The sequence below is a fragment of the Microtus oregoni genome, unplaced genomic scaffold (assembly GCF_018167655.1).
Source record: "Microtus oregoni isolate MIOR12 unplaced genomic scaffold, Mior012 000013F_ref0000133, whole genome shotgun sequence".
NCBI classification, from domain to species: Eukaryota; Metazoa; Chordata; class Mammalia; order Rodentia; family Cricetidae; genus Microtus; species Microtus oregoni.
Window position 1 is genome coordinate 11,995,541 of NW_024543072.1, and position 143,599 is coordinate 12,139,139.

General features: G+C 47.4%; 2 protein-coding genes across 7 annotated transcripts; both read right to left on the reverse strand.

Moving 5' to 3' along the window:
* Positions 1-21,053: 21,053 nt before the first annotated feature.
* Positions 21,054-77,026, reverse strand: Ldb3 (LIM domain binding 3). Of its 6 annotated transcripts, XM_041662721.1 has the most exons (16): positions 76,953-77,026; positions 76,718-76,836; positions 67,345-67,496; positions 66,805-66,880; positions 60,994-61,016; positions 59,799-60,002; positions 57,848-57,862; positions 55,585-55,754; positions 55,076-55,112; positions 43,572-43,757; positions 40,595-40,740; positions 32,162-32,582; positions 30,456-30,636; positions 29,881-30,001; positions 26,348-26,463; positions 21,054-23,018 (listed from the first exon to the last, which is right to left on the reverse strand). In XM_041662721.1, the coding sequence occupies exons 2-16, from the start codon at positions 76,808-76,810 to the stop codon at positions 22,929-22,931; spliced, it is 2,031 nt and encodes a 676-aa protein (XP_041518655.1). In that variant the 5' UTR covers positions 76,811-76,836; positions 76,953-77,026; the 3' UTR covers positions 21,054-22,928. The 6 variants fall into 6 exon arrangements, with proteins under 6 accessions (XP_041518655.1, XP_041518656.1, XP_041518654.1 ...); XM_041662722.1 differs by lacking the exon at positions 57,848-57,862; XM_041662720.1 differs by lacking the exons at positions 57,848-57,862; positions 59,799-60,002; positions 60,994-61,016 and adding an exon at positions 65,142-65,509.
* Positions 77,027-79,991: 2,965 nt separating this feature from the next.
* On the reverse strand, positions 79,992-89,307 carry Opn4 (opsin 4). The gene is made up of 10 exons (XM_041663087.1): positions 89,167-89,307; positions 88,140-88,285; positions 86,374-86,507; positions 85,845-86,048; positions 85,103-85,274; positions 84,637-84,792; positions 83,667-83,774; positions 82,716-82,896; positions 81,881-81,997; positions 79,992-80,112 (listed from the first exon to the last, which is right to left on the reverse strand). Exons 1-10 carry the CDS (start codon positions 89,305-89,307, stop codon positions 80,074-80,076), a joined length of 1,398 nt encoding a protein of 465 aa, XP_041519021.1. The 3' UTR covers positions 79,992-80,073.
* Between the last annotated feature and the right edge of the window lie 54,292 nt (positions 89,308-143,599).

The following is a 143,599-nucleotide window of genomic DNA, read 5'->3' on the forward strand; positions in this document are numbered from 1 at the left end:
AGACACAGAGAAACCCCGTCTCAAACAACAACAACAAAAAATGAAAATAAAAGGTATTAGTAACCTGTTTATGAAGAAGAAAAGATTTCTTTTAAACCAGCCATTAAATACCGAATTTCTTCGGTAAGTATTTCAACAAATATAGTATTTCAACAAATATAGTGTTTGGTTAATTCATTTTTCTGAAAGTATTTTAAATCTCTTGGAAAATCGTTTAAAATGGAAGAGAGAGCGTCGGGTGGTGGCAGTGCACGCCTTTAATCCCAGAACTCTGGAGGCAGAGGCAGATGGATCTCTCTGAGTTGTGAGTTCGAGGCCAGCCTGGTCTACAAGAGCAGGACAGGCTCCAAAGCTACAGAGAAACCCTGTCTCAACAACAAAATAGAAGAAAGAAGAGAATGTACTGGGGCACTGATACCTGTGTATTTACACACATTCTGCTATGATGAATGAAAAAAAACTTGGACTCCAAAATATTCCCTCATTCAACTGAAAATATTTAAATTCCCTTATATTCTAGTTTAAACTGGGGGGGGGGGGGGGGGTCTCCTTTATCTACTTTCACCTCCAGAACCGTCAGAGCTCCGTGATACTCAATTACATTTCAGTTATGTTCTCTCATCTTTTGAACTCTTAGGCTGTCTCGGCTTTGAGTCATTGCGGTCTTCTCGCTGTATTGTATTGTGATAGCAGAGGTTTCTTACAGTCAGCAAAGATTGTTACTTTCCTTTCTTGGTTTTTCTACATACTACCCCTCTTTAGTTTCAACGAAAAGAGTGAACCTTCTGTTGCAGACTCATTGGCCAAAAGTCGTATGCCTGTCTGTTCTGTGACAGAGAAACCCATGGCAAGTGGACCTAGTATGACCTCTGCAGCCTAATTTGATTTGGGGGCTAGAAATCAGGCTATAAAGAAGGCAGTTGAAGCTTTAGGATATCAAATCTGAAGTACAGAAATTGGTTTTGCCTGACTTGAGTTACATGCTGCTGAAATAATAGCAAAATGGAAACAACAGATTTTAATTCATATCTTTGCTTCTCTACAAAAAGATCCCTTTCAGATACTTGGGACTGTAACTTATTATTCTCATGCTCTTCTTAAATCAACTCACCTAGTACGCAGGCTTAAATCGGTAGCATATCACAGCCCGTCACCTGCCTACAGACAAGTGAGCTGAGCCAGGACATGGTTTGCCTTTTGGCTCTTGGCATGTATAAGCATGCCAGCCTGTTTCTCCGGTTTGCCTGCCCACTAAATGAACAGAGAGCCAAGAGCCCAAAGAGACATCTGGACACGTACAGTCTGGCCCCCAAAGTCAAAGGCAACACTTCAAGGTCCAATTTAACATTCTGTAATGCAGTAGAATCCCTTTAAGTAGGTTAATAGAAGGGACTAGAAGTAGTCCTTTTCCTCTGGGCAGTTAGTTTTATCATCGGTCCTGAGAGTGGCACTTGTTGCCTGAGCGAATCAGGAAGCATTTCCTCCCGATAGGTCATGGCTCCTCCACCACACGTTTTGTTTTGTTTTTTTGAGACCAGGTTTTTGTGTACAATAAATAGCCCTGGCTGTCCTGGAACTTGCTCTGTAGACCAAGCTGGCCTTGAACTCCAGAGATCCAACTGCCTCTGCTTCCCAAATGCTGGAATTAAAGACGGGAACCACCACATCTGGCTTCAGAACACTTTTTCTAATTGCCTATCTTATATTAATACCCCAGATTTTGTTTTCTTTATATTACTTTTTATTATCTGCAATTACTTAGCTTATGGCCTGAGCCCCTCAGCCCTGTAGGGTGTAAACTCCAAGAGAAGAAAGATGTGTAGATGTGTTCTCCCCTCCCCTCAGATCTCAGTGCCTGGTGTGCAGTACTCCGTGTTTCTTAAATGCTGTGCCTGGTGTTAAATGACTGAGATAGATAAGCATGGATTTCCTCCGGGCACTTCTGAAACTTAACACGAAGACCCTATCAGTGTTAGGAAGTAGCATGACTACAGGAAAAAGGTGAGGATTGGCCAGGGAAACTGTGGATTACATCATCCTTAGTGAAATAGGGACTTCTGCCTTCAGGGATCCAAGTTCAATAGATTAATCCAAGTTAATCCGTCCAAAGTTATTTTCCTGTTGTAAAGATTTTACGAGGCAAAAGGCAGCCGTAAGTCATTGTGGGTATGGAGATAAGAGCTCAGTAAAGACTAGTGGAGGGATGCCCTTGGTAGGTGACACTTAAGTTTGTTACAAACCCAGTATTAAATGGATAAACGTGTTATATCCTGGGAAGTAGAGGGAACATATGCAATTTTCAGCCTGGACACTACCATATCATTTTATTAATGATAATCTATCTTGGTTTACATACAGTATTTTATTTCTCTATTTTTCCTTCTAACCTTTTTTTTTCTTCCTTTTCTCCATGTTAATTTTGCTTTACTTCGAAGCACTTGTTTTCTATGACTGAAAGGCGTTTCCTGAGCTGTCTGTTGTAGAATAACACCACTTGGTCCCACGTAGTTGGTGGTCTCTATTCCTCCCCACCTTAGAACCAAAGGCAAAGGGAATCACAGAACTTCTGTGGAGTATCTCTCTTCCCTGATTATGTGGGGAGCCCTGACCCTGGTCCTTGTCTAAGAACTGACCCACAGCCCTTTTATGTATGTATGTGTGTATGTATGTTTGTTTGTTTACTTGTTGTTCTTGGGTCTGGTACATGCCTGGCATAGCTTGCAAGAAGAAACTTCCAAAATTGGTCCGCTCCTACTATGTAGGTTTCAGGCATTGAGCCCAGGCTGTCAAACTTGGCAATAGGTGCCTCTACCTTCTGAGCCATTTATTTAGTTTTTAGACAAGGTCTCGTATATTTCAAGCTGGCCTGGAAGTCACTCGCAGAAGATGACCTTGAACTTCTGACCTCCTGCTCCCACCTGAGAACTGGGAGTACAGGCTTGTGCCACATCACCAGGTTTCTGCAGTGCTGGGACTATAACCCAGAGCTGCCTGCATGCCAACCAAGCACTCGGCCTGTTAGACTACATCTCTAACCTTAGCCCTGTTGTATTCAAATCCTGCACCATCAGCCTGCCGAGACTGCAGGTTTTCTCTGTCTGTTGTCAGGATTCACCCCAGTCCTAGAATCCAGACTGGCCATGCTATGTGTCCTAGCTCTTCTGTATTCTGTGTTCCTGACTGTTCTACCTGGTGTGTAATCAGTTCTTTCCCCCATTTCCTGGGGCTGGGCATCCTGGTGCCAGCTGTTCTCCTAGATACCACCTGTTGTTTGCTCTTCTCTGGTTATCAGGTGCTGCCTACGGAAGGAACTGGAACTGCAATTCCTCCCATCCCTGCTCCCACTCGGTCCAGCACAAACCGTGTCCTTCCCCATCATGCTGTATAGCTCACCGCCCCATCTTCCCCACATCGAGGGCAGTAAGTTAACAACTATTACACTAGAGTTTTCAGCAAGAAAAATATATACTATATATGTATATATAGCATAAAATGTTATATAGAGAAAATACAATTGTATATATACTGGATATACTATAAATAACTTTTGCCGTGTAAAAATATCCTGACTTGCAGTTGGGCAATGCTGCTTTTGTTTTGTTTTTTTCAGTACTGAAGGTAGGCCTTGTTTATGCTAAGTGTGTATTCTACCATTGAGCTACATAGCACCAGGCCCTTATCCTTGGTTTCTAGCACACTGCTTGGCATATCCGTAGGAAATATTTATTAAGCCATGACTGTATGATGGTTTAGGCATCATATATGCTCCTGGCACAACTTTCATTGATGGCACTCTTTTTTTTTTTTTTTTTTTTTGGGTTTTCGAGACAGGGTTTCTCTGTGGTTTTGGAGCCTGTCCTGGAACTAGCTCTTGTAGACCAGGCTGGTCTCGAACTCACTCACAGAGATCCGCCAGCCTCTGCCTCCCAAGTGCTGGAATTAAAGGCGTGAGCCACTACCGCCCGGCTCATTGATGGCACTCTTAATAGCCTGCTTCTAACAGTTAATGTGAGACTCCATTTGCTTTTGAAACAACTTTCTCAGTTCTTTCAGAAACACATAATCCTGTATTTAGCCAATAACCAGCAATAACCAGTACCTGTGTTTCTCTAAAGTGTTGATTATCTTTATTTAGTTTGCTGTGCACTTAAACCTATCTTCCTCACTGTATGCCTGAACTATACTAGATCACCTCCTAAGCAGCTGTCCTCTCATCTGGACGTACCACTTTTTCTAGGCTTCTTCTAGTAAAACACCATATTCCCATTCAGTCTAGAAACACTGCTTTGCGACAATAATCTGTTAGATTTTTCTCCAGAAAAGATTGTGTACCCCTAACCATTTATGTTTGAGTAGGTGTTTCTCAGCCTCCCAGCCTAGGAAGAGACAGCTAAGGGCGTCAGAATACAAAAGGTGTCAGAATCTTTGCCTCTGCAATTCATTGTTTTCAAAGTCCAGTTGGAGAAGGGAAGTAATCACAGACTGCTTGCACAGACTGTGCTGTTATCCTCCGTTTTCTTCTTGTCTCACCACCCCCCACCCACCCCCGACCCACACTCTTGCCGTCATTGCTATAGTCTAAATGCTGAACACCGGGGGTTCTAGGTTACTAAGGGAAGCACTGTTCAAACTCTGCCTTTCATGGCTGGTGTTGTCCAGAGTCACTTTTATTTTTTTCTGTCTCTGTATCTCTCTCTTTTTCTTTTTGGGGGAGGTGGTGGCAGGGGCACCTTTTAGAGACATGGTTTCTCTGTGTAGACCTGGCTGTCCTGGAACTCACTTTGTAGACCAAGCTGGCCTCGAACTCAGATCCTGCCCACCTCTGCCTCTGCCTCCCAAGTGCTAGGATTAAAGGTGTATACAGAGTTGTTTTTTCTAACACTTGCATACGTACCAAACACCACGAAAGTACTATTCCAGTTATCTTCAGAGTCTAATGTGTGTGTGTTTGCGCATGTGCGCTCAGGCACGCATGCTTGAATGTGTGCTTTGCTGGAGAGCAAAGCCAAGACTCACACCTGTTACATATTTCAAGCAAGAAGAACGTGAAGAGAGACACTCAAAGGCTCCAAAAAAAAAAAAAAAAGCTGATAAGGAGACAGAATGAGGATTGTCCAGATTTGATAAGTACATGTCTTAGAATTGCTTTGAAATATTGCACAACATAAACATGTACAGCTATTACATGTTAATCAAAGATTTTTAAGAAATGAATATTTAATTGCTTAATACTATGTACCTTTTAGGGTAGTTGGGAGATATGCTTAAGCATTTAATTTTCTGTTACAAAATAAGTATTCGCATAAATAAAAGGAAATCAGGACAGAGTATTGGGAGTGCTCTGAGTTAAAGTCCAATGGGCAACTACTGTTTTCTTCAGTAAGATTTACCTCGTACACTGGGCAATAATACTTTTATAACCGGAAAACCTGGAGCTAGAGCAGAGGGTAGCTCCCAGCAGAGGGCTTGCCTAGCATATGCAAAGCCCGAAGTTCAGACTCCAGCACCAGAAAATCTAAAACAACTGGTTTTGATCCAGGTATGGTGATGTTCAAGGTCGTCCTCAGGTACTTATGGAATTCCAGTCCATCCTGGTTTCTATGAGACTGTTCAAAAGAACAAAATAAGAGCTAGAGAGATGGCTCAGCAGTTAAGAGCAAATACCTGAGTTCAGTTCCCAGCATCCAGGCGGTGGCTTACAACCATCTTAACTCTAGTTCTGGGGGATGTGACTCCCTCTTCTGACTCCCCAGAGCACTAGGCATGCATGTGATACACAGACATGTGCAGGCAAAACACTCGTAGACATAAGATAAAAAATCTTCTAAAAATTGTTTAAAGAACAAAATAATAGCCGGGCAGCACACACCTTTAATCCCAGCACTCGGGAGGCAGAGGCAGGCAGATCTCTATGAGTCCAAGGTCAGTCTAGTCTACAGAGCGAGTTCCAGGACTGGCTCCATAACTACTGAGAACCCCCCCCAAAAAAAATAATAATAGTAATAACAACAACTGGTTGATTAAAAAAAGATTGGGGAAGAAATAAAAATTACAAGCTTCATATTTGCCTTAATAAAATTAGAATTTCATATAAGATATGTAATTGAAGCTTCCATGTATTTTTCTTCATAACAAAAGTTACTATTGTTCTTTTCCATAGTAACAAAGATATTATTGATTATAAAATATTATTTTAGACTCAAAAAAACCCCAATTAAACTAAAACACATCAACAAGTGGAAGACATTGTGGTTCTGGAGGTTTTCTAAAACATACATCTACAAATTAATGAAATATGGTGTTTTGATGCATCCAGAAGACAAAGCAACTGCATACAGGCCAACAGTTTGGAATGTTGAGTTTTCTGGGTTTTTAATGTATAATCATATTTGTTTAGCACAATCCCTAAATAGCCATGGTATGAATGTTGAATCACAAAAAAAGGCAGTGCAGTCACTTCATATAAACATATAAAACAAACAAAAGTGAATAACTTATGATTCAGTCATATAAAGTTTAGAAGAAGTACCACCATCAAGTCACATGTTTGGATTATATTGCAAATAAAAAATTAACTTCTGACAGTTGCTTACGCCTTCAAATGTGTGATGACCAGAAACGCTGAGTTTCGGACGTTAGCACATTTGTGTCTTCGGAGAAGCTGCACTAGGCAATCAGAAGATCTCCCGACTCTGCTTCTATCCCGGAAGCTGAACAATAGTGCTCGCTGCTTCTGGGGCCATCAGGAAAAGCCAGCTGTGGATTTCGTTCTAGTACAATTAATTGCTTCCGCTGTATATAAAATTGAAAGAATTGGGTGCTTTAGTGCGGAAGAAGGATATCCTGCTACACAGCTCCCACTTCCTCACAAAGGCTATCGCTGAGCTCTTTGCCCTTAATTCGAACGCATTGGATTATCCTGTGATGAAAGACCAAAAGGCTTTTCATTTTTACAGGCTCTTGTCTCCTATTTATTTGGCACCTCGCTGGAGATACCTGCTCTTCTTCCAAGCCCGGCTAATTGCTAGGATGTCAGAAGGTAGTTAATGACTGACTTCCTTTTCACAGACTAATTGTGAGCCCCTCTCCGTTTTTTTTTTTTTTTTTTATCATGGAGTGTCATTGCTGGCTGAAAAAAGAAAAAAACAAGGAAAGCAGTGAGTTCTGTCACTGTTTCAAATGACTTGCTGCCCATTGTCAATGCCAGTTTTCATTCAGTTCCTGTCCACTGCATACTTAAAGACCATCAAGTTTTTATAGATTCCACTGTGTAGAACTGTTCAGCCAACATAATAGCCACTTGGCCTGCATATGTCTGCATATAATACGTGGATTATAAACTAGTTATAAGTACTCAGGTTCAGGGGCACAAGCCTACGAACCCTAGGGTTTCAGAATGTTCTGTGGGTGTAATTCAGGAAGGAAAGTCTTAGCCTAGCATACCAAGTACCTTGAAAGCCCAGGTAGAGTTCAGAGCCTGTGTGGGCAGTTTAAGAGTCCTGGCCTCAAAGTTGATGGGGGCAGTAATTGTTCAGTGGTATCAGGCCTGGGGTTCAATACCCAGGACAACCAAAAATAAACTCCCTGCCCCCAAGACAGGATTTCTTTGTATAGTTGACCTTGAACTCACAGAGATCTACCTGCCTTTAAAATTAAACTTTTTGGGGGTGGGGAGAAGATCGGGTTTCTCTGTGTATTCTTGACTGTCCTGGAATTCACTTTTTAGACCAAGTTGGCCTCGAACTCACAGAGATCCACCTGCCTCCGCGTCCCAAGTGCTGGGATTAAAGCTGTGCAGCCACCGCCACCACCACCCATCTAAAATTAATTTTTTTTAAAGTAAATAAAACATAAAATTAATCTTATCAACTTAGCCTTTCCTGCTCACATTTTCACCTTCTGTAGCCACACTCAGTGCTGAACTGTGTAAGATCAGTGACTGCCAAGATAAGACACCTTAGAGTGGAGGTTTCTGTTCTCACGGAAGTGTCTAAAGGACCGTCCTCACTATGAAGGTGTGTGCTGCAGGCAAGCAAAGAGCTCTAGTAGCTATGCCGCCAGTGCCAGGAATCCTTCCTATAGTTATAACTAAAAGGTGTCTGAATGAGTACTACTCTACACGTAAAGTTTCCGTTTACGTGCTACCTGGGGGCCGAGAGATGGCTCGGTGGCTCAGAGCACATACTACTCTTACAGAGGACCTGAGTTCAGTTTCTAACACTCAGGTTGGGCAGCTCACAACTTCCTGTAACTCCAGCTTCCCGGGATCCAGTGCTCCCTTTGGCCTCTGTGGGAACTCACATGTGCATGCCCAGAAACACACATAAATAAAAAATAAATCTTTAGGCCGGGCGGTGGTGGCGCACGCCTTTAATCCCAGCACTCGGGAGGCAGAGGCAGGCGGATCTCTGTGAGTTCGAGACCAGCCTGGTCTACAAGAGCTAGTTCCAGGACAGGCTCCAAAACCACAGAGAAACCCTGTCTCGAAAAACCAAAAAAAAAAAAAAAAAAATAAATAAATAAATAAATCTTTAAAACAAAAATCCTGATTTCAATTTACATGAACTGTTTTTTGCCACAATAAACTGTAAGAAATGTTAACCACAATCCCTTGAATAATATAAAGCTGGCCAAATTGCTAAATAGTGGTTGTTTCTAGGCAGGAGACCATGATCACTTTTTCTTCTTTCTATTTACATGTGTTTTCAAGATTTTATTTAATAAACACATACTCTACTTAATTAGCAAAAAAATAAAGCTATCAGACCCCATTCATTTTCTATTATTGCCAGTTTTATATCGAGGTGATTTCATTGAGCACTTGCCTCTCCGAGGAATGAGTCGTTCTGGAACAAAGTGCTTCCTCAAAAGCAGCACCTTCTAGCTGAGAAGAAATGGAATCTAATTGCCAGTAGTCCCCACGTCTGGCATTTGCTGGGTGTTTTCCAGGACCTGTATGTTTGTAGGCTACAGTCCAGAGTTCCAGAGTTGGGGCCCAAAGTAGAGGAGACCCGTGGACTCAAGAGGGCCCTGCTTCTTACCACTGAGGAGCAAACCATAAAAAGAAACCTTGTTTCCTAAAAGTTTAGGCATGATCCTACAGGTTTAATTAGGGACAGAAGCTGTTGACAGCAAATTATAAACTGTGTAAAGCAGACATCAGTGGACACTCCCAGGGGGTGGCCCATGCGCCCTTCCCTTGTCCAGATTCAACACACACGGCTTGGTGAGGAAGGGTGCCAAAGTGCCCGCCAGAGGGGCATCCCAGGAGGAATCGCTTGGAAGTTTCCATGACCGAATCGCTCATGGAAAGTCTGCCTTCTCTTCCTTGAAACTGGAAGCCAATCCTGCTGCTTCTGCTGCCATTACCAGTGAGAGCGGGCGTGGGCTTCAGCATGGTTTGCAGGAAGAACATAAACTTTATAGGATCAAATACTGGCTAGACCAACACAAAGCTTGTCAGCTTCTTAGAATCCCCGTTGCTACATCTACAAAAAGGAGATAAGATGTTTTTAAGAAGAGCAAACGTTAATTTATTAGAGAAAAGTGAGAATGAAATCCTGGGAGTAGAATAGGCTCCGGAAGAGGAATACCCGACAGAAATATTTCCACCTAATGGGACAGAAGTGGGAATTCGCCTAACTAGTACATGCTGGTGCTTGGCGTGAAGTCTGTGCTCAATTCCAGTTGCCGTTCGTTTGCCTTGTAGAAAGTGATTTGTCCTCTAGTGTGTATGTTTAAGAGGAAAGAAAACAACCGTTAAAGGCCTAGTAGGCCACACTTCACATAGAGCCCAGCGCAGCGCCGTGATTAGCGTTTGACTCCTGCTACCTACAGCTTGGGCTGGGACCCAGCTCCTTTCCCCTGCCTTGCTCTGGAACTTCCCCCTAGAGAACTTTGGTTGCTCACTACTAGACCAACATGGGGTGGAGGCGTAGGGTATCGTCTATGCTTTTCAAGCAAGAATACCTAACACTGAGTATGAAGTACACAACGCTGCAGAGAATCTCCCTTGTGGTTTTTTTTCTGTCATGAGTAACGGGGCTGGGAACGTGTCTCGGCCTCAGCCCGCTGCCTGCTGATCCTTACACCTGGTTCATAAAAAGAGCTCAGTGTTTGCATCTCACATAGGAAGCCCTGGGCTCAACGGGCTGCACAACCTCAGCTGGACCCGGTGCTGCTGCACACCTGCAACCTCAGCAAGGAGAGGGGGAGGCATCAAGGTCATCCTCAGCTTTATAAAGTAAAGGCCAGCCAAAAATGTTGACAAAGGGAAGAAAATAAAAATCCACATGTACACACACACACACACACACAGAGTAAGAACGAGAGCGGGCGGGAGGAGGGGGACACAACGACACGGCCAGCTTGGTCTACAGAGCTAGTTCCACGATAGCCAGGACTGTTACACAGAGAAATACTGACCAAAAAACAAAACAAAACAAAACCAACAGCCACAAAATATTAAAAACAAATTTAAAGAATTTTAAAATATATATAAATAAATATAATAAAAAAACTAATTTGAAAAACAACTTGAAGGACATGATTTTTTTTTGTTCTGGTGATTTTTGTTTTTCTTTCTTCCTTTCTTCCTTCCTTTCTCCCTTTCTTTCTTTCTTTCTTTCTTTTTTTTTTTTTTTTTGATTTTTCAAGACATGGTTTCTCTATAGCTTTGGAGCCTGTCCTGGCACTAGCTCTTGCAGGCAAACTCTGCCTCCCGAGTGCTGGTATTAAAGGCGTGTGCCACCATCACCAGCAGGACATGATTTTTAAAATAAAACTAATAGATCAAAAAGAAATGTCACAATTCTCTAGAGTACTTGCATTTATGGCTTCCTTACGGGAAAGTTGTGGAAATATTTATTTCTATATGATAGTGAAACTGTGCTGTGACATTCTGTTTCCTCCACCAGACCAGGATCCCTCTGAGGACACACTGAAATCTTATTCACCTCAAGTTAATGGTCACTTATTTTTCCTTCTTTCTCTCTTTATTTTATTTTTGCAGTTCTGGAAATGAAACCTGGGGCCCAACACATGGTAAGTTGTTAGTACTCTGAGCCATACCTCAGCCCGCTGCCTGCTGATCCTTACACCTGGTTCATAAAAAGAGCTCAGTGAATGGGAACCAGACTCAACTGGCTTCCTCCTGTGTTTCTGGTGAGCTAACATTTCCTCTGAGGAAAGGTACAGAATTTGAGACTGAGTTCCGAAGAGAGAGAGAGGTATTTTAGGGCGAGGCACTGAACCAGTCTGAACCTTGGCTTCCCTGCCTTGTAGGGTTGTAAAGATTCAGTGGGAAAAATAGAAAGTGCCAATCCCTAAACATAAACAAGGAAAATGTACTATAAAACAAAATGTGTCTTGTATTCCCAGCTACTTGGGAGCCTGAGATAAGTGAATTGCATCAGCTTAATTCAAGGCCCACTTGGGCAACAAAGAAAAAATGTTTTCTTTCCTTTAAAGTCACATCCTGGTTATGAGCCTACAAGCCATAGATACATCTCGTTATTTTAATCATTTGAAGCAACTTGAAGGGACCTAACATCTATGGTTCAGATTGGAGCCACTGCCTGAGGCGTCTGTAATACCCTTTCTTCCTCCCAACCTCCAGCCTAATATTACATTCGACAGCTTGCTTTTGTTAGCGGTTACCCTTACATTCAACCTGGCCTTCCCAGATAGGAACAAATCAACAAAGGAGGAGAAAGAGAGCCACTTGTTTGGGGGTGGGACTGTGGAGGTGATTCAACCTCTTCTCATTGGGTAATCTGATTTATCCTCTCAACTCCAGGGCATGGTCCTGGCTCTGAGAACAACCCTGCCTGAACATTTAAATATGGCCAGTTTCTAACATACATGAACCAGGAAGCTGGGACCCCAGAATGGGTGGGTTCTTCTTTCTGGTGGCCTTGATCCAGAGTCACTTTTCAAGGGCCCCTCGTTTTGTAAGGCTGACCAATGCTGGAAAGGTTGAGAAAGGAAGCTAGATTGTAATCAGGGGAGCAAACACTCCTATGCATGCATTTCTGATCCTTTGCCTCAAGGGATTTCAGGAGAGAAAGACCTAGAAAGCTGTAACTCCAGTCCTTTGCTGCTTCTTCCCTTTCTTATTCAAAATGAATACTTCTGGTGTTTGATTTTCTTTTCTTCCTTCTTCTGGGGGTAGAGTTTGAGGCAGGCTCTCATCCTAGCCCAGGCTAGCCTAACACTTACTCAGTAACCCAGGCTGAGCTTGAACTCAAAGGGATCTTCCTACCTTAGCCTCCCAAGTGCTGGGACTGTTGGCATCAACATTCATACCCAATACTCCATTCTTCAAGATAACCCCACTGAACCCGAACCCCAGGCTTCCTAGGCCCTTCTCCAATCTTAGCCTACAACTTTTCACCACCAATTCATCTCTCTTGACAACCCCAAGGAAAACACGGTACAGCAGGAGGGGTTTCTGTAGCCGACCTCATGCCAGTTAGAATGATCACCCCCACTTTCCTTCCTTCTGACCCACTGGTTCACACTGGCTCCTCTGGACCCACCTGCAATTGCTTCACTAGAGGGAAAGCTACACGAGTAGTTGCAGGCTCCTTTCCAGAGCCTGGAAACTGCCTGGAAATGGTCTCCATGTCCTTTTATATACCTGTTGCATGGCTTTGAGCAGGAGCCAGATAAAAGGATAGCCAATTTGCACATGGCTGGGTATTCTACAACTTTGTGTAATAAAATGCTTTAGTTTTTGAATAGAATTTGTTTGTTGAAAAAAAGGAACTGGGTTCTCAGCTAAGCAACAACAATGATGACATTCTTTGTTTTGTGTTTTGTTTCCAAGTCTAATGCCCACCTGTATCTGGAAAAACCAAAAGATATAATCCAGTGGGAAAAAATGAAAATTTTAGGTTTAAGTCTAAATAGCACAACCCCAGCCCATCTACCAAATGTGCTCCAAAGAGTCATTCCTCACAAACTACTTCCTGTGGAAACCAGTGAGAGAATACATAAGCAGACAGTTGTTAGCTAGTTAACAGTGTAGGGGTGTTGGGGAAACTCAGAGAAGTAGCCAACACAATGCTATTATGAAGGTAGGCATACAAGAAATGGGGAAACCAGCGGGGGACTTGAAGGCTCTATCAAAAATAATGGGAAGCCCTATCTGGTTGTCATGCAAGTCCACTGAATGGACGGCCAGATCTGTCTTTAGAGATCCCAATGGGAGATGGTTGGAGGGAGCAAAATGGACATAGATCAGTTGTATCAGCAGAGGAGAGCTGTCAGAAGGCAGGATCCTGAGGACGGAGAGACAACAGATAGGGTCAGGAAGTGCATTTGGCAACCTGGAATAATTACTGTTTGTCGGTAAGAACCACTGCGGAGCAGATAGGAGCTGGGATAACTCCATAATTCTAGTTTCAATGATAAGGTAGTACCTACAGTCCACAGAAAGACCGGATACTCAGGAGAAGCAATTTGGGTGGTAGGATAGGGGCTCAGGCAGTGGCAGGTGCAGAACCCCATTCGGAAGGGATGTGGACAGCAGGGCTATCAGATTTGCTTGAAGGAATGCAGGCCCACTTTTTTGCTACAGTATGTGTTTAGAAAGATGGCATGGGTAAACTGAGTGGCATATTAGGAGAACTTAAAGTGCCCCTGCTATCCTTGTTTAGTAAGCATTATATTTCTGTGCATGTGTGTGTGCCTGTGCATGTGTGTGTTTCTGGCAGTGGTAGAGATCAAACCTAGGGCATTTATGTGTGTCTGGATCACTCACAGAACGACATTCCCAGCCAAGCCGATCCCAATTTAAAGAGGCTCGAGGTGGGCCGTCGAGATGGCTCACGGGTAAAGTATTTGTCAAGTCTGTCAACCAAGTTGCAGCCCCGGAACCCACACACTGAAGGAGAGAACTACACCTACAGATTGCCCTCTGACTCCACCTGTACCACCCTCTCAGGACGAAAAAGTAAATAAATGTAATGAAAATGCTTTGTGTTGAGACAAGGACCCACGGGATAGCTCTGACTGACTGGAACTTACTATGTACATCAGGTTGACCTTGAGCTCACCTCTGTGAGCCTGCCTCTGTCTCTAGTCCTAGGAGAAAAAACATGCATCGCCTCACCTGATTAAATAAAGGTAATAGAAATTTTTTTTTAAAAAAAGAAGCTCATGGATAAATAGAAATTGATTAAACCACAGAAAAGATAGGCATAGCCAGGCAGTGGTGGCGCACACCTTTAATCCCAGCACTCGGGAGGCAGAGACAGGCGGATCTCTGTGAATTCAAGGCCAGCCTGGTCTACAGAGCAAGTTCCAGGACAGGAACCAAAGCTACAGAGAAACCCTGTCTCGAAACACCCCCCCCCCAAAAAAAAGAAAGAAAAGATAGGCATAGAGTCTTGGGAAGGAGTAGATCCAAAAGGCTGGAGGAGCCTACCTCTTTGGAGAGTCTTTTACAGTTTTTATTTCTCAATGCCACTGGGCTTTGTTCTCTCCTACTGAAGATGTTCTTGGACTTCTAGCATAACCACTAACAAGAAAAGAGGCTATCTCTGTGTGAGTTCCAGTTTTAACATAATCTCGGGGGAAAGATTCTGGCTTTCCTGCCTCAGTTCAAAAACCTGTTCCTCGGATCAACCGATGTGCTGGGAAAAAGGCGAAGAAAGCACACACAGTCATTCCTTCATCCTGTGAAACAAGTGCACATGGGTGGACATCAGTGGGACATCCAGGTAAGACAGGGTGGCAAAGCCCAGACATGTGAACCTGAGACTTCCAGAGAGGCACAAGACAGAAGATGTAGGTGTTGAATGGCTCAGAAAAGTAGGTGACGAAATTAATGGCAGGCTGTATCCCTGCAACCTAAATCAAGAGATGAACTCGTAATCCTTATTCTCAGATAATCCTCCAGTTGCATTTTATAGACGTGTGACTAGGATCATACAATGGAGTTCTCAGTTACAAAATCAGTGGTTCTTAAAAGAAAGCAAATCTCAGAACAGTGCATGTAGTGTGATTGCAATGAAGTCAAAGGAAAGGTGTCCGTGTGTGGGGGTGTGTAGACAGCACAGATCTGGGCTTCCCAGACATCATACCCACACAGCTCGCCGTCTCCCCAGGGTTTGGCCGACAGCGTTCCACATAAGAGTTTCTTCACATTCTTCTAGAGCTGCTTCAACTCTGAACACTGTTTCCAAGTGAAATGTTTTAGAAGAAAAATAAAACTCTAGCTTTTATCAGAATTCAGGTTCTTTCTCCTATTGTCAATCATGTATTCCCTTCCTTTGCAATCAGCAGATGGTTTTGGTTTTCTTCAGTGTAGCCAAGGCCCACCGTGCCTTCCCTCCTCCCTTCCCCGACATATGTTCTCAAGCCCTAAGTCCTCGGGATTCCAGTTACTCCCCTTAAGTTCTTTACTGTTCTTTTTCCTTCTGGCTGGCCTCCATCTCCAAACTTTGGTATGGTTTATTTCTTCTCATCTTTCAAATGTCACCTCATCAAAATAGTCCTTCCCGACCACTCAATCAAAGCAGCTTATGGGCTAGCAAGAAAGCTTAGCAAGTGAAGATGTTAACTGTGCAAGCCTAATTAATGTTGATCTGAGTTCGTTCCCTGGAACCTGAGTAGAAAGTTGGATGGGATGGGTGCATCCGTAATTTCAGCACTCCTTTGAGATGTAAGCCAGAGACAGGGTGGTTTTTCAGAGGCTCTCAGGCCTGGGGTAGCCTTTAAGCTGAGATTGCACTTTTGTTTCCTGGCCATCCAGACCCAAATAACCAAATAGAAACTGTATTAATTACAACACTGGCCAATGGCTCAGGCATATTCCTAGCTATCTCTTACATCTTAAATTAATCCATTTCTATTAATCTATGTATCATCACAAGGCTGTGGCTTACTGGTAATGTTCTGGCAAGTTTCTCCTTTGGTGGCTACATGGCATCTCCTTGACTCTGCCTATTCTCTCTCTCTCTCTCTCTCTCTCTCTCTCTCTCTCTCTGCTCTCTCTCTCTGTGTGTGTGTGTGTGTGTGTGTGTGTGTGTGTGTGTGTGTTCGAATTTCCCACTTGGCTTTACTCTGCTAAGCCATTGGTCAAAACAGCTTTATTCATCAACCAATGAAAGCAACCCCGAAGGACATCTCACATCAGTAGTCAAGGACGACAGGATAACCTTGAGCTTCTGATCCTCCTACCTTCACCCCCTGAGATTATAGGCAAATGTCACCATACTCTCCACGTTGCTACAGATGGAGCCCAGGGCTTCAACTATGACAGACAAGAAGCACTCTACCATCATCTACGGACATCCCCAGTCCCTTCAATACAGTTTTTACTTAGGATATTTTCAGCTTACGATGAGTTTACTGGGACATAAACAATCATACATCAAGGAGCCATCTATTGCCCAGGTCGTATGAATGATTTAAATGGGAGTGGAACCTGAGAAGAAACACTGGATTCTGGACCTGTCCCTAGAAAGACTCAAAGCAGTATTTTACATCGGCTTTCCAACTCCGAGTTACACAATGAAAAACATGGAGCCCAATGCTCAGCTTGTTTCAGCTAGAACTCTTTCTCCATGTCTTGTCCTTACCATGAATTCATGTAAATTCAGCCTCTCGCCATTGTTATCCTGTAGAACAGCTTTAAAATACCAAATATTTCTTCCTCTTACAGTTAACCCAACACACATTGCTTTCTGGTTTGGCTGATTCCAACTGCCTGGAGTTTAAGTTCCTCGAACGTAGATTGTGGAATTCACAGTCACGCTCTTGCTGTCCAGAGCGGTCCTCTTGACCTCTGGTGAGCACTCAGTGAATTGTTGCTTTATCCAAAATGCGTTTTTGGGGATGGCTTCCATTCATCTCAGAGTGCTTCCTCTGGGAGGAGCATCCTTCTATCAGCCTGCCTTTGCCTCCTGTGGGCTGTCTGGGGGACAGTGGAGCAGACAACACACAGGAAACCTGGGTTGGTGGGAAGGACACTAATGCATATGCAATGTAACAGTAGAAGAAAACACTGGGTGGAAGGGTTTAAGAGGAGATGGGGGACACAGCCAAGGGTAGAGGAGGGGAAGGGAAGATCAACCCAAATGAATATGTATGAAAATGCCATAAGGAAACCCACTTTATAAGCTAACTAAAACAACAAAACCATAAACATACACCCCGAGTTGCTCAAGACCACTGAGGGTCAGCTTGGTGGTTTGTTTGTTTTGTTTTTGAGACAAGGTCTCACTAGCTTTGGCTAACCTAGAACTCAAAATACAGACCATGCTGGCCTCTAACTCACAGAGACTTGTTTGCCTCTGCCTCATAAATGCTGGGATTAAAGGGGAGCACCACCACTCCAGACCATGGTGGTTTTATAGCATTTTGAAGGTAGGAACTGGGGCTCTGTACCAGGTCCCTTTTGGGTCTCCTCATCTGGAGACGGGTGAGGATCCTTTGGGAGGGGTCTCTTTTCATAGGGAGGTGTCACCACCAGAAAAGAGCAAATATCTGCTTAGTGACTGAGGAGGCAAAAGAACAAACTTATTTGTTTTTGAGCTGGGGTCTTGCTATAGAACCCTGACTTGTCTGAAATTCACTATGTAGACCAGGCTGGCCTTGAACTTCCAGCCTGGTCTTGCTTCTGCCTTCCAAGTGCTGGAATTGCAGGTGAGAAATGCCATACGTAGCTCAGGACAAATACTTTTTATTTTGCCTCCAACACCCAGTCAAGGATAGAAATTTTGATGCAGGCTCATGATGCCGAATTCTGATTTCTGTGGTTCGTGTTTTTGAATTATTTGTTATATCATTTATTCTCACAGCTAGTTCTCCCAGAAGGCTGTGTGTGTGGAGTGGGTGGAAAATGAATAAGAGTGAAGAAAATGCAGCAGGGTCGATGGCTTCGGTGTTGGCAGTAACGACTAATATTACATTTTGGTGAAATTTTTTTTTTTTTTTGATTTTTTGAGACAGGGTTTCTCCGTAGCTTTTTGGTTCCTGTCCTGGAACTAGCTCTTGTAGACCAGGCTGGCCTCGAACTCACAGAGATCCGCCTGCCTCTGCCTCCCGAGTGCTGGGATTAAAGGCGTGCGCCACCACCGCCCGGCTTTGGTGAAAATTTTGAATTGCAATTTCTTCAGAATTTTTGTTTTGTTTTTTGGGACAGGGTTTCTCTATGTAACAGTTCTGGCTGTCCTGGAACTCACTTTGTAGACCAGGCTAGCCTCAAATTCAGAAATCCATCTGTCTTTGTCTCCCAAGTGCTGGGATCAAAGGCATGCGCCCCCAACACCCGGTTTCTTCAGAAGGTTTTACATTTGGGTTCCAAAATAGCTCCGTGGCCAAAGTGTTATTGTCTTTTTCAGATGGATAAACTGCTGAAAAGAGTCTCTCCCAGTGTCACTAAAAGTGTGTAAAATAGCCCTGACCTAAGCCCAGGTCTCATCATGTCAAAGTCCATCCTTATTCCATGGCTTCTGCAACAGGTCACTTCCCAAACCTCCAGACTTCAGTCTCACCTTCTAGGCCCCTGGATGACCTCTTAGTCACCTCCAAATTTAAATCCTATGATTTTATGAGATTTTTCTTTATTGTTTATTTAAATATTTGCTGTCACTTCATATTGCTATCACTACTAAAGTGGTATGTTTGTTTGTTTGCTTGCTTGCCTGTTTTGAGATAAGGTTTCACTGTGTAGTCCTGGGTGACCTTAAACTCCTGCCTCTACCTGCTGAGTCCTGGGATGGTTTGTAAGGTGCTAGGAATCGAGCCTTGGGGCTTTGTCCATGCTCAGTATTTTTTTTTCTTTGAGAAAGGGTTTCTCTGTAACTTTGAAGCCTGTCCTGGAACTAGTTCTTGTAGACCAGGCTGGCCTCAGACTCACAGAAATCTGCCTATCTCTGACTCCTGAGTGCTGGGATTAAAGGCGTGCGCCACCACTGCCGGCTTGGTATTATTTTTTCTTAATGAGTGGCATTAAGTGAAGAGATTTTCCTCTGAATTTACTTGGGGGAAAAAAGGAAATGAAAGGAATAGAGCAACTTTTCTGTATTTGAAGCTATGTGGAGCAAAATAAAAATGAATCTGTGGGGTTGGAGAGATGGCTTGGTGGTTAAGAGCTTGCATGACTGTTGCAGAGTACCTGAGTTTGGTCCCCAGCACCCATCTCAGGCAGTTCACAACTTCCTACAGCTCCAGAGAAATCCAGTACCTTCTTCTAGACGCTTCAGGCACCTATACACACATGCCTATACACACACACAGACACACACATATCCATATAGTTAAAAAGTAATAAAAATAAATCTTAAAGTTGGAGCTGGAGAGATGTCTCAATGGTTAAGATCACCTGTTACTCTTGTAGAGGATTATGGTGGTTCAAGTTCCAGCACCCACACAGTGGCTCACAACCATCAGTAACTCCAGTTCAAAGGGATCCAATACCCTCCTTTGGCCTCCAAAGATACCAGGTACACAAAGTGGTGAGCAGACATACATGCAAGTAAAACACTCATACACATAAAATAAAATTAAATATAAATTTTAAAAATATATAAATTTGCAAATAAACAAGCAAGTCTGGGCTATTGAGATAGCTCCGTGGGTAGTGACACCTGCTTTGAACATGATGACCCGAGCCTATACTCAGAGCCCACACTATGGAAGGAGACCTCTGAATGCTGTCCTCTGACATGTGCTCTTACACAGTCACTGAAAAGAACAAAATGAAATAACAATCTAAAATCAAACAAACAACCTGATCATGGAGTCCGTAGTACCAGAGGCGAAGGCTGTATTGTGAGAACCACATATGAAATATTGGGTAACCAAGTAACTAAAAGCACCTTTCCAAAAACGCAAGCCGAGGCCTGTTCCTCTGCTTATTAGTTCCTTTCCCATAGAAAACATGTGTGCTATTCATACAACTTTGCATAAATAAAATCACTGTGTTGCTGTTGCACAACAGACCGAGTAAACAGAGTTTCTCATTCACAGGACTCTTTTGTCTCAGACTTTTATTTGTGGCCATTTAGATGTCAGCTACTTTTTTTTTTTAAATGACAAATGAAAGAACTTTACACAGAATAAAAATTAGTATTTGTGTATCTTTTTCTGAATTTTATTTTGCTAAAAAGAATCTACACAAACCCCCCTCCCCCAAAAAAGAAAGAAAAAAAGAAGAGAAAGAAAAACATGCAAAATAGTTTTGTGCACACCTCTAACATGTTATATTCCACCTCAAAAAACTTACCAAAAAGAAAGGAAGAACACCCAAAGCAAGAGTCCTTGGGTTGAGACGTTCACATTGCAAAGACTAGATTGGTAACACAAACACTGCCAATACAAGTCATTCTACTGCAAAAGGAGAGTGTGTGTGAGTACATTAGATTAATGCCAACAATAAGAAGACAAGACAAAGTGTACTCCTCCTGCGAGCCAGTAAAAACCGTCTGCTGTCTCGGGAAAGCCTTGGTGTTAACCTGAACGCCATACAGCCTTAACCTTAACACTGTGCAGGCTCATCCAGTGTACCATTCTCGAAGCTAGCTCCTTGCCCACCACCTTTAAATTGGTTTTTGGCAGTGTTGGGAAGCGAAGCTAGAGCATCCCGAGTACTAGGAAAATTCCGATTACATCTAACCCCTAAAATGTTTTGGTTTTGAAAAATAAGAGTCCTTCAAAAATATACATGAACTATTAAATATTTTTAAAACAACTATTTAATATAGAATGATAGTGATGCTTTCCTTTGGGGTATTTTACTTTTCTTCTTAAAGATCCTACAGAAAATGATAAATTACAGAAGAACAGTGTCTGTGCACATGTATAAAAAAAATCTTTAAAAAGAGATTTGGAAAACACAATGTTAGGAATTTTTATTTCCCTTCCTCAAGACTAGTTTCAGACCATTTAATAGATACTTTTTTTGAGCTGGGCAGTAGTGGTGCACACCTTTAATCCCAGCACTTGGAGGCAGAGGCAGGGGGATCTCTGTGAATTTGGGGCCAGCCTGGTCTACAAAAGCTAATTCCAGGACAGCTAGAACTGTTATACAGAGAAACCCTGTCTCAAAAAAAAAAAAAAAAAAAAAAAACTAAGATACTAAGATACTTTTTCAAAAAAAAAAAAAATCAGCTGCTTTAGAACCTTTCTGTTTGGTCAGCAAGCTCCTTGTCCCTGTGTAGTTGTACTTTCCAAACATATCAGACTGTGCACAAGGTACTGTTCTGTATCTCTGAACAAATCTCCAGGCTGTCCCAGCCGAATTTACCCAGCCTGAGGCTTTGAGTCAAAAGTAAAGAAGAGCCACTTGGTAGGAGCCCAGTTCTAACCGTCCTCCATGCTGCCCGGAGGGGACTGGTGATTCCAGACTTAGAAAAACCATGGGCTATCTAGGCCAGTCTCCTAAAAGCCTTAGTCCTCAAAAGAAAGAAGAGTTTGAATGCAGTCTCATAAAGCATTTCAAATGTGCAAAGAGAAAAATCCCAAACAGGAGTAAAGAGAGTGGGGCAGTGAGCCTGTAGAGTGCCGGAACACTGTGCTCCAGTGAGGAACACACGTACACACACAGCCTGCGTCAATGTCGTTTCCAATGAACCTCCTTCCTAACAGCACTTCCTAGAAAGAAAAGTGACTGTACCATCTCCAACCCAGAAAGGAGCCACTTTCTCTACTTCTATCTAGCCCTACGTATCTGTAAAGGACTCTGAAGGCCAGGTCTAGTTCAATGCTATTTCCAAAATACCGGCCCAAAAGGCAAGTGTATCTTTTCCCCTCCTTGCAGCAGTCAGCGCGATTATGCAATTGGTGTGCTGTATTTGAAGAGCACGGTGCAGCCCTGAAGGTGGGCATCCCGCAGCCCATGCTGAGGTAGGCAGAAAGCAAGCTACTCTTCCGGAGCACAGCTGGCCATGAGAGCATGCTCTGCCACCCTGTGTTTGGCGCCATCTCTCTTTTCTTTCCGCTAAGCTTGTTTGAGGATAGAGCTGTGGAAGATGTATTTTACCCCCACTCACAACATGAGCAGTCATGGGTGGGGATGAAATACATGCATGGGACATTCATGCTCAGGACCCTCTTCAAGCCAAACAGAGGCTAAACCCTACCCAGAGTCCTTTGCAAACCTCTTCTGACACACTGTAAAGCAAAACTGGAAAACCCACGTTCACTTCCCCATGACAATTCAGAAGGAGCAAAGCTTCACAGGGACGTTAGATGTTTCAGACTGAAGGGGGGGAGGGGGATGCAAAGAGAGTCCATCTTTTCTCGCTTGCCTGTGGCATGAGCCAAAGACCTTTCCGGAACCTCTTCATTTTCCCAGTGGTGGCCCAATATCGCTTCAGGTTTCTGGGCTTCCCGTACGTGTTTCAGTTTCTTCGACATCTGAAGTCTGATGCGCAGAGGAAGCTCTGTGGTGCTGAAGGAACGACTCTTCCTTTTTTGGTGAGGAAGGCCCAATGGGTCTCAGCTAAGGAGCGCTCAGTGCCGGCTCTAAAAATAACCCCACAGCAAATACTGTTTGGCACATCCTTGTGTTTGCCAAGGAGCCCTGCAGAACTCCGCGGCGTGTTTTGGATTCTCCGTAACTGCCCTGAGCTCTTCCCTGCACTGATGACAGCGATGGCTGGGGAGGTGTATCATTTTTGAACATTGCTTTTTTTTGTTTTTCAGTTTTGATTCCTTGGAATCCTTTCCCAAAAGGCTGAAGTGCGGTTCCAGCTGAGGATTAGTTACTACCTGGTTTTAGAATCTTCTTTTGGCTTCTGGTCTGAACTACGTAAATACACAATCTGTGTGTACCAGAAAAGACTAAAATTAGACTTCAAAAGGCTCAATCATTCCTCTCGTTCCCCTTTCCCCCCAGAAGAAAGATCTTTGACTCCTTCATTGTCGGCAGCAGGAGCAGCCAGGGCCCGGCCCGCAGCAGCCACTCTGGGCCCCTACACATTGACAGCATGCGCATGCTTCTTGCACAGTGGTTTGTCTTTCTTGGAGTAGAATGGCTGCCCCTCCAGATTCACATGGCAGACCTGGGAAGGAAGACAGAGCCGTGTGAGATGGGATCTTGAAGCAGAGAAGATGTGAGCAAAAGATTTCAGACTAGCATAACATGGCAGACATGCTCCTAATCCCAGCTCTTGGGAGGCTGATGCAGAAGGGTTCTGAGTTCAAGAACTAAATTGGGCTATATAGGGAGATCCTATGGGGGAAAAGGTCACCCTTTTAGGGACTGGAGAGATGGCTTATTGGTTATAGACACTAGCTGTTCTTCTGAAGGTCCTGAGTTCAATTCCCAGCATCCACATGGTGGCTCACAACCATCTGTAATAGGATCTGATGATCTCTTCTGGCGTGCTGGTGTACCTGCATAGTACTCATACATAAAATATAAATAAATAAAAATTTTAAAAAAATCACCCTTTCAGAAAAATGCACTGTTGCACCTAACTAGGAGAACAAACAGCCTGTTTTTCTCCACCCTGCTACAAAGCCTTAATGACTGAATAGAATATGTAGGTTGATCCATATAACATGAAGACTTCCAGGGGGTTGAGGAAGGAGCCAGTTGCTTGACCATCATGCATGAAGCCCTGGCTTTGATCCCCAGAACCACACGAGCCAGGCTTAATGAGCTTGCCTAAAATCCTAATGCTAAGGATGTGGTAGAGAAGGGTCCAAAGTTCAAGGGCATTTTAGCTGCTCGGAACTCTGTCTTTAAACATAAATAAATACCCAAATAAGATAAAGACTTCTGAAAACCATGAACTCAAATTCATTAAATCTAGTGGAATAGAAATTATATGTGATAAAACAAACAAAAAAGGTCTAATTCATGTTATCCTGAGGGGAGCCGATGAAGTCCTGAGTCAATGTATATTGCTGATATGAGCAGAGACGAGTAAAGGGCTCCAATGGCTCAGACCAATAGGAATAGCAAAGACTTCTCCTGAACAGGCTCAGGGAAATGACAAAGCGTTCCCCTGGTCTGTCTGCAGATGTTGGCTGTGGTGGTTTAAATGAAAATGGCCCTGTAGGCCCATAGGGAGTGACCTCATTAGGAGGTGTGGCCTTGATGGAGTAGGTGTAGCCTTGTTGGAGGAAGTGGGGGGGGGGGCGAGGGTGGGAGTGGGGATGGGGGGGGTTGGGGGTTGAGGTTTTAGATGCTCAAGCCAGGCTCAGAGGCTCCTTCTCTTTTCCTGGTGCCTGCTGATCCAGATGAAAAGCTCTCAGCTACCTCTTCAGCATCTTGTCTGCCTGTGTGCTGCCATACTTCCCCCCACAAGGAGACAATTACAGACTGAACTGCTGCCACTCCAATTAAATGTTTTCCTTTATGAGAATGGCGGTGGTCATGGTGTCTCTTCACAGCACTAAAAACCCTAACTAAGATGTTGACCATATGTAGGAAGTGTGGACAACAGCTTCCTTCTCCTGGATGCTATAGCCTGAGGCTGTTCCCCTTAGCTAAACCTGCCTCCTTGTTTATCTGTATGTGATAACCTGGCCTCCCTGTTTCAGATGTATAAAATAAACTCAGTGTCCAAGATGCTGCTGGAGCCCCTCCATCAGAGAACATGACCCACCCAATCCTAGATTTTCTGTACAAGAGAGAGAGAGAGAGAGACAGAGAGAAAGACAGAGACAGAGAGAGAGAGAGCGCGCGCCACCGTAACAACAGAAACAAAGACTAGAATTTTGTAACTAGCCAGGGAATGAAAAGATGGGTAGCAATCAGAGGTAGGAGAGAGTGTGGCTGTCTGTTAGTACTTTGAGTTTTGATTTCTGTCCTGCTGAACTATGAGAGGATATATTTCCTTTTTTTTTTTGTTTGTTTTTTGTTTTTTTGAGACAGGGTTTCTCTGTGTAGCTTTGGAGCCTGTCCTGGCACTAGCTCTTGTAAATCAGGCTGGCCTCGAACTCAGCCTGCTTCTGCCTCCTGAGTACTGAGATTCAAGGCGTGCGCCACCAACGCCCAACTGAGAGGATATATTTCTGCAGTGTCTGGTATTATACCCTAGGAAACTAATACACATTGAACATAATGTACCCCATAAATAGTGGAGGCAAAGGAGTAAAGTACAGAATTCAAAATATATGGCAGTAAACTTGATGACTATTGTTCTCCATCCTAAATTCATAAAAGATTATTCAGGCTTAAACAGCACAAATATCTATCTATCTATCTATCTATCTATCTATCTATCTATCTATAGACAGGGCTTCCTATATCCAAAGTTGGCCTTAACTTCACTGTGTTACAAGGTTAACTTTGAACTTCTGGTCCTCCTGCCTCCATCTCCCAAGTGCTGAGATTATATGTGTATGCTACCATAGTTGGTTTATATGAAGCTTGAGATTGAACCCAGGGCTTCACTCTACCAACTGAACTATATCCCCAGCCCCTAAACAGCACAGTTATATCATACATACTCCAAATTCACCTTGAGAAACTCTGGTTCTTAAAATACCAATAGTTTATCCATTTTCCTAAATAAAGTTCAGACAGTTAGACTGACAATATAGAGATTTATTAGGGATGAGCATTTCCTGTTTCCAACTCAAGTCCGAGTAGAGGCAGCACAGTTTCACAATCTCATCTCAGCTGAAAGCCCTGTACAGGGAAGGCCAGTCTCTTAGACAGATGCCCTGCTGATTCAGCTCACTGCACACAGTTAATCGTTAATCTCAGGCTTATCTGCTGGCCGCTGTCTATCAAGAACAGGACCACTTAGGAAAGGAAAGTGATACTCATCCTGCTTTCTAAAGGTCCGACCAAGAGAAACCTTATCTCAGCCTTTCAGAGACGTAGTCAATAAGCTGAGGACTGGGGTTCATGGTAAAGCCTTCATACCGCTTCATAACCAAGGTAGCACAGAACCTGGGGAAGCCACTGCTTCTTTAGGCCATCGTTTGCTGCCCTCACTTATGCTGGTAAGACAACAAACTGGTTCTCCAAATCCTAGGGTACTTTGCTGCTACTGCTCTGTAAATAATCCAAGGTAATGCAGATTCCTTAAACATTTATCTATTTGTGTATTTTACCTATAAGTGCTCTATCTGTATGTACACCTGCATGACAGAAGAAGACATCAGATCCCATTATAGATGTCAGATACCATGTGGTTTTGGGGACTTGAATTTAAGACCTCTGGAAGAGCAGTCAGTGCTTTCAACCACTGAGCCATTTCTCCAGTCTGTAACACAGCTTTCTCTAACTGTGACATATCAAGACAGGGCACTGGCAACCTTTAAGTACCATTATGGTACCAGAATGTCACAGCTGTATCTTTGCATGTCAAGGGGTTGGCCAACCAGACTGTACTTTGTCCCTTCTACCCGCTGCAGGCTAGAAACGTACCGCACAGATGAAGCAGGTGTCATGCCAGGTGTGCCCCAGGGCTTCGATAAACTTGTCGCCAGCTTCCACAGGAAAGTCACATCCATGGCACTTGGTGCTGAACAGATTGATGTAGTCTGAAATAAACGTTAAAGTGAGGCAGGCCCGAAGAACAGTTGGCAACATGGACCCCAGACCAGGACAGCCCCACGTCAGTGAGCTGGGGGAGTGGGCTTTGACATCTCACATAATACTCCTTATATGATTGATTTTATTTTTCACTCTTTTGGTAATTTGTGCCAATGTTGCATTGGCTCAGACTTGGATTTAATAACCACCTCGTGCTGGTCTTGTCTGGAATTGTCATGAACTTCCTTGGGAGTGATTGCTTCTTTTCTCTCTCTCTCGCTCCTCTGATAGCCCAAACAGCTCAATCCCCAAAAGGAAATTAAAAATCAATATTCCAAAAATAAATAAATAAAAATAAAAATCAATATTCCTCATTGCTCAGCCACTGGGCTTATTTTGGAAGAATGAGGGTCTTTTTTTTTCTTCCAGATTTTATTTTATTTTTAGTTTTGTGTGTATACAGGAGTCCAGGTGTCTACAGAGTTCAAAAAACATTGTTGGATTCTATTGAGCTGGAGTTACATGCTTTTCAAGCAACCACGTGAGTGGTAGGAACAACGTGGACACTCTGAGCAGTAATGTGCTCTTTTCTTCCGTCTCTTGTTTTTTTTTTTGTTTCTCTCTCCCATCGCCTGGTTTTTTCCTCTCCTTTTGGCCCCTCTACCTTCCACATTGGATGACATAAAAAGGCCCTTAGTAGGTGTGGCCCTTGATGATGGACTTCCCAGCCTTCAGAAGCGGAAGGCAAATGCCTTTCTGTTTGCTGTAAATCCCCCTGCCTCAGACATTTGATTACACTAAACAAGATGGACGAAGACAGATGGCATTCCTTACAAGAACCTTAACATCAAGAATCATGCCTTACTTTTCTTTGTACTTCCGACACAACACCTAGTCAATGGTCAGTATTCAACAGAGCCATAAACCAGCACATCAATGAATTTACCGAATAACAAATAAATCAGTAAATGAATGAATGAATCTGATCTTCACAATGTCTCTCAGAGACAGACTTTTTTAAATTTTTGGTCTTATTTTGTGGATGAAGAAATTGAGACTCAAAGAAATAACGACCAGAGTCTGACACTTGAGGCCTCATAAAGTCTTATGCTCCTTTCTCAGAGCATAGCAATTCTACCATACTACTGTAGACATTTTTTAGATTTTTCTAGAAGAGTTCAAATCCCTTTAAAAACTTCATTTCTCCCTGCATTCCCCGGCTCCCCAAATGTATTTGTCTCTCCACAGCTCCACCACGGTTAGCCTCTTCCTGGGTTCTGTTCATCTCCTGGATGGTATGTCTATTCATTGTCTTAGACCACACACTGAGAGGAAGTATGCCATCAGGGTTATAAACATGAAGTATGAAAAAAGAAAAAGCTAGTTCAAAGTCCAGTTCTATTAAGGAATTCGTTAAACCTGGGACAGCTTCTCAGGACTGTAGCCTTCCCAACTATAAAACTATAGCACCAAACTCATGGGATTATTACTATTGGCCAGATTAAGAAATGTATGAAGTATTTGGCATAAACATTAACTGTTGGTTCTTATTTTAGAAGACTTCATAAATGGTTAAAGGAGGAAGAGGACCTGTTTATCATTCATATTTCCGTCTATCATCCTTGAATGTCCATCACGTTAATGGCTTTGCTTAAAATTCCTTGTAATATTTATTTATTTTATGTATAATGATGTTTTGTTTGTATGTACATCTATACACCAGGAGAGGGCATTGAATCCCAAACACAGCTGTGAACAACCATATGAGTGCTGGAAATTGAACTCAGGACCTCTGGAAGAGCAGCCAGTGCTCTTAATCACTGAGCCATCTCTCCAGCCCAAGATTTTTAAAAATTCATTATTACTATTATTAGTGTGCATGATTTGTGCCATGGAGTACGTGTGCAGGTCGGAAGACAACTCTGTGAGGTTGGTTCTCTCCTACTTTATGTGGATTACAGGAATAAAATTCAGGCAGCCAAGCTTTCCTAGTAAGCACCTTTTCCCACTGAGCCATTTTGCTGGCCCTTGGTTAAGGTTTTTGAGCATAGAGATCTCACAGAAACGGATATAGACTACACAGTCAATATATAGCATGTTTTATGGTTAAAAGATGAACAGAAAAAAAAAACCAAAAAGCAAAAAATGGTTCAACTAGCCTTATTAAGTAGTAATTCCTTCTCTTGTTTTTTTTTCACAAATTTTCTCTCTTTTCTTTTTTTGTTTGCTTTTTTTTTTTTTTTTTTTTTGAGTCAGGGTTTCTCTGTGTAGTAGTCCTGGTTGTCCTGGAACTAGCTCTTGTAGACCAGGCTGGCCTTGAACTCACAGATATCTGCCTGCCTCTGCCTCCCGAGTGCTGGGACTAAAGGTGTGCGTCACCACTGCACAGTCACAAATTTGTTCTTCAAACAGTTTGAATTCACTTCTGGAAGTTTGAGTCATGCTTACTGATTGATTTTTCTATTTCAAAGTTGATTTTGTGTGGCCTGGAAGCTTTAAAAATTGATAGTACAGATACGAGTAATACTATTTTTTTGAATATTGGCATTTTCCTCATTTATTCTACAAAATGAGGTTATCTCTATAATTGGCCTCCTTGTTTTTCCTCATCCAATTTTCTGGTGCTGCTGTCTCAGCCCCTTATCTGTCTGGACTCTTCCAGAAGGAGCAGCCTTCGAAGGAAGGACGGGACGGAAAGGCCAGCTAGCCGGGATGCCTGTGACTCCGGAAGTCACCACAGTTCCTCACATGTTACAATAACATATTACACTGCAAGGTGCAGAGAGATTGGAGGAAGCCTGAAAAACACCGCAGGCAGGGAGGGAAGGGAGTTCGGCATTCCACACCTCGGCCCCTCCCTGCTTCCGTCCCCACAGCAACTCCACAGGGCAGCTGTTACAGTCTCTCAGAGAAGTTGACCAGCTTTCCTCAGGGTTGCAAAGCTGTCCCAGGGTGGAGTCAGGAACAGAAACTAAAACGACTAGAGCCAAGGCCCCTCTTCAGACTACCTGGGTTTCCAAGTCAACATAGCCTGAAAGGTCTCTCAAGGTTTAGGGAAGCAATGTGGGATTCAGATATTAGAAACAAGGAAGGGGAGCAGAGGCTGGTGTATAAAATACATTGTAACTCCAACTCCTTTTCTCCAAAAGCTGAAACCAAATGAGCAGGGGAAGGAGTATAAAGTATAAATAGCTCATTATAATAGCTTCATTCAGCCATTAAAAACAAAATCAGGACCTTGTGTGAGACCCTGAGTTTGATCCCCAGTACCACACATGAAGCAAAATGCACAAGACCCCTCTTCCCCTTGACAGAGGCAGGACTTAGCTTCCTATGCCCGCCTGTCAACCCAGGTGGGAAATGGCACAGCGTCTTCCAGCATGGTTTCATGCTGATCCTCTCTACATCGTATCTCCCGTGCCTACCTTTCTCACAGTACGGCTCTCCATCCTCCATGTGGAAGAGGCTGTTTCCAAAAGGTTTCTTGCAGGCTGCGCAGACGAAGCAGGTAGTGTGCCATGTCTGCCTCAGAGCGCGCATCACTTCCTGGAGGGGAAAATCTCGGTTCAGGACAGAACATTTCCCAGGGCTGCTGTCCAAGTCGCCTAGGGAACGGAGCAACGGGGGGCTCAAAAAGCAGGTGCCGGGAAGGCAGGGGAGGGTGGAGAAGGGAGGTCCGGCTTATTAGGGCCACTTTGCCAAAAGGGTACTGAGAGTCGGGGCCACAGGCAGATGACAGGCCAGGCTGCGAAGCGGGAACCTGCTTTGAGGTGCCCCGGCACCATTTGAACCTGGTGGCACATGTGTATAGCATTGCTGGCCCAACTTAATTAGTTCCCTGGTTTAGGAGTTAGTGGCAAACCGATTCCATTCTGCGATGAAAATGGAGTTGCGTTCTCTGTTATCATCAGCTTGTTGAGAGTGTTTCTAGCGGGACCCGAAAATCTTAGGGGAAGGGAGGAAGCCAGCCCAGTTGAAGAAAAGACAAGGGCCCACTTACCCCCATGATCTTGGTGTTGCACTTGGCACACAGTGGGGCAAAAAACTGCTCGTAGCACCGTTCACAGTAAACGTTGTTCTGCTCCTCCACGAAGCACACATCTGCTAGGGAGTTCTTGCAGTAGGCACAGTTGAACTCTTCTGGGTGCCAAGAGCGGCCCATGGCTACCAGAAAAGGGCCCCTGGCATGGCAGACAGCAGTATTTTAAAATGAGCCCCGGAAATTAGAGCCAGATATTTTAAGAACCCCAACACTATTCATACATTTACTTAGTAATGCTTGCTTTAAGGATTGTTCTAACGAAATACCACATAATTCTGAGAAAGTTCCATGCAGAAAGACATCTATTGTCATGTCAGTAACACAATAAACAGAACCAGAAGATGGGACACGGGGGTGCATACCAGCACATGGCAGGCAGAGTTCAGGGCCAGTCTGGTCTACATAGTAAGCTCCAGGCTAGACAGGACTACACAGAGAGACCCTGTCATAATGGAACACACAATCCAACACCTAACAAAGAGAACCTGGAAGCAATTCAAATGTCTCCCACTGAGGACCGAGTAAACACACCACCGGGTTCAGGTCATCAAAGGTTATTCTGAGAGCAATGGCAATGGTGGCTAACCTTTATTAAACTACTGTGTGCTAGAGTATCTTCAAGAATGATCTTACATTTGTTAATATAGCTAACCCTCATAACAGTTTTATGAAGAAGGAAGGCCGGATTATCAGTATAGAAAATTGTGTTGGGGAAAGTCAAGGAACTCGTTCAAGGTCACAGGAAGCAGTAGATGATAAACCTGATGGCTCTGGTTCAGATTAGTATTCAGAACACTGGAACTAGCAGAAAATCTCAGGTTCTAACTTTTTCAGTTTCGTGTTTTCTAGTTCTTCTATGTTCATTTTGTTTTTGTTTTGGGAACAGGATCTCACTTTCTAGCCCTGGCTGGCCTGGAACTAGCTTTTAGAAGAGCCTGGCTTTGAGCTTACAGAGATATGCCTGCTTATGCCTCCCTAGTGCTGGGGACCAAAGGTGTGTGCCACCACCATGCCTGGCCTCTGCTTTTGTTTTTTTTAAAGGGTATGTTTTTCACATATGGAGGCATATACCACACATATACACAGACGTACTGTATTTAACAAGCATGGTCGGAGACCCCTGACTTCTTTTTTCTCTTTTTAATAAATTTTTGTTTCCTTGTTTTGTTTTTCCGAAACAGGGTTTATCTGTGTATCTCTGACTATCCTGGAACTCACTCTGTAGACCAGGCTGTTCTCGAACTCATGACTTTTAAGGGAAATTACTTGCTTTAATTTCAGTGAAGTGTCTATCAGAGCCCTAAGAGGTATGGACCTGTTTGTGGAAAGATCCAGAAGCAACCCTATAGGAAAGCTGGGTTAAAACCAGCACTGTCATCCAACTTGCAATGTGCTCAATAAACCTGACAATAAGTCTGGAGATTCCCAGAACCCAGCCTTAGCCCAAGGGAGAGCTCCTGGCACCAAGCACCACGCTGGGAGCTTCACCACTTACCTCATGGAATCTTCCCAATTCCCCAGGGATGTGGGTGTCACACAGGTATGGAAGCTAAAGCTCATAGAGGTGAGCCAGAGAGACCTGAGGCTTCCCCATGAGGCTGATCTTTCACCTATATCTGCCCTCCTGTCTGTCACCCCTCCCGTCTGTCCACCCCTGCCTGTACCTGATTACATTGTTGCAGTGCCCACAGAGGGGAGTCCGGCTGCTTGCTGGGAAGCGTTCAGCTCTCTGGAACAGGCCCCTGGCAAGAGGGGTCACCTGTGGACCTGTTGGGTTGTAGCCTGGAGCCCCCCGGGGCAGGGTCTGCTTGCTGACAGAAGTGGTGCTCTTTCCAGGAGCAAACTTCTGAGAGAAGCTGTCGTCAGTCACCCAGGGTGGGCGGCTGGCAGACTCTGCAGGGCCCCCGCTGTAGGCTGCTGAGGGAGCAGGGCTATAGTTTGGGGCAGGGGAAGGGGTATAAGCTGGTGCAGGGGAAGGGGAATAGGTGGGAGCAGGTGAGGGGGTATAAGCGGGAGCAGGTGAGGGGGTATAGGGAGCTGAACTGTAATTGGCTCCTGGGGATGGGCTGTAGGTAGATGCAGGCACTGCAAGCCAAAAACACACAAAGAATATGTGTTAGGAACTCATTCTCCCTCCTCTGTCACCCCAGTCAGAGAACCATAAAAGACAAGCTTAACATTGGGACAGTATAACTCCAATTTTTAAAGGAAGAGGTGTGTGTGTGTGTGTGTGTGTGTGTGTGTGTTGTGGAAGGCAACCAGGGACTTAAGTACACTAAGCAAATGCAGTACCACTAAGCTACTTCTTAGTGAATCAGATTTTAATTCTCAGCAAGAGCCCAGATAACCAAGGGTGGCAGCAGAGCCCTGGGGAGCTTGCCCAGACCCCAGAAGGGATGTAGCTATAAATACTGTGACTGTTCAGGGTGGGGTTCTGCCAAGCCTTGGCTGCCTTGCTCCTATAAAAAATGGGGAGCACTGGGTGGTGGTGGCGCATGCCATTATCCCAGCAGAGACAGGTGGGTCTCTGTGAGTTCGAGGCCAGTCTGGTCTATAAGAGCTAGTTCCAGGACAGCTAAGATTGTTACACAGAGAAACACTGTCTCAAAAAACAAAAACCAACCAACCAAACAGGGAGTGTCTGGATCAGGAAGTGGATAAGAGAAGGTGAACACAGCCTAAAGTGGAGGATGCTCTCAGGATGACTTCACCAGGATGGTGGTCTGACTCCCAGACATCCCATCAGATTGTATTTGCTTTACTTGCAATTTTTCTAGTCCTCAAGACAGAACAGATGCCCAGGAAGCTGTGTTCTCAGGTTCATGTTTCAAGTTTAGCTACTATTGCTGTCTTGAAAACACAATCTGACTTAGTTTGTGCTGGGAGGCAATTCTGTCTTGATTTGATAGGTCCCCACCTAACTTAGTCGCTTGGTGAGCCTAGGCAGAGGTGTGAGCACCATGCAGCCCAGGGCTAGCTGTTCAGTTGGTCCTTGACTGATCCCTGCTCTCCTACATCACCTTGTACAAACTGAGAGTGTACGTGACACCCTAGAGGTTCCCATTAGGGACAAGAATGCACTGCATTTCCCTGAAACCTGTTTGCCTTCACTGGGGGTGGAGAAACTGAGTTCATCACACAGATAGAGCATTGTAGTTGTTAACATTCTTTGCCAAGGGCTCTCACAACCCGAGATTTTTCTGTGGAGATCCCCACAGAAACAGCTGAAGAGATCTGGCTGTGTCCTGACCATGTCCTGAGCCCACGGTCAGCCAGTCCTCTGACTATAGCAAAGATGGTTCTAGAAACCTCACCTCTACTCCCTGCCTGTTAGGGACAGAGCACCATCTTACCCAGCAGGGAACGTATATCATGGTAGCCTCCCTGCCCACATCTAAGCCAGGCCTGGGTGGGATGGATAGTATTGAAGCAGCCCTCTCTGGGTTATAGCTGGTCTCAGAACCATGGCCCTGTCTGGTCTCTTTTTTCCACCTTGTGCCCTGAGCCCTCTTGGATGACTCCAACTCTGTGCCTATGGTTCCCAGATGACTGGTACTTCAGAATTGGGAAGTGCAGAGCCCCCGTGCTTCCCTTGGCTAGGGCTGTGACTATGGTGATAGCCAGTGTATAAAGCCTTCCACAGCCCTGCCCTAGAGTGATACTGGTTCCCAAAGATAGATTCTCCAGCTGGAACCTTCCTCCCACTTAGGATGTGGGTGAGGCACATAGCAGGTCGGTCAACTGAGTCATATTCTTCATTATTCCCTTTTACACTCGAGGGCACGAGAGCTCAGAGCAAGCAGCAGAACAAGACTATAAACCTTCCTAAACTCCATGCTGCCTCTACAAAGAACACAAATCCAATTTCCACTGAGGTACAACATTGTGTAAAAGTCACTTTTAACACCCAGAGGAGACTCCGTGCTCTGCCAGGAAGCAGACCTGTCAAACACCCTAGTTTGAGGCTTGGGACTCAGTGGTTAGCGCTTGCCTAGCATTTTTGAGACTCTGGGCTCCATCCCAAGCACCCTGGTTTCACACTCGACTTCTAAGACTTTCTAGCTGCTATCCTTGGGTTAATTAACCTCTCCAAGCCCGGGCCCGTTTCTTCATCTGAAAATGGTATCGGAATTATTGTGAGGATTAGGAAAATAAGAAATATAGTGCTTAATTTAGTGCCTGATACAGCTGTGTGTGTGTGTGTGTGTGAAGAGAGAGAGAGAGAGAGGAAGAGAGAGAGAGAGAGAGAGAGAGACTAATTGTGGATGAGAATGGTAGGGACAGTAGCATCTGGACTTCAGGTTGGAATGTACTATCAGGCTCATCTCAAAGCCCCAGCAAGTATGCTGGAGGGTGGCAGTGGGGAGGAGGGGTCTGATTCTCTGAAGTCATATTGGTGTGTGTCCTGTCTACTACCTCAGGCAGTGTGGTGGGAAGCTACAGAAATGCACTTCGTAAAGTTGAAGTCCCAAATTCAAGGTTTTGTTACTTCAACAATTTCACCTTGCTTCCTGGTGTCCCGAGGGTCTCCAAATGCTAGGAACAAAGGTCACTTGAGGGGTACTGTTGGAGTACTGAGAGGGAGCGATCCCACAAAACCTCAGAGCAGCATCACCCTCTTTTGCACACTTTGCACGCCTGTGGAAATTATGTCTTCCTTTCTCTTTGCTTTGCATTTCATTTTTTCTACCCTTCTTTTCCTTCTTCCTCATTTTAACCACATAAACCTCATATAAACCTCTGCTAAAAGTTACAAGCTGGTGGTGGCGCATGCCTTTAACCCCAGTACTCAGGGAGGCAAGGGTAGGTGGATCTCTGTGAGTTTGAGGCCACTCTGGTCTATAAAGTTAGTTCCAGGGTTTCTCTGTGTAGTCCTAGTAGTCCTGGAATTTACTCTATAGACCAAGCTAGCCTAGAACTCAGAGATCCACCTGTCTCTGCCTCCCAAGTGCTGGGATTAAAGGCATGGACCATCACATCCAGCCAAGCCGTTTGTATACTTTTTATATTTAGCCCAGGCTATCCTGGAACTTACTATGTTCAATGATCCTTGTACCCTTGTGCCTCAACCTCATGAGTGCTATTACAAGCTTGTGATTCACACCTGGCTCTAAAAGAGACTAGGAGCAAAAACCCTGTGAAGTCCAAACCATGGCCTTATGTGGTCACCTAAAATGTTCTTATTGAATGTAGATTGAGATATACTATTAAGTGTAAAAATTTGAAGACTTAATAAAAGAATATAAATTATCTCAGTAATAATCATCTTATGTTGATTGTATGTTTAAAACTGTTTATTTGTTGAATGCGTGCAGATGCATGCCTGTGTATGTACCACTTGTTTGATACCTGGGGAAGTCAACAGAGGGTGCAGATCCTCTGGAATTGGAGTTACAGCTGGTTGTAGGTCCTATGGAAGAGCAGTTGGTGCTCTTGGTCACTGGTCCACCTCTTTATCTGCTTATTTTTTTGAGCCAGATCTCGCTATGTTACCCAGACTGAACTCAAGTGACCTTCCTGCCTCAACTTCCCAAAGACCAGTACATTGTCCAGCTCTAAAACACTTTTAATATACTGAGTTACATCTGGAAAGAGGTTCAGAGATTAAGAGCATCTACTACTCTTGTAGAAGACTGGCGTTGGGTTCCCAGCACTCACTCAGGTCTTACAGTTCTTTACCTCAAATTCAAGCTTCAGGGGATTTCATGCCCTCTTCAGGCCTGTGTAGGCACCTGCACTCAAGCGTATATACCTACACAGACATATATACAATGAGAAGAGGAGAGGGGAGGCTCAAGAAATGGCTCTGGAGAAAGGCTCAGCAGTTAAGAGCACTGGTTGCTCTTCCGGAGGACCTGGTTTAAATTCATAGCATCCACATCACAACTGTCTGCAACTCCGGTTCCAGGGTATCCAACACACTCACATGCAGGCAAAACACACACACACACACACACACACACACACACACACACCAGGTGTGGTGGTGCACACCTTTAATCTCAGCAGTAGGGAGGCAGAGGCAGGTAGATCATTGAGTTCTAGGCCAGCCTGGTCTACAGAGTGAGTACCAGAACAGTCAGGGCTTTAAAAAAAAAAAAAAACTGTCTCGAAAAACCCCCCAAAACTAACAAAAAAAAATTCCCTGAAAATTGTATGTGCTGAGCTAAATAAAAGATATTTAAATCAATTTCACCCGCCTTCTTTTACTTTTTAAAAACGTAAAAATGTGTTCCTCTTGGAGGTTGCCCTCTTTTAAACAGTGGCTGCCAAGCATTGTTGGCTTCCACAGTGATGTACAGAATTTTGTGTAATAGAAGGCAGAATACTTGCGAGTCAACTTTACAGACAACTCGGAGAGCTTAAGTGGCCGCTCAAGGCTAGCTAGCTAGCTTGCAAGCTTCATACCAGAAACGCACACCAATCGGCTCCAGATCTCTCTAAACCACTCCGAATGCAGAAGCAGGCTTCGGCGAAAACAGGCTTCAGCACGCCCCTTCCAAATAAACCTGGCCTTCGCCCACCTTACTGCCTCCCCTCCAACCACTCCGTCTGCTGGGCAGACATTCTCTTCCTCCCATCCGAGGCCTTCCAACTCCCTGAACCTCCTTCGTTTTCCAAACCCCAACACAAGGCCTCCGAGAGGGAGGCTGGAATCCGGACCCAGTTTAGCTTTCTCCTTCCCTCTGGGACTAGGCGGGCCAGAGGAGGACTTTGCACTGTGCCCGGCAGATCCCTGGGGAGAGGAGGGGGGAGATACAGGGAGCTCGGTCCCCTGTCCCCCCAGTTCTTGCCTGCCTCACCCCTCCACCTCCCGAATGCCAGAAGAGACCCGATACCCCATCTCGGAGCCCCCGGGCTGTTGCTATTTCTACGTGAAGGAATTAAGCCGGTTCAAATTAGAAGGTGATATTTCATCTCTAATTGGCACGTTCAAAAGGCTCCTATCGCACTCGGCGGCCCCGGGACTGTGTAATTAAACAAGGTGATCTGAGTCACTCCAGCCCGGGCTAGGTCCTCAGAGCGAGCACTCGGGTCGCCGCCCGACCCGCGGGCCAACGTGGTCATCCCCGGGCTCACGGTGTCCTCCGCCCACTGGTCAAGCAGGCCCGGGCCTCAGGTGTTCTGGGCAGCGGACGCCCAACCCCGGCGCCAGAGATAAGATCCCAATGAAACGCCACCCGGCCTCCACAAGCCGGAAGCTGCGGCCGGGGATTGGCCCCGAGTAGGCCGCTAGTGCTCGGTGGTGCCCAGGTCTCCCAAGCCCAGCAAGCGGAGAGGGGCACGGATCCGCACTGTCCCCTGGCAGACTGTCGGTCACCCCCGGAGCCCGTTGGCATCCCGGCCTCCCGGAGAAGGAAGGGTGGAGGCAGGCCTCTCCTCTGCTCCAGGCAGGAATGAGTTAACGTCTGCACCGCCTGGGAACCACGCAGAGGCCCGGGCTCCTGCTCGTCTGGCCCGCCTAGGCCGGAGCTGGAGAAGCAGCTGGAAAGCCGGACCGCCCCCTGGCGGGCCTGCGGAGGACAGGCCAGGGAAGGTGCCGGAAGTGCCTGGCGGTGCTGCCAGGAATGGTCTTCCTTGTGCAGGCCTAACCCTACTCTATCCTCCTTCTGCAAGCTTCTTCCTGCTTTTTCAGTCTGCACGGGGGTGGTTTTTCTGTCTCCTATATAGAAGATTTGTATTGATCCCCTTCCAAAATGCCACTTTGGTCGGTGGAAATGGCCGAGATGGCATCGAGCTAAAGACATTGGTTCATCTGCAGGGACCTCTTCTCCCCTCTCCCCCATCCTACTCAAATGAGAAAGTTCAGGTCTCAGAGGTGAGGTAGGCAGGATGGGTGTTCCTCCCAAGCTAAAATGAGTCTTGTCCATATTCAATTCTTTTTGTAATGAAGGGGACTGATTCTGTCACCTCTGCCCCACTCAGCAAGTGTGCCCTTCCCCAAGCAAGGCCCCCAGGGGAAAACTTTCTGGGGTCTCACGTTCAAACAGGGTATACTTTGGAGGCTAGACTTTGTGCTGTTCTTTACCCCAAAACGACTTGGCCAGCTCATACTTGTAGAACACAAGTCCGTTCTCCTTCTTCATTGAAACGACCCATCTCTTTCCTAAACATGTCTGTTTACCATGAGGTATGTGGAAAAGGGTGTGTGTGGGATGAGCACATGGGGCCAAGGGGAGGGATATTTGGGAAATGACACCTTTCGTTCAATTTTGCTGTGAACTGAAAAGTGTTCTTTAAAGTCTATTAAAAACTGGGTGTGGTGGCCCGTGTTTATAATCCTAGTACTTGGGAGGTTCAGGCAGAGGGATGGACAGCCAGCCTGAGCTATATGAGCCACCCTGCCAACAAACAAACACACAAAACATCTGTTAAAATTTTTATGTGTGCTGGGTGGTGGTGGCTCATGCCTTTAAACCCAGTACTTGGGAGGCAGAGGCAGGTGGATATCTGAGTTTGAGGCCAGCCTGGTCTACAGAGCTAGTTCCAGGATAGCCAGGGCTACATTGAGAGACCCTGTTTCAAAAGCAAAACAAATTATATGTGTATAATGATTTTGAAGAGAGAAAAATATTTGTCTTATAACAGCAAGTGCAAAATTGTTATTGCTTTCTATAATTCAAGGTGACATTAACTATATGCTGAAGGATACTGTTTTACTTTTTTTTTGCAGGAGTTAAAGACAGGGTTTCTCTGTGTAGCCCTAGCTGTCCTGGAACTCACTTTGCAGACCAGGCTGGCTTTGAACTCACAGAGGTTCACTTCCCTCTGCCTCCTGAGTGCTGAGGTTAAAGGCATGCACTACCACCGCCCAGCTATGAAGGTAGAATATTTAAGTGGAAGGTATATACCCACCTAAGATCCTATTTTGTTAACCCATGGAATGAACATCAAGTGATCGTTATAAAAATATTTAAGGCTCATTCCTGTGTGTTCATAGCTTCCAGAGTACAGAAGACAAGCTCATGGCCTTTCTCTGTGACTCTATGATGTGCTCCTCATCAGCCTGCTTGCCTGTGTGCATGTGTGCACGCGTGTGTGTGCGGTGTGTGTGCACGCATGCATGTGTGCGTGTGTGCACGTATGTGCGTGTGTGAGTATGTGTGCTTGCACGTGTCAATGTGAGCGCGCGTGTGCATGTGTGTGCATGCGTGCATGTGTGTGATACAAGGGATGGATCCCAGGGGCCTCACACATGCTAGATACACACTCTATCGTCAAGTTGACATCTCCACCCCCTGTTTATTATTCTATGCCTTTGTTGTTTGTCTCCACATGGCAAGCTCAAGTCAGGCGTATACAAAAGAGAAAATCCACCACAGTCCTGCCCTCCTAAAGTCCAGGGTCAGAACCCAAGAGGAAGAAAGGTGGTGACTAGGCTCAGGGCTTGGATGTCAAGGACCTTCCTCTAGTCTGAAAACAATACCTGCTAGAGTTTGGCTTCTTAGAGCAATGGCTGACGGGAAAGTGGGCCGTGCGCCAGCCTGAGAACTATCTTGGTCTCTGAAGAAGAAAGCTGGCTCTGCCTAGGACCTTAGGAAACATAGGCTACCTCTCAGTTCTGTAGGAACACTCTAGGCATTGACTGGAAGGAGCCACAGAGGCAGGACTGTAACCGACAAGTTCTGCCTTGGTTCCACTATGACTCTACTGCTAAGTCACGTGTGCCCCAGCTATCCTGTGTCACCTGAGGAAAACACAGACTAGACTGGTTGGGCAGCTTGTTCAAAGGACAGTGACACCGGTAAGCCAGCCCAAAGCCTCGGGCATTTTTGTTACAGTTTCTTGTTGTCCAGTTTGAGGTCAACCCAGATACTTAAAGAAACAACTTTATTACTGCCATCCTGCTCTCCTGCCCCCAGCTCTCTTCTCTCTCAACTTAGTCTGGAAACATTCAGTCACAACCTTCCCTTTCCAAAGAGCTAGAGGGCTCCAGCCCTGCCTGGTGTGACCCACAAGTCTTCCAAGGTCAAACCACCCTCCCTAGGATTCTACCCCACAACCAGGGGAGTGGGGAAAGAACTCCCTGTGCTTCTGGGTCTTGGCCTGGAGGCATGACCCTTTGAGCCCCGCCCCCACTTCCCTCTGGCTCTCACCTGGCTGGTAGACCGAAGGCCGAATGCTGGCGGTTGTTACAACCCGGGGCTTGGGTGCAGGGGCAGCTGGACCCTCACTGTAGCTGGTGTGGGCAGAGGGTGCTGGAGAAGTGGCTGTTGCAGGGTTGTACGCAGAGGCCTGTGGCCTGGAACCAAGACAGAAGAGTTATAACAGGAACAGCTCATCGGTCTCTGGTACCTAAAGCCATGCCAGGTTTGTTATCTGATCTCTAGGCAGGACTATGACAGAAACACCCATGGGATGTTTCCAGAGTCTATGAAGAAACCAAAGGGTCTTAGAGGGGCGGAAGCTAGTCCCTAAGGCTAGTGCTGCCACCTTGGGAAAGAGGAAGGGAACGTACCAGCCAGACCCATGGCGAGTGCTTTCTCCACAAAGGGAACTGCAGCAGTAGGACTACAGACCAAGGCAGAGGGAGGAGAGAGGGAGCTGGAGATGGTCACAGCTACTCCCCTTTCTGCGACACCCTGGTCACCTGGTCTCTTCATCTTATTTCTTTATGTTGCTGCTGGTGGAAGCAATTAGTCTCATGGTTTTTTTGAGCAAAATGTTGTGACAGTGTTCACGGGAAGATGTGAGGAGGCCCAGGCAAGTGCCCCAGCAAAACCACACTCTACTTAGACAGCTCTCACCGCTTCCTCCTATTGGCTCAGCCTTTCCCACGTGTGGCTCAGCAAGGAGATAGCACAAAAGTGTCCCAGGTCTTTGCCCTCAGGAAATGCTGAACTTGGCCTCTCTCTTGGGGGAACTGAAGGGTTCAGGAAGTTCCAGAGTCCGGCAGCTTATTTAATCTTGCCTGATGCAGTGTTTCCCGGTCTCACTTGTGTGTGAATCCCTTTTCTTCATTTTGAACTAACGAGAATCTTTCTCTCCTTACATGCTCTATATTCTAAAGGGGACACTTGACCATACCTAGCAAATGGGTCATTGGTGGGGTGCTGGAGAAATGAACCCCTAGAAGTATACCCCCAGTCTTTGGCATCCTGCACGTCTTCCATCTCTTTTTGATCGGCCCACTGAACCTGCTGGGCCACGTTGTAGACCCTTCTTGCCTGGGTCTCTGCTAGGGATAGCCTTGGCACAGAAAGCTGCCGTCAATAACCTGAATGGATCCAAGGAGGTCTGCATACGGTCCCAGCAAGGTAAAGTAACCTCAGAGTCAGCATCCCAGACCTGAGCTATGCATCCTTCCCTTCCCTTTCCTTCCCTTCCCTTCCCTTGCCTTCCCTTCCCTTCCCTTCCCTTCCCTTCCCTTCCCTTCCCACCACATTTATAGTTAAGGCTTCCCCTGCCCTGCTGTGGCTAGATCCCTGTGCTGATGGCAGAGGAGTAAGCACATTAGTGGAGAAGAAGACAGTATGCAAAGGGTGCCCAGCTTCTGTGTGACTGGGTGAGGCTACAGGTCAGTGGGTCAGAGGCAGACTTTCCTACCACTGGGGGATACTTTGCCAGCATCGTGGACTGGCACTGGGAAAGGAAGCTGAAGATGTCTGGAGAAGGTGTACATCCAATGAGCGACCCTAGCGCCAGCTCCTTTGGAGCCCACGTGCAAGGAAGGGAGGCATCTGTGTTTAGAGTGTGCCCTCTGACCCCTTCTAGTGGAGCCCAATGCCCTGTGGGATACTGCTCTGCTCTCTTGATAAGGTAATAAAGAGAAAAAAGTTCACCCTTGTGGGCTGTCCTGAGGCCATCAGCAGTGCGTGGACAGGCCCAGACACGGAAGCCTGGAACGTGGAGCTGGAGTTTGCTCTTCTGTGAGAGGCAGGGTTCATAGGCTTCGCACCCAGCACCTCTCTTTTCCTATGAAAGCTGGAAGCATTCCCCCCTCTCCACAACAGGAACATCTCTCCCCTTTCGTCAGAGTGAAGGAGGTAAGACCTTAGTGAGAGTCTGCATAGGGGGAGGGGAGGCAGTTTGCTTAAGCCTGTCCTAGAAAAATGGTACAGACCACTCTGGCAGCCAGGACCAGGCTCACCCCCAGTGATTGAATTGGGCTGGAGAAAGGCTGGGCTTGGCACCACGTGGGATGCTGGGAAGCTGTTTCAAACTGCACCATGACCCTATACACCCTGACCCGAAGGGGCGTGTTTTCCTTGGGAACTGGGAAATCTAGGTCCTGGCTGAAAACAACTGAGCGATTCCTGGAATCCTGGAAAGATAACTGGGCCAACCAACCCCGCTGCTGTACCAACTGGCCACTCTGGAGTGACTCACCCAGCATCCCTCTTCCTCCCTGCCGCATGCCACCTTCCTTTGGCCTCTGTTTTCGTGTTTTATAAACAAATCTCCCCAGTAATGACCTTAATATTCATGTACGCCTTTAGACCATAGCTGGTGAGGAAACGGGTTCAGAGCTTAACTTACTTTCTCAGGGTTTCAAATGGTAAAGCTCTGCACGGAGGGGAAGGTTTAAATCCCATTGCTATAGGGACCTCCGACGTCAGACTGTTTCCACATCAAGAGAAGAGAGGATGAGGAGGCCGGCAAGTTAGTGGCTGAGCTGTCTGACCTGACTACATCAACGGTCCCACCTCCGAGGAGCCCTCCTTGATTTCTTCCAGCGGTGGATGACTTTCACCTCCCTTTTCTGAGTTCTAAGAACAAAGACTGTGCACAGTGTTCCTTTCCTATGTGTTATTGTGTTCACATGTATATGTACATGAGTGTGTGAGTGTGTGTGTGTGTGTGTGTGTGTGTGTGTGACTTTTATCTGTCACTAGGGATGTTCCCAGGAGGGGGAGGTTGCAGAGCGACAACAAAACCCTCTCATAATCATGGCTCATGTACCCCGAGATATGCATCCTGACTTCACCTTCACGCTCTACACCGAGTAGTATCAGCCTTGGCTTCCTGGGGAAACATCAGGGACCTAACTATTTGAACTTAGCTGCCCACAAAGGTACATCCTTTCTTGCCTCCTTTTCCCAACCTTAGGTCTGGCATCTGTGAACCAGTTACCTGGGACTCTCCACAGGGCTCGAGGCAGGACCTGCAGCAGAGGCAGTGGCAGCATGGGCAGCAGCAGTTGTGGCCAGGGCTGGCGAGGCCGCAATGGGAGAGGCAGCAGCAGGCGGCTGGGCAGAAGCAGGCAGCAGCGGGGTAGTGGCCTGGCTGGTGCACACTGGAGCATGCTCAATAGGGGTGCTGATGAGGTGGGATCAAAAAGACAACAGGTCATGTGGGCCTCAGGTCTGGCGAGGTCCTCTACGTAGTGTGGGGTGGGAGGGGGAGGATGGAAAGTGCCCTCTGTTCTGTATACGGAGCAGGATCCAGGCGTGTGTGAGGGCACGTCCTTCAGGTGCCCAGCAAAAGCTCCTCTCCAATCCCAGGAGGGCATGATCAGACCTCAGGGAGGGGCCTGGCAACATAATCTTGGAGGGATGTTTACCCCTCAGTTTCTGGTACTTCCTGATTTTTCTTTCTCAGCAAACTACAAGGCAGTGGAAAGCACACGAGTTATCAGACAGGTTTTCCTTTTCCTTACTGCTTGGACATTCAGTTGGGGGCATAAATTACATCTATAGCTATAGCCCCCTCCCTCCCAAAGAAGATACTTGAGTGTGAAAGTCATAGGCTGTAGAGCCACAAGAACAGTTTTTAGCCCAGGGCACTGACAGTCCATCTGACTGAAGATGGTCAGAAGTTATCATGGAAAGCAGACCAGAAAGGGGTAATATGGTCAAGAACAGTTGAGGGGTAGAGAAACGTGTGCCCCTTTTCATGACATATTCTGAGGAGGAGAGGCAGGACCTATCGGGAGGCCACTGGTAGACCCTACTGAGCTCACCAGGGAGTCTAGGTCTGCTGCGTGTTCAAGAGTGACATGAACAAATAGAGCTGAAGGCTCTTCTACTGGAAGTCGGGAGACAACCACTCTGCCTGGTGGAGCAGTGTGATCAGGAAGGATGGCCATACCCAGCACCAGGCCATGCCAGGACAGGTAGACCAGATGCCCACATGCCTCCAACTGATACTTGGGTATTTACTGTAAGCCAGACTGTCCTTAGAACTTCTGTAGGAAGATAGATCAGAGTTTGGATCGACAGGATTAGATCTGCTCCCTGAGAATGGGATAGAAAATAAAAATTCATTCATAGGTCTGGGGAGAGGTCTTGATCAGTAAAATGCTCACTGCTTAAACATGAGGATCTGAATTCAGATCCCTAGCATCCATCCAAGGAACACAAAAAGCCAGGTGCAGCAGCCTAAAATTCTAGTACCAAGAAAACAAAGACAAGAGGATCTCTGGGGCTTGCCAGCCAGCTAATCAGTGGGAAACCCTGTCTCACAAACTACAGTAGACTGCAGTTGAGGAAAACACTTGGCACTGACCTCTGGCTTCCAGACACACACAGACATGTGCATGTGTACCCCTTCCTCAAAAATCACTCACTACAACCCCGACCCTCCTACACAAATCATGAGAAAGCAGAGCGATACACACCCTATCCTTTCCTACCTCTCCGCCCCTTTGAAAGTAGTTGGTCGCTAGCACCTGTATTCAGGTGACTCTCCTGCTTTAGCTTCCCTGTTAGTTAGGGACACAGGAAAGTACCACCATACCCAGCTCATTCTCAGATCTTTGATTGACATCTCTCTTTGTCACAGTAGCTGACAAACTAAACTCCCCAGAACCATGTGATTTATTTACTCACGCTATACTGTTTCCACCATTATGCCTTTAATATCTCACAGAAGCCCCCTGACGGGGTAGAGTCAGCCCTATTTAATAAGTGAGTAAATGGAAACAGAATCCATCGTCTCAAGGTTCTGGAACTTAGCCATGAGAACAAAATGACTGAGGGTCAATTTGATTTGAAGCCTTAACCAATATCCCACAGAGGAAGAAACCTCTTCTTGTGGTCAGCCAAGTACACTCTGTTTCTGATGAAAGGCAGATTCTCACTGGACCCAAGTAACATCTCAGCACTTCCCTCTTCAAGTTCCACAGTGCCCGTTTAGCCCATTCTTTCTTTTATCCTTCCAAACTCCCTGAAGATTAGTTTCATAGGTCTCATGTGGAGATGAGGAACCTGGGGTTGAGAGACGTTGTCTCTCTAATGAAACAGCACATAGCTAGGTAGACCAGTTATCCTAGCATTTGGGAGGCTTTGTGAGTCTGAGGCTAGCCTGGGTTACATACAATGAGTTCCAGGAGAACCTGGGCTATATCATGAGACCCTGTCTCAAAACAAACAAGCAGAAAACATCATACACCAGTTTCTAGTTTGTTGAGTTTGAGTATGGTTGGGTCTAATTTCAAATAAGCTTCCTTGTCATGCTGAGCTGTCGATGGACCACACACCGAGTAGCAAATTGTAGCTATCTCTGTCTGTGCCAGATATGAATGCAAGGAAGCCACAAGGTGCTTACCAAAGCATCTCCTAAATTGATCTCCATCCAGGGAGAAAGAAGAAAGTGCAAAACTGAATACAAGGATGAGAGCTAGAGAAACAGCAAAGTTGTGCGCTGGCTACCCCATAGTGAAGAGCATATTCCAATGGGTAAGGATCTACGTACTGCCCAGGACTTTCACAGCTTTGTTGTCAGAGAGGGGGGCCTTGGACAGTGATGTTCTTGACACCTCTGTGAAGCCACTTGCTCATCCTCTGAAACACCTTGTCCCTGAAAGTCATACTGATTACGTGGCTACCTCAGGGAAACTGCTGAGCTGACCTTTGAGGCCTACTCACAGGGTGGCCAAGTATGGGAAGGCTCAGGATGACCCAGACCATTGTGCCCCTCCCTGTACCATCCGACATTTCCAGTGGACCACTGGCAACTGAAGACCCTGTTCAGAATGAGAGTGATGGAAATGTCCAGGTTGGACCGTCTGTCCCCTTTGTTCCATTGTGCTACCAGGCAATAAATTTGGAGTTGGATGTAGACCCCAGGAAAATGCACCATTGACCACGGGGCTGAGACAAAGGTTGCACACATGCATCTGCTACTCTCAGTTCTTGCTGAGAGCATCCTATCTAGGATCGCTCTCTGCAGACAGTCACCAGGGTTTAGAGAGGGGAGAAGAGACATCAAAGTCCATCCTGAAGGATCTTTGGTTCTTGTTCCACGTCAGTTTCTGCATGAAGATCCACGTGTCTCCAGAAATTCCAAAAAGCAGGCGTCAGCAAGCAAGCATTTCAGAGAACTTCCATAACCTTGACTTTAGTCCTAAAGAGAGTGCCCGTAAGATCACCCCGGCCTGGCTTACAATTCCACAGTCGCTTCCTTGTCTTTGTCATACATTCAGATTCCTTTTTCCATTTTTCAAGTTTTGGTGTTGGGATTAGAATTCAGGGCCTTATATCTGCGCTAAGCACACACAATACCCCCAAACCCATAATTCAGTTTAGGCAACTAGTTAAAAAAAAACAAACAAACAAAATAAACTCAGATGGTCTTGGCTGCCTAAGAGAGCATGGCCAGACAGCACTGTGAGCTGCAGCTCCTCTTCCAGCCCGTATTGTCCTCTGTCTGGAGGTATCAAGGTGGGCCCGCTCCTTCAGTCTCCATGGTGGCCCTTGGTGGTGGGAACCGGAGTTCTGCTGACTTTGTGGTTGATGACTAGGGCGTGTCTGGAACAGAGGGGGGTGATACTTGCGGAGGTGTCAGGGTTTGGGGGTTTGTGGTCTCTGGACTCAGGTTGGCGCTGTTGGTGATGGTGATACTACAATTGGTCCTGGTGTGGAAGGGGATTTGCCACGATTAGGATGTCAACGCTGCTTGTGTTAGCTAAGACGCTGAAGTACGACGATTTCCGTTCATTGGATGATGAGAGAATGCCACTCAGGTGTTGATCATAATTTTTTTTTTATGTTGCCATCCCCCTGGTCGACATTCTATCTTTCATCCTGGTACTATAGCACAGGGGAGTTCAGCTATGGCACTTGTAACGAGGCCAGAGCCTCCGCTACACCATGGCCTTTGTGAATCTTGCTATCAGCTGCTTTTGGAATAGTGCCCTGAACCTTTGCCCATTCCACCCTGCCTTCAAAATATGTTCCAAATCTCGTAGCTTGGAACTCTGTATCTGGATCCCAGCTCTTTATGACCGCCTTTGCAGACTATGCGTCCTGGTCAAAATGATGATACTGGGATCTCCTGTCCCTTTCTTTGCCTCAGCATCTCTGTGCCCTCCGAGTAGATGCCAAGCCAGCCCTGTTTATACATACCACACCCCTCAAGACCATGAACACTAACCTCTTCCAGGAAGCCTTATCCTCCAGTTAGAGGTCCCCTCCGTCTGGAGTCCACAATGTCAATGCTGTATTGTGGTTACAGTTACAGAGTCCCTTTCTGAGTCTGTTAGCATTCACTCACAGACACAGGGTGCTGCTAACTGAAGAGAACCTCTGTTTACTCTGAGGGCCCCTAACCTTGAGCCTGGAGAAGCTGAGAGGCACCAGGATGCTAGGAAGCAAGCAAGAACATTTTAGTGTTTTAACTAAGAAGCTCCAAAAGATCACTAACAGTCTCAGGACTGGGGACAAGAGGTTTAGAGTCCAACAACTTGGGGTGATCTCCTGAGGTCCTTCTATTCAATGGATGCCTACTGCCTGGAACCACTATTACCTCTCTATGTCTGGCCACCTCCGACCCTACAACCTCCTCTTGGGCCTTGCAAGTCATCAGTCCAAATATGGGTGAGGGTAGACATCTCTTGTTCTCCCCAAGTGTGTCCCCGGTCACGGCATCAGGCCGTTAGAAGAAGGAAGGGTGGGAGGCTAAGGAAGAACAGGCTAGGAGAGCACCTCAGGGGTGGAGAGGAGTGAACAGCTTCTCTGGCTGGCCATCCCAGGTGAGCTCACCAGAGAGAAAGTGTTTTCAGACAGCAGGGGTGGGAACAGGGTTCCAGCCATCCAGCCTCAGTGGCTGTAGGGCATCCTGAAGGTTGGTCCACTGTATCTCCTTCATTTTCCAAATGCCATTGTCCTTATGTTCTCAGCCTATGATCCCATGTAGCGAGGAACCAGGTTGCTTGCTGGGCAGGTAGTTGAAGTATTGACTTTGAAACAACAAGCCTGCTGGCAGGGGCTAGAACTTTTCATTTGAGGCTGCTCTGATTAGCTTCGCTAAGTGCTCCAGTGTAGCGCAAGGCCACAGGTGGGGCCAAGAGCAAGACCCAGCTGAAGGCTTCCCCCTACGCTCTGTCACCAAGACTCCGTTAGGTCCTTCCATCTCCCTGTCACAAGCCCCCACCTCCATCTCCAGGGTTTTCCTGTAAATTGTCCCATTGTCTAGGTGTGCCCACTGGAGAACTTCTCAGACCACCCAGACAATGCTGAACAGGAGTCAGGACGGCCTAGGGGAAGGAATTTTGGCATATTTCCTGATGGTGAGGCGCCACCTGTCAGTCATAGTAGCTGAGTGCAGAAGGAACAGCCACAGGCCTGGAGTAGTCCCCATCCACATTCCCCGGGGACAACCCAGTGTGGATCCCTCACCTGCTGTAGCGAGCCCTGGGCCTTACCTGCTGGGCACTATCCCTGACTCTCGGTTGCCCATACCTATCCTCTCTGACTTTGGCACTGTCCTTGAAGGCCCTCCCAAGATGGGGTACAGGGCACACACACAGGCACAGCATGATTGGGGCTTGGTTTGTTCATTTCAAATCCTCTTTATTTCAACACGAGCATGCTTATATGTACACGAGAAAGGTCTAGGAAGCCAGCACACAGGTACAGAGAAGAGGGTGCCCACCCAGGACCCTGATCTGCAGGCAATGTGTTCCAGGTGAGTATAAGGCCAGGTGCTGAGGGGTGTGGGCAAATGACCAGCGGTCACTGTATTTCCATCGTTTGGCAGCATTAGGCCAGCAAACCCTGCCATGTCCCCTCTGGACTACAGCTAAGGGTTTGCACAAAGTGTGTTCAGAAGCTCTGCTTGTGGGAGCTGGGGCGGTCACACTGGGCTGGGAGAGGTAGGAAGGAGGCGCTGAGTGCATGGCACTGGGCCGCAGCTGTCAACTCTCGGATGGGCAGAGAGCAGAAGAGCTAGTGTTGGCTACCAGAGGTACCCCCTGCACAGTCTTTAATATCAAGCATCACCACAGGGTTCACATGCCAGATCTGTGTGGGAGAGGGGTGGGGGTCCAGCCTGCCATGGCTCAGGGGAATCCAGGCAGCCTTTTAACTTTTAACATTAAGGATTTGGGCTGAGAGGCCATGGTGCCAGTTGCGCAATTTGGCAAAACGTGGGCTGTTACGTTCCGTTTCAAACCTTTCCCTGTGGCACAGAGACAGAGAGAGAGGGAGACAGAAACAGAGACAGAAACAGAAAGAGAAAGAGAGGGAGAAAGAGAGGGGTTAGGGGACATGTCCACTACTTCCCTGCCCAAAGCTGGGACAAAGGGTGGGACGGTGCCGCCCTTGGGGTACTTACTCTCCAGAGGGCAGGCTTGGGTTGGATGGGGCAAGACTAGAGTTCTGGGGCGAAACGGAGAGACTGAAGTCCCTGCCTTGCTTGGAGGGAGAGGTACGGAATAGGGGCCTGGTTAGAGGACCAATGGGCGGGGAGGGCAAAGGGAGGCTGGCTCCCTGGCCCATGTGGCTAGGGCTGGGCAAAGCTGCTTTGGCTGTGGGCTCTTAGAACTAAACCAAACAGGTAGGCAGGCAGGCCCGGAACAGGCTCTGTCCTCCAGCTGGGCACCAAGGAGAAGGGACACATAACTCCCGTGATTAGACCGATGGGTAGACCTGTCACATCCCTCCCTGAACTGTCTGGCATTCCTCACCTTCACCATCTCCAGAATGAAGCCTTCAAACGCTCCCCTGGGCTCCTGCAGGCCCAGACCCTGAGAACAGTCCAGGCCTACCCCAGTTCACAAGCACACACACACACACACACACACACACACACACACACACACACAAACACACACACACACACTCACTGCCAGGGAAATAAAGGAGAGGGATCTGTACTTCCTGTCAGTGGGGTCTCTGGAAAGCCCTACCCACAGTTGCCCAGGTGAGGGTGCAGCGCAGGCACCCTGGGGCTAGGATGTAGAAAGGGGAGGGGTGGGGGGCAGGGAAAGGCCAGCCAACGTTGCTGGGTCTTAACCCTCCTGGCAGAAGGGCCTGTAACACCTCCATAGCAGAGGGGCAGTGGAGAGGCCACAGTGAACTCAACCTGAACCGAGACACAGTTTAAAAAATGTAGTGCTGGCATTATCCAGAGGTAGCACTGTGAACAGTTACCTAAGGAAAAATCAAAATCAAAATCTCACTGCTCTATCCCCATCGTGGGATGCCACTTAGCAGCGAAAAGGAGCAAATGAACAACAGACTGAATAACCTTGATGCAAAATGCGTGGGACAGACCTGTTTTGGATGTTGAGTGGTTTGGGACTATTTACACATATATAAGGAGAGATCTTGGGGACCTGACATAAAATTCATTTATATCGCATATACACTTTCTTACACACAACTCAAATGTAATTTTTTTTATGAGAGCTGTGTTTTGCTCCCAACACTGTTCCAGCCCTGGAGACTGAACCCAGGGTCTCGTGCAGGTAGCCAAGCCCCCTGCCAAGCTACACCCCAGCCTAGCTTCTGTGCCTACTGTTTCTGCTTTTCTTTTTGAGACAAGGTCACGCTGTGCAGCTGGTCTGGAACTCTCTATATAGGGCAAGCTAGCCTCAAACTCACAGAGATCAGCCTGCCTCTGCTTCCCAAGGGCTGAGATTATACCAAGCACCACCACACCTGGACTAGAATCTGTGTTTGGACATGAGGTCAAAGGTAAAATTCTCCATCTTTTGATGTTCATGGTGCTCAGAAAAGTTTTGGGTTTGGGGTGCTTTGGATTTTGGAATCAGGGTGTGAGTGTGAGTGTGTGTGTATGTGCACGTGCATGCGTGTGTGTGTGTGTGCGTGCGTGCATGCGTATGTGTGTGAATTTGTACTGGTTCACTCAACAACTTAGGTAAAGTCCAAAGGAATTCTGCTAATAGAAAAACCCAACCCTGGGCTGGAGAGATGGCTCAGTGGTAAAGAGCATTGCCTGCTCTTTCAAAGGTCCTGAGTTTAATTCCCGGCATCCACATGGTGGCTCACAACCATCTGTAAAGAGGTCTGGTGCCCTCTTCTGGCCTGCAGACATGCACACAGACAGAATATTGTATACATAATAAATAAATAAATATTAAAAAAAAAAGAAAAACCCAACCCTAAAATGGTCATGTACCATTGGTCATCACTGGGAAGGGGGTGTATATGTGTGTTAATGTGTGGAGACATGGGGAACAGTCTTAGGTGTGGGACAGTCTGTGTTTGGAGCTGAAGTGACGTCATCATTAATTATCACTGTGTTGTGCTGTGATGTAAGACTTTGCCAGTGGAAATGAAAGTGGGGAAGGCATAAGGAGTCTCTCTCTCTCTTTTTTGTTGTTTGTTTTTATTTTTGTTTTCTGTTTTAGGCGGGGTTTCTCTGTGTTACAGCCCTGGCTATCCTGGCACTTGCTCTGTAGACCAGGCTGGCCTCAAACTCAGAGATCCACCTGCCTCTGCCTCCCAAGCTCAGCAATCCAGGGCATGTGCCACCACATCTCTGCCATTTCTTACAATGCAAGTCAATTGGAAACTGCCTCAAAATGAAGTCCGGTTTCAAAACGAACTGGCAGCATGCAGGAGTCAGAGAGACTGACATTAGGCACAGCTGATCTTACAGTTTACACAGAGTCACTATCGCCAGGCCCTGGTCCTTGCACCCCCACATCGATCGCCATTTCACAGAGGCCCACTTCCCATCCATGCGACCTGGCATGCGCTCACTCTACTCCTTGAATCCAGCACACTGGAGTTCTATATCATTGTTGCACAAAGGTGGGGCTGCTAGGTGCTCACATGGTTGTAAAACACAGGTCTGATCCAACCTTTGTGTCATACCAAGAGACTCAGAGAGGTCCACACAAGTAATCCTAAACCACACGGATATTCAACAGCAAAACTATCATCTGAGTGCTGAGCCTTTCCCCCTGCCACAGAGCTGCCTCTCTAGGGTCAGGGTGAGTGGGTGAAAGAAGGACAAGCAAAGGCCGTGTGGCAAGGCTCACCTGGCACTGCCAGCATTCACAGCCGTCTCCTAGAGACAACGGAGGCCCAAAATGAGACCTGGCCGGTTGCCGGTTCAATTCCCAGTTTAAGCAAAGCCCACTGAGGCTTAACGACAGTTTGTCATCAGTGTTCAATGACAAAGTGAAGGACAATTCTAGAACCTTTATGAATCTAGTGAACCTACTCAGTTTGTCACTGTGGGGAGATTCCTGGTTAGCCAAAGAAAAGACAAGAAGAGGAACGCAGAGGAGAGAGAAAGAGGGGAGAGCAAAAGACAGGAAGGAGGCCTCCCGGGTCTGCTTAGACTGTGGTGCTTGGACGCCCCAGTGCCTCTATCTGTGGCTTTCAGACTTGCCAGCGTGCCAGAATCCTAGGGGCCAATGTGGGAGGAGAAGCGAGCAGGGTGGTAGCTGTCATCAGCCCACAGGATGGATCATTAGGCTTGAGGGCACAGCCTCCAGCTCTGGAGTCAGGGTGTGGTTCTGACCGCGGGGAAGAGAGTCCCCCTGAGCTGTCTGGAGGCAGCATATGAGAGGCAAACATGCTTTCTTCTGCTCACATGGCCACTTGGTGAGTGATCCTGGGACCCCAGGGGCTTCAGACTGAACTTGGCACTTTACTCCTGAGCAGAGAGGAACAAGGACACGCACAGCCTCTGCCAGATGGGATTTGGAGACATGGAAGATTCTACCAGTGAGGACAACCCTCAACAAATTAAAGTCAGGAAAAAAGAGACAGAATCAAGAGGCTTGCACCTTCTGTTTCTGGGAAAAGTTGGCTGGAACCTCAGTCTTCCCTGAAGGGCCTGGAATCCTGGGAGGGATGGGCTGAGCCTGAGGAAGGAAGTAGGCTCAAGTCTCCTTTTGGAACCTCTGGCCAAATTTTTGTCTGAGCAAACTCTCTGGTAGCGCCTGCTAATGTTTCAGAACAGGGAGCAGGCTGGCTCTCCTTCTCCTGGGGCCCCTTTCCTTCTAATCATGGATGGCTGACGACAAGACACAAGCTTGCAGGAGTCATAGGCATATTGGACAGAAGAGGGTAGAGTGAACAGAAGAGGTGGCAAGGCCGTGAAAGAAGACTGCTGTGTCTTGTAGGAGGGAGAGAAAGGTCTCCAGCTGACTTCCCGATGGAAAGAACTTGGGTAGTCAGCCGCTTACTGTGTCAGGGAGGTGACATAAAGACCCCTCTATTGAGTCTTGGGGAAAGTCCGCATTGCTCCCCGGGACATCTATGTGGGTGGCTTCAATGAAGAAGGCGGGGAAAGCACAGACATAGCAAGTAGGGACCGCAGGGCCCAGGCAGAATGGAGAGTCGAGAGCTCAGCCACACAGAAAACCGGCTTTCCACCCCTGAGATGAACACAGCAGCGTTGTACTGGGTGTGTGATACACAAAGGGGCTCAGAAGTTCAACACGTTTCCGGGACTACATGCCACCCGTGGCAGCCCTGGGAGGAGCCCACGCCTGGTCAAAGAGTGGGAGCAGCTCGGGCTGGCAGAAACACAAGTTCAACCATCAAATGCACATGGAGTCCCAGCTGGCCCCCAGAACCTTACACTTCTCAAGTTCTTGTGGCCACTGTGTGTGGTTAGCAAGTACAGAAAGCTTGGCTCAGGGTAGAACATGCCTTTGAGTCCCAGACCCTCCCGGAGACTCGCTGGCCCCAGACAGACTGTCCAAGAAGAACATGCAGATGGCATACTCACTACCAGAAAGAGACAGATCATCACACAGGCCCCATGCCTCGCCATGGAAGGCCCTGACAGCTTCCAGTGGGTTTCAAAACAGCCATGCCCCACTCATGCCCAGGGCTATAGCTCCTAACAGGGCACAGGCAGTAGGCAAGTAATGGGGACCCCAAACTTGCCACTGATCAGGAGACCTTGCCCTGAGATGCCTAGCCCTATACAAGTCCTTCCTTGTGCCAAGGGCTTGTAGTTCCCTGCAGCAGCTGTTACACTTGGAGCAATGTTTAGAACTGGTGCCTCAGTGTATGCGTGGGCTGGTGAATCTAGGAGTCAGGTATTCATGCCTAGCATGGCCCTCTGCGTGCCTGCTCACAGTGCCGAGCCTTCAGACTCACGAGGGGCAAGCCCACAGATGAGTGTGCAGGCGAGGCATTGGCTCACTGCCCTCACAGTTCTCCGAAGCCCAGCAAAGGCCAAAGCAGCCCTGCCCCTGCCCAGGAAGGGAGCCAGGAGAGCCTAGATTCCTCACCCCTGTGTCTACCTCACTGACCTGGGAAAGTCACCCAAGTCCGCATCCACTGGAGCCCTTTAAGGGCCGAGCTTTTCAAATACATAAACATGAAAGGTTCTTTCCATGAGTCCTGGGGCCTGGGGGCTCCCTGGGGAGGGATGAGGTTAGTAGGCAAGGCCATGGAACCCAAGTCTAGGCCACCTACCTTGACCTTCGCAGAGCTTCCTCGTCAGGGTCTTGCACTGTGGGAGAAAGAAGTTGGTCAGGAGGACTCATGTGGAGCAGAGGAAGAGAGTCTACTAGAGCTTTGAGGACACTCTAGGAATCAGCCAGGCCCTGGACACTTCCTGTACCATCTTCTCAGTGATGGCAGTGAGTGTGTGCATGCCAGGCCTCTGTCAGGGGGAGCTGAGAGGATACTCTGCAGTAGGGAGGGGGTGGTCCAAGAAGGCCTGCAGGTCCTCTTCTCTCAAATCATAAGCCATCACCTTACTGTAAACCGGATGACAAGCCTTCTGCTCATGTTAGGGGTTAGAATGGAAGGCCCAGCCGGGGACCCAGAGGCTCTCTCCCAGTTGCCAACTTTCTATCAATGTTGGTTAATCATCAAGGGCAAGTGGCTTGACTCCTCAGCTTCTATCAGTTTTAAGACTGAGCCAGGACCCTTCTGTCTTACTCCCCCACCCCCCATGCCACTTCAGCGATTCCACTCACTGTATTCTGTCCCTGTCATCTGGGCCAGGATGCGGAAGGAGCGAGACTGCAGGTTGGAGGACCGGCGGGCCCACTCATCAGCCTCCTCTTCCGGCTTGCTTTGGTTTTTGATCACAGCCTGGTACACAGGAGAGGCGCTATCCACGGCCAAGTCTTTCACGGGGAGGCTCCTGTAGAGCAGAAGGGGTGTGGGTGGGGGCCAGGCTGGAACTCAGACCCCCTTCCACCACTTGGTTCTCCCACTGCGTCCCTCCCCCCACATCTGTGCCCACTATTTTCACCCTCTAGTACCAGAAGAGCTGAGAAGCCTAGGGTTTCGGTGCTCAGGGGTTCAGAGGTCAGGGAAGGCCCAGCAGGACAGTGGCTCTTCTTGCCCATGAGGTTTCTATCCTTCCTGTTGGCCCCATTCCAGTGCTAATCTTGGGCCTGAACAAGTTCCCACCCCACAGCCTGGAGTCCCTCTACTGAAGGAGGAGGTAGTTCTCCTTGAAGTGATTTTGGCTTCCCTAAGCCAGCTCTGCCTGCGTGGGGCAGGGTGAAAACCGCCTGCCTGAGGGACCTGGAGGCTCAGGACCCATCCAATGGCCTCCTCACACCCACAGATCCAGCTAGGGAGCTGCCAATGCCTTGCTGCTGGAAGATGCCTGGGGCTTCTGGCTCGGCTGCCGGAGACAGCCTGGCTATGAAGTGTTACAAGAAACGAAGTGGGAAGTTTTGCTCGGTACTGGCATGATCCGCATGGACAGTGGGGGTTGGGGCTGGGGATGGAGGATACTTCAGGCATGGTCCCTGCATCCAAACAGCATAGTCTTTTGAGGGGAACCTGGTGATATTCCCTTAAGCTTCCAGGGTCTGACATATATGGTAGGTGACCAAAATTCCTAGCTGAATGAATTTTTCAGCTCCAGATCAAAGCCAGCAGGGATCCCAGAGCTTCTCAGGCATTGGAATTTCTACATGACAGAAGTTTTATGGATTAGATTGTGACTCTGTCTTGCCCAGAAACCCTCTCAGATGTCAGAGGCCAGGCCTATGGTAGTAGCAGCGTGCCAGCTAATCCTTTCCTCCATAGAGGTTGAAACTGAGGTCCAGAGAGGTCAGCTGATTAGTGCCAGGCTGTAGTAGACGGGGGCACCACTGAACGATGATGTAGGTGGCCCAGGCCCCAGTCCAGTGTCCTTTTTGTCCCCCTTTGCTATTGCTAGTCTTCACTTCACTTTTCTTTATTTATTTGGGAAGCAGAGTCTTGCTATGCCGCTGCCCTTACCCGGTTCCCCTGAGGACTGAGATCATGTGTCACCACATCTGGTTTGCCCAGGGTCCTTTCTGTCATGTGTTCTACGGTCAGGAAGCTCAAAGGCCTCATCTGCCTCCCAGGGACTACACAGCTTGGATGAGATGCTCCAACCACAGAAGACACAGACTGAGGCAGGCCCTAGCTCGCCCCCTCCTGCCTGGCTCCATCTGCCCAGTGGGGGCTGGCTAGCGGGACAGGCTCCCCCATACCACAAGCCTTTCACTTTCTCTGCATGACGCTGGATAGAATTGACCCAGTTTCCCAGGACTGGTTCCTTGGGCTTGACTCAGGGTGAGTTAGGAGAGCAGAGATAGAAAAGGGATGGGGGGGGGGCAGGTGTCCCTGCTCCTGCTTTCCTGAAGACTTTCTCTAGCTTAAAGAGCCGGGTTTCCCCGGGGTCTATCCAGGGAGGGGCTTACAGCTACATGAGAAGCAGAGGAAAAGCCTGGGTTCTTGTTCTTCTTGCAGAAAGCCGGTTCTCATATAGGATAGATTCTAAGGGTTCCTGAGGCCTTTGGGCACAACCAGATCTCTTTGGTTCTTGTGGACACTGGGGACTGGCTCCTAAAAGAGTAGCCTTTGACTTTGTCACCTTCTGGCACTGAATAATAGCCCAGTGTGCATTCTGACCCCCACAAATGTGCCTTGTCCTAGGGAAACTAGGAAAGGCTGGAAAACCTCACCAAAGCACGGCAAGGAGAAGGCAGTAATGAAGCCTTAGGCTGGGGTGGGTGCACTGTGAGTGCCACGATTAGACTTCCATAGCCACATTGACACGGGTGAACTCCAAAAGACAAGCATCTGCCTGCGCGGGCTGCAGAGGATGTCGGTGGCTGACAGGTGGGCATGAGGGACAAGGTGGACAGAGCGCATGGGCTGACCACTGTCCTCAAACACACCCCACCAGACCCACACACCATCCTGCAACCAGACAGACGACAAGACGGACACTGCGGGTCTACTTACGCCAGCGGCGACGCCCTGCCAAGCAGAAGGTAACCCAGCCGCGAGTGCGCGTCCATCATGGGATAGCAGAGGGGCAGCGCACGCAAGAGAGCAGGGTTAGGACCAGAAATAAGTTAGGGGAGTTGGGTGGGCAAAGGGAGAAGAGAGAGAGAAAGAGAGAGAGAAAAAGAAAACTGTCAGTGAGGAAAGAACCATGGAGATTAACAGCAGAAACGGAACACGTCATGGTCAGGAGGGTTCCTCACTGCGCCATAGCAGCATCAGCGCAGCGCGCTCATGTTAAAAGGAACGGGAAAGGTCGATCCTTTCCAGGCACACTAGCAAAACAAGAGGCAGGGAAGAAGGGAAGGGAACAGGTGGGAGACAGCTAGAGTCACCATCTGAGCACCATAGTCTCCAAATCACAGGCGCCCTGATAATAAAATCAAACAGTAGACGTTTTCCCACTGTGCAGAAAATACAGTGTGCTGAACAGTTGATCCATTATTTCCCGTTTGACTGTCCTTTGGTGTCGGTGTACTTTTAAGGGCTTTGCCAAGGACCATGTGACAAACAAAGGTTAACAGGACATCCCATAGGTTTTTGGGCTTAGTCAGGCAGACTTGTTTTACTGGGTACTCATGACCTAATGGTTGTTTTAAAAAAATTGCATGGTCATTTTTTTTCTTTGAATTAACGATTTAAATAAATCAGCACAGTTCAGGTCTCTGCAAAGGGATGCCTGCAGTCCTAAACTCTGCAGGTTTTGGACTAGTGACTGCAAAATGGACAACCTCTGCCCCCTGGTGGTCGACAGGGAGTAGTGCCTCTCTGAGCCGAAGTCAGGTTCTCCAGAAATGGAGCTCAGGACATGTAACCTTATCCTCTGGCCTCTGTAAGTACACCATGGTCACAAGCACTTGTCCTTGTCCCATAAGAAATGCCTGGGACATTTATGTGTCCCTCAAATAGTATCTATTCTTATAGTTTCAGAAAAAGGTTTAATGTTCCCATAGACTTTTTTCTCCTGAGTTTCTGGGAATCTCTGATTCAGGGATGATAATATGTTGCCTAGAGAGGTAAGCTCTGCGCTATGACATTTCCCAGCAGAAAAAAGTAATGACTTACCCTCCTACCCCCCTATATCCCTGCGTGTGCATTAGTGTGTGTGTGTGTGTGTGTGTGTGTGTGTGTGTGTAAGAAAACAGATGAGACAGATAAAAGCAAGAAACAATAGAGAGGAAGACAGATACAGAGAGGAGATGAGAGATACAGAGAAAGAGACAAGGATGAGACAGAAATGGGGGTGAGGAGAAGACAGGAGAGAATGGCTCATCTGTTAATACTTGAATAGTACCAGTTTTGTCCGAGTTTCTACCAACTCTGTCGCTAGTCCACCCTCGAGTTACCCAACCAAGCTAATAGACCAATCCCAGGCGCCAAGGTCATTTTAAACCCTACTGCTCTGAAGCCAGGCTTCCTGGGGCAAAGAGGAGGAGAGAGAGAGGTTGACGGCCAATGGCACCTTGGATAGCTGACCCAAGGCCTCTCCCAATAACAAACGCACCAAGTGCTGGATTGATGCTCATCACTAGAATAAGACACTTTCCTCCACTTCCCCAGTACGGCTTTAGTTATGAGAGGTGCGGGGAGGCTCCCGTGCTCTGCTGAAGCTGTAGCAGAAGCACTCCCAAAGTCTCTAGCCAGCACCGCTCATAAAGCCTGGGAAACTGAGTCTGACAATCCCTTTGAGGAAGCACAATGTTCTACATTTTGCCGTTTCTCCTACAGCCGAATGCAGGGCAGAGGCAGACTCTGAAGAGAGAAAAGGCAACACATTCTGGAAGTCCCTGGTGAAGGCTGGTCCATCCCCTCCAGGGGTCTGAACCCGGGAGGTGCTAGGTGAGAGAAGAAAGCTGGTCCTGCTAGTTTTGGTAGCCTCCACAGTCATGTGATGTTGGGAGGCGCTTACCCACTGAAGTCACTGCCCTGGGCCTGGGCCTGCCCAGCGATGGCGTCCATGATGGCATCCTGTGAGTACATGCTGATTGGGGTGTTGTACTGTGCGTGGATGATGGTAGCCTTGCCGCCCAAACCCTTCACCTCAATGGGCTTGTGGGTGGACAGGGCTGAGTCCTTCAGGGCGTTGGGATTGAAGCGTTCCTGGTAGTCGGCGCTGAGGAAGGCAGGCAGGAAAGGGGGGGGTGGAAGAGGGAAGGGGAAGAGAGAGGGCAACAGGCGATGGTTACATGGGAAGTCAAGGCCAGGGTGCTGGTGGGAATGTGGAGAGAGATCTCCCAAAGCTGAGGTCTTGACCCAAGCAAGTTCCCCAAGTTCCCCACTGTGGGCTGCCTGGGTGTGCCCAGGAGAATTTTTGGCACCTCCCAAGGCCCTTGCAGGAGATCTTCATGTCCACCTGAATGGGCTCTCCCACTCCCATCAGGCTTCCCTGCAGCCCGACTCCCCCCTAGGGTCACTCACAGCATGATGGAGAAGCAGACACAAGCGGGGTTAGGGGAGCGGGACTTGGGGAGAAGACAGAAGCTGGGCCATGTGACAGAAGAGGCAGCAGCCCAAGCAGATTCTAGACTGTTCCAAAGGCAAAAAGCGGTCACACTGGCACGCTTGGAGATGCTGAGGTTCTGAGCAAAGTTCCTTCATGAAGGGGCTTATCCTGCCAGTCATTCCTCTGTGGCCTGGGACTCCGTTCTTCCAGATCCTTCCATGCATGTGCTTCTTCCTTGGAGGATGGTTCGGGCTGCCCAGGCCCCCAAGTCCTGCACGCTGTAGCTTGCCAGTCTCTACCCATCCAGGTTCTTCCCTTCAACAGGTAGGTGCCATCCCCAAGCAGGGATAAAATCACACCGAGTCCTTCTCAGGGGTCCCACTGGGACAGAAAAGTCTTCAGAACCACACAGGCCAGTGAGAGCGCAGCACCCCACACACCTGAATTAACCTGCAAGCCTCAAGCTGCTGAAGTGTGAAACGGCTTCCCTCCACACTCCAGCAAATACCCGTGCAGGCACATCCAGCGCACAATGCACCCCCACTCACACATGCACATAGGTACCCATGCCAACAGGCACACGCCATCCACACCCAACGGAAGGCAGCTGCATGCTGGAAAGGCACACAGGGACATACACATGCTGTCCTTGGATACTAACTTGGCTGGAGAATTGGCTACCACCTGGAAGGAGAGAGAAAGCAAAGAAGATGGAACAGTCAGAGTGAGGCCTTGACCGGGGAAGTGCGAATGTAGGGACCATCTTCAGAATGGTCGTGAAGGAGGCCGGAGCACGGCCTCAGTCTGCAAGGAGTAAGAAGCGAGGAAGGAGAGAGCACAAAGTCAGGAATCGGGGTCTCTAGAACCATCGGTTTGGGTGGGAGGTGCTAGGACTCCCTTTAAGTGGTGAGTCCCGCACTTCCTGATTTGCCAAGGGGAAGGAATTTCTTGTCGGACTCAAGACTATACACAGATCCATGGATCACATAGGTAGAGCCTGACTGTAGACCCTGGAGAGAAAGCTGAGACAGAGACATGACTGCTGCGGCTACTTCAAGAAGGCTGGAGGCTCCCAGTTCCTTCTGGCAAGGTGCCCCAAAATATGAAAAGCCACAACGTAGCTCTGTTCATGGGGCAACGTGGGCATTCATGCCCCAAGGAGGCATTGCAGGGCTGTTGTATGTGCAGCAGGGTTACCCATGGCCCCTGGGCCCTAGTCTCTCTCCCAAGGACAGACAGGCATCCCTGGTCACTCCTCGTGGTACAGGGAGTAGGAGGTTGATGCAGTCCCCAGTGACTGCTCCAAAGGCCTTGTGGGCCAGCAGTGAGGCAGGAGGAGGCCCAAAAGAAGATCATGTCCAAGGCTTGTGCAGGAAAGCCCCCAGCAGGGGCCACCTAGCATAGACAGCACAGAGGGACCCTGTCCTCACTCCGCTAGGACAATGAGCCTTTAGAAATATGAGTTCCTTTGGGGAAGCATTCTGAGTATGATGCTTTTTGTAAATGTAGACTGCTTGTGGTAGCAGACCTTGTGGCCCTGTCTGACACTAATGATGAGAGAGTGGGGAGGGGGTGACATTGTCTCCATACACATCTGCTTCCCTAGATCTGTCCACTACAAACTCTAAAAGAGGGACCCTTAACCCCAGATAGCCTGACCCTGGTCACCCCACAACCAGGGCTCTGGGAAGCCAAGAACTTCCCACCCCAGAGAGTCCATGGTGTTATCTGCTCAGGCCCAGGTCCCTTACTGTCCCCGAGCTGATAAAATTCCTTCTGTCCTCCCAGGTTCCAAAATAGCCACAAGTGCATCTATATTAGGAAAAGGCCAGCTTGGCTTTGCCATGTCTTTGCCATGTTTGGCCAATCCTGACAACTGCAGGGTCAGCTCTGGTGATGACCAGCTAGCCCAGTGTCCCCTGCAGAGGGCAGCGTTGATCTGACTGGGTGGGGGTTGCTTCTGCCCTGAGCAGCAGCCAACTCCTTCTTTGGCACTAATACCCCCTGCTAAGTTCTTGCTCCATCCCAATACTTGGATGCCTGCAGCACACACTGCTCAGAGAGGAGCCAGGACTCAGGCCCCAGGAGGAGGCACCAGGGATACAGAGCCTGCTTGGGGCCCTTGCTCTGCCTTTCAGGTGAGGAGTGGAGCCTGCGGGTTGTTCAGGCCTTTCTGTCCTTGTTTTCCACTGGTCCCCCTCCATGTCTCCCCAGAGATCCAGTTGTCAAGAATCACGCCACAAAGTGCTCAGAGGAGAGTAGGGAAGGGGCTTCCTTTTGGAGCGTGACAGAACAGGGGTCAATTCCTAACCTTGACTCTTCTCAACATTACGACTCTGGACAAGTTTCACTATCTCAGTTCAATTCATAAGAAGGAAGTGGGGGCACTGGAGGAGACGATTTCAGGGATAATTAGCTGCGGCTAATCTTCCAGAGGTCCCAGGTTCAATTTTCAGCACCCGAGTGGCAGCTGACGACCATCTGTAACTCCAATGCTAGGTATCTGACACCTTCTTCTGGTGGTGCACAGACATACAGACAGACAGACAAAAACCCTCACGCGTAAAAATAAAATAAAGTATAAAAAAGAAGGAAGTGAGAGTTTCCCCCTTGTGAATGGGTAAAGCCAAGGAGTTGTCCCCCGAGTCTAAGCCTTCAGCACAGGACGTATACAGAAGATGGGCACGGAGAACTGCCCATTTGTTGCTTTCAAGCAGTGAGACACTTAGCAAAGTGGGAGCCTCAGGGCAGCAGAGGTCCCAGCTCTTTCTGCCCACACTGCAACACTGTAGCAGCCTTTACTTTGAATGAATTACCAACGTCACTTCCTCCTCTGGTCCACTTTCCCACTGAAGACGCTGTTGGCTCCCACTTCTCCAATTATCAAGTGATAATTTCTACATTTGCCGAGTAGGTTCTGGACAGCATCTGCATCAAAGGACTGGCACCTGGGAGTCCAGGGGACAGGGACAGGGCTCCTGACCGCTTAGCTTTCCTGGTTCCATCTCAAATCAAGATGGAATCAGGTAGACCACTAGTTCTGTCTGTCTCTTACTGACTGTGTGACCTGGGGTCAATTTCACTCTATATCTGACTTGTTAAGATGAAGGAAATCAATGTCCACTTCTGATGTTCCTACGGGGCTGGAGAGATGGCTCAGCAGTTAAGAGCACTGACTGCTCTTCCAGAGGATTTTGGTTCAATACCCAGCACCTACCTGGCAGCCCACAACAATCTGAAACTCCAGTCCTAGAGGATCAGTCAGTCTCTTAGATATGCATGCAGGTGAAACACCCATACACATAAAGTAAATTAATTAATAAAAAAGAGCCAGTTCCCAACTCAGAGTCAGCTCAGCCAGGGAGACATTGCCACAACTATCAGTGGGCTTTCTGGGGATCCTAGTCAACCAGAAGGCAACTTTCTTGCCTGGGGTGGGTCCAGAAGGGACCAGGAAGACCTACCCATCAGAGAAGGAAAAGGAGGCCATCTTTATTCTGCCTTTCTATAATTTTCTGCTTTCTTACTGGGAAAGTCTTGGCTTGGGGAAGCAATGGTGTACTAGAGACTGGCCTTGCTCAGATTCCAGAAGGAGCTGGGGAAGTTGAGAAACCAGAGCATTTTGGTCTAGTAGACACAGACGAGCAAAGGAGGGCGTGGCTGGGGTCACGCTGATGGCGCACCTGTCAGCCAGGAGAGTTTAGGCCATGAGTACGTGCAGTGTGTGACAAATGCCCTTCTTTATCCTCCTGTTAACTGCAGACAACCACGAGATTTCTCTCACCAAGACACTGGCCCACAGTGAATGCCTTAACTCAGCCGGCTGTGCCTTTAGCACCTAAAGATGAGTACATTCATTGCACAGGATAGTGGCGTAGCCACTGTGAGACAGGAGGGGAGAGAGCCTGGCAGCTGATACAAGTTCACACATGGATCCCTCCTTTCTATCCTCCCAGTGACTTGGCTCCATGTTCCTTCAACTCCTGCTCCCATGAAGTCTTACTAGCTAAACTGTGGGGACCCGAGCGGGTTGTTTCCCATAATCTCTTTCTTCTCAGAGGTCTGCTTCCTTGTTGTCCACCCTAGCCTGGGTCAGTCTTGCAAGTCTCTCCATGGGTACGTCCAGCTCTGCTTCCTTCGCGTAGCCTTCCTAGACCACCCTCATCATTAGAGAAATTGCTTTCTCCTCCCCCCTCCGCCTTTTTTTTTTTGAGACAGGGTCTCTCTGTGTAGTCCTGGCTGTCCTGAAACTCACTCGGTAGACCAGGCTGGCCTCCAACTCAGAGATCTGCCTGCCTCTACCTCCTGAGTGCTGGAATTAAAGGTGTGAACCACCACCACCCAGCTGAGAACTTTCTTTCTTATCTCCAACGCTTCCCTGTTTCTGCCATAGACACCCAGGGGTGTGGGGACTAGTCTCTCTTTCAGAACTTTAGTTCCCAAAGGCAGTAGGTATTTTCGTCTCATGGGATGGGGTGTTGCCTGGGGTGACTATCTGGGCAGTTAGAGTCTCCTGCATGCAACTTAACCTTTTCTGAGCCTCAGTTTCTATTTCTGCAAAAACCTGACACGTCACTCCAGAGTGGTTTTCCTGGCAGCGGCGATATGCCTGGCAGCGGCAATATGCCTGGCTGACAACAAACATCAGTAGGATCCCTGCTGGTGTTGATCTTGGCTGGTTCTACCTCATGGGTGCGAGGCTGCCTGTGTTGAGGCCTATCCTCCCCCTGACCACCTGACCAGACTGTTGTAGTGAGCACCGATAACCCAAGTGCCTCCATACCAGACAGCAGGATGCCCTTTACCTACCCTCCAAGAAGTCCAGCACCTGAGGCCTTCCCTCGGAGGCCCATCTGATACATCTGAGCCATCTCCCTCAGTGTCTCTGCTGAGTACAGGCCAATGGGGTTGTTATATTGCCTCGGATGGCTAGGGCCTGGAAGAACTTTGGGGCTGACTGAGCCCTGTACACCCTCTGGGCTGGCTTTGGCCATTGGGCTGCCCTGAAAAAGGACAGATTCCGGGGCCTCCATGTGTGGGGTGCAGACAGAGGTCTGGGAGAAGGAGGAGCTAAAGGTGTCCCCGAAATCCAGGGTGCCCAGGTTGCCTGGGCTGGCCCTCGCCTCAGGGCTGGGGCTGGGAGTCGCCAGGCTGCCGTTCGTGTCCAGAGCAGGGTCCTGGCATAGGGCAGCACCATGCAGGGAGAGAGAAGATAGCGGTTAGAGGCCACACATGGCTGTGCTTCTGTGTGCATCTGAAACAGACATGTTAGGGTGAGCACCTGTCACCCACCTCCCACAGCCTGTGACCTGCTGCCTGCTGCGTGAAGCATCTAGACGGAGCACTGGAAAGAAAGGCCCTTTGCAAGAGGAGGGGAGGAGGGAAGCCTGGGGGTCCTGGTCTGGAGGCTGGCATCCGTCTGAACAGAATGCAAAGTCCCTCGCAGAAAGCCAAGTCTGCCCCTGAGGATGTGGGGCTCAAGAGAGAGTAAGGTACCACTCTCCTGTCTATTGGCCCCCTTTCCCTTTGAATGGGTACCCTGTGAGTACAGACAAGCCTCCTGATTCACTGACCCTTCATAGCCAGGGCTGACTGACTTTTGGGGTGGAGGTACAGAGGGGAACCTAAGGAAGCAACTGGGCTATTCGACCATCTTTGTCTACCCTAGCAGTTTCTCCCAGCAGCTCTCTGTCCAGCTCCCCAGTCCATGATCCCCCTCCACCACTACCGTGAACCTCTTCTTCCTATCTCATCTGCTGTCCAGTCTTCCCATCAGAAAGACTGGAGTCAGTCTACCTGGGTGTAGGAGCTATGGGTAGGCCTTCCCACGTTTAGATGGGGCCCTTGGACCAATCTTCCCAAGTTTAGGTTGGGCCCTTGGACCAGCCTTCCCAAGTTTACTTTGGGCCCTTGGGCCCACAGGGTTCAGATACTTTAAAGAGGGTTTGGAAAGGACTCTGGATCTAGTGGTCAGATCTGGGGCCAGGGCTTTGCGGCCCCTCCACTTCTGTGCTGGCCTCTGAGATTATAACCAGCTTTCCTAATGTACAGAGGGGTCTGTAGCTGTGAGGGATGGATAGACACTTAGCAACCGGAAGAATCTGTGCGCAGGAGAAACCCTGAGGGCTGGTAAGGTCTCTTCACACCTGGGGTGCCTCCTAGAGTGACTGGCTCAAGCTGGGGCCCCTCTAACAGCAACTTGAGTCTCTGTCCCCAGACAGTGAGGGTCAGAGCCCTCGAGACAGACACGTGTCTGCTGTTTAGCTAGAATGCTGGCCCTCTTCTCAAGCACATTGTTTTCCAAACCGGTTTCTTCTCAGAATGGCTGCTGGACCTGGGATGGTATCTTGGGCCCAGGTAGGCATCTCCACACTTGATGTGTCGAGGGGGCTCAAACACTTCTCAGGAGGGTCGACAGCGCCAAGGGCAGGCAGGCAAGGTTACACTTCAGGAACCATGGCCGAGCACCTACCTTCTGGTGAGGAATCACTGGCAGCGGGGACTGGATAGGAGGTGCCGTTGTGGAGATGGCAATAGGACGCTTGGACCTAGAGAAACCAGAAACGAGACCCAGTGAGGACATTTGCACCTGGTCAAGAGCTCCTGGGGGAGACCTAGAGCTGGACAGTCGAGTCACAGTGCCTGAGTACATGTCAAGCCTAAGGGAGGTCCTGGGCTTGAGCAGGGTAAGGACTCATAGCCCCGGGAATATTCTTGTCAGCACGCACCGGCCTCTTCTGCATGGGATGAGGGTAGGGCTTCCTGAGGATGGAGGACACAGGCCTTCCGGGCTCAGTCCTCCCTGTACCTGTGGCACTGTGGCCATGCTCCCTGACTCAGCACTTCCGTAAAGGGAGGCAACAACAGCTTGACCGTCACTTCAGCCCCTCCTTCCCATAGGATTCTGCCATGCAGGGCTAGACCGCGCAAATGCTGAAGACGATCTCTCTTTCGTCCCCATCACATGCCCACACCAAAGCTGCATCCCCTCCTCTGGAGGGCTTCCACCTACTTCTGCAGGGTGAGGCTCAGGTTGTAACTGGCGGATTTGATCTTGTTCTGGGCCTCCAGGTGGGTCATGGTGTCCGTGTTGACGCCATCAATGGCCACCACAAGGTCGCCTTGGCTGAGCTGGGACTGGGCCGCCTTGCTGCCGGGAGTGATCTGGTTAAAACAGCAGAAGAAGGGGAGTCAGGGAAGGATCGCCTGTAGTATCCAACTGATACCCATCCTGCCATTGATTCCCAATGGCTGGCACTGGCTGCTCACCAAGACTGCTTCCTCTTCCCCACATAGCCACCACTAGGACTTTTTGACAGCCACCAAGGGACCAGCTTTGACCGGTGGAATATTGGTGGAAGGAACACATACCACCGCCAGGTCTTTCCCCAGCAACCATCATAGAATCCTGCATGGTGCTTGTTGACTGACATGCTCAAGAGGAGTACAGCCAAGTGGCTGACAGGAAGGGGCCTGGACCCCAGAGTCGCTACCAGGAGCAGAGATGGTACGTCAGGGTTTCTAAATGAGGAATTGCATTACCTCTGCGCTAAGCCATTGATGGTTGGGAAGTATACCAATTAACCTATTAGCCCTGCACCCCGCAAAGCCATAGAGATGAGGGTAAGACTTAGCACCTCCCTGCCCCCAGTCACTGTCAGACCAAAGTACAGCATAAATGCCCCCTCAAAAAGCATCCAAGCACCAGGTGCTTTATGCTAACTGGGGACAGGTGTACAGAAAACCATCAGAGCCTTCAGCCCTGTTTGGGTGAGAACCGGGCAGGCAGTGAAGTGTGGCAGGCTTATGGCTCTTTGGCTATCTGCATACCTCTGGAAGGAAAAACATAATTATGAAGCTAGTTCCTAATTCCTGTGCCCCACTGTCCACCAAAAATATTTGCCTAGAGACTCCATCTTTGACCACACAGGATGCCATTGAGGCTCCAATCTGAAGACACTTCACGGGATGTTGGGAAAGTTACACCCTCTATTACTTGGGAAGCTATGGTGGCTCACACTGAACTTTTGCGGGCATCATACTTGATACCAAATTTTGTGTGGCGGCCCTTTAGTTGCAGTACTTTGAGTTCTGTGGTGACCCTTCCACAGTAATATCATCTGAGATGTAAACTTCCAGAAGGTCCAGTGACAGAATTTATAGTGGTTTAATGGAATGGCCATAGGAACATTAGCAGCCCTACTCTGAAGCATAGCTCATGAGATGTTACTATAGGAGATTAGCCTCAGTTTCTATGACTCCCAATGGAATGTCTCAGTCCCTGCGAATATCACATGAACCTGTTCATTTTTTTCCATTATAAATGGTTACTGATTGAGAAGGCAAGTAGGGTGGAACTATCTGTTAGTGTGTGGTACTTATGCATAAATTTATTTTAGGAGCTGATCCTGTGACAGTAGGAAGTCCCTCTATGATGCCATGTGGATGTGACACAGGCCTTATCATCAATGACATCACAGGAAAGAGGAGGCTCTGAGCACCCCCTCCATTGCTCAGATGGCTGGATCTCTGAGCTTTGTCCTCTGACGTGCCTACCTGCTAGTTCTCTCGGCATCTCTGGTGACATCCTACCCACCTTCCTGGCTATGATGCGGGAGTAAGACTAGCTATTAATACTATCAGCATCTGGATTTGGGTTAAGGTCTGGAAACCATCCTAGAAGGCAATCACAGATGACCTGAGGGACAGTCCTGTGTTCTGTGTGCCAAGCCTGTGTGGGTCTCTGATCAAGCTCTGAGCATAGATGGAAGCCTCCTGCCAGGTTCCTTAAAGGGAACTGTGTACAAATCAAGGTGCCCTGCAGTCACTGTGCCCAGAAAATAAACCATTTTGTTGTAATCATGCTACTGGTCCCAGAGCTGGTCCTACATCCTGGGGGTCATGACCACAACACCGAAAGGGCCCTCCCTCGCCAACTGCTGCTCAAAAACTTTTGATGTTCCTGGTGTCTTCTTTCTTTCTTTTTTCTCCCTGGGACAGGATTTCTCTGTAAAATCTCAACTGTCCTGAAACTCACATCGTAGACCAGGCTAGCCTCAAACTCATCAAGATCCACGTGCCTCTGCCTCCCAAGTGCTGGGATTAAAGGCGTGCGCCACCACACCAAACTCCAGGTGTCTTCTCAAACTCTGCCCACCTTGTGCCCAGAACATTCCCCTTCTGGACCTCAAATTGCCAGGCAAGAACTACGATGGCCAAGTGAGCACATCTGATTTGCAAAGCCCACTCTCCAGATGCCAGAGGGGCATCGTAGAAGCATCCTTATCTCCTATCCCATCACCACAGGGAGTCCATGTTGCTGTCTTAAATGCAGAGGTGAAAAGTACTGAGAGAGGCAGGGGAGGTGGCTCAGGCTGTTCAGTGTTCGCTGCGTAAGCATAACGACCCGAGTTCGAGCCCTGACACACAACCAAAAAACAGGTGTCAGTGTACGCTTGTAATCCCAGTTCTGGGAAGACAGAGACTTCCCCAGGACTTGATGACCAGCCAGCCTATCTGAGTAGGCGAGCCCCAGGCCAACGAGAGACCCAGTCTCAAAAACCAAGGTGAACGACTTCTGAGGTACAATACCCAAGTTTTCTTCTAGTCTACACACACACAGGGTTGGGGGAGAGAGAGAGAAAGGAGAGAGAGAGAGAGAGGAGAGGGAAAGAGAGAGAGAACAAGGGAAAAACCAAGATATTTTTCTAGACAAGAGGCCTCTTGCTGCTATGCAGAAAGTACACCCGTCCTCCTTCCTTTCTATGCAAGGCTGTGCTATCTCTAACAATTCACTATAGTAATCTTTAAGATGAAAAAAATGTGAACTCCCAGTTCTCATCGTCACTGGCCAGCCATAACATCCCCACTTCCTCTTTATCCCACATCACTTTCTCCACTCTCCTTCTGTCAAGCCATCTGTAGGAGCCCTTCAAAGACATGGAGACACCCAGGGTAAAGTTTCCAGTGCCCTGCTCTCCTAGTGGACTGCCCGCATCCCAGAACTGGCTACCCTGTGGCAGGACATCCCCAGGGAAAGATATCTCCTAGTAAAGCTGCTCTGTGGTATGTCGTCCCCTAAAATGCCCTCTTTCCATCGCAGAACATATCTACAGAAGGATTCCCCCAATGCTTCTAACTATCTATAGAGGAGGACTTGTTCCAGGCAGCAAATAGCTTGGGGGGTAGGGTACAGAGGAGCAGCTACCAATCCCACACAGAAGGGCTGAGCTTCAAAGCCAGAAGGGACGCTGCCAACAGTGCTCAGATCACGATGAAAGTATAAGCAAGGGCAACAGAATGACATCCAAGGGAGGCTGGGCCTGATCAGCCAGTGCCAGCTGCAGGCCATCAGGAATGCCATATCTTTAGAGCTGCCTGGTGACATATTTCTCCCTAGGGCATGGCCAACTTGTACTTATCCTTCCCTGTGCCTGGCCCTGATATCCTCAGGCGTGGGCTGGGGGGTAATCCTTGTTCCAGGGGCCTGGTCAGTAGCCAAACATTCCAGAGGGAGCCACCAAGCTGGATCCCCCTGTCCCTGGCGTCGCTCTCCCTGCATCTGTGCCTGCCCATCAGGGCTCAGCTGCCCTGGCCTTTGGCTGCCCTAAGCAGGGCCCAGAGTCCCTCGAGTGGGGGTGGGGTAGTCACATATACGGAGATGTTCTTTTCTGCTCCAGTGTCCTTAGAGAAGAAGGCCAGATGGAGGCAGGGATGCTAAAGACAGCCAAGGACCATCAGATCCCTTCCCTCCAGCACAGGAGCAGCCCCAGCAGGCTGGGGGAGGGGACCCGCACTGTCGGACCATTGCCTAGAGCCCAGGGCTCATGAAAAGGTTTAGTTTCAGCAAATCTCTCCTCTAACTTTACAGCCTCCTTTCTCTGTTAACTTCCTCTCAGAAAAGACTCAGAGCACACACATTCCTGGAGATATTTTCTTCCAAAATAAAAGGTCTTTGTATACCTTTTTGAGCATTTAAAGTCCTCTCTGGATGGGTGTTTCATTTCTACCTAGTTTTTCCATTGTTCGAAGCCAACAATCACGTTCCACTGTGGATCTGAACACTAAGGAGAGCCTAGAAGGGCCGCAAGGTGGGGCACCAAGGACGAACTGGGCCAGAATTAGCCACTCGGCCCATGGTTGCTGGCCTATGACCCTAGGGAACCCCACACCACATTACTGGTCCCAGAAGCACTGTCCTATACCACATGGGTCATGACAAGACTCAATGGGCCCTCCCTTGCCAACTGCTTCAACAGCCTCTGAAGTCCAGGGTGTCTTCTTAAACACTGCCCACCTTGCGCCCAGAATATTCCATTTCTAGACTCTCAGATGTGTCCGCCAGGCAAGGACAATAGAGAAATGAGTGCATTGTGACCAAGAGGACACATCTGATTAGCAAGGGGCAACCCGTTCTCCAGAGGCAGCACAGGGAAGCTGACGTCATGGCCACTGCCATGCCTAGGAGGAAGGCGACAGAGGAAAGCGTGTGGACAATCAACTTAAGGCAGCTTTGCTTGAAATGTCACACAATCCGGTGAGTGTGCAGAGCACAGGGTAAGGCCTTCTTCTCCGACACGTTCTGAGGATTACGTCATTAAACAGGGTGTGACGTAAGGATGCTGCCGAGCTGAGAAGGTTTCGGTGGAATCTCCACTTCAAGGGGCTTGAGTTCTGGTCCCAACCCCCTCCTCCCTAAAAGCTCCAGAAAAGTCAAGGGTAACACTGGGGGACAGCAGGTATGTGACCAGTATGGCTGTACCCCAGGGTTCCATGAGAAACAAGACAGAGTTGACCGAAGGTGGAAGGCAGGGGGTCAGCCCCAATGACTAGTCCTGAGCGAGCCTGCTATTCCTAGAAGGGTGTGGCAGAGTTGCAGGGATTCTGTCCAGGGTTCCAGGGAAAGAAAGTGCCATGCAGGGTCTGAAAGTTCCCATGCCATGACCTCCTGACCCGCTAGCTCTCTAGAAGTGGAAAAGACAGCTGGCAGCCTCTCTGGGGTCGCCGGGCTCTACAGAACTTTCTAACATCCCTCCCCATATTCAGAATCACACAGACCTTTCCCTCATTCTCTGTGTGACTTGCCAGGTGTGGTGGGGCTGGCTAAGGGCAGGTAACAGGCCCTGAAGGAGTGGAACCTTCCCAGCCCTTCTCTGAAGTCTGGCAGGGACTCCCCTTGAAGTCCTAAGTGTATTTTAACTCTGTGGGATTCAACTACCACGTGCCAGGATGGCTCTTTTCCCATCTGGCCTCCACTGGGGTCTTGCTCCAGCTCTTGCCCTTTTTCTGGAAACTTCTGTCTCTTAGTGGCTTCAGCTTCTATTCCAACTCTGGCGTATAAATAAGCCAGACTCTGCTACGCCCTGCTTTGCTTGTCCCAGAAGTTCTCGTTTTAACTCTTTCCCCTCTGTGCCACAGTACCCACTCCTCTGCATCCCATCCCTCACACACTCAGACACACACACCCCCGTGTGTGTGTGTTTTGCAGGTCTTCCTCTCTTTCCCCAGGTTCCAACACTGTTCCTCTTCTGCTTCTCTAACAAACTGGTAGTGTTCTTGTGTGCACTTAGCCCTGAAAAATCTGCTTTATGCTTCCAAAAGTAGTTCCCGTGAAAGTAGGAATCTGGCTCCAGCAGAGTGGAGAAGCTGTGTTTGGGAATGGAAGCCTGGAAGTAAGGACTGGAGGATCGTCACAACTGGGGGATTTCCCCCTGTTCTGTCCCTGGTGCCTACATACTTCTCGTATCTGCTGTCCTCATAGCCTCCACTCAGCATCTGCCCCCTTTCCTGTCTGCCCATAGAATTGCCCTTGCCTCGTGTTCTGGTTTAGGGACCTACAAGGGCCCCCTCCTAGGACCTAGTGGGCCTCTGGTCTGCTGCCATCAGGGCCTTCGAGGGGTCAGAGGTGAGTCTGAGTCACAGGAGGATCTGGAGAGATGCGCCTCTAAGAATGCAGTCTCCAGCTAGGACAGTTTCTTATCTTCGCTGCTGGGTAGCTAGCTAGATGGTTGCCTGACCTTCAACAGGGCTATAAACAGCTTGGCCTGTCAGCGCTGATAGGCGCTGCCGAGAACAGCTCAAGACACCGTGCTCCAGGGGCCTGGGAATTCCAGGAATCGCCAGCATAGCCACCCCCAGAATAGTTTCAGACTGTCCTCTGTTCTCTTCCCAAGGGTCCTCTGCTCTCAGTGTCCCCACCTTAGCTGGGAGAGTCCAGTAATACTGACGCTGAAACCGGAGGAGAGGCAGAAGGCCTCTGGACTGTGGCCCAGGCGAGCCTGCCAGGTAGGATGGAGGTCCTGAGAGCAGAGGCCTTCCAGTAAGGAGGCAGGCCTGTCGCAGCCCACAGCCCCCTCATACACTAGCCTCATAGCCAGCCTCCTTTCCACACTATACACACACACACACACACACACACACACACACACACACACACACACGGACAGCACTGTCCCATTTTATAGGCGAGACCATTGAGGCTGTGTTAGAATTGAATAAAGACATTTACTTCCTTCCTAAGGCGGAGGGTGCCACAGCCATGAAGGGGTAAGGTACCACACCTAGCTCCAGCATCTGGCCAGAGGCAGGGGCCCTGGTAAGGACTGGGCCTGTTGATCTGCTCCCTCAACTCTGCTTCCTGGAGAATTGGCTAAGGTGGGGGAAGGGAGGGGAGAGGCCAGCTCAGGTTGCAGGCCTCTGCACCTGTCTAGGATAAATAAAGGCATTTGCCCTCCACCCTAGGGTATCCCTCCTGAATCCCATCTCTGCAGATTCTCAGGCTTAAGTTCACCGAATGAGGGTCTTGGGGATCTCCTACTCAGGTTGATACCATAGTGTCTGTGTGGAGGCCGTAGGCAAGGTGATATCTAAGCTTTCTCCCAGCATGCAGTTGGCAGCTGCTCTTCCTGGGAGAAACACATACCTGCTTTTGAGAGAGGCCAGCTTCCACCAGTGCCCAGACTGACAGGCAAAGAAGCAGGCATGAAAGTTAGGCTGTGTCAGAATGTGTGCGTGCTACCCATGGGCACCTCTATCCCGTGCAAGCCTCAGTTTGCTGGGCTCCGAGTTGGTAACCCCAGACTTCTTGCCTGATCACCCCTCACAGTTGTAGTGACTGTCCCCGGAGCAGGGGACTGCTGAAGCTGGGCAGAGTCCTGGCCTTGTGTCTCTGTGAGCAAACTGTTTCTGGTCTGGAGGTAAGCCGCGGCAGCAAATGCTGAAGGCCTAGTGTTCGCAGTCAGCACTGGGCCTGAAATGCCCAAGCCTAGGATGCCAGACCCATGGTATCTGTAGCACACTAGTTGTATTTCTCAGAAGACTGCCATACCTGAACACCATTGCTCGGGCCACCTTGCTCCAGGTGATTTGGGGTGTGGATCAGAAGTGAGCCAATCTCCCATTGCTCTGGCTTCTATGTTTAAATGTCTCCCTAGCTTTAGCTTCCAGTGCACCCCAACTGCCCTCTCTTTGAATGAGGACATTCTTCCTTCTGTCTAGTTTAAAACCTCTGTGCTCCCATTTAAGCACTGGCCATCTGGGGCCAGGTGGTACATAGGTCCTGAGTGAGGTCATTGCCTTTTCTGGGTACCACTGATCCTGGAGATGAATTTGTTCCCATTAGATGGAGCAGGGAGCACCAGCAATGAGCCTTGGGGATGTTGGGCTCAATCCTAGGCATAGGAAGCCAGAGAGCACATGAGGACGATGCGAGAGGCCCTGTCTTATACAGGGAGGAAACATACAGCTGCAGGAGTGGGCACTGTGCAGAGCCAGGGTTGGGGGTAACCACAGGACTCTCATCCTGACGTCACCACATCGTCAAGCAGAATCTACATGGTTTAGTGTATCCTCTTCACAAGAGCCCCATGGTTTTCAGGGCAGTAGGTCTGGAGGGCAGAGACTTCAGATCTGCAGCTGAGAGGGGAGGGACCTTGTCCTTCCCCAAAGGCCACTCTAAAAGTCTAGCTTAAAGGTGGTCTGAGGGGGCTGGAGAGATGGCTCAGAGGTTAAGAGCATTGCCTCCTCTTCCAAAGGTCCTGAGTTCAATTCCCAGCAACCACATGGTGGCTCACAACCATCTGTAATGGGGTCTGGTGCCTTCTTCTGGCCTGCAGACATACACACAGACAGAATATTGTATACATAATAAATAAATAAATATTTTTAAAAAAGGGTGGTCTGAGGATCAAGACTACTTCAGTGGCAATACTGGGCCCTGCCCGTCTGTCAGGCACTTTCCAGGCTTCTCAGCTACCACGGAGGGCTAGCCCCAGGTCCAAGGCTAGCCTCTGCTGCTCTGTGGAAGAAACGGAAATCCAACCATGCCAGATTCCAGCCTCTAACTTCACAATGACATCCTGGAGTCTCACCCATCCCCTTAAGCCCAGATCAGTCCTGCCAGGGGCTCAGCCACCAAGCAGGTTATACTTGTTCCCTGTATGCTTCTCAACCCTTAAGCCATGGGACCTTCAGATCTACCAGGACTTATAGGGTGCCTTATTTAACAAATACTGAGCAGATAGCAACAGCTATGGCCTAGGGGCTTGGACTACAGCAATAATTAAAGACCTTCTACTTTTTCTTTCAAATATGTCCACCTTTTATCTCTGGGCCTCAGTTTCTCCGACACAATGGAACCACCCTCATACCACCTGATGCTTGGTGCCATTTCCGTGGGCGGTGCTGTTTCTCACTACATCCTACAGGACCCAGAGGGCATTGTCGCAGCCAAGCAAAGCCGTAAGACAGGCATCCCTGGGCTCAAGTGAGGAATACAGGTTTAACCCAAGAGCCACAGGTGATGCAAGGTTTCTGCCAGGCCCGCTATGGCAGGGAGAGGAGGGGCTGGTGTCTTGGGTCTGGGGACACTAGAGACCAGCAACCAGTCTAGCCTGGACTTATATCGTGACAGCAGGGCAGCTGGTGAAACAATCTGTCCATCTACCTACCTGTTACCTGCCTTCCCTATGCTAAGAATGCTCTCTCCTTAGCAACTGCCTGCTTTTAGGGAGGGACTTGAAGCTTGGAAATACCCCAAGCCTACCCTGCTAGGGAAGGGCTTAAGAAGGCCCCACATTCTCTGCTCACAAGACCACCCCCTTTGCAAGATCAGCATTTCCCCTCTGCTCAAAATGCCAGCTATCTGCCCATAATGTCTCGCTTAGACAGGCAAAGTCCAGGGAACAAGCTGGGGTAAGCAAATTCAGCTATGGACAAGATCAGACCAGTCCAGTCCTAGGCTTCAGACCAGAAATAGGGCAGGTTTTGCTTTCCAAGAGCCTTGGGGGAGACAGACTGACTGGCTGATGGCAGATGGACATGAACGAGCCCCCTTCCAAGAATGCCCTGCCCCTTTGGAAATAAGGCTATGGGCAGTTAACACTTACCCGGGAGATAGTGAGGGGCATGTTGAAGTCCTTGCCTCCCTGAAGACGGAAGCCCCAGGGTCCAGGCCCAGTCAGAGTCACACTGTAAGACATTCTGGTGTTGACAGCAGCGGCTTCCTCTGCAGACAAATTGTACAGAGTCAGGTTAGGGGACACGCATGAACCCCACCTTTCCAGACCATTTCTTTGCTCCTATCTTTGTTCCTGGTCCCAGGACCCCGACCCCTGGCCTTGCCTGCTGTATCCCTTGCTGCCTGGCCAGGCTGTGCAGAGCTCCTGGGAGGCTCCTAAGAATAGCTGGGGGTGAATGCCATCGACACTCATATCTGCCCTTGCTGCGCCCATAAATGGACTGTAACCCTACACTGGGCCCGCCTGCCTGTGGCCTCCCAGCCAGTCCACCATGACTCACATGGCTAATATAGTCCCTGGGGAGGGGTGTCAGGCACCCAGAACACCCATCCCTGAGGGGCAGGCAGGGAGGACTGGCCCCCTTTGTGCCCTCTGCGGAGCCCACACACCCTTGTTTTAGTCAGTGGGTCTAATCTGGATCCTCCTCTGGGTAGGGGTTTTGTTAGTCTGTTGTTCCTGGTAAGGACCATGAGTTTGCACCTTATCCATTGTGGGGCCCTGAGGGGCCTTGGACTTGGCTTATCCTCCACAGGTCTGCAAAACCTTCAGTTCAGAAGACTGCTGATTGGCTCCCAGCTCACTTTGATGTTACAGGACCAGACATAAAAATGGCCATGTCATGGCAGTACTTTGAACACGGTCAAGTTCAGAAAAGGGCTCTTCACAACCATTTCCTGGCGGTCCTAAGGGGCCGCTACCTTGGACTGTAAGAGCTGAGGTTCAGAGAAGTTAAACACATCCTCCAAGGTCACACAGGGAATGGACACAGGTTCCATTGGCGCCTGGGCTCCTGTAAATGGTACTCATGTCTGATAATGGGTTCCTGGTGGCTATGGACATCATTCAAAGCCCTGGCCTGGAGTAGCGGGTGCTGCTTGACCCCTCGGGAAAAGGTCTGAAGCTGGGTCTGGTGTTGTCCCAGCCCTGTAGACCCTCTGGGGCCCAGGCAGTTATTCCTGGCTCGCCTGTCTCATTTGTGCCCTGGAAAACTTGACAGGAGCATGGAAAGCTACAGCTGCCAGAGCTGCACGCCAGGCTCCGTGCCCTTTGCGAAGGAATGGCAGCGGGTAGGGGAGAAGTGCCATTTGTTCAGCTGCTAGGACACGGAGTCAGAAGGGGCAGGAAGCATGTGTGGCATGCTTAGCCTACACCTCAGAGACAGAGTGCCCTGGGTGGGGGCCTTGGCCACTTGGGGCTTCGGTTGGCATGACATTTGCATTAAGATACCCTAAAAGCCCGCCTTCCACCAAGAGAGACTCATGATCTCTTCAGATCTCATGGAGTCTGGAGATAGAGGTTCACTCTGGCTCCCAGCTCGGGAAACTGAGGAAGATAGGTTGTGGTGTGGTCTCTTGCTGGCCCTCTCAAAGACACTCGCCTGGAGGACTCGATGCAGGCCTGGATGTGAGCAATTTCCTAGTTGCTACATCTCCAGGCTCCCCTCACCCAGCCTGGCGTACGTGGTATGCATAAGATCGCTGATATTACAGGGTCGCTTGGTGGTTTGTTCAAGGTCACAAAAATAGCAGTGGGAGAAGCTAGGGAGGGACTTGTACTCTTTCCCTTGGTCTCACCACCTCCTTTTTGTTCCATGCAACTCCACCTTCATGGGCTAGGAGGTTAAAACTCTGTCTCTCTCCCCTTCCCATTCCATCCCACCCATCCCATCCCATCCCATCCCATCCCATCCCATCCCATCCCTTTCCATCCCATTCCCATCCCATCTCTTCACATCCTCTGCACTATCCCATCCCATCTCATCCCATTCATATCCCTTCCCTTCCCATCCTTGTCCTATCCCATCCCATCCCATTCTCTGCATTATCCCATATATCCCTAGCTCTATCCTTGTCCCCCAGACCTATCTTTCCTTCCCAGCTGGGGAAGATACAGCCACACATAACCATAAAGAAAGGGCTGACCCTGGACCTAGAGCCCCAGTGAGGCTGACCCTGGAGCCCCAAGAAAGATTGACTTTTAACTTGGAGCCCCAACAAGGCTTACCCTTGACTGGAGCCCCAGTGAGGCTGACTTTGGACCTGAGCCCCAGAGAGGCTGACTCTGGACCTGAACCCCAGAGAGGCTGACACTGGACCTGGAGCCCCAGAGAGGCTGACCCTGGACCTGGAGCCCCAGAGAGGCTGACCCTGGAGCTGGAGGCCCAGTAAGGCTGTACCTGGAGCTGAAGGCTCTTTCTCTGGACTCTGGCACTGCCTGATGGCTTGCTTCTGGGTAAGGGAGTGGGCTGGGAAGATGCTTTTGAAGGGGAAGGCCAGCCTCCCTCTACCTCCCCTGGGAGACCCAAAGCCAGTTGGAGAGCAGCTGGCACTCATGGGCTGGGCAGAGCTCCACACCTCCCTGGGGAGGAGGGGATGGGCTAAACTGGCCTTTATCCCTCCTCTAATTTGCTCCCCTCCAGGCTGAAATGGATTTTCAGGAGTGAGAGTCCTTAGGGAACAGAAAAGGAAGTTGCTGGAGGCAAGGAGACCAGGCCTCGTCTCTTCTCCACGGAAGCACCAATAGACATGTTTACCACAAGAAACCCTGCTTTTTATTTTCCTGTGCTCTGTCAGATCCACATCTGGAAGGAACTTAGATCACTGACACAAAACGATCATGAAGGGCAGGGTATGCATACCTGTATTCAGTGTACATACAGATAGGTACCGATGTGCCTGCCAGTGCCCCTGTATGTGTGAGTGTGGACCACAGTGTGACATGCTATGGGAGAGCTAGGGGTGAAGTGTTTCAGGTGTGCCAAGAAAGTATATGTTCAACTTTTGACTACTGGCAACAGGGGACGCCAGGCTGAACTTTCTGAACCGGTGAGATGTCCGGCCTGGTCACAAAGGCTAGCCAAGATGCTCAGCTCATAAATAAACGTCGTGTTCCCTGGTGCCATCGCTACTGTCATCGCCTGGACAATCACAGCATACAGTGTCTAAGGAGAGGCGGAGGCTGCCGGAAGTGAAGCAGGAGAGAGAGCCTCGGTCCATGCTTCGGGCAGAGCCCAGGTGTGCCAGCTGCACTGAGGAGGCAGGACCACGCTTTGGAGCAGGAATTTTATGGTGTGGGAAGGGGCCGGAGCTGAGTCCAGTGTGGCACAGGAGACAGTGACACCTCCAAAGCTTCCTGGCTTGGGGGATAATCCAGGGTCTGTGCATGTGGTGGGGAGGTGATGGGGCTCGGCACGTAGCAGAAGGAAGGGAGGGCCGGTGGGCATCCTACATCCTGAGGTCCAGGCTGGGGAGCTGTCTCTTGGTCTGAAAATAAACAATACACATCTGTTTGTCTCTAGGAGTGTCTCACAGGGGCAGCCTTCCAATCCCTCTTCACATCTGAGAACACCAACAGGTGAAGGCAACTGTGTAGAAGGGCCAGGCTGTGGTCAAGGTCGCGAGTGAACCTTCTCAAGGACTACATCTAAAAGAAGGAGCCAGCAAAATCTTAGGATGTTTGCAGGGTAACCCCTGGGATATCCTCAGGCTCATAGATGCCTGAAGTTCAAACTTTTATGCCCCCTCTCCAGTTCATCTTTTTTCTGCAATCCCGCACATGTGTGAGGGCTGGCACCCCGCCCCCCCTTTATCCTTGCTGCTCTAAATCACTCATCCTCTTCCTACCTTGTAGCACCAGCTTCCTCAGGAAGTACACCTCACAGGCTTACTGTGCCCACCAAAACCTCCCTGGGGGCACATCAGATGAGCCTCGGCCATACTGCAAAGGTGATTAAATCACCTTTCTGGATCCTTGTTCTCCAGGGTCTGGAGACCCCTACACAGTTAACCACTCCTACCACCTGCCCCTCTTCCTTTCTACATCCCCAATGTTGTCCCCAGGGTCTCTCTGAATACTCCCAAAGTCAGTCTCTCTGTCTGTCTCTGTCTCCCTCAAACACACACACACTGTTGCAGGACACCAAGTTCCTTCTCCTGCACTCCACTGTACTCACTTAGGATGTTCGCACGGACAGCTCAGCCCCTTCCCCCAGGGAAACCCAGGGAGTTACCTCTGTGTGCTTGTGACTTGATGTCAGTGTTTATCACTTGTGTTTGGCAACGGTTGATGGCTGACCCTCAGTGCTAAAAGCCCCTCCCCATGGTCCTGCCTCTATCCAGGAGAGCTATTGTCTTCAGCCATTTCCTGATCTTCATAGGCCACTACCAGGCTTTGACTCTGGCCTCTGTGGTTGTGCATAGTGCCTGGGATACAACGTAGGGGGCAGGAACTCCCCTATTGCAGAGGCAGCGGCAGGCTATTCATAGGGAAACAGCATAAGGACAGAAGACCAGAGAAGCCTGTGATCCCGGAGTGGCTAAGGAAGCCCAGAATACCTAGCAGCTGATAGGGGCTACGGTGAGGGTAGGGGAGCTGCCAGCTGAGGGGGAGGGCCTGCCTGGGCGCCTGTGCTCATGGCATTTCCAGTGTTCCAAAATACGGCCTTCTCTAACACCATCAGCATTCCCTTCCATAGGCACTGGGGCTGACAGCTGGCCTACTTTTTATAGCTACAAGTGTTCTGGGTGACATGGTGAGCTCGGGGCATTGGCAGTGAGCACTGACACAGCTTGCAGACCCCTCCCCTGGGTATGTCCAGCATCAGCATCATCCAGAAAGGTGGATGCCATCTACACCTCATCGCCCATACAACACAGAGGCATCGCAGTGACAGGCAGCATATGCCAGGAACTCAGTCCACACATGCATGAGTCGTTCTCTGACGCAGACGGCATGTCTTCATGAGCACATATGATTATAACTCTCCACCTGTCATGGCACAACACAGCCAACCGCACGTCATGCACACATGGTCACGCAGTCACATGCGGATGCTCCCCCAGTAATAGACCACGCTCAGGCCCTGCTAGGGATGTCTGGGAATCACAGAGCCCTCCAAGTGGGTAAGGCAAAGCAGGGATGTATGGGAAGGGGGTGATTCTGAGAGTCCTGGTCACACCGCAAGCCTACCTTTCTGGCCACTTCATAGGCTACCTGGCCTGGCTCCCTACCCCTTCACAGACTGACAGGTACCTGGAGGCCAGAAGGAGCCCTGGCTTCTCCATCTTCCAGGTCTTGACTGCAGAAAGATTTTCCACTTGTGTGCTGGCCAGCCTCCCACACTGCCGCTGCTTCTGTGTCTGGCCAGCCCTGGGGAGGTGGGAGAGCAACTTTGAGGTGAGAGGGACAACTTATTTAGAGCATGCTCACACCTCCTGCTGCTCCAGCACCAGCGTTCATTGAAGGGGACCCATGACATCATTTGCAAAGTTGTCACCAAAGCCCAGGAAAGAACATACTGGTGTTGGCAGTGTTTGCCTGCTTAAGCATGTGTGTATATAGATAGGTGGCCTTCATGAGAGTCAAGGCCTCTGTTACCAAATAAGACAGACTCCCCATTTTCTACTAATGGCTTAGAGAGCCCAGGAAGCTCTGCATTTAACAGAAGGCCTCAAGGATAAAGCAGTGGAAGACAGCTGGGCAGTCCAGCCACGCTGGCTCTCAGATCACACAGTGAGGATGGGGTAGATCAGGGCCTGAAGCCAGGTCTGATCCCAGGCTAGTACTTCCCCGTTTCCTGCACCATGTAGCTCTTCACACCTCCTGTAAGGTGGTGGTTTAGTGCTAAGGAACCAGGACCCTGCGTCAGCTCTTGCCAAGGGGAAAGAGGTGACTTAGAAAGCCCATGTTTAGACTGGACTACTGCTGGGTGACTTCTGACCGCCCATCTCTTCTCTGGGTATTCCTGGTTGAAACAGAGGGTGCTGTACCAGAGGTTAGAAGAGGTGACGTGTCCCCCAGTCTAATATGTGGTCTGGTAGGAAAAGGAAAGGTGAGGTCCCAGCCGATGAGGGCCCAGCATCCTTACCACCTCACTCTCAGAACCCAGTGACTCTTGCCGCTTCCGTCCAGAGATCCAGCTGAGGTCAGAGGATTGGCTGCTCAGTGTGGAGCGATGGGTAGAGCGGTAGCTAAGGGAGGGGTGGCTGCGCTGGCCTGGCACTCCAAGAAGCACGCCAAGGCAGGGCAGGTGCTGGGCAATGGCTGCCCTGCAGGAGTCACGTAGCTTGTTAGAGCCAAGGGTCATGAATGGGAAAAGGAAAGGACACACTGATACAGGTAATGGACAGACAGATGCTGGTAATGGGGATAGACAGACAGCAAGGTGAAAGCGACTCATGCACGCCCAGGGTTGGTGGGATTAACAAAAGAACCAGGGAGTGGTGGGCACAGAAGGAGAGCCTTGGGTACTGGGTTCAACCAACCAGACGTCCCCTCAAATCCTAACATGGTTGCCCTAGGCCACATCTCGGGAATGGGCGCCATGGATACACCTAAGTACTATGGGCTGGATGGACTGAGGTTTGACATCACCAGACTGAAAACAACTCTGAGGGCCCACGGCAGTGCTTTGCTGTCATTCTTAGTGGGGTTGGAACCTCATTACCTCAGCGTGCTGCCGGGGACCTTGGTGGAAGCAAGCGTGCCCTGCTGGGGTCTTTGCAGGATGTCACAGCCTGGGAGCTCGCCTTTGCATAGGAAGTACTGCTAATGGGTCTGCCCTGGCTGCCTTATGACCTAGCTCTGTAGTTAGAAATGGCTTCCACGTAGGTAGCCATTGATAGCTTGTAATATATGGGGGAAAAGAGGGAAGCATGCTGCAGACCCTTTGCAGCGGCGCTAGCTGCACCAAGATGTTCGTAACCCCCTCCCCAACTGATACACATATAAGAAATCAGAGAGACAGATAACCTCTACCTTCTGTAGGCTCAGGCCGTCCATGCCCCTAGGTGGACCTGGAGGCCGGAGGGGGCCTCACCTGTACTTGGGGTGAGTGATGGCATACACAATGGGATTGTGGATGGCAGAAGCCTTGGCGATGACAGCTGGCACTGAGCTCATGTAGGGCGTCAGGATGTGCGAGTACCTAGGACAGAGAAGGTGTGGGGTCCCCTAATTCAGACTCGCCCTTGTCTCCGTGGCTGACTCTGCTCAGGCCCAGACTGAACCATGCCATCCAGCCTAAACCAACATAGCCAAACCAGCCCCATGTGAGAGACTGGCAGTGCTAATGAGGATTCTGGCTTAAGGTGGGTAGGAAGGAAGCTAAAGATGGTGGAGGGTGAGGTTCTGGGAAGAAGATACGGCACACCAGCAGTGGCTGGGTCCCACTGTCCCTTAGAATCTGTGGAGTCCACAATACCTCTCTATGTCACTCAATTGTCCCTGGTCTTCAGATCCTCTCATGCAGAAATGCTGCTAAACCCTCACCCCATCTTGTACACTGTCCCCTTGGATGTCCTAGGGAAACTTCTGGTAGGCCCCTGAAGGAGACTGCATTGTTACTACTCAAGAAGATTGGTACCCAGATAATCTCATCCTCACAAAGTGCTCTGGAAATCTAGCCCATGCCCGTCCTGCTGAAGGTGCCATGGTTACTGCACTCAAGCCACAGAAGGTACTAGAAAGAACCTCTTTAGCGGTCCATTCTTAAGTAGCAGCAGCTCTGATTGTGCACCCATGGCTCGGGATAAGGAGAAACCTGAACCTCAGAAATATCTGCATGTTCCCAAGGAGACGGAAAGTGTTTAGCCAGGGCTCCCTCAATATATCCCCAAGGCTTCCAGGAACTGGATAAACCTCATGGGGAGAGGTGTGTCACTTGGGGAGTGTAAGACTGTCAAGCTAGACCTAGGGTGTCAGGGTGGCTGGTTTGAGTCAGGCTAGAGGGAGAGGCTACCTGGACCTGTGCCCTAATCCCTGAGACTGGTGCTATGGCTCCTGCTCACCCAGCAAAGGCCACCAGGGCCACAGTAGAGTAGGGAGCCCAGGAGAGCACGAAGAGGAGGATGACAATCAGTGCCACCTTGGCCATCTTCCACTCACTCTGCAGTCGACGCCACTGCCGCCGCCGTCGAGGGGACTCGCCGCAGCCCTCACAGGCCCTAGGGAGGTTGCATCTTGGTTGTAGCAAGTGCCAGGGTCACAGCTACTGGGGACATATAGGAGGGGCCGTCCTTTCCTACACAGGCAGCTCTGACTTCCAGAAGGTCCTTTCTCTGAGCCTCAGCGGCCCTCCTGCTGCCAGGACTGAGGTCTTTGAGCCCTCCTCAGGGGATATTGTCCCTGGAGACTTTCCTAGGTGCCCTCATCCCACAAGCACGGGAGTTCACTGGTCTTAATCCACCCGCATCTGAGTACGTTCTTATGGGGGGACCCAACTGTCTGTGGTCCAGCTCCGAACAGCACACTCACCGGCCTGTTTCCCGGATGGCCCTGAAGATGGAGATGTAGCAGCAGATGATGACGAGCAGGGGGAGGAAGAACACGAAGCAGAAGAGCAGCATCGTGTAGGCACGCACCCGGGGTGTGAAGGTCATGTAGTCCCAGGAGCAGGACGTCAGCAGCCCCTCAGGCACATAGGCACCTGGGAGCCAGGGCAGAGGCTCAGCCTTCGCTGTGCTGCTGCTCAAGGCGCCTTGTTCGGTAGGGGCTTCAAATGTGGAGCCTGGGGTTCCTAAATACAAGCTGGCCCCAGCCATAGGCCTACCCTGCCCAGAACTGAGAAAGCCAGAGGCAGTTGAGAGATGTGAGGAGAGACTCCCACGTTGATTCTAGCGGGGACACCAGGCTAGCATTGACTGGAGCTAGCCCCTCTGTGGGTCCAGGGTTATGATCCTCAGGGCCAAAGCCTTGCTATTTGTCCTGCCTGCTGAGGCCTCTGGCTGGTCCGACTCACTACAAAGCCAGCACAAAACATGTATCCCTGTCCCCACCCACTAGTTCCCATATTTGGTGACAGGCTCCCTGACTGATCCCTTAGTCCCTGATAAAGCACTCTGAGCTTCCCCCAATGATGGCAGGTGCCCCTGAATTCCCACCTGACTGAAGACTTAGTGATCCATGAGGCCCTCTGCCGGTTGGCCAACCCAAACTTCCTTTAAACTTCCTCTCTCAGGCCATCTGCCCCTCACCCCACTAGCACCAGCCCACTTACTCCAGCCGAAGAAGGGCGGCAGGCTCCAAGCCAGAGCATAGAGCCAGACACCCAGCAAGACAAGGGCTGTCCGTCTTTTGGATCCCATCCCAATGGAGGCCAGTGGACGTGTGATCACCAGATAGCGGTCCAGGGCTATGGCTGTCAGGGTGATCATGGAAGTGATGCCAAAGACAGCCCCACAGAAGGCATAGAACTCGCAACCTGTGGGTAGACCCACTTCCTTAAGGCCCTGGGAAGAAATTCCCAAAGGATGGAACAAACTCAGCTCCTTCCCTGCCTCCCACAATACAGGACTGAGCCATTTCCACCCTGCTGGCTTGCTACATCTGGCCAGGCTAGCAGGGATATCAAGACCAGAATCCCATTTTCCTGTTCACTCAGTCACAGAATTCAGTGTGCTGCCCGCTGTGCCCAGCAAGAGCAAACCACCTCTCCTGTGCCACCTTCCACTGCCGTGGCATCTCCCTGTTAAGACCCCTTTCTCCCTATTGCAAAAGCAAAACAAAAGGGAAACCCGAGTGTCTACCTGTCTCCCCAAAGAGCCACTTCTTATAGAGGCTGCTGGCGAAGAAGACCGGGGCCTGCGTGAACGACATGAAGAAGTCGCTGACGGCGAGGTTGATAATGAACATGTTTGCAGGTGTCCGCAGGCCTCTGCTCCTGTGAGGTCAGAGGAGAGCAGGGTATGCTTCGCAGTCCCTCTGGAGCTATGAGGGTCTTCCCTCACCCTCAGCTATTCATGCATATGCATGCACACTCATGCTAATATGCTAAATGTCCATGGGGACACAACCATGTTGTGCACGCACATACAACCCCCCACACATTAAAAGACACCGGCTCTTGGGCCACAGGCATGTCTCTCAGTCCAGCAGGTCTCACCAGTAATATGGACTAAGAGACCTTCCACGGCCAGTCCCTCAGAGTGGAGTGAGGAACACTGTCTCCAGAAACAGCGGTGCAGCCCAGGAGGCTGGCTCTCGGTCACACCCCTTTCTTCTCACCCTCAGGATTATTCCCTCTGTGTGACTCCCTCTGTCTCCTTGGACAATCCTCTGGCCCCAGTCTCCCAACAGTGTCCTCTGGCTACCCCTCCCACTTGCTCTGATACCTTCTTACTATCTTCTTGTGCCTCCTCCTTCTCTTCTTCCCTTTTTCCTTCTTTCTCCTCTTCCTCCTTCTGCTGCCCAGTTTGGCCCTACCCTGCTCAGCCTGCTTCTTCACTGTTCACTCTTGAGGTGGCAAAGAGCCCAAGACCTATGACTCTGACCAAGGGACAGATACCTTCACAACCCTCCTCCATGGGGCAGATACCTTCACAACCCTCCTCCATGGGACAGACACCTTCACAACCCTCCTCCATGGGACAGACACCTTCACAACCCTCCTCCATGGAACAGACACCTTCACAACCCTCCTCCATGGGGCAGACATATTCACAACCCTCCTCCATGGGACAGATACCTTCACAACCCTCCTCCATGGGACATACACCTTCACAACCCTCCTCCATGGGACAGATACCTTCACAACCCTCCTCCATGGGACAGACACCTTCACAACCCTCCTCTAGCACAACTCATTTTCAGATTTGCTCCTCAGGGAGACATGATGGTCCCCTTTTCCAGAGGAGAGTACTAAGGATTTGGTCCCCATCACAGCTCAGGAAATTGCAAAGCCAGGATTCGTTTTCCAATCAATGCACAAACAGGAGGAACCACAGTGATGGGGAAGCCATGGTTCTGTGTTGCAGAGAAGACATGGGGGCTCAGGGAGAACAAATGGCTGGCTGAGTCCTTCCACTGGTCAGCGATGGAGTCTGAGGTCTGTATTAACTTTCTAGCCTGCCTGCTTTAACCAGCAGGACAGAGGGGAGGAGTGCAAGGGTGACTACTAGGACTGGATGCTGGGAGTTAGAGGATCCTGGTGTCCCGGGAAGTTTTTCAAGGCCGAGGGAGGATTCCTCTGGGAGCAGAGGATGACAGAGGTGAACTTGGAGCAGGGTAGAATAAACAGGGACCTGAAGGTCCTGGAGTACCTTCCTGCCTCATGGTACACCTGAAGCCCAGTGGGCATGTGTGTGTTTTTCAAGGTTCCCTGCTATTTTTTCCCATTTTCATCAGCTTGAAAGTTGACACCTAGACCTGCTATGATAGAAGGCATGGTCCTTGCTTCTCTGCCCAACCTAAGGTGCCCTGGACAGAGCCAGGTGATCCTTTGCCCTTGTATTCTGCCCTGTCTGCATGGCTAGATACACACAGTGCCCTTGACCCAGCCCCACCAACCAGGCACCTGCAGAAGGTGTAGATGACTGTGAGATTGCCCAGCGTCCCTGTGAGCCCCACCAGCAGGATCACCGTACCCAGGGTATAGTGAGCATGGTCTGGGACATCGACTGTGGGGAAGGGGACCCAGGCAGCAGCCTCAGGTCCAGATGCCTGTGAAGAGAGAAAAAGGAAGGCATCACCTACAGACGCCCCTGGCAAGGAAGAGTAAGTTCCTAATAAGGCAAGGGGGAAAACTCAGGTCCAGGTAAAAAAAACTATTACCAAGCCATAGGAGAAAGTCCAGGTCTTCCAAAATTTAACCCCAAGCCCCCATATGCGTGCAGGTGCTGGGCTCCTAAATGCAAGCTTAGGTCACCTGCTGGCAGTTGGCAAGACAGATGGGGGCCTGCAGAGCAGGGACATGGCTCGGGTGACCTTGAGTACAGCCTGCTCCTGGGCACTGCCCTCCCAGTGTAGGGACAGACACCCCATCGCAAGCCTCAAGAGAGGACTTGAAACCCCTGTAACATAACTGAGTATTGACATTGAAGCCTGACAAAGAGGGAGAAAAACTTTCCACTAGAAAGAAAACTTAGGCTCCTCAGTGGTCCCTGCTAAGAGGGCCTTGTCCTGGGAGGTTAGTATATGGGGACTGAGAAGAATATCTCCCAGGGAGAGGGAATGGTCTGCTCTTTGTCCTGACCAATATCCCACTCGGGCCTGAACAAATCCAAAGTCTGGGCGTGCCTCCTTCCTGTAAACTTCCACAGGGCATCTAGAAAGAATAGATGTCACCAGTGCCTGCCTTTCTGGTCCTTCCACCATCTCTGCAGATGAAGACATCGCCCACACTTTCTTTTCTGAGCCAATTTGTAGGGAAAGCTCAGAGAAGTTCAGTGATACCCCAGGTCTTTTTATCTAAGTTCAGACCTTTTCTCTCTCCTGTCAAAGTGAGTGTGGGAGGCAGGGCTGGGAACTGGCGTCTCTGCACACACACGCACACACACACACACACACACACACACACACACACACACGCTCCCCGAACTTACCGTGGGACTCACAGACAGAAGCTGGGCTTTTGTGGAGACAATCTGAGTGCTGTTCCAATGGCTGTGCAGGACAGTGCTGGCTGTAAAGCTGGGATCCTGCGTTAAGCCTGGTGGGACTCTGGGCCCTGAAGGAGAGTCCATGGTGAGACTCTCAGAGAAGTTAAGGGCATGGACAGCTCCGGGACTGGTCCGCAGAGTTCCAGCTCTACTCCATCCTCAGTACTGAAGCCTGGTCCAGCGGCTGCCTGTTCTCCTGCCTGGTGGGCGTAGATCCAGCTTGGAGCTGCTCTCTGGCTATCGACTGCTCAATCTCCGATGAAGCGCAAAGGAGTGAGCGTGCAGTGGCAGAATCCCTCCACACTTTTAAGTAGGGAAGAAGGGGACTACGCATGCTCAGTGACTCCCTGGTCTGGTAGTCTCAGAAGTGGGTCCCTGATGAGTCCCGCAAGGCTCTGATGGTGGTGGCATGGCCATGTGTGTATATGTGCATGTGCATAGGGACACTGGCAGGCTCAGTCCCTGGACACTGGGCAGGAGGCTTTGTCCTTGCACTCCCTTTCTTCCTAGAACTCGTGAAGAATGGTCCTGTTTGTTCTGGGGGTCATGGTGGTCACTGGGGAGGAAAACCTATGCAAGTCTATGGCATCTTCATACTCCCTGCATGGAGAAAGATTCTCTAATGTCATCTTCTTGTCAGGGACAAGAAGTGGTATTTAGGGGGGGGGGTGCTATTTAGGGCTGTGTACCTGTAGTCTTCCTGGCGTGAGAGGCTGAGACACAGGGATCACTTGAATTCATTAGTTTGAGACCAACCTGCGCAGCAGATTGGCACCTTGTCTTTACAAAGAAACGTAGTTTGCAGGTTGGAGAGATGGCTCAGGGCTTAAGAGTGCATGCTGGTTCTTTCAGAGGACCCAAGTTTGGAGCCCAGCACCCAAGCCTCTAGCCCCAGCCTCTGATGCCCTCTTCTGGCCTCCTCCGGTACCTGCATTCATAGGCGCACACACACCCACATGCAGATATACATACACGTAAAAAAATCTTTAAAACATTTTTATATATATATAATTAAAGAAACTAAAATACCAAGGCTCATCGGGTCTGTCTCCTTCTCATGTCTGGGGGCATGGGCCAGGCTTCTGTCACACCACGGAGCCAAGGACAGGGTCAAGGACCTACTTCCTCCTACTGTCCTTTCTGATGATGTTCCACAACAGTTTTATCTGGGAGCAGGGAGCAGCCAAGCTCAGGTACAAGATAGTCAGATCCTGGCTGCCAGAGTAAGGAAGTGTCAGAGAGCACCAGCTTCCAGCTTCCCAGGGACTTTGCTGAAAGTTAGCTTTAGGACCCGGCAAAGGGTTGGGGGAGGCTTGACCACATAGAAAGTGGCCGTCAGGGGCAGAGAAGAGCAGCCATTGGACCTGCGTCCTTGATAACTGCAAAAAGCGTACAGCTCTGGCCACCAGCCTCTGCTCACATGCAGCTCCCCAAACCTTGCCTGTCCCCTGCTCTGGGTTCCAGTTCAAACAGACCTTGTCACCATCATCAAGGAAGCACTGCCGAGACCTGGGACGTTCACAATCATCTGCACAGCCTCCTTAGCACTCATCAGAGATGTCACTGGATCAGGTCCCCTCTCTCCCTGGGCCACAGACAGGCCTGTTTTGTTTCCTTCTGTGACCCTCCCCCTGTGTAGGGCAGCACCCCCCCCCCACTGTACAAGGGCACACAGAGCCCCCTTAACCCTTGCTTTTAAGGCGTGACCTGAGGGTCAGCCACTCAAAACCCGTGGGACTCAGGTGATAGTAGGGTGCACGGCTTTACCCAGGGCTGGAAGGAGCTGGGACTGTCCAGCAGGGTGCCCGAGAAGAAAGATGCTCTCAAGGGGCCTGCAGCTGCAGAGCGGAGCTGGAGGTACAGAGAATTCGTCGCTGTCTTCTTTGGCCTCCTGTCTTCCTCCCCGGAAGTCTGCTAAAGGACTGGAAAGATGTGGCGCCTTGTGACACTGAGCTGGGCAGGGTGATGGCTAACAGCAGCTAGCCTCCATGTGCCGCCTCCCCACCCCTGCTACCCCTCTGTGGCTGTCATCAGTGGGGTTTGTGAATGGCAGTACACCTGCAACACTCTTGATCTTTGATTCCGGTTTAGGGGGTCCCTTCTGAGTGCTGGTTTGAGCCATGCGAGGGGCAGCGGTGCCAACCTTTGGCTTTGACTAGATGCTGTGGTGTCTCTGTTCATCCCGAGCCACCCTGGCTTCAGCATCTGCGATCCCGCTTCTCTCCCCGCCCCCATCCCACCCCTAGCCACCGTTCTAAGGGAGACCAGGGGCTTACAGCCCGCACCACCTGAAGCCTGCTCTTTACGCTTCCACAGCATGCCTGGCAGGAGGTGGGAAAAGCTTTTTAGGCCTCTCATCCCCAGAGGGGCAGCCAGGGGCATGGGATATGGGAAGTCTAAGAGAGTTGAGAGCCGGGTAAGAGGTTGCCACAGCGACAGGAGTGTATTGCTCACTTCACGTTAGACCCACAGTGGGCCCTGGGAAGGGGCGGAGACTGCACTCTGGGGGAGCACAATCAAGCTGGCATCACAGACACTGTCCACGGGGCCCCTTGCTGGCTTTATATAAGGGTCTTCCAAGCCCCAGAATTCTTGAAGAAAAGTCTCTAAAAGTCCTCACCAGAAGATCTGATTGTGAAACCAGGGAGGAGGCTCTTGGCCCCTGCACAGCATCCACAGCACAGGACAGCTCCACCCCATTACAGGCAGAGGTATTGTAATTCCAATTCAAGTCTTCCAGGCCTCCTCTGGGAGATTGGCTCCCTCACCCATGGGCTATATGGTTACCCAAAGGCTCCTGGGAAATTCCAAGGAGCTGTTTCCAGGGGAATATTAAGTGTCATAACAGGCACCAGGCCAACAGCTCACCTGGGGCCTCCTTTACCTGGAATGGGAACCTCTTCCTCACGGCCCAGGGGAGGGGCTAGAAACAAAACCTCCAAGGCTTCCTTTTGCTGTGGTACCTGTGCATCTCTTCCTCCTTCCCTGTCCTGGGCCTAAGGATGCTATTCCCAGCCTAGGCTACCCAAGGAGCCAGATGCATGACCAGTACCCTGTGAATGCCCGGAAACATCCAAAATCCACCCATTTCCTCTGGCTTTCTCCTCCTCACGCCCTCACATGACACCCTTCAGGGCCCCCCGAGTCCCCTCCTCTGAACCCTATATTAGTCAAAGGAAACAAGAAGGGGAAGTGGTGACTCCTAGGAGGCGGGGAGAATGTGAGTCTACTATCACATTCCTGTCCTCACAGAACATCTGCAGCGCTTCCTGATGGTACCTACGTTCCTGGCCTAGGCTGCTGGTCCCGGGTACTGAGCCCTACAATCAGTGATGGATTTAGTCTATCTGTGCTGTGCTAGTTAGTGCAGTCTGGAGCGCTCCATCATCATTCTGAGATTGGTATTCATTCATTAAGAGTCTGTAGCCTGGATTGTCGTCATTCATTCATTAAGCTTCTTATAACCCGGGTTCCATCATTCATTCATTCATTCATTCATTAGCTTTTGTAACCTGGGTTTCCATCACTCATTCATTAAGTTTCTGTAGCCCAGGTTGCCATCATTAATTCACTAAGCTTTGTAACCTGGGTTCCATCATTCATTCATTCATTCATTAGCTTTTGTAACCTGGGTTTCCATCACTCATTCATTAAGTTTCTTTTTTTTTTTTTTTTTTTTGATTTTTCGAGACAGGGTTTCTCTGTAGCTTTTGGTTCCTGTCCTGGAACTAGCTCTTGTAGACCAGGCTGGCCTCGAACTCACAGAGATCCGCCTGCCTCTGCCTCCCGGGTGCTGGGATTAAAGGCGTACGACACCACCGCCCGGCTCATTCATTAAGTTTCTGTAGCCCAGGTTGCCATCATTAATTCACTAAGCTTTGTAACCCGGGTTCCATCATTCATTCATTAAGCTTCTGTAGCCTGGGTTGCCATCAGACACAACAGCTGCCCTTGGTGAGCTCAGTGTCTAATTTGGGAGGGGGTAATGTTGTCGTGTTCCAGAAAGCAGCCTGGTCTTCCCTCTGGCAAACATCCTATGGGGAAGCACAAGTAAGAGAAAGTGAGACAGGGGCATCAGGAAGCACAAAGTGAAGGAAGCAGAAGTAAAGGCCCTGACGCAGACTTTTATCTTGAAAAGTGACCGCACACCCAAGATAGACATGTGGGTATGGGAAAACCTGCCATAAGGGCAGGGTGACCCTGTGTTTCACATCCCACTGCCCACTGGAAGTGATTGCACGTTGCCCGTTTTAAAGATAGAGCCACGTTCCTGAAAGCTCCATTATGTCCTTGCTTGTGCACAAAACACCGTGGCCTACGCAGAGGTTTATATACACAAAGATCGACTCTTTTTGGTTCTGTACTGTTATAGAGGGAAAACACGGAGCTTTCTCAATGTAGTTCTGTTGATCCAAGTCATTCCGTGCAAAGGAGGGCATCTTTGTGAGAGAGAGAAGAGGAAGAAGGGGTCCGTTTTGATTTATGACAGTCTGGAGTAATCGCTGACAACCGAGAGGGCAGAGGTGTCAAAGACAGATGAAGCGGGACTCTCAGAGACATTCTCAGCCGGAGTATTCTGCCATGGAACTCTGGACCTGGAACTGCTCAGGCTCCACGCCACCAGCCCTCACAGGACAGTTCTGCATGGAAGCTGCAGTTCTCTTTCGCTGTAGTTGTCCGCATGCCAGCTTTACAGCAAAATTGCAAAGCTGCAAGCCATGTAGGTTTTCTTTTCCCCTCAGGCCTGGCACTGTCTTGGAGGAATTAGGAAACGAAAAGCTTGTGAGAAAATATGTGAGGAAAGTTCCCCAAAACAAACTCAACTTGAAAATTGACCACACATGTAAGATAGCCATGCGGGCATAGAAAAACCTACTGCGTGGGTGACCGCGTGTTTCACACACCTTGCCATCCCTCTGCCCCTCACAAGCGGTTGCTTGCTGAAGACTGATCTTGTAGCATTTCAGCTTTGTTGCTGCCTGCCCCAAAGATCTAGGGAGTGACACAGAATCACACACCTCTGAGCTCCTTGCCCACAGACTAAACATAGAACCATAGAGCCAGCATATGTTGTGATGTTCATGGACCGTCACAAATGGTGACCCCTCGACGTTATCTCACCCAGTGATGATCTGTGAATTGACTTTGTGATGCTGGTAGCACAGCGAAGTCAGATATATATGGGTGTATGTGTGTGTGTACTGTATATATACGTGTATATATGTGTGTGTAAGTATATGTATGTGGGTATACACACACACACACTTCTTGGAGCATTTCCTTGTCAAAAAGCAAAGCAAAACCATGATAAGACCTGCTTCAGAGGCCTCCCAACTGCTTTCTTTTGTTTGTTTTTGTTTTTGGAGACAGGGTTTCTCTGTGTAACACCCTAGCTGTCCTAAAACTATCTCTTGTAGACCAGGCTGGCCTCAAACTCGCAGAGATCCCCTGCCTCTGCCTTCCAAGTGCTGGGATTAAAGGCGTGCACAACCACCGCCCAGAAACCTCCCAACTGCTTTAAGAAACACATGGTGGCGCTGGACACTCACCTTACCCAGAGTTCAGGTTCCACCTTCGCAAGACTATGAAGAAGAGGCAAGGAGCAAACATGCTGCCATTCCCCAGAATCATGATGTCTGTACAGCACACCCTCCAGGTGGTTTCCTGGGGCTTCTCAAAACGTCTGCACCAGATCTCATTACAGATGGTTGTGAGCTACCATGTGGTTGCTGGGAATTGAACTCAGGACCTTTGAAGAGCAGGCAATGCTCTTAACCTCTGAGCCATCTCTCCAGCCCCCACAGCAACTCTTATAAAGGAAAACTTTTAATTGGGGCTGGCTTGCAGTTCAGAGGTTTAAACCATTGTCATCATGACAGGAAACATAGAACTGTGCAGGCAGACCTGGTGCTAGAAAAGGAGCTGCACGTGCTACATCTGGACTCACAGACAACAGGAAGTGGTCTGAGCCACTGGGTGGTATCTTGAGCATACATGAGACCTCCAAGCCTGCCTCTGTAGTGACATGCTTTCTCCAACAAGACCACACCTACTCCCACAAGGCCACACCTCCTGATAGTGCCACTCCCTTTTGAGACCACTTTCTTCCAAACCACCACTTTCCATTCCCTGGCCCCCAAGAGCTTGTAACAATTTCATTGTATTTAAAAGTCTAAAGGTAAAAGTCTCTTCTGAGATTCATGCAGTCTCTTCACTGTAATCCCCTGTAAAATCAAAAGCAAAAAGCAAATTACATACTCCCAACATATAATGGAACAGAATATACTTTATCATTTCAAAACACAGGGAAGGGGGCACAGTGAGGAAATACTGGACCAAAGCAAGACCAAAAACCAGCTGAGCAAACTCCAAACTCTGCACCTCCGGGTCTGATGTCAAAGTACTCTTCGTATCTCCAGCTACTTTCAGCTTTGTTGACTGCAGCACACTTCTTTCTCTTGGGCTGGTTCCACTCCCTGTTAGCAGCTCTCCTTGGCAGGTATTCCACAACTCTGGCATCTCCAACATCTTGGGGTCTCCAAGGCAATCCAGGCTTCAACTTCACAGCTCACGCAATGGCCTCTCTAGGCCTCCATGCAGGGACACCCCTGACACATGCCTGACCTCAGCAGCTTTCTGTAGTCACAAAAGAAGGTTCCATAACCCCTTTTTTCTATCCTTGATTCTAAAACCCAAACCATGTGTGTAATTATCTGTCCTGTTCCTTTAAGAGACAAGCCACGTGCCCACCCCCCATCAGGCAAGCTAATCTTCAACTTCCAGTGTGAGTCCCTCCCTTTTCTGTCTCTCTCCCAGAGAGGTAGCTACTGTGGCTCCTCCCCCATTTCTCTCTCTCTCTCTCTCTCTCTCTCTCTCTCTCTTTCTCTCTGCCTCTCTCTGTGTTCTCCCCTTTCCCCTCCATAACCCACTAAACAAATATCCAACCTCACTCTGTGTAGCATGCCTATCCTTGTCTTTGTCTCTTGCCCATCACATGGTTTCCTGCCCAGGACCTGTAGTATGGTCTCGTGGCATCCCCATCTGTCTGTCTCTCCTGGTGAGACTGGCTGTCCCATCGAGGTCTCTCGCCCACCACGTCTATATTCTTTCACATAAAAAACAAGGTCAGGCCTGCCACACCAATACCCCAGTTCCTGGTACCAACTTCTGTCTTAGTTAGGGTTTTTATTGCTGTGAAGAGACACCTGACCACACAACTCTTATAAAGAAAAACATTTAATTGTGGTGGCTCGCCTACAGTTTTAGAGGTTTGATTCATTATAGTCATGGCAGGAAGCAAGACAACATGCAGGCAGACATGATACTGGAGAAAGAGCTGAGAGTTCTTACATTTTGACTCACAGGCAACAGGAAGTGATCTGAGACTCTGGGTGAGGTTTGAGAATATATGAGACCTCAAAGCCTAACCTCCACAGTGGCATACTTTCTCCAACGAACTACCTATGCAAACAAGGTTACATTCTCTAATCCTGCCATTGCCCTTGGGGGCTATTTTCTTTCAAACAAACACAGTAACCATGAATTTGGATGAGAAAAAAAAAAAAGAAAGAAACATCATTGTTCCAACTACCCTCTAGTGAAGGTTTGGTTTTTCTCTCCATGATGAGCAAACCCCACACTGTGGTACTCACGGCCCTTGACTGTGATGACATACACACACTGTGGTGTTCACTGCCCATAACTGTGATGACATACACACACTGTGGTACTCACGGCCCATAACTGTGATGACAAACCTACACTGTGGTACTCACTGCTCATGCCTGTGATGACATACACACACTGTGGTACTCACTGCTCATGCCTGTGATGACATACACACACTGTGGTACTCACTGCCCATAACTGTGATGACATACACACACTGTGGTACTCACTGCTCATGCCTGTGATGACATACACACACTGTGGTACTCACTGCCCATAACTGTGATGACAAACCCACACTGTCTATGTATGTACTTGCTGTGACTATAATTAGTGCCATGGCTGAAAATCATGGGCCATAGTGGGCTGTAGCCATAACTGCCTTAAATTATGCTTCTGCTCAGACATGAGCCCCTCCCTTCTTCTCGACGCATATTGATCATTCAGGCACAGATCTACCATCTGACATCTCGGTAACAATATTTCAGTGTTTTTTGTGTCCTTTGTTGTAGTTGTTGCTGGGTCTTACTTTTTTGCTCTTGACTCTTTTGGGGGGCCTACTACCCAGCTCCCAAGTAAATACATGCAGGCTTATTCTTACTTACGAATGCCCGGCCTTAGCCTGTCCTGATGCTAGCCAACTTTTCTTCCTTTCTTCCTTCCTTCATTATCTCACATGGTCATTTAAATGCTTTTAGTGAGCTTTTTAAAATTTTTTTATTCATTTTATATACCAACCATAGTTGCCCCTCCCACCGCTCCTCCTGCTCCCTCTCCTCCCCACCAACTCACCCCCAACCACTCCTTCAAATGGGTAAGGCCTCCCATGGGGAGTCAACAAAGCCTGGCACATTAAGATGAGGCAGGACCAAGTCTCCCTTCCCTACTCCCCTGCAAAGCATCCCAAACCATAGGGAATGGGTTCCAAACACCAAACTCATGTACCAGGGATAGAGGGCCAGGTGCTCCTCAAACAGACCAAGCTACATAACTGTTGCCCACATGCAGAGGGCATAGTTTGGTCCCATGCAGCCTCCACAGCTGTCGGCCTAGAGTTCGTGAGTTCCCACGAGCTTAGTTCAGCTGTCTCTGTAGATTTCCCCATCACGATCTTGATGTCCCCTTATTCATATAACCCCTCCTCCCTCTCTTCAAATGAACTCCTGGAGTTTGGCCTTAGCCAGTTTTTCTTAAATTATCCCATCTACTTTTTGCCTCTGAGCTTTTACCTTTCTCTATTTCTGTGTATTTTTTTTTCCTTCTTACTCCAGGTCTGGCTGTGTGGCTGTGTGGCTGACTCCTTCTTTTCTCACTCCAATCTTCTTCTCCCAGATTTCTCCTTCTATTTTATTCTCTCTGTCCACCAGTCCCACCTATCCTTTCTCCTGCCTTGCTATTGGCTGTTCAGCTCTTTTTTAGAGACCAATCAAGTGTTTTAGACAGGCAAAGTAACACAGCTTCACAGAGTTAAACAAACGTAACATAAAAGAATACAACACATCTTCGCATCATTAGACAAATATTTCACAGCATAAACAAATGGAACACATCAAAGCTGTCATCAGGCTTCCACATGTACACGTGTGCACCCACGCTTACACAGACACATCATATATGAACAGGCACACACATGTACACAAATAACAAAAGAAGTACAATTTTGAATCATATAAGAACACTCCTGGAAGTGGGGGATGATGTCATGTGTTTGTGATCCCAGCACTAAGGAAGTAGGATCAGGAGTTAAGGACAGCTGGGGTTATATTGAGTTTGTGGCATGGGCTACCTGAAAACCTGTCTCTAAAAGCAAAACAAAACCACCACCACCACCATCCACTCCCGAAGCTCTGTGTGGTGTCTATCTCAAATCCCAATACTCACGACCCTGAAGAAGGAGGATCTAGAATATGAAGTTAGCTGGGCTACATAGACAGAGCTGGTTTAAAAAAAAATTGAGGGAAAAAAGCACAACAACAACGCGATAGAAAGAAAACAAAAACAAAACATTCCTGAAGAAGTCCCCCTGAGCATCTCACAACTTCAGGGAGGGCACAGACAAGGTTCAGAGCTACGGAGCCAAAGATAAAGTAGAGGGTGTCAGAGCCATGATTGCAGGGCTTGGAGGTGGCTTCCTCTGAGCTCTCCACCCATTGCCTGGGGGTCCTCAGATCTGCTTCTCTTACTAGGGAGATGTCTGGACTCGTCTGGTTCTCAGAGGCCTTCCGTCTGCACCCCTGAGCCTTGGCATCTGGCTTCCTGCCTGTCTTCCCACATGCTGGCATCAACTCTAATCCCTCACAGCTCTCAGAGCAACCTGTATGAGTGGGGAGTCTTTAGGAGGCTCCGGCCACTCTGACACCGAGGAGGTGTAGGGTTTGGCATCTCCCGAAGCAGAAATTGATGGTGATCTGAACTCGGGATAGTGCCTCTGGGACAGGGGGTGACAGGCAGAGCTGGCAAGATTGCTAGAGTGTGACCTGCTAATGCTCTGGCTGCCTCTCCCTATAGAGATAAAGCGAATGGGAGCCCAGGGCTGGGCCCTGAAATCAGGCCTCAGAATGCAACACTCACAGCCCATCCTGTCCTCTGTGCTTCTCACTTGGAAAGTCTGTGGTCCCCACTAGGAACCTTTGCTTTTCTCTGATATCAGAAAAACTGTAAGAATCACAGTCCTGCTAGCAAAGACTTCACAGTGTCTTACCCCAAGGACTTGGGAACCAAGATTTCACATCAACTTGAGGAACAGTTGACCCTTATCGACAAGTACTGCAGGGGACTGTGTATCCCCAGCAGAGGGCAGGTGTGAGTCACCTGAATGGAACTGAAAGTATGGGACAGGGGTGGGGTGTGGTGGTGAATTCCTGAGCTGATTTTGTAGTTTTCAGTCTCAAGATCTAAGAGGTAAACACATCCTTTAGAAATGAAAGGTTTCTGTGAAAGCTTGTCCCTGGCCCGTCTCTCCAGCTTTATAGTCCCCACTCCTGTCCCCATAACCCTTCAGTACCCCTTCTGCTAGGGCTCGCCCTGTTTGTAGACAAAGGCTTATAGTGCCAAATCTGGTGTGGGGTTTGTGGAAAGGGACTTTTCCTGTTGCCAGGTAAACTCCAAAAGCAGTAACTGAGAGGCTTCAGATACCTACACCCTGGAAGGAATGTCACTGAGCTGCTGCATAGCCTTCCAAGTGTCAAAGGAGCCCAAACTTGGTCTTGATCCAAAGCCACCATCCATTCAGCCACATCCAAGAGGCTGGCATAGGTGCTTTTCTTCCTATGAGTCTGGTAGCAGACTGTTCCTCTGAAATAAAACCAATCCCTCGTGACTAAGGATGTAGCTGAATTGGTAGAGTACATGTCCAATACCCTGGGTCGATCCCCAGCACCACACACACCACAGCAACACACACACACCACCACCACCACCACACACTCACAAAGGCGATAATGGCATATGGCTAAAATCCCAGTACTCAGTAAATTCAGAAAGACCAAGGATTCAAGGTCACCCTAGGCTCAGTACGGAGTTCAAGCTAGCTTGAGCTAATGGAGACTTGTCTTTATTTTTTTTTTTTTATTTTTTTTATTTTTTTTTGGTTTTTTGAGACAGGGTTTCTCTGTGGCTTTGGAGCCTGTCCTGGCACTAGCTCTTGTAGACCAGGCTGGTCTCGAACTCACAGAGATCCGCCTGCCTCTGCCTCCCGAGTGCTGGGATTAAAGGCGTGCGCCACCACCGCCCGGCTGAGACTTGTCTGAAGTAATAAGGGCGGTGGCGGGGCTGCGTCCCCAACACCCCAGCCGCCTGCCCGGCTAGCTTATGCCCCGAAATAATTACACGGACACTGTATCCTTTTAATCATTGCTTGGCCCATTCTCTTCTAGGCTAATTCTCACATATTAATTTAGCCCATTCTAATCATCTGTGTGTAGCACCCCAAGGTGCGCTTACCGGGAAGATTCTAGCCTATGTCCATCCTGGGTCGGAGCTTCATCCCGGGAGCAGGGCATGGCGTCTCTCTCAGGCATCTGCTCCCGAGAGGAAAGCGGTCGAGTCTCTGAGCTCACTTCCTCTTCCTCCCAGCGTTCTGTTCTGTTTACTCCTCCCACCTATCCTCTAACCAATAAAATGGGCCAGGGCAGTTCCTTTATTAGCCAATGACCTTCCTCCATCACTTGTCTTTAAAAAGCATTTGCTATCTAGACCATCAACTTGCTCTACTACTCAGACTGTATAAGCCAGCCTTTGCGTTATATAGAGGAATGCCTGAGGAAGCTCATTTTATAAAAAGAAAAGTTTTGGGGGGAAGATCAAGGGTCTGTATTAGTTAATTTCATCCAAGGGTTTCTTCCCAGCTGCAATCTCATTATGACAGAGGCTCATGTGTGTGGGAGTACTTACACCATCAAACACAAAGTCAGACAGTCTGGGGTACCATAATCCCATCCCCCAGGGACCTAAGGATTTTCCATCAGCTCCACTTCCTAAAGTGGTTCCCAAGGGAGCCACCTTCAGTTTCAATGGATCCTTAAAGAACATGGGATTAAGTCAAATCCAAACTATAGCACAGCATGTCACCATGATGGACAGCGTCAAGTGATAATCCATGAAGCGATAACCAAAGCTTAAAGCAAGGTTGACCAGAGGCCCACAGGCAGCCTTCATCCAGGCGTTTCCCTGGTTTCTGAATGGATAGGTGGAATCAACGGTCTCATTGTCATGGAATGCTCCTTGGCTTAAAGAATAAATCCATCAGCTGGGTGGTAGTGGTGCATGTCTTTAATCTCAGCACTTGAGAGGCAAAGACAGGTGGATCTCTCCGTTCAAAGCCAGCTTGATCTACAACATGAATTCCAGGACAGCCAGGGCTATACAGAGAAACCCTGTCTTGCCTGGGGTGGGGTGAGGGCAAGCAAAAGCCAGAGGAATGGACCTCCTGACCAAAGGAGGGCATGAAAAGGAAGTTAATTCCTTGACTGATGAGGTTGGAGGTGATTGGAGCTGTATTTATCCAATTCTTCTACTTGAATATTCAAGTTAGCAATTGTTTTCATACACCATGAGGGGCACAAACATCCCTGAAGTTGCCTGTGGAATCACTCAATTAGCATTTTAGACACCTCACTTCTGGAGGTGTCTGGAGGCACGGCTCAATGATAGAATACTTAGTCAACCATATATGAGACCCAGACATCCTGAGGTCCCTAGCAACTCAAACAAAAACAACCCTCAAAACAAACTGCCTTGTTTCTCAAGGCCACGAGGCCAGTCTTGAGAACCCCGCGTCCCAGCTCAGTGACCTCAGACTCCTGAGGAAGTGCGTTTTGAGATGATGCTCTTATTGAAGGTGGAAATGGGGACCCAGCTGACCCCGGATTGCAAGTGCAAAGCCGGTGTGGCACTGAGGGGCACCAAAGCACTGAACACTAAAGGGTGGGAAAAGCAAACAGCCCTGACATTTGCTGGTGGTCACAAAGCGTTAGGTTAGGAACAAAGAATCTGAAAAGATAATTTTTTTTTAAAAAAAGCAGGGTAATTCTAATGAATTCAAAGAAACTTAAAAGTCATGTAACGAAATGTGTGACTCAAACAAACTTCTCGGAGTAATCAAGGACATTCGATCTCTGCCTCAATGGCAGATGTTTTAAAGGAGTCATTGCTTTTTAAACAAAATGAGATAACAGTATGGTTGGTGGTTATGTCAAATGCTTTTCTCTGATTGACACATAACGGATAGAATGTTCTTTGATATTTTGAAGGAATACAAGAGATACAGTACAAGAGATGGGGATAAGACAGGAAGGAAGTGTGCGTGGGGGGATGACACTAGATGAAACACAATTGGCTGAGCTGATAATCGGCTAGACACTTGAGGATGTCTATATTACTCCTTTGTTGCTGCTGTTTTTATTTTCTTTTGAGGCAGGGTCTCGCTGCGTCCTTCTGGCTGTCCTGGATCTCACTATATAGACCAAGCTGGCCTTGAACTCACAGAGATCTACCTGCCTCTGCCTCCCAAGTGCTGAGATTAAAAGTCGCATGTCACCATGCCCAGCTATGCATTCTTTCTAACCATTACCTCCTCCATAAAAATAAAAGATAGCCAACGTCTGTGGTTTAAACTGAGGTAATTTAGAGAACCTGTCTTAGAGAGGCACTGGAAGGAGCAGCGGATGAGTCCTCTAATCGTTGACTCTGGAGAGCATGGCATCTACACTGTGGAGCTGGTATCTAATCTTCGGCACTTCACTCCTGAGCTCTTGCCCTAAACAGTCCAACTCTGTTATGCTGAGTCAGAGCCAATCTGGTCAGGACTGGAAACCCATTATCATATCCCCGTGGCCGGGTTTGGGCTTTGGTCATCAATCACTCATGAATAAGCATTTTTTACTGGGTAGTGGTTGACTAGTTTCCAATGTTTAGTGTGCCATGGACATTGTCAGTGTGGTATAAGAAAGGAAAGAACAACACGTGTCAACCTGAGGGTCACTTAGACGGCTCAGCTGGGAGACCTGGTCCTGGGCACTCGAGAAGCGGTGCCTTTGTCAGCTCTGCTTTGGTAGCAGACAGTGGCGAATAACTGTGTCCATGCGTGGCCGTGTCCACGTGGCGGTGGCGGAGGCAGAGGCTGCCTATTTCTGTCTCGTTTCAGAACTGGCTTGGACAAGCAAGAGATAGGGGACCTGCTTGGCACCACTCAGTTTTTCTGCCCAGCCGTGGTATAAAATGCAGGCTCCTCTAGCATTCCCCTCACCATAGCAGCTCAAGGAATTAGACTGCGCCTTTGGGAGGAAGCTTCGGATCACACGAATAATCCTCTTACCGGGCGCAGAGCAGGTGGCTGGCATCAGTAATCCAATTACCTGCACATCCCAAGATAGTAACTATTGGTGCAGTAGAAGATGAGGCCACTGCTGTTCTTTTTCCCTTCTCACAGTTCTCATTTACTAAAGATTTGTATATATTTTATAATTCAACATCCATTCAGTCAGAGTGCATCATCATAGAGTCTGGAGGAGCCTGACTTCTCTACTACCTGGCCCGTAGCATGTTGGGGAGCTCTCCTGACGGGAAATCTCACCATTCACCTTGAATCAGTGATCTGTTCACTTGACTTTTGTTTGCTTGTTTGGTCTCTCTACATAACCCTGGCTGTCCTGGAACTCACTACGTAGACCAGACTGGCCTAGAACTCTCAGAGATCCGCTTGCCTCTGCCTCTCCAGTGCCAGCATTAGAGGTGTGTACCACCAAGCCAAGATCACTTGACTTAAAAAAAAAAAAAAAGGTATTTATTTTACTATTTTTCGTGTGTGTGTGTGTGTGTGTGTGTGTGTGTGTGTGTGTGTGTTCAGGTACCTATGCAGTTACCAAGGGTTCAGGTACCTGAAGAGGCCAGAAGAGGGAGCTAGATCCCTTGCCGCTGGAGTTAAGCCTCTTGTGACCCCACTGGATATTAGCACTGGGAATCAAACTCGGATCTTCTGGAAGAGCAGCCAAATGCTCCTAGCGGAGTCACCTCTCCAATTTCCACTTTATTTCTCTTTAAATGGGTCCACACTGCTTTGTTTGCTCTTACGACATTTCTGGCAGGTCAGTAGGCACCCTTAAGCATTGTGAACATGGTTTTGGTACATGAAGCACTGGCCTTATTTTGATGCTTTATTTGCTAAGTGTATGAGTGGTGATGGAAGTATTCGCACAGATAAGCACAGAGAGGGTATCTGAGTATATTTGTGATTTAGACCTAAGCTATTTCAGCTAGGAATCTACGCAAAGAATTTTCTAGATAATCTTGATTTAGTTATTTCATGTTGGTGTTGTTCAAATGGGTAACTGTAAAAAAAAAAAAAAAACAAAAAACAAAAAACAAAACAAAACAAAAAAAAAACTAAAAATAAACTTTGAAGCTTGAGGTTTAATTAGAGAAATTGAATTACAGAACCACTGTTGATAACACTTGCTGATGACTATTGGTACTCCATCCCTTTTCTCTCCATGTCCTCCTAAATGTATGTATATGTTTCAAATTTTTTTGTTTTCACTTTGGTTTTTCTTTTTTCAAATTAAAACTGGAAACATATCCAAAAAAATAAAAGAAAATACCTGTAGGAAAGAGGCCAGCATGTTCTGGATATTCATATTCTCCTTCAGTCCAAATGATGTGTTTCTTATATTGATAGCATTTCCAATGTAACAAGCAGGGCATCTGCCTTCATTTGCAGCATGGGATGTAGCGGCTTAAATGAAGTCAGACAGAAATTGTAATAATATATACAGCTTTTATTGGGAAATAGACTTACCGAACCAGAAGTTCCAGCAGAGAACAGGAAAGCAGAAGGGAAGGCAGGGAGCATGCCCACAATCTTTATAAGTAAAAAATATCCTCGGGGGACCCCACCCTACAAAAAAGGTGATTGGCTGGGTCCCCCTACATCTGGATTTTGTAATTCACCTTTTGTTACTGAACTAAGAGGTACTTATTTTAGAAAATTACAGAAATATAGAAAATTATAGATCAGTGAGAAGTCACCAGTTATATCATCCCTGCGAGATTATTTAATGTTTCTCCAATCAAGCAGTACTATACCACAATTGGCCAGCTTCACTTCTCAGTGTGGTATGGTTATTTCTCTGTGTCTGTTCTCTTAGGCCTTATTCTTTACTGTTGATGGCCGTAATATAGCTCATGCTATGAGAACAACGTATTTTATTTAACTAATCTTCTAGTATTTTTAATTTTGTTATAAGTTGACTTAAAAATTAATACCTTCGAACACCTGATTTTTGATAAAGGAACTAAAAGTATACAATGGAAAAAAGAGAGCATCTTCAACAAATTGTGCTGGCAAAACTGGATGTCAATCTGTAGAAGAATGAAAATAGATCCATATCCATCACCATGCACAAAACTTAAGTCCAAATGGATTAAAGACCTCAATATCAGTCCGAACACACTGAACCTGATAGAAGAGAAAGTGGGAAGTACTCTACAACACATGGGCACAGGAGACCACTTCCTACGTATAACCCCAGTAGCACAGACATTAAGGGCCTCATGGAATAAATGGGACCTCCTGAGACTGAGAAGCTTCTGTAAAGCAAAGGACATTGTCACTAAGACAAAAAGGCAACCCACTGACTGGAAGAAGATCTTCACCAACCCCGCAACTGACAAAGGTCTGATCTCCAAAATATATAAATAACTCAAGAAACTAGACCGTAAAAGGCTAATCAACCCAATTATAAAATGGGGCACTGAGCTGAACAGAGAATTCTCAACAGAAGAAGTTCAAATGGCCAAAAGACACTTAAGGTCATGCTCAACTTCCTTAGCGATCAGGGAAATGCAAATCAAGACAACTTTAAGATACCATCGTACACCTGTCAGAATGGCTAAAATCAAAAACATCAATGATAGCCTTTGCTGGAGAGGTTGTGGAGAAAGGGGTACACTCATCCATTGCTGGTGGGAATGCAAACTTGTGCAACCACTTTGGAAAGCAGTGTGGCGATTTCTCAGGAAATTCGGTATCAACCTACCCCTGGACCCAGCAATATCACTCTTGGGAATATACCCAAGAGAGGCCTTATCATACAACAAAAGTATATGCTCTACTATGTTCATAGCAGCATTGTTTGTAATAGCCAGAACCTGGAAACAGCCTAGATGCCCTTCAGTGGAAGAATGGATGAAGAAAGTATGGAATATATACATATTAGAGTACTACTCAGCAGTAAAAAACAAGGACTTCTTGAATTTTCATGCAAATGGATGGAAATAGAAAACACTATCCTGAGTGAGGTAAGCCAGACCTAAAAAGAGGAACATGGTATGTACTCACTCATATTTGGTTTTTAGTCATAAATAAAGGACATTGAGCCTATAATTAGTGATCCTAGAGAAGCTAAATAAGAAGGAGAACCCAAAGAAAAACATATAGGCATCCTCCTGAATATTAACCTTCATCAGGCGATGAAAGAAGATAGAGACAGAGACCCACATTGGAGCACGGGACAGAAATCTCAAGGTCCAAATCAGGAGCAGAAGGAGAGAGAGCACGAGCAAGGAACTCAGGACTGCGAGAGGTGCACCCACACACTGAGACAATGGGGATGTTCTATTGGAAACTCACCAAGGCCAGATGGCCTGGGTCTGAAAAAGCCTGGGATAAAACCAGACTCGCTGAACATAGCAGACAATGAGGACTACTGAGAACTCAAGAACAATGGCAATGGGTTTTTGATCCTACTGCACATACTGGCTTTGTGGGAGCCTAGGCAGTTTGGATGCTCACCTTACTAGACCTGGATGGAGGTGGGTGGTCCTTGGACTTCCCACAGGGCAGGGAACCCTGATTGCTTTTTGGGCTGATGAGGGAGGGGGACTTGATTGAGGGAGGGAGAGGGAAATGGGAGGCGGTGGCGGGGAAGAGACAGAAATCTTAAATAAATAAATAAATAAAATTAATACCTTCAAACAGCTACAATTACATCTATAAAATATATATCAAATAAGGCATTGCACCTAACAACTGCAAATTATATATATCTTTTCAAGGGCATAAAGGAGTTTAATAAAAGTTGGTCATTTTCTGGGCTGTGAAATAGATCTCAATGAATTGGAAAAGCAGTGTCTTATGATTACAAACTAATTAAATGCTCCATAACGAATCATAAATAGAAAATCTACATGTTTCTAGAATTCATTCAGGGGTGCTAGGCATTGAATCCCAGGTACACATTCTAGGCAAGCTCTTTACCACCGAGTTACAGCTTTAAGCTCAGGTCTGCAATACAGACACTTGGGAGGTGGAAGCAAATGCATGGTCATACATAGCAAGTTCAAGGCCAACCTGCACTGAGTAAGACTGTCACAAAACTCAAACAGACCAGCTGAAGAAAACAATGTGCTTCTCCTAGCTGAGCTCCCATAAGCCAAGCCCCGAGCAGAACCCTGGTTGCACTTAGGGATGATGCTAGGATGCAGAGCAAGGGAAAGACTGGGCAGTGAAAGCAGGAGAGGTAACAGAGAGCCAGTGAGTGTCTCCTGCTGTGGCTGCAGGGATCCCCTCCGGACTTGTAGAACAGCGGGGAAGTTCGAGGCATGTCCACAGGCATAAACCATGAGATAGAAAAGCAGAGGCCTCTGTCCCTAAAATAGTTCTCTGGAAACTTCCATGGAACTGTCTAAAGTGATGGGTGGTTCTCAAGATTCCTAACGCTGGGATCCTTTAGTACAGTTCTGTTGTAGGAGTCCGCTTGTGTGTTCCCGGCTGCCCAGACTCCCAAAATAATCACACAGAAACTCTATTATTTACAATTCTGTTTGGCCAATAGCTTAAGCGTATTTCTGGCTAACTCTTAGATGCCCAACTAACCCATGTCCATTAATCTGTGTATCACCACGTGGTTGTAGCTTACTGGCAATTTCAGAACGTCTGTCTCTGGCAATTTCGGAATGTCTGTCTCTGGCAATGGCTCCATAGCTTCTTCTTGACTCCGCCTTCTTTCTTCTAGCATTCAGTTTAGTTCTCCCTACCTAGTTCTACTCTTTTGTCCTATCACAGGCCAAGACAGTTTCTTTATTAACCAATGGTATTCACAGCATGCAGAGGGGAATCCCACATCACAGTTCCTCAGGTTGTGGTGACCCCAACCATAAAGTTATTTTTGTTGCTACTTCTTTTTTTTTTTTTTAAAGATGTGTGCCACCATGACTGGCTTTACACTTTTTTTTAACATTTATTTATTTATTTAGTATGTATACAATATTCTGTCTCTGTGTATCCCTGCAGGCCAGAAGAGGGCATCAGACCCCATTACAGATGGCTGTGAGCCACCATGTGGTTGCTGGGAATTGAACTCAGGACCTTTGGAAGAGCAGGCAATGCTCGTAACCTCTGAGCCATCTCTCCAGCCCTTGTTGCTACTTCTTAACTGCAATTTTCTATGCTTATGAATCGTAATGTAAATATCTGTGCTTTCTGATGGTCTTAGATGACCCTGTAAAAGGAAAGGGCCTTTTGACCCCCCAGAAGAGTTGCAACCCTCAGGCTGAGAACCTCTGGCCTAAAGTTTTGAATAATATATGTGGGTTATATATAAAGCACAATATAGCTACTTGATACCTCAACCACTGTGACCAAAGTCACTCTAGGGCCTGAAAGGGCAGGGGTCAGAGAAACCTGGGTAGCACAGCTACAAAAAGTGATTGCACTAGCTCAGAAGAGTCTCTTGGAGTTTTATGCTCTAGGTTTTACTATAGTCGTGGATTGTTTAATAGTCTTTGACATTGTTTGCGGCTCCATTTCTTCCAAGGCTAAGACACTTGACTGCAGAGTTGATTATCGCCTTCTCTGGAAGCACCGGCCACACTAGGTTTCTGTCCTGACACGATGCATTAGGAGCTTCCTGTTGTAAAGGTCTGAGCAAAAGCTGAAGGAAGACCCCAGACTCAAAGAGTAGGTAAGAGCAAAGAGCGTTTATTACACCAGCATACGTGTGGGGTCGTTCACCGTACAAAATGGCAATGACCCTGAGTGTGCAGGCTCCTTTTAAGCACAGCCAGGGTAATTTTAGAAACAGTTAGGTCATCTCAAACATGATTGGTCAAGCAAGCCGCAGTTACATTAGTATGTTTTTAATTGACTGAGGTTTTATCTTTGGACATACTTGGGCAAGTTTCAAGGGGGTTGCAGGAACTCTCCGTGAGACATTGTGGGGCTAACTCGGGCCTTGTTTGTGTTCTCACCCTCTGCTGATAAATGGCTCAGAGAACCAAAAACCTACATTCAGTTGTAAAAGTGGGTAAGTTACAGCCCTTCAGGACATCACTGTAGCCCACCCCACTCACTCTGTCCTAGTTGGGGCAGCACTTGTCCCTTCTTTGTCCCTTGCCTTGCAGCCAGGTGTGAGAACCTGTCTGACCTGAGCCTAAGATCTTTCTTGAGATACAGGAGTGAGCCCATCCCTCTTCCCAGTTAGCCAGCACTCTCTGAGCCATAAGGAGCTGCAACCTAATTTAGTATGTGAGCTAACTGGAAGTCTAATTTAGGAGTGCGATGGTCCCCTTATCTGAGGGGACTCTGTTTCAAGATGTTCCTTGGAAGCCTGAACCTGCTGATTGCACTATCTATGTTGGTTTTTCTCTATTCATACCTATGATAAAAGTTAATTTACATTATACATAGTGAGACTAGTAATAGCCTGTAATAAACTTGAAAATTGTAACTGCACATAATAAAAATAATTTAAAATTTATCATTTGGTTCAGAATTCAACTCAGTGATAGAATGTAGGCTCATCATGGGAGAGCTATATGAATTTATACCCCACACTACAAAGCATTAAAAGTTTAGCTGGGCGGTGGTGGTATATACATTTAATCCCAGCACTTGGTGAGTTCAAGGCCAGCCTGGTCTACAGAGCAAGTTTCAGGACATCCATAACTGTAACAGAGAAACCCTGTCTCAAAAACCAAAACAAAAAACAAATAAATAAATTTAAAATACATATATAATTTCTAATTTGGGGGCATTTTTTATTTAATATTTTGGGATTCCGGTTGACAGTGCAACTTCAAATAAAGAGGGACTATTGTTACTTTTGTGTTGGCCAATCACAACTCTGGCTAATAACAGATAGCAAACTAACAGGATCATGTTTGAATAAAGCAGACTCTGGGTTGTGGCATGGGAACCTCGCCTGACCCTGCCGTCCACCCGGTTCTCTGAACCTATGTAACGGCGTAAATGAATGCAGACAGAGTGTAAAAATATATATATATAGCTTTAATGTAGAAATAGACTTACAGAACCACCGTTCCCGCGGAGACCAGGAAAGCAGAAGCGAGAAGCTCGGAGCTTGCTCGCCAAATTTATAGGCAGACATTAGCCCGAGGCGAACACGCCCCTTAAGGGGCGGGACTTATCCCTACATCTCCCCTTTTTGTCTAAATAAGACAGAACTAAACCAAATACAACTACATACAATAACAACAAATAATAAATACAACAAACAATATTGAGAACAAAAGCTTTGCTAAACTTTCTATCTCAAGAAGTCCAAATAATGTAAAGAGTAACTACAATTATATAATCTTCAACTCAGTCAAAGATCTGAGAAGGGAATAAACACTACTCAACAAACGAGATATATCCAAAATGTGCAACAATTGACAGAGACAACTGACTACCTGGGCAATCACCCAAAGTCTCGTTTGCAACATTGAGTCAACCAATTTTGGCTAAGGCCTAACATAACTGACATACCATTATTAAAGGCAAGGAACTTTTCAAAACTATCTTACCCTGTCTTGGCAGGATATGACAGTCCTGTTTTATCCATTGATGCACGCTCTGTATCTCTGTCAGTGGTTGAGGTATGGGCATTTCTTTGCCCAAAGGCCAGTTCTGCCAAATAGAAAGGCTCCAGATGGAGTGTTTTTGGTGCTCAACATTCTCTCGGGAATAGAGCGGTGTTGCCAGGAGCAATTGTGTCTCACTATCACGAAACTCTGAGTTAGATTAAAGGCCATTTTCTACAGCTCTTTGAAGAGGTTGAAGATTATCTATCTATACTGAGTATAATCTCTATATATCTAAAGAACCTGATTAGTCTAATTATAAATGACAAACTTAGATGACAATTAGTCTATATAATTCTCAATATCTATCTAACTTAAAGACTAAGACAATAAACGACTGTGAAACAAATGAGGACAATGACCTCCAAATATAAACAATGTACAAATATACATTGCAGTAGGTAAATATATATCAATACACAAATATTATATAAGTATCTTAATCAGAGGTAGAAATGTACACTGCAATGTGGTAAATATATACAATATATATATATATCAATACAATATATGTCAATATATAAAAATGTTTTAAACAGAGGTAGAAACATGCATGCGTACAATAGTCAATATAATTTAACTTTGTATCAATATACAAGAATCTATACCAATATATTTGTCTATTATCCCATCATCCCTCTTTTTTTTTTTTTCAAAATGATCCCTGAGCTTATAAAATTCCTCCCCCAACCCTCAATCATATACTAATTATAATCAACCCCTAAATGATGTCCCTAAACCCAAGGGCAAACTTTACTGGGAGAGGGGACGTCGTTCTCTAGAATTACTTCCAGCTGTCATAGGGGCGACGTTCTTTCTGGGGGATCCTGTGAAAGTAAAATGATGGTTAAATTTCAAGATAATGTCTTTTAAGATTGCAAATAGTCTCTGAGTATTCTCGTGCAGGTCTGGCCAAAATGTTGCATAAGATGTGCACCATTTCAGCTAACCAAGTTGGAACTGTCTTGTGCAGCTGGTACCCAAAGCAGGTCTTGTAGTAGCGCTGTCAGTATCACGACGTCATATCAACCAGGTGGAGTTGTTGTTATGGGGCCCCATCTTCTTCCTGGAAACTTCAAATGTCACTTCAGGAAAAACTCATTGTTCATTATGAAAAACTTAAACATTAATCATATAGACATATATATATATATATTCAATGAAAGACATGATAGATATATTCAATGAAAAGTATGATAGATATGAAGAAAAGCAAAGATGTTTTCTAAACTCATATTTCTTTCTGTCCCATATCATGGCTCTTGACATGAGACAGAAACTCCAGAAACTCTGGGTTTTTCTCTTACTAACAGGCTTGGAATTGGAGAGGGACTGAGCCAGAGTCCAACTTCAAAACCAGCTTTATAAATTTAGAAATATGGTTTAATATTACTTACACAACCCATTCAGTTTTCTTGATATTTCCTATTGGGCAGGTATTTTTCCATCTGTCAGTATCCAAACTTCCAGGGTCCCTTGAATTTCTCAAAGATGAGTGTTTTCCTGTGGAGATAAGAACAGAACCCTGCCCCCATTCTATATGTTTTTCTTACCACCTGTATGAATATCATCGTTGTGGATGAGTTGTCATTTCTCCTTTCCAAGAGGTTTCTCCTCTTCAAATCGAAACTTTATTAATTTTGATGGTATCCACAATTTTTCTTCTCCTGTGGAAACAAGAGCAAAACCCCTTCCCCAACGTAGCACATCTCCTGGCTTCCACTGAGAGGTCAGCACATCTTTGAAATAAATCGGTTGATTTAGTTCAGCAGACTTTTCCATTATCCAATGTCTTTCTGCTGCTGTCGTTCCTTTCTCATTAGCGTTAAGAAAATTCAAGGTTAATAAAGCATTATGTAATCTATTTCTGGGGGTATTTTCAGTCCCTTTCTGTTTGTTCAGCATATCCTTTATAGTACGATTTGATCTTTCTATAACTGCCTGACCTGTAGGATTATTTGGTATACCTGTAATGTGTTTTATATTATAATAATCAAAAAAGCGTTTCATTTTCTTAGATACATATGCTGGACCATTATCTGTCTTTATTTGCGCAGGTATACCCATGATGGCCATAACTTCCAATAAATGTGTGATTACTGAATCAGCCTTTTCTGAGCTCAGGGCAGTAGCCCATTGAAAACCTGAATATGTGTCTATGGTGTGGTGTACATATTTTAATTTGCCAAATTCTGCAAAGTGGAACACATCCATCTGCCAGATTTCATTCCTTTGGGTGCCCTTTGGATTAGCCCCTGCAGGCAGTGGCGTTTGGTTATAGAAAGAGCAAGTAGGGCATTTCTTTACAATCTCCTTAGCTTGTTGCCATGTAATTGAAAACTCTTTCTTCAAACCTTTGCTATTAACATGATGTTTTTTATGAAATTCAGAGGCTTGTAGCACACTACCAATCAATAATTGATCAATTTCTGCATTACCTTGTGCTAGAGGACCTGGCAGACCCGTATGGGATCGGATGTGTGTTATATATATAGGGCAAAGCCTGTTCCTGATCAAATCTTGAACCTGGAGGAACAATGAGGTTAGTTCAGTATCATCAGGTATAAATTCAGCAGTTTCAATATGTAAAATAACTCTTTCTGCGTATTGTGAATCTGTAACTATATTAATAGGTTCTTTAAAATCCCTTAGCACCATAAGAATGGCATATAATTCCGCCTTCTGGACAGAAGTATACGGACTTTGTTCCACCTTATCCAAGTCTTCTGATTTGTAACCTGCCTTCCCTGATTTATTGGCATCAGTATAGAATGTACGGGCTCCAGTTATTGGAGCATCACGGACGATTCGAGGAAGAATCCAAGAAGTTCTCTTTATGAAGTTAAGCCGCTTGCTTTTTGGATAGTTGTTATTAATGTCTCCCAAAAAATTAGCACAAGCTCTTTGCCATGGTTCATTATCTTCCCATAATTTCTTTAGTTCATCAGCAGTGAAAGGCACTATAATTTCTGCTGGGTCTATGCCTGCTAGTTGACGAAGTCTCAGCTTGCCTTTTATAATTAACTCAGAGACTTTTTCCACATAAGTTTTCAGTTTCTTACTTGGTTTATGTGGTAAAAAGATCCATTCCAAAATAATATCATCTCTCTGCATTAAAATTCCTGTAGGAGAAATTTTTGATGGTAGTATGACGAGAATACAATCGAGCTCTGGATTCACCCTGTCCACATGTGCCTGTTGTAATTTTTCCTCAATCATTGTCAGTTCCTTTTCTGCTTCAGCTGTTAATTCTCTGGGACTGTTTAAATCTTTATCACCATCCAAGGTTTTGTTCAAATGAATTATTAAATCAGGTGTTATTCCAATAGCTGGTCGTAGACTGGAAATGTCTCCTAACAGTCTTTGAAAGTCATTAAGAGTCCGTAGGCGATCTCTCCTAATTTGTGCTTTTTGTGTCTTAATTTTTTGCAAACCTATTTTATAACCTAAATAATTAACAGAATCTCCCTTCTGAATCTTTTCAGGAGCTAATTGCAATCCCCATTTAGGTAAAAGTATCTTTATTTCTTCAAACAGTCTGTTCAAGGTATCCATGTTTGAATCGGATAACAAGATGTCGTCCATGTAATGGTATACTATAGATTTGGGAAATTTCTTGCGTATTATTTGCAATGGTTGGTTCACAAAATATTGGCACAGGGAGGGGCTATTTAACATACCCTGGGGGAGAACGGTCCAGTGGTACCTCCTCGAAGGTTGAGAATTGTTGTAAGTAGGCACTGTGAATGCAAATTTTTCTCTATCTTCTTTTTGCAAAGGTATAGTGAAAAAACAATCCTTTAAATCAATAACTATGAGAGGCCATCCTTTTGGTAATAAAGAGGGCAAAGGAATTCCAGATTGCAGAGGGCCCATAGGTTGAATAACCTTGTTGATGGCCCTGAGATCTGTCACCATTCTCCATTTACCTGATTTTTTCTTAACCACAAATACAGGAGAATTCCAAGGGCTGGTAGACTCTTCTATATGTCCAGCATCTAATTGTTCTTGTACCAGCTGTTCTAAAGCCTGTAACTTTTCCTCAGCTAAAGGCCATTGCTTTGTCCATATTGGTTTCTCAGTCAACCATTTTAGAGGCAAGGCTGTTGGTATCTCTGAAGGGACATCAATTGCTTGTTCTTGTACAGCCCGAATGGCCGGTTTTCTCCGTTTGTAATATCTTTTAATATTATTCTCAGAAATATAGGCTCTAGATTTAGCAGGAATGTTAATTTCAGTATTCCATTGTTGTAATAGGTCACGACCCCATAAATTCATTGCGATATTGGCTACATATGGCTTTAATTTTCCTATTTGTCCCTCTGGCCCTATACATTCAACCCATCTCGTGCTCTGCCTTACTCGAGATAGGGTTCCAATTCCCAGGAGCTGAACATTTACATTCTGAAGAGGCCAATACGGATGCCAAGATTCTGGGGTAATGATACTTACATCAGCACCTGTGTCCAGCAGGCCAGTAATAAAAATGCCATTTACACACACTCTCAGTTTAGGTCTTTGATCATTTATAGAAGTTTGCCAAAACACACGTAACTTATCTTTCTGTTCATTATTGCTTGTAACAGTAGGCATGGGGCTTCCTAATTGTCCTGATGAGGCACGTTCTCTGCAGAAACTGGATATGACTGAACCATGTTTGCCATGGGGGCCTGTGAGGCCCCCCCTCTCACGTTTCCCGGCTGTATCAGGTTGCCTTGTCTATCTCTTGTAGACCTGCATTCATTCGTCCAATGTCTGCCCTTTCCACATCTTCTACATAAACCTGAAGGCTGAGTCCTCCTATTTCTGTTATTTCTAGAAGATGCATTATTATTATTATTTCTGAAAGATGCATTATTATTATTATTATTATTATTTCTGAAAATCCGTTGTCTACAATTCCTTTTAATATGACCCATTTTTCCACAATTAAAACATTTGGTATTCTGGTGTCTCCTTTTACCATTGGAAATTGCTTCTTCTACCCATGCTTCAGTGCCATAATCAAATGTATCAACATTGAGTGTATGCAAGACCCATTCTTCCAACGGCGCTGATCTGAGCTTTAAAGGACCCAAAATCCTTTTGCATTCCACATTTGCATTTTCATAAGCCAAAGACTCAATCATTATACGTCTTGCTTCTGGGTCAGATATTCCTATTTGTACAGCCTTAGTTAATCTTTGTAAAAAGTCACTAAAGGGTTCTCTTTGACCCTGTTTAACTCTGACAAATGATTCCATTCTCTGTCCTGGGTCTTGTACCCTGTCCCAAGCCCTTAAGGCTGCTGTAGTACACATGGAGAGTGTGTTTTCATCCAAATTAGCTTGTTCCTGAGGATCAGAAAAGGGCCCTTCACCTAGAATTTGATCTAGGGAAATGTCAATTCCCTTCGCTTTTTCCTGCTGTTCTAAGAGTCTAGCCTCTTGCCTGAATAAGCATTTCCATTTCAATTGCGGTCCACTCTCGAGTACTGCAGAGCTCAGCTGGAGCCAGTCTGAGGGGGTTGCTCTGCTTGTCGTGGCCCAAGATCTTAGCATCTCTTTAACAAAAGAGGCTTGCATCCCAAAAGTCATGACAGCCTGTTTTATTTCCTTGAGATCATTCATACGCACAGGTTCCCATGTATCCTCCTTGATGACCCTAGGGTTTTTGGAACCAATCACCTTCTCTGTTGTTATTACTGGAAAGGCAGGTAGAGCTGTAGGTAGAGCTTTGTGGAAATTGTCCCGGAGAGACTTACCCACAGATGTAGTTAAAATTTTCCTTTCTACCCTTTGCTCTTCCTCATCAGAATTTAGAAATTCCTCAATCTTTTCAATTCTATTCACCATTGCTTTCTGCAATGTCTGAATCTCCTGTCCAGAATTATGTTCCAAAGCCTTCATTGAGGATTCTAAAATATGAAGTTTGTCCGTTAGAGATAACATCTCATCTTTGGACATAATTTTTATGGCATAAACCGTGCCTTCTTGTATTGACAATCTTTCCGTCAATCTGTCATAAGCTTTAGACAAAATCCGATTGTCACATTCAGCAGTTTTGATTCTCTCAGTTAATGTTTCATTTCCTACAGAAAGGGACTGAATCTTATGGTCCAGATCAGCTGTTCCCTCTTCCATAGTAATGAATTTCTCCTTAACATCAGCCTGAAGAACTTCAACCTGATTCTTGAGAAGATTGTTATCAGCCTGGAGAACTTCAAACTGATTCTCGAAAAGATTGTTATCAGTCTGGAGAACTTCAACCTGATTCTTGAGAAGATTGTTATCAGCCTGGAGAACTTCAAACTGATTCTTGAGAAGATTGTTGTCATTCTCAATTGTTTTTAAGCGTTCAATCTCTGCCTTAAGAATCCTGGATTCGTCTCGTAAAGACTTTATCATATTTCTATTATCAAACCATTTGGTGCCAATGAAAACTACGAATCCCAGAAGGATCCATATATGTGGGGTGATAGACACCTCTTGTAAAATCTCCCACATGGTACAATTAAAAAAATCATTAAATTCTTGAACAGTAATGTGTTCAGACATTTTATTTATAAAAGAAAATTTTTTTACCTGCAAAGATCGGTTCCTGCCAGTGGTGGTCTCTGTGTTTTTGGAGCCTGTCCTAGAACTAGCTCTTGTAGACCAGGCTGGCCTTGAACTCACAGAGATCCGCCTGTCTCTGCCTCCCAAGTGCTGGGATAGAAGGCGTGCACTACCAAGGCCTGGCAGGCCTCAAACTCACAGAGATCTGCCTGCCTCTGCTTCCCAAGTGCTGGGATTAAAGGCGTGCTCTACCACTGCCTGGCCGGCCTCAAACTTATGATCCTCCTGCCTCTGCCTCCTTCAGCAAATCCTACCGGCGTGGGCCACCACAACCGGCCAAGTCACTTTGTAACAGACCAAATCTGACGCTGTGGCAGCTTTTGTTGCAAAACCGCAAGTACTTGAGCTTCAGGCAGTGGGGTTCAGGCAGTGGGGTTCCGCTGCAAAACTTAGCCAAGGCAGGCAGAATGGGCCTGTGTCGCCGAGTGTGTCTCGGACTCGGCACTGGGGCCGGAGTCACGAACTGAAAAACAGCACCGGGGAGGGTGCTGTGTTAGCTAGCGGGCTACCCGCTTGAGTCGGGGGCAAAATAGCCCGACGTTGGACGCCAAAATGTAACGGCGTAAATGAATGCAGACAGAGTGTAAAAATATATATATATAGCTTTAATGTAGAAATAGACTTACAGAACCACCGTTCCCGCGGAGACCAGGAAAGCAGAAGCGAGAAGCTCGGAGCTTGCTCGCCAAATTTATAGGCAGACATTAGCCCGAGGCGAACACGCCCCTTAAGGGGCGGGACTTATCCCTACAAACCTACTCTGCTTCCGAGGGTTGCCTGAGTCACTGAGATCTGAGAAATTTAATCTGCCTTAAATTTTCCTTTCCCCTCTCAAGGGCAATCATGCTCCCTCCCTCTCTCCACTCTTATCTTAAAGGCTTCCGTAGGAATCCCAGTCTCCCTGGGAGGAATGAGAGGTCAGTTAACGATGGGGACACTGAGAACAGCGCATTCCCAGCTTCAGCTCAGTTTCAAGAGTGGCTTACCCCATTGGGAAAGAGAGAGGCACAGGGGCTGAACCTTGAGCTACGATGAGTCCAAAGGTCACTTAAAACAGCATGACCAGGGCTGTCCTGTTGTGTGTGTTTACCTATTATTTGGACTCTTGGTGGGATACCTATCTATAACCTCATTTCCAACTTCAGTATTCCTGGATTCTAACCTCAGTGACCCGAGAGCAAATGAACTCATTCTAGGGAGAAGTCATAGGTCCCACAGTTGTGACTCTAATTCTTTAGGGGCAAACAATATATTAAACAATAGGTGTTATGGTAAAAATAAAACACTGCAGTTCCCCAAGTGGCCTGTGGGCCACAAGGGCCAGCGGGTCAAAGGCTGGGAGCCACGTTGTAGGTGAGAATGAGAGACAGAGACAGCCATGTAGAGAAAGTGGGTATTTATTTAGCGAGTTATGGGAGGGAAAGGGAAAGGGAGTAAGTGGAGAAGGGAGAAGAGCAGAGAGAGAGAGAGCGAGAGAGAGAAACAGAGAGGGGAGGGGAAAAGTGAGGAGAAGGGAGAGAGGCAGAAGCTGCCTCTTAGGGAGAGAGCTGGGAAAAAAAGACTCAGGCTGAAAGCAGAAGGAAGATCTGCTTGACTCAGCAGATAGGGAGTATAGTAATTGGAGTGGCGGGGCTGTGTCCCCAGCACCCCAGCCACCTGCTAGCTTATGCCCCGAAATAATTACACGGACACTGTATTCTTTTAAACACTGCTTGGCCCATTAGCTCTAGCCCTTACTGGCTAATTCTGATATCCCGATCAACCCATGTCTAATAAACTGTGTAGCACGAGTCTTACTGGGAAAGATTCAGCATGTCTGACCTGGCGGCTTGCTTCATCGCGTGCATCTGGCCGGGAGAGGGGAGCATGGCCTCTCTGCTCCAGAGAGCAGAGCTGTCAAGTCTGAGCTCACTTCCTCTTCCTCCCAGCATTCTGTTCTGTTTACTTTACCCACCTATGTTTTAACCTATGAGGCCAAGCAGTTTCTTTATTATAATTAACCATTGACCTTCCTCCATCATTTCCCCTTTTGTAATTCTAGAGGATGACGTCCCCTTTCCCAGTAAAGTTTGCCCCTGGGTTTAGGGACATCATTTAGGGGTTGGGAGGTTGGGGGAGGAATTTTATAAGCTCAGGGATCATTTTGAAAAAAAAAAAGAGGGATGATGGGATAATAGATTTATAATTGTGAGTTACTGTTTTTAGACAAATATATTGGTATCGATTTTTGTATATTGATACAAAGTTAAATTATATTGACTATTGTATGCATGCATGTTTCTACCTCTGTTTAAAACATTTTTTATGTATTGACATATATTGTATTGATATATATATATACAGTATATATTTACCATATTGCAGTGTACATTTCTACCTCTGATTAATATACTTATATAATGTTTGTGTATTGATATATATTTACCGTATTGCAATGTATATTTGTACAGTGTTTATATTTGGAGGTCATTATCCTCATTTGTTACACAGTTGTTTATTGTCTTAGTCTTTAAGTTAGATAGATATTGAGAATTATATAGATTAATAGTCATCTAAGTTTGTCATTTATAATTAGACTAATCAGGTTCTTTAGATATATAGAGAATATACTCAGTATAGATAGATAGTCTTCAATCTCTTCAAAGAGCTGTAGAAAATGGCCTTTAATCTAACTCAGAGTTTCGTGATAGTGAGACACAATTGCTCCTGGCAACACCGCTCTATTCCCGAGAGAATGTTGAGCACCAAAGACACTCCACCTGGAGCCTTTCTTTTTGGCAGAACTGGCCTTGGGGCAAAGAAATGCCCATACCTCAACCACTGACAGAGATACAGAGTGTGCATCAATGGATAAAACAGGACTGTCATATCCTGCCAAGACAGGGTAAGATAGTTTTGAAAAGTTGCCTGCCTTTGAAAATGGTATGTCAGTTATGTTAGGCCTTAGCCAAAGTTGGTTGCTTCAATGCTGCAAACATGACTTTGGGTGATTGCCCAGGTAGCTAGTTGTCTCTGTGATTTGTTGCATGTTTTGGAAGTTGTTTTACTGAACTTCCTAATTACCCAGGTAACATTATTTCCCTTCTCAGATCTTCGATGGGGTTGAAGACTATATAAATGTAGTTACTTTTCTCTCATGACTTGGCCAAGTTATTTATTATACAAGACCTAACCTAGTTAGAATAGGATATTTGTACTTATTGTATATAATTTCGTAGTAGATTTAGAACTCTCTTACTTAAACAAAAGGGGGAGGTGTGGCGGGAGGTCCTTCCGCTCCTCCAGCCTATAGCCGCTGAGATACCAGCCCATTGGGTCGTGGTCTCTCTCCCTTTAAAAAAGCAGCCACTTCCCTCTTCTCTCTCTCTTCACTTCCTGCTCCGCCAGCGACTAGACTCCCTTCCTGGTTGCACAGAGGGCTGTTGTCTGGGACGGTGATCTGTGGTGATCTGTAAGTTTTTTCCCCTTTAAATAAATACCACCCTATTAATCATAATTCCAAACTGGTGTGGCATTGTTTGTGACTTACGCCTTCAAGGGAGGGAGTGAGTGGGGCCTTTTTCTTAAAGGGACAGGACAGACCATTACATTCCCACCTCTTTTTTATAATAAAAAGGCAGGAGGTTAGGCACAACAGGTTAAAGGAATTGGGATAGCAGATTCTCAAGATTGCTTCCTGCTTATTTGTGGGCGTCATCTTGGGGGGAAAACTTGAGAAAGCTGGGTGCTGTTCACATCCTGGGATTGCTGGTCTCTTTGTTCCTGTCTGGTGTTTGTGGTATGGGAATGTCTGGTGTCTCTTACACCTGTTTAAGGTATTGGCAGAACAGAGGACAAAGTTGAGTTTAGGAAAAAAAAATTTAGAACCAGGAAACTGAGAGGGACATATCTGACCTGTTTAAGGAGGATCCCTCAATTTGACTCCCTGGAACTCACAAGAATTTTTTGGGTTTGTGAAAACATAAGATTTAAACAGCAGCATATTTATGTCAGAATAACTATGACAGATATTTTTGCATAATGGAAAGTATCTTTAAGACTATGAAAGGCAGCGTGAGAGAGAAATTTGATAGTGTGTACTTGTCCTCACACCTTTATAACTTGCAGGTACACACCTTAATAACTTGTATTGTATTTTACTGAAATTTGTTTGGTAAGGTTGTCCTTTTAAACTGATAAAAACCTCTCAGCTGTCAAACTGCATCAGAGATCTTTGAGAAGGATAAAATTTTACTTGAGGTATTGATTAGCAAACGACAGAGAACTTACTTAGTTGGCAGCTAGAGCTACTCCTCAGGGTCCTCCGTGGTTGCTAAGACTTGTATTTTTCTTTTGCTATTTAGTTCAGGGCCTGCCAGGCTTAGAAGATCTTGTGGGCTAAGAAATCTGTAGGAATACAAGCCTACCTTGACCTGAGCAGCTAGGCTGTCAATTCCAGTGATTCTGTCCACTATCTGGAGATCTTCAGTTTAGCTAAAAGACAGTTTTGCCTAGTGGTCAGTACTTGGCAGTTGAAGCGAATTGCAGATGTACATTGTTATGTGCCTATTTATCTTCTTTGGAGGAAATAGAGTGCTGCTGCTAGGAGCCAACCTGTCTCTTTTTGTTATGAAAAATTTTTAATAATTAAATATTTAAATGCCATATTCTCCAGATCTCTGAGCAGTTGAGGGCTATTTACCGGGTATAGATAAATTATGACTACAGTATAGAATCTACCTGGAGAGCTGTGTCCGAGTTTGACTGTACTGGCTCTCAACTTAACAGGTAAGATTTACACTCGTAAAAAGTCAGAAAGAAGGGCTGGAGAGATGACTCAGTGGTTGGGAGCATTGCCTGCTCTTTCAAAGGTCCTGAGTTCAATTCCTAGCAACCACATGGTGGCTCACAACCATCTGTAATGAGATCTGGTGCCCTCTTCTGGCCTTTAGGCATACACACAGACAGAATATTGTATACATAATAAATAAATAAATAAATAAATAAATAAATAAATATTTTTTTTAAAAAAAGTCAGAAAGAAGAAAAAACTGCTTGTAATAGATGGTTAATGGCAGAACTGACAATAATAGAGAATAGCTTAATATATTTTAAATCAGGGTTGGATTAAATATACTGTATTTTTGTAAGAGACTTTAAAGTACATACCAGTTTAAAACATGAGACTTACTGTTTTGTTAGTCTGAAATGAGATATACTGGACAGACAAATATAACATTTCATAGTAAACATAGGTGCATTTAAGTCACATGTATGTACACACACACACACAGTGAACAGGAATTGGACAAAGTGGATGCTCTTGGTGGGCCCTACCAAAGGCATGCCACTGCACAAAATACACATGTAACAGAGTCAGAAAGAAGAATTTAGAGACAAAGACATAAGTAAACCAGGGGACCAGGCAAGGTTTACCTCAGTAAAGATGGCAGGACTTGGTCACCTGACCTGGCTCTCAGTTAATATGGCAAGTGAAGTCACCTAACCTCAGTTAAGATGGTGGTAAGATCACCTGACCTCAGTCAAAATAGTGGTGGTCACATGTCGTATGGAAAAGCCATGTTTTTTGAGCCGTGGGAGTTTTAAACATAATGACGAGAGAGACCTAGAGGCTTGATTCGCCCTGTTGCTGAGCCACTGCACCACAAGCCACTGCGGGGAGCAAAGGCCGAAACTGCAAACAGCTGCTTCCTGGGTCTGACCAATCTTGTAGGTTTTACAGGCGGGTGGCTGATAGTTGGAGGGTTTGTGCCATAGCTGAAAATGTGAAAACCCACAAAAACAGCAGACAAACACTGCAAGGCCTATAGGAGGCCATCTCCTCTCTGCAGACTGGGTGTTAATGAAACAGCGACACCACAAAGCCTATAGGAAAAGGTCTTTTCTCTACAGACAGAGTGTGGATGTAGGCTGACTGGCTCAAGGTCCAGGTGACTAGGAAGCCAGAGGCTAGGGGCTGCTCCTAGCTGTCTCTCATAGTGGGAGCCACTCACTAGTGGGAAGAAGAAGAAGGAGAAGGAGAAGGAGGAGAAGGAGAAGGAGAAGGAGAAGGAGAAGAAGAAGAAGAAGAAGAAGAAGAAGAAGAGAATAAAAAGAAAAGAGAAAGAAAAGTCCAAAGTCCAAGGGACCCTGGTCCCAAACCAAATGCACCATACAGCGTGTGCAGTGCTAGTGCTGGAGGACCAACCCTGGGTGGTCTGATCATGTTTTTAGCAACTTGGGAAGCAACCAGAGATGACTGTCAGTGAAAGGCTTAACCAAAGCCATGAAGGCCATGGTTGGGGGCTGGAAGGGAAAAACTCACCACCGAAGCCACTGGTGTGCATAGAGGTCGGCATTGAGGCAGATACAGTGCAGAGCTGTTGTAAAGAAACCTGGTTCCCGAGCCCACATGTCCTCAGGCAGCCCACTTGCGGTTGGGACAGAACGTGGAGAGAGCCTGGCCCAGTCATGAGCACCAAATATTATGGTAAAAGTCAAACGCCACAGGTCTCCTAGTGGCTGCAGAGGGCAGCAGACCACAAGAAGCTGTGGTGGTAAAGCACTGCGGTTCCCGAGTGGCCTGCGGACCACGAGGGCCAGTGGGTCCCAGGCTGGGAACTGCAAGGCAGGTGAGAGACAGAGACGTGCCATGCAGAGAAAGTGGGTATTTATTTTGTGAAGTATGGAGAGAAAGGGAATGGGGGGGAAGAGGAGAAGAGAGAAGAGCAGAGAGAGAGGCAGGGGGAGAGAGGAGAGAGAAACAGGGGAGAAAGGGGAGAAGTGGGGAGAAGGGAAAGAGGCAGAAGCTGCCTCTTAGGGAGAGAGCTGGAAAAGAAAGACTCGGGCTGAAAGCGGAAGGAAGATCTGCTTGCCTCAGTGGACGGGGAAGGGAGACAGACCATCACAATAGGTAAGTAACCTATTTATTTCAGCCACTCATCTGTATAAACTCTCTCTCTCTCTCTCTCTCTCTCTCTCTCTCTCTCTCTCTCTCTCTCTGTGTGTGTGTGTGTGTGTGCGTGTGTGTGCCTAGCTGTGTTCTTTGATCAGTTGCCACTGCTTCTTTCTCCACACAGCTCTGTTGATGTCCACTGCTGAGATTTCTCCCATACCTGCCCCTATCAGTGAGGCAATGCCTGCAATAGGCCCTGCTGGCTGTCTTAACCCCAGATCTCAATTTTGCAAACAGCCTTTCTCAAAGTCTCTTTAAATTGCATACATGAGCTCACAACCTTTCCCCTGTCAGGAAATAAACACAATGCCTTATATTTAACTCTGTGGATATTAAAGCGATTTCCTTCCAGCCTGGCATGACCATCGGCCATCATAGCTTTGACCTGGTAGTCATGGCAATGAAATAAACAGAATAGCACAGTGATCTCTGAGTTTGAGGCATTAACAAACACCAGCAGGAGTTGGAGGAGGTCGAAGGGCACTCACCTGATACTCTAATCATCACTTCTTCCTGCCACTCAGCTGTTCGTGATCTTGGGAGGTGCCAGAGTACACAGGAAGTAGAAAGTTAACTGAATTTGAGAGCCACGATGCAGCGCCTATAAGGTTCCACCCCTAGCTGGGGTAAAAATCTTCAAAGACACAGCTGTCTCTGGGTCACTCACACTCCTGCAAATGCTACCTTGCTCCCAATAAGTAACCTGCCAACCCAAACCCCAGCTCTCACCTCTGGAGCCCACAGTGAGTGACAAGGGTCCCAGGAGCACAGGCTAGGTTGCCCTAAGCACTATGTGTGATGTGTGAAGAGACCCCACTTCCTAATAAGCTGAAGGCTCAGAGCACTGAGGAAGAGAGGTGGTTTATTTGATAACCTTGCAGAGTCTGGTGCAACCTCAGATAACCCTCAGATGTGCCAAGAGAGCACACAAAACGGTTTTTATAACCCAATGTGCAGGTCCCTTCCTCCTTTTCCACATGAGCCGAGCATGTGGAGTACACATGTTATCTACCACTTATGGGTGTCTGTTTCTCAGCAAAGACCTTGTGTGGTTTGATGCTTCCATATCCTGCTCATTTTCAGACTTTACAGAGCATGAGCTTTGTCAGGTCCTCAGATCCTGAGGCAAGCATGGCTGATAACGATTTTCTACTCTCACCTTCTAGTTTGGGTGGAGGCAGCTACACTGGCAGGCTAGCAGGGGCCCAGGGTTTTCCATTCCTTTGTATCTGGACCAAGTTAATTTAAAGTACTTTTGTCTTAAAGATGAACTATTTTATTTTGTTTCTTATACAACATATACCACAAAAAATTAATCAAACAACCAAACAAACAAATAAAAAAAAAGCCGATTAGTTCAATCCAGACATTAACAAAGCTTTCTGTTAGGAATAATCTTAAGACAAGGCTCTCCACCAATGCAAATAATTCCAATCAGACCAAATTAGACTAAATCAATGGCCGGGTTTACAGCAGCGCTCCCGGGTGGCTGGGAAAGAGAGATGGGGAGCTCACTTAAAACCCAAAGACACGTGGTCCTTCTCTGAGCAGCAGCCTAAATAGCCTGTGGGAGTGGTCCTAACCTTCCCTGGGGAGGGGTCAGCACTTGACGTGCTTTTCCAGAGGTGGAGTCTGGACTAAGGCAACTCCCAGGCCAGGGGCTGGGGTGATGCTTCCAATCATCCCAGGTTCCTTGGATATAGGGGTGTCAGAGGCCTGGGATCTCACTTTTGACCAAACTTTCAAAAACACAGAGGTAAGTATGCTAGGCAGTGGTGGCTCATGCCTGTAATCCCAGCACTCAGGAGGCAGAGGCAGGAGGATCCCTGTGAGTTCTAGGCCAGCCTGGTCTACAGAGCAGGTTCCAGTACAGCCAAGACTACACAGAGAAACCCTGTCTCGGAAAACAAACAAACAAACAAACAAACTACAAACAAATACAATATGTAAAGTTTCATGAAATTTTTATGGTTAAAGAGCAAAGGAAATAATAAATCATGAATGCATTGATGGAAAAAGTAGATAAACAGATGTAAAGTGGGGAAATTTCTGCTATAGGCACCAGGTGCTGTCGGATGACACCGCATATTGGGCTTGATAGAAACTAGTGACCAATAAAGTGGGAACCGGAACCCCATATTTGCTCCTGTTCCAGTAGGCGTAAGCTCTGATTTACCTCCGAGTGTGCGCATGCTCGCAGGTACTTCCATGTTGTCTGAGGACTGGGATCTTGTCCAGTGCACAGGCATGCGAAAGCACGAAGTCCCCCACTGCAGTCCCACGGACTATGGTTTGATAGGGCAGCCAACACTTTTACCTACTGAGTCATCTCGCCAGCCCTCTTCCAGGGACTGTGGCTGTCAGCTCCGCCTTCTACACAATATGAAGGCTACTGAGTCTGGGATAAGGAGCATAAGAAGCAATCTTCTGAGACTGATGGAGCTCAGTGTCAAAGGCTGGCCACCAATCAGGGACCAAAGTGGAGACAGACACTGAGTATACAGAAGGGGAGATCTGCCCAGTGCTGCTCTGAGGGTGATTAATAAACTGTATTGAGACTACCTGGTGTTGGGGATCTCCCCCGGAGCTGTCCTCTCCAACCTCTGCCCTTATGGTTTCTCCTCTTCCCCTGGGACCAACCGGGAACCTTTTTTTTTTTTTCATGTGTATGAGTGTCTTGATTAATGATTGATATGGAAGGGTCCAACCTGTTGTCCTGGGTGACATAAGAAAGCAAATTGAGCACAGCTACAAAAAAAAACAAGCCAGTCGGTAGCATTTTCCTGTGACACCCTGCACTCCTCAGCTAAGTCAACAAAGGCTTGCAGAAACCAAGAATTCCTTTGAGGATTTGCAGCCCTGGGAGTTGGCAGGATTATATTATCTGCCTGCTGTCTTCCCACACAGCTCCTAGCCTTGGGTCACCCTTAAGGACTTTGTGTCTTAGCTCTACAAGCCAGGGACCATCTGCTTCGTGGTCAAGTGGTGGACCCTGGAGGATTCCACCCACAGGAGCATCCCACCCACGGAGGGTCCTCAGTCCACCCAATGAGGACTACAACACAGCTCAAAAAAAAAAAAAAAAGCAGCCTGCAGAGGCTGCAATGGTGGGAAAGGCAGAGAAGAGCCTGGAGCATCCCTTCCCACCTCCAAGCCTTCTCCAGACAGCATACAAGTGACCTTACTAAACCTCTTCTCTGGATGAGACCTACACAATGGAGAGAATTGACTCCCCAAAGTTCTATTCTGACCTCCACATCATGACACATATGCATCTCTCTCTCTCTCTCTCTCTCTCTCTCTCTCTCACACACACACACACACACACACACACACACACATACACACACCAAAATATAATACAAGGGGCAAATAAACATGAGACCTTGGGGAGGTTCAAGTCATCAATAAGATAGAACACACAGTACAGAGAGAGGAGACAGTCTATGGAAGGGACAGTTGTGCTAATGGTTAGGTCTCCTGCATGCACAAGCCCGGAGACTTCAGAAGCAAACTGGCAGATCTAGGAGAGAAGGATCTACCAGCTTCCAGAGAGAAGGCTCAAGAAATCAGTTAGCAGAAAACTGTGCTTTCCTGTCTTGCTGGCTCCTGTTAGGCCTCTGTCTGTTTTGAGTGTCCATGTTGAAGGGTGGGTTCAGGTCTGAGTTTGCCTCCATATTCACCGGGATGGATTTGCCCTAATCTACTATAAGAACAAAGATTCTGACATCCTTCAAAGTAGGTTCCATGTCTTCTCTCTGGGGAAATCTACCCAACATCTCAAACGGGCCGTTTCCGGGAGACCTCTTTTCTCTGTTGTATTTACCTCCCAAGGGCTGAGATTTTAGGCATGTCCCACCATGCCCGATTGTACACAGTGCTGGGTATAAAACCAGCCTTTTGTGAAAACCAGGCCAACACTCTACTGATTAAGTTACATCCTGAACCCTAGAAGCTGATTTTGACGGACTCGAAGCAGGGAAATGGAGGGCAGTTCACTACAACTCCAAACTGCCAAAGACACCAAGTCCATCTATCTCTCTGCCATTTCGTGTTCATGTTGGCCTTGGCTGAGGAATGTGTATTGGGGTGTGGGGGTGCGGTCTCCAGGTGAACCCTGCTTTTGGTAACGATACTGCATAGGCGGCCTCAGTACAACCAGCCGCCACTGGGTGGCACTGCAGCACCTCAGGAAGGGGAACTCAAATCAGCGAAGTTGGGCAGAAGGCTCCGCTCGACCCTTCGGCACTATACGAGCCGCTCCCCAGCTAGTGTTGCAAACAGGTAGGAGAGACAGACAGTAACTGTATGTAACAGGTATAATCAAAGACAAAGAGGCTATCAACTTGAGAGTGCAGGGTGGGGGGCGGATCATGGGAAGGATTTGAGGGAGGGTGGCTGGGAAGGGCTAGGAGAAAGGGAGGGGGATGTGATGGAATTCTATTTCAAGCACAAACGTTTTAAAAACAAAAATCAAGTAAAAGTAAAGTAAACATTTTGAAGCAAAAATTTGAAAATAGACACACACATACGCACCCGCGCGCGCGCGCGCGCGCACACACACACACACACACACACACACACCACACCACACACAAATAGTTCCTTCCCTCTGGGAGCCCACGGTGGAACAAATGCTCAGATAACAAATTACTTGCTCCAATAATAGACATAATGACTTGCTTCAACAGAAGCACAAGGAGCGACAAGCTCGAGCTGAAGGGCCCAGGGGAGCGGCAGCATTTGGTTTAACACTAGCCCGTTCTAGAACAGCACGTCTCTGGTGGTGCATTGGAGTAGGGGTTGGGAATGAGTTCCACGGAAGTTTGGTAGAGTTCCTAGGAGGGTGACTCTAGGTAGCTGAGGGCTGGTGGCAGCCATCAGCTTCCTGATCCAGGCGGCGGCATAAGATGGACCACTATGGGTAGGGGGTCTCATCACACCACCCTGGGGTGCTGTTTAATCCCTTTACAACACTCATCTAAGCTCCTGGTTTCAGTACTAGAACATTCTGAATAACATTAATTGTCCCAATTAGCCCCTCTTATCTCTGGGAAGGGAAGAAGTGGCCCTCCCCCCTCACCATGTTTTCCTGGGGCTGGACCTACCACTCGACCTTGACCCAGAAGTTCTCAGGGTTCCGTGCTGACGTCATCAGGAAGGGTTCGTCCTGGAGGGTTATAGAAGGTGGGGATAATGTATGGATGGGATTCTTCTCTGCTGACTTAAGCAAGGAAGGCACCGCAGGAGGCCAGCGTAAGCCTTTGTCCTTGGAAGCCGGTCATTCCCCACAGCGGCAGCGGATGAGGGCCCAGCTCTGCAACACGGATAGTTTCATACCTAGTAGATACATTTCCACTAAATACTTATGGATAAGGACGTTAAGTTTCAACCCTGGGTCAAATGGCTGAGGTGCCTATTTAACACCTCAAAGCAGACGTGGCAGCCAGGTTCTCCCAGCATCCCCGAGTCCCTACCTGTTACAGGGCCCTCCTGGCCGGCATACCCTGCCCACTACCCTGAATTCACCAGCCAATGGGGCTGGGCAGCTCTTCCCTAATATTCCAGACGTTTTGGTTACCTGCTCCTTTGTACATTTGGGCCTCCTGGTTGCTAAACCTGGTTTGGCTCTCTCCCTCTCGCTCCCCCCACCTCCCCACATGACCCAGCCCAGAGTCACGTTAAACTCTGGACTTTCCCAGATGTCCCTAACTCTGGCTATGGTGTCCCACATATCCACAACAAACTTTCCCCTCTACCATACCTAGAAGTAGCCTTTTCTTTTCCTTTTTATTTGTTAGTTTGTTTGTTTTATTCAAGAACAAATTCTGTATTTTCATCCGGGTACAGTGGCATGTGCTTCTAACACTAACCTCCTGGAGACTGAGGCAGGAGGATTGTCACAAGTTTGAGGCCACCTTGGTCTGCACAGCAGTTTCATACTGGGCTAGTCAGGACTGTATAACGAGATTCTGTTTCAAAAAAGAAGATAAAAAGAAAAAAAATGAATAAGAATTTGGAAAGCCCTGTTTTCACGTACTCTCTTTAGAACTTAAGTATCATGGCGTTGAAACTCATATTCAAATGTTTTAACTAAAGTCATTTTGGAAAATCAAAGCCCACGTGGAGATGGACTAGCTAAGCTTTTGGGTTTTGTGGTTCTTGTTGGAAACAGGGCCTCCCTGTGTCGTTCACACTGAGCCTGTGGCAGTTTCCCTCCAGCGGCAGAGTTTGAGAAGGGTTCCTCCACAGCTGCTCAGCAGCTTGACAAGGTCGGTGAGGGGCCTGGGGACTCTGTCCCTGGACAGGAATGCCTGTCAGGGTGTGGCACTTCAAGTAGATCCTCAGCCTTGCTTGTTGTCAAGTACCTGTGACTGGTGACCTCAGGGTGGGGAGTCGCAGGCCTCCTGCTGCACAGGGAGAGGGGCTGCTAAAGCATCCATCCCTTTCCCAGAGCCCAGCCTCAGAATTCGCTTTGCTCACCCTGCAGGGAGCTCAGGTCAAGCTCTTCAATTAGCAGATTACACATTGGTACAACTGTGTTTATTACACATCGGTACAACTGCAGTGGTCGGGATGCTTTTGTTTGTTTGAGAGATGCTTTTCTCTACTTATTTCATGTGAAACAGCAGGAAATACAATGACGAAATGGGAGGGAAATGGGTTAAGGGAGACAAAGTCTTTTACATTCCTGCCTATCTCTGTTTGTACCTCTGTTTGCTTCAAAACAGTTAATTTTGAAAGACATCTATTTAGGTGACACATGTTCAAAATCCCTGAATTCTGGAGGCAGAGGCAGATGGATTTTCATGTGTTCTGGTGTGCATAGTGAATTCCAGGGCAATTAAGGATACACAGGGAGAACCTGTTGTTGAAAAATCCAGTCGATCCGGGCGGTGGTGGCGCATGCCTTTAATCTCAGCACTCGGGAGGCAGAGACAGGTGGATCTCTGTGAGTTTGAGGCCAGCCTGGTCTGCTGAGTGAGTTCCAGGACAAGCTCCAAAGCTACAGAGACACCTTCTCTTGAAAAAACCAAAAGGGAAAGAAAGAAAGGGAGGGAGGGAGGGAGGGAGGGAGGGAGGGAGGGAAAAAGAAAGAAAGAAAGAAAGAAAGAAAGAAAGGAAGGAAGAAAGGAGTCAGGACTTGGTAGCACAAGCAATCAGATCAAGGCATGCACTTGATACAAGCTTTGGGTCAACCCTCTGCAGACAAGTTGTATGTGATTAGCCTCCACGTTAATAAGGAGCTATTGAGCCGGGCGGTGGTGGCACATGCCTTTAATCCCAGCACTCGAGAGGCAGAGGCAGGCGGATCTCTGTGAGTTCGAGGCCAGCCTGGTCCACAAGAGCTAGTTCCAGGACAGGCTCCAAAGCTACAGAGAAATCCTGTCTCGAAAAACTAAAAAAAAAAAAAAAAAAAAAAAAAGGAGCTATTGACTCAAAACAGATGGTGTGCTTTGTCTGTGTGTGGAGCAGGGAGCCTGAGGGCCCCTGGCTGTGTGGTCCAGTCAGGAAGTGCTCCTACAGTGGAGCCATTAATTCCAGTCTAGGCTTCCAAGCTTCAGACAAGCTTTTCCATGTAACTTTTAAGCTAATAGGTCACTTTCTTTCTCGGTGAGAACGGCACTGCTGTAAGACTCCCCAGGAGGGAAAGCAATTGATATCTTTAATGACATGAAATGGTGAATTTAACTGATACCTTAAATAAGATGAGGGATGCAAAACTTTATTATAAAGCTGGTGAAGTGGTTCCATGAGTAAAAGCACTTGTTATGCAAGCTGATGACCTGGGTTTGAATCCTAGAACTCATGTTAAATTAAAATAATAATGATGATGATGTCTTACGTAAGGTTTTTTTCTTTCTGTGAAGAGACACCATGACCATGGCAACTTTTATAAAGAAGACATTTAATTGAGGTGGCTTGCTTACAGTTCAGAGGTTCAGTCCATTGTCATCATGAGGGCATGAAGGAAGACATGGTGCTGGAGCTGAGGGTGCTACATGCAGGCAACAGGAAGTCAACTAACTGTCACAGCTAGGGAAGCTTGAACAAGAGAGACTCAAAGCCCGCCCCCACAGTGACACCCTTCCTCCAACAAGGCCACACTTCCTAATAGTGCCACTTCCTTGGGGGCCATTTTCTTTCAAATCAGCACAAATAATAACAATAATAATGATAATACTGGGTGGTGGTGGCAGTGGCGCACGGCTTTAATCCCAGACAGAGGCAGGTGGAGCTCTGTGAGTTTGAGGCCAGCCTGGTCTACAAGAGCTAGTTCCAGGACAGGCTCCAAAGCTACAGAGAAACCCTGTCTCAAAAAACCAAAATAATAATAATGATAATAACGATACTACTACTACTAATAATAATAATAATAAACGTGTATCCCACCTATAATTCCAGTATTCCTACACATAGGTGGAAACAGGAAAAATGACCAACAATTTCACATAGACAGTGTAGCAGATGAAATAAGAGAGACTCTGCTTCAAAAACAAGGCAGAAGGAAAGAGCTGATTCCCAAGAGTCATCTCACCTCCTGACATGTGTAATAACACACACACACACACACACAACTGATTGCACACTCACAACCTGCTGAGTGCTAGATAAAGTTTTCTGCAGCAAACTGAAACTATGAGACCAAGAGACCATCGTGAGAAAAGCCTGCAGCTCACATCTGTAATCCCACCAGTTTAGAAGCAGAAGTAAGAGGACTGTGAGTTCAAGGTTAACCTGGTCTACACTGCTAGACCCTTAAACAAATCATAAGAAAGTCTTTCCTTATGGCACCAAATTCATCAAGAAGGAACCATCCAAAAATGGGTGAAAACGTCCAAAAGATGACCCCATTGGTGACCCAGGTCTAAGCTAGAAAATGATGTTCAGGTAACTAGCAGAGAAGCCAACTCTGGTCAATCAGAATTTCAATTTTCCCCTTTGGGCGGAACCGTTCCCTGGGCAGGTGGTCCTGGGTTGTATGGGGAAGCTAGTGGGGCAAAAGCTTGAGAGAGCTGGAGAAGGGGCCAGCAAGCTGCACTCTTCCATGGCTTCTGCTTTGTGTTCCTGTTTAAATTCCTATGCAAACTTCCCTCAAAGACGGACGGACTGTGAGGTGGAAGTGTAAACCGAAGAAACCCCTTCCTCCCCTAAGTTGTTTTTGATCAAGTTTGTGGGTTTGGTGCTTTATCTTACTGAATCACAGCAACAGAAGTCAAACTACAACAGCTTGGACTACGAACTCCAGAAATGGCCATGGGTCTGTCTGAGGGAGGTCCCTAGGTCTATCTGTGGGAGGTCCATAGGTCTGTCTGTGGGAGGTCCATAGGTCTGTCTGTGGGAGGTCCATAGGTCTGTCTGTGGGAGGTCCCTTGGTCTGTCTGTGGGAGGTCCCTAGGTCTGTCTGTGGGAGGTCCATGGGTCTGTCTGTGGGAGGTCCCTAGGTCTGTCTGTGGGAGGTCCTTTTGTCTATGTGTTGTTTTTATTGGCTGATGAATAAAGAACCTGGCTTGGCCTGATAGGGCCTTGGCTGACTATTAAGATGTAAATGTACAGCAAACAACTCCACACGCATAGTAAAGAGCAACCACAAAGCAGAGGGCTGGACACATTTGGGTCAGAATAGGGAGCTTTAATTAACCACTTGGGGGCTTTCCATGAAAGCCCTGGGTGACTTTGACTTAATAAAATGGCTAAACTCCGCCCAGATTATAGACTTTTCTTTAAATCAAAAATTGAAATAAAATATAGTTATGTTATTTTCCCCTTCCCATTTCTTCCCTTCAACCCTTCCCATGTATATACATTCTTACATACGTAGATACAAACGTTACTTGTATGCATATAATTTCAGGGCTGACCCCATGGTGTTGGAGAACCTTTCCTGGGAAAAACTATTTCTCTTGCTCTCAGCATTCCAGAGTTGCCTGTGGTTCTTTGTCCCAGGGTAGGGCTTCATAGATTTTTTTTTCCCCATGATAACATGCCTGTCCTCGTTCAAGTGGCCATTTTATTAAGACTTCATGCATGTAGCCTCCCCTGACATTTCCAGGAGACATAATCCCATAGCAGACACTTTGTTTCTCTGACTCTCAATCTTTTCACCCCTCTCTTCTATGTGTCTCTTCCCCACTCTGTGCGGCCATATCACTCCTGTCTCCACCTCCCTAGTGCTGGGGTTAAAGGCATGGAATTCCAAGTGCTGGGGTCACCTTTGTGTGAGCTCTGTTTCTCTTTTAGACAGATTCAATCTTGTGTAGCCCAGTGTGGCCTTGAACTAACAGAGCTTTCTCTACCTCTGCATCCCGAGTGCTGGAATTAAAGCTGAGTACCACCATTCCCTGACCTCTAGTGGCTTAGACTCTATACTCTAATCTTCGGGCAAGCTTTATTTGTTAAAATATAAACAAGCCGGGAGGTGACGGCACACACCTTTAGTACCAGCACTCAGGAGGCAGAGGCAGGTGGATTTCTGTGAGTTTGAGGCCAGCCTGGTCTACAAGAGCTAGTTCCAGGACATGCTCCAAAGCTACAGCAAAACTCTGCCTTGAAAAAAAAATAAACAAATAAACAAAACATCACTGCACATGACAAAATACCAATGCACATAAAATAAAAATAAATAAATTTAAAAAGTGAGAAACGTCTCTCAAGAGGTCTTCTCTTGCCTGCCTTTAACAGAGGGAGCAGAGCCAGTGACATGAAGAAAAGGCAGTGCCAGTGCACAGCCGAGAGGCAGCAGAGACAGCAAAGCGGCTGGCAGGCTGGACCACAGCATCGGCAGAGCCAGGGAACTGCCGGCAAACTTGACAGTGGCAGAGGCAGAGCCTTGATGAAGTGTCACTGGGGAAGCAGTGATAACAGCCGTGGCAGGGGCCACAGCATCAGCAACTGTAGTAGAAACAGCAGCTGTGGTCTTAGTTAAGGCTTTTGGCCCTCAACTTCAAACAGTGGCCACTGTCAGGGGCTGGAAAACAGTGAAACCTGGCCCCCAGAGCAGCGTTGCTTTCCTCACAACCTGCAACCATTTCTGTGTAGACCAGTGGTTGTCAACATGTGGATCGAGACCCCTACACAGGTCACTGTTTACACTCTGATTTGTAACAGTAGCAAATTTAAAGTTATGAAATAGCAACAAAGTAGTTTTATGGTTGGGGGGGGTCACCACAACTGTATTAAAGTTGTATTAAAGAAACTGTATTAAAGGGTCGCAGTGTTGTGTACATGAGAACCACTGATGTAGACAAAGGGGAAAAGCCCTCTGTCAAGGGCGGAGGAATCCCAACAGTCTAGACCTGCAGAGGAGCGGTAACATTTGTTACAGTCGAGAAACACTAGAGGGCACTACCGGGACACTGCTCCCAGCGGTCTGATGCCTCTAAAATCTGCTCGCTCTTGTCTTTACATGCTTTCTTGTCTTTACTCCTTTCTCCCTCTCTCTCTCTCTCTCTCTCTCTCTCTCTCTCTCCTTTCTTTCTTTGTTTCCTTCCTTTCCTTCCTTCCCTTTTTGTGGTTCTGAGGACCAAATGAAGGACTCACACATAGTAGGCAAGCACTCTCATCCCCAACCTTTTTTTGTGTTTTATTTAAGGACAAGGTCTTACTACGTCACCCAGGATGGCCTTGAACTCGTTCTGTAGTTCAAATAGGCCTTGAACCCACAAATCCTCCAGCCTCAGTTTCCAAAGTCGCTGGGCTTATAGACCTGCTCCACCAGGCCTGGCTTTCCTCACATGATTTTTCTCTGGGTAAAGAAACAGGACCAGCTGGATGGTGGGTGGACGGAACGCAATCTGACAGGATTACAGGTAAGCATATTAAAGCAGTTTGATAGCTACATTCAAGTATGAGTGAAATAAATATAATTTTAAAAGACTAGACTCAGTGAACAAGTCCAAGTGACCTCTGAGACACCATCCAATACCTAGTTTGTTCATCACTAGAAATCCAAACCTGTGAGAAACATACAACATAAAAAGTAGTTGAAGGGGGGACTGGAGAGATGGCTCAGCGGTTAAGAGTATTGCTTGCTCTTCCAAAGGTCCTGAGTTCAATTCCCAACACCCACATGGCAGCTCAAAACTGTCTGAAGATCCAGTTGCAGGGCATCTGACACCTTCACACCAATCCATATAAAATAAAGTTAAATAGACCATAAAAAATATTTAAAAAAAAAAAGTAGTTGAAGGGCTGGGCGATGGTGGCGCACGCATTTAATCCCAGCACTTGGGAGGCAGAGGCAGGCGGATCTTTGTGAGTTCGAGACCAGCCTGGTCTATAAGAGCTAGTTCCAGGACAGGCTCCAAAGCCACAGAGAAACCCTGTCTCGAAAAAAAAAAAAAAAAGTAGTTGAAGAAATAATGGCTCAAAAATTATTTTCAAGATGCTGGAGAGGTGACTCAGCAGTTAAAAGCACTGGTTGCTCTTCCAGAGGACCCAGGTTCAATTCCCAGCACCCACATGGCCGCTCACAACTATCTTTGACTCCATCTTCACACAGACATGCATGCAGGCAAAACATGAATGAGCATGCACATGAAATAAAAATAATTTTTTTAAATTTATTTATTTATTTATTAAAGATTTCTGTCTCTTCCCCGCCACCGCCTCCCATTTCCCCCCCCTCCCCCAGTCAAGCCCCCCTCCCTCGTCAGTCCGAAGAGCAATCATTAAAAGTACATTTTGCTGCAGTGGTGGCGCACGCATTTAATCCCAGCACTCGGGAGGCAGAGGCAGGCGGATCTTTGTGAGTTCGAGGCTAGCCTGGTCTACAAGAGCTAGTTCCAGGACAGGCTCCAAAGCTACAGAGAAACCCTGTCTCAAAAAAACCAATATATATGGGACTGGACTGACTGCTCTTCCAGAGGTCCTGAGTTCAATTCCCAGGAACCACATGGTGGCTCACAACCATCTATAATGAGATGTGGTGCCCTCTTCTGGCCTGCAGCAGACATGCAGTCAGAATACTGTATACATAATTAATAAATAAGTCTTTGGGGGGAAAAAAGTATTTTCAAGCCAGGTGTGGAGGTGCTTGCCTGTAATCCCAGCACTGGAGAGGCAGAGGCAAGAGAATTGAGATGCGGAAGTCAGCCTTAGCTTCAGTACGTACACAGAAGACCTTGTCGCAAAAAAAAGAAGACCCCATAAGTGATGAAAACGACATGGCTATAGACCTAAGAGCCTCCAGAAAGATGAAGCAGGTGATTTATGCACCACTGCCACCAGCAAGACACATTAGTAACAAAACTGCTGAAAGACAGCATGTGATTAGAAGACACGGTTAAAATGTCCAGACATGGTTATCTGGAGATGAGAAGAAGGAACAAGATAAGAAGCAAGAGAGCGATAATATGAGCAAAGGGGTCAAGACCATGATAGGGAAACCCACAGAAACAGCTGATCTGAGCTACTGGGAGCTCACTGAGAATATCAGATTAATTAGAAAAGTAATATCAAGCCATATGTATATAACAGAAACACTAATTTATGCAGGGCGGTGGTGGCACACACCTTTAATCCCAGCACTTGGGAGGCAGAGGTGGGCAGACCTCTGTTAGTTCAAGACCAAACTGGTCTACTACAGAGCGAGTTCCAGGACAGGCTCCAAAGCTACAGAGAAACCCAGTCTCAAAAAAAAAAAAAAAAAAAAACCAACAACAACAAAAAAAAAACAAAAACAAAACAAAAAAAACCCACTAATTTATGATTGTTGGGGTAAAACAAAAGTCTGGTACGTGTTAGTCAATTATCTACCACTCAAGTCAGAAAATTCTATTTAAACATAAAAACATAGATGGGGGGCTGGAGAGATGGCTAAGTGGATAAGAGCACTGCTTGCTCTTCCAAAGGTCCTGAGTTCAATTCCCAGCAACCACATGGTGGCTCACAACCATCTGTAATGGAGTCTGGTGCCTTCTTCTGGCCTGCAGGCATACACACAGACAGAACATTGTATACATAATAAAATAAATATTTAAAAAAAATAAAATAAAAACATAGATGGGTTTTAAGAAAAACAATATAAAGTATATACTATACAAAAAATAATCGTTAGAAAGCTAGAACAGCTATAATATATTAGACTACATAAAATAAGAAATACTATAGGACTAGATGAAGAATATTATATAAAGAATATTACATTATGATAAGGGTGTTGGCCTATCCAAAGAAACATGAAAATCCTTAACCACATTCTAAAGAACAGAACTCCAAAATTATTATCAAAATGAAAAAGCTAAGAGAAACTGACAAACCCATGTTATAGCTGGAGCTAAACATTCCTTTTTCAGAAATCAATACAAGTAGAAATGAAATTAGTAAGAATAGAGAAACCTTGAGAAAATAAACTTTTTGGAGCCAAGGGTATTTTAAGCAGTTGGAAATTAAATGCAGGCAAAATTTCAGTACTCACTGTTTCCCTCCCGATACTGTCCTATATGTTTCTCCGTTTTATTATTTTCATTTGTGTCTTCATATTCTTTACTATATTTCTAAATCCTCATGCCTCTATCCTGGCAAGAGGTATTTTTGTCAAGGCTGATCCCCAACGTCGATGTGTCTGTTTCTCTTACAGCCTCAAAACACCATTATTCAAGATCAGTGTCAAGAGAAAGAAAACCAAGGAGCTGGAACTGAAGCAAAACCAGTGCTGACCCAGGAAGGGAAAGCCCTGGAGACACTACATACTCAGATAGGAAATAAAAGCCGGCTCAGGATAAGCAAGGAGACACGAGACCAAAGATAATGCCCCTAGAGTCACAGGCTGAGGAACACGATGACAGAGAACATTCTGGTAAAGGGAGAGAATAACAAAATTCTTCTGGAAACTGTTTGGAGCGACACAAATCCAAAGCAAGTCATCAATATCCGGAGCTCATGAATGGCCACTGACGTAGAAGCCCAAGCTGTGGCGGCCCAGTGAGCTGAAGCATGCGGGGAGGACAGTAAGACCACAGACTCACACACACACAGAGAGGAATAGGTGTAGGTTTCATGTCTTCGATGCATGGAAGGATTACAGGTTGAAAAAGAGGATGGATTTATTTGATCTTGGGACTTTATAGACTTCCTGTTCTGGTGTCAGCTCCCGGTTCACCAAACAACTACCTCCAGCTTGCATGGGTATCGCTTTGACTTTAATTTTTCCACTAAATCTGATAGGAATACACTTGGACAACAAGTAAATGAAAGTAAACAAATAAAAGAAATAAAATACGGATGATCTCTTAAAACAGAAATGAAGAACTAAATATTTGAAAAGAGAGTTAGAGAGAAAGAGCAGAATAGATGATGCGGTGATGGGTCTTTCCTCCAAGTGGGATGGTCTGAGCTCCATCCAGCGGGTCCACACGATGGGAAGAGAAGACTGACTCTCACACATTGTCCTCTGACATAAGTAAAAAATGCACACATACACCCAAACAAACAACCAAACAAATAAATAAATGTGTTTTTCCAAAACAAAAATAGGCAGGAGTCTCAAATAGACATTTCTCCAAAGACATACAGATCTCCAATAAGCAAATGACAAAATATGCAGCATTATTAAGGAAATGAAAATCAGAACCATAAAGAGCTGGGAGAGGTAGCACTTGAGAGACTGAGGTGGGATGAGAATTTAAGGCCAGCCTATGCTGCAGAGGGAAGTCCTGTCTCAAAAAGCTAGGAACAACAAAAAACAACAACAACAAAAATAAACCAAAAAAAAAAAGCCCACAGTGAGACATTCTTCCCACTCACTGAATAACTGTAGGCTTTTGCTTCTTGAGGCTCAGTTTTGTTCTGTAACCTAGCTTGGTCCAGAACTCAAGACCCTCACAGCCTAGTCTCTATCTCCTTAGAGCTGGAATTAGATGTGAACACCACTTCACCCAACTTTATGTCATCTTTTTAAAAATGAAAAATAGCAGCTGTTGACAGAAGTGAGGAAAAAAGTTGGATCTTCATCTTTTTTGTGTCTGTTTTTTTGAGACAGTGTTTCTTTGTGTAGCCTTGGCTGTTCTGGAACCAGCTCTGTAGAGGAAGCTAGTCCTGAACTCACTGGGATCTGCCTGTCTCTGTCTCCTGAGTGTTGGGATTAAAGGTGTGTACCACCCAGCTTGTTGGACCTTCATCTTAATGGTGGGGGATACAAAATTATATAGCTTCTGTGCAAAATCAGTTCTGAAGTTTCTCAAACAATTAAATATAAGTATATTAAATATAATTCATATGCCCAATACATAAATAAATATAAAGTTATCACGTTGCACAGAAACTTCACTAAATAACTATCCAAGAGTATTGAAGTTAAGGTGCTGGGGATATAAGTTAGTGCCGAGTGCTTTCTTAGCACATGTAAAGCTCTGGTTTCTGTACCCAGTGCCCCCCCCCCAAAAAAGGAAAGAAAGCAAACATATACTCATACAAAAATGTGTACATGAATATTCCTGGCATTTAACAATAAACAAAGGAAACCTGAATGTGTATGAATAAGCTTAATGAGTATACATTGAAGAATTATTCAATAATTAAAAAAAGCATGAAATACTGATTGTGCTATGACATGGATGATATCAAGCATTTTATTGGGTGGGGATATAGCTCAAAGGTAGAATACTTTGTGCTTGTAAGGTCCTGGGTTTCATCCCCAGCCAGAGAAAAGCATAGTAGACTACATAAAAGAAATTCAGCCATAAATTATGATTCCATTCATAGGAATTATCTGGAATAGGCAAACCAATAGAGAGGGAAAGTAGGTTAAAGATTGCGAGAGCTTGAGAGGAGGGACTCTCGGCTAGCCTGGAGCGCTCTGTAGAGCCAGGGTGGTCTCCAACTCATGATCTTCTCGCTTCCACTTCATGAGTTATAGAATTACAGGAAATGGACCTACAGTTCCCTCCCTCCCTCCTTCTCCCTCCCCTCCTCCTCCATCCTTCCTTTGGCAAGGTCTAACTGTAATAGTCTGGCTCTTTAAGAGACAAGCCACGCCCACTCCCTTCCTCCCTGCGCGCGCGCGCGCGCGCTCTCTCTCTCTCTCTCTCTCTCTCTCTCTCTCTCTCTCTCTCTCTCTCTCTCTCTCTCTCTCTCTCTCTCTAAGGCAGCTTCTGCCTCTCTCCCCACTTCTCTTCCCCTTTCTTTTTACTTTACATGGTGTGTCTGTCTCTCTCGCCTCCTGCCACAGTCACATGGAGCCACGTGGTCTCATGCGGTCCCTGTTTGGGACCCCGACAGCTTGCAGCAAACCCATCTGCATGGTGTGCCTATCTGTCTGCCCCTTGCCCATCCGGAGCCCACATGGCTAGCCACCGGAGATGCCCGGGGGACAGCAACCTTGGTTTGTGAGGACCCGCAGCAAATCCATAAGACTAACCTTGTAACATAAATGGATTTTTTTTTCTTGGGGAGAAGGGTGGGATAAGGCCTCTTATATTTAAAGCTGGCCCTTCCTAGTAGGATCACCTTGATCTTAAGAGGCTCCTGTTTCTGCATCCACCTACCCAAGCCTGGGATTACAGGTACGCCCTGCACGCCCAGTTCATGAGGTGCTGGAGACTGAACCCAGGGCTTTGGATAACCTAGGCAAGCACGGTACCTGCTGAGCTACATCCTCAGCCCCGAGTTGTTAGACTTTTAAAGAATAGTGTTTATGATCTTTTTTTTTTTTTGGTTTTTCGAGACAGGGTTTCTCTGTGGTTTTGGAGCCTGTCCTGGAACTAGCTCTTGTAGACCAGGCTGGTCTCGAACTCACAGAGATCCGCCTGCCTCTGCCTCCCGAGTGCTGGGATTAAAGGCGTGCGCCACCACCGCCCGATCTTTTTTTGTTTTGTTTGTTTTTTGAGACAGGGTTTCCTAACAGCCCTAACTGTCCTGGAACTAGCTTTGTAGACCAGACTGGCCTCAACCTCACTGAGATCCACCTGCCTCTGCCTTCCAAGTTCCGGGATAACAGGCATGTGCTGCCACTTCTAGGCCAAAGGCCTATAATCTTGAAATAACCTTTTTTTAAATATTTTTATTTATTTATTTATTATTTATACAGTATTCTGTCTGCTTGTATGCCTGCAGCCCAGTAGAGGGCACCAGACCTCATACAGATGGTTGTGAGCTACCATGTGGTTGCTGGGAATTGAACTCAGTACCTTTGGAAGAGCAGGCAGTGCTCTTAACCGCTGAGCCATCTCTCCAGCCCTTGAAATAACTTTTAAAGATTATTTTATCATATTCATTAATTCCTTCACTTATATATTTAATATGTGTGTGTGTTGTTTGTGCACACATGTGGAGGTCAGAGGATAACTTAGAGGAGTTGACTCTCTCCTTCCACCATGTGGGTCCCAGGTCTTGAACTCAGAGCATTTCACTCTGAGGCATCTTGTTGGTCTTGACGCGTTGCTTTAAAATGGATCACAGTAATTGTGATAGAACAGGCCTGCGATACCATCGCTTGAGGGACCAAAGGAAGGGGATTTTTGTGTGGAGGCCAGCCTGGGGTACATAGTGAGATCTTGTCTTAAAATCAAAGGAAAAGCAACCAAATAAATACTAGTAACTGCTTGTGAGTGTAGAGGTGCATCCGAATTCTCCTGTATCTAAAATGCTCGAACCAACTGGAAAACTATTTGACAGAATATATTTATCATTCATGTAAAATCAAACATTGTCTTTATTTTCATCATGGCAGCGAGCATGGCAACCAGCAGGCAGGAATGCATTGGAGCAATAGCTGAGAATTCATATCTTGAGATTGTGGGGGCCAGCCAAGAAAGCTAAGTCTGGGCAGGTCACCCAAAGGAAGTTCTTTACTTCCAACCATTATCACCTGGGACTCTGG

Bases quoted from the DNA above. Each gene is read 5' to 3' on its own strand.
- Ldb3 (XM_041662720.1), bottom strand. From the start codon at position 76,810: ATGTCTTACAGTGTGACTCTGACTGGGCCTGGACCCTGGGGCTTCCGT. The intron at 55,113-55,584 runs GTGAGTGGAATC...TTTCTCCCACAG, and splicing joins GATGACAGGGACAGAATACA to TGCAAGACCCTGACGAGGAA. The intron at 26,464-29,880 runs GTAGGCACGGGA...CGTTTATTTCAG, and splicing joins AGAGCCGTACTGTGAGAAAG to ACTACATCAATCTGTTCAGC.
- Opn4 (XM_041663087.1), bottom strand. From the start codon at position 89,307: ATGGACTCTCCTTCAGGGCCCAGAGTCCCACCAGGCTTAACGCAGGAT. The intron at 84,793-85,102 runs GTGAGTGTGCTG...CAACCTCCCTAG, and splicing joins GCCATCCGGGAAACAGGCCG to GGCCTGTGAGGGCTGCGGCG. The intron at 80,113-81,880 runs GTACCTGTCAGT...GTTTATTTTCAG, and splicing joins GGGCTCCTTCTGGCCTCCAG to ACCAAGAGACAGCTCCCCAG.